The sequence below is a fragment of the Danio rerio genome, chromosome 6, assembly GCF_049306965.1.
Source record: "Danio rerio strain Tuebingen ecotype United States chromosome 6, GRCz12tu, whole genome shotgun sequence".
NCBI classification, from domain to species: domain Eukaryota; kingdom Metazoa; phylum Chordata; class Actinopteri; order Cypriniformes; family Danionidae; genus Danio; species Danio rerio.
Genome location: NC_133181.1, coordinates 20,325,262 through 20,463,596, shown reverse-complemented (window position 1 = coordinate 20,463,596; position 138,335 = coordinate 20,325,262). Strand labels below are relative to the sequence as shown.

The following is a 138,335-nucleotide window of genomic DNA, read 5'->3' as shown; positions in this document are numbered from 1 at the left end:
AGGGCCAGACAGAATTTGCGGACATTTTTTGCTATTTCTGCGCATAATTTTTGTAATAATCTGTGGATTTACGAGGAATTATTTTGAGAGTATCATAACTAAAACCTTAGTATATGGAATCAAAAGTAATACCTTTTTAACCTTTATTTAATGTTTACAATGCAAATCCAATAAAATCCACTTTATTTGGTAAATAAAAATACTAGTCTCTCAAATAATAAGTCTACTTAAAGACAGAAAATATTACTTTACACACTGTATTGTAAATATATCATATGCATATTTTCATGTTAATCAGTAATATTACTTAAATCAATTTAAAAACTGAATAAATATAAATTTACACAAATTTACACAAGTAAATAAACAGAATCAATGATGGGCTAAAAATCTGTGGAATTTTGCAAGCGCAGATTCTGTGTGGGCCTACCTATAACACATAAAGAGAATAGGCACAACCATGTTAGACCATGCGCTGGGACGCAAAGCGTATTTCCTGTCCTTAAAATAGTAAAAGTGGATTCAGGCATTCCTTTAATGCTTTTGCGCTATGCACTTTCGACTTTGTGCATAGATGGAAATAATAAAGCCCAATGTGTGCAAAGTTCGAAGTTGAATTTATGATGTAAAAGTAATTATGTAAAAATTACAATACAATTTAATTAACAAAACTCCATTTCAGCTGAGCTCTCTGAGAAAGCGAATTGGCCTTAACTCTACTTGTTATTTTAAAAATAAGTTTACAAGATATTACCATTCGTCATAATGTGATGGCAATTAGTTGGAGTAAAATTGGTATAAATCATCTTTACGCTTTATGGAATTTTTCTTTTACACAGAGAAATAAATTTAAAAATGCATGTACATCTGTTGTATTATGATGACTGTAACTACCTACTCGAAGCCTGTGCACATTCATTACTACAGGCATTTGATTAGCCAAGGACAAAAAATTAAGGAAAGATGAAGCCAAGAATTTCCATATTACAAATTATCTATAATAAATAATTGTTTTCCTTAAATTACAGTAGGCCACATAAAATAAAAAACCTTTCTAATTATTTAGTTTTAAGTTTTAATTTTTGTTTCCTCAATTAAAATGTTTGGAGGTTTAATAGTCCACTAAATAATTTTTTTATTAAACAGTGTATAAATTTGATGCTGATGTTAAATAGAATCAACAAATGGCATCACTTTCCTACTTTTACTTACTTAAAATGAATTTCATTAGCCTGCATATCAGAGCAGCTCTTCAGTGTTCTCGTTGTAAGACTATGCATCGCTGTTTTATATACACACTGACAAAAGAAAATATGGAAATCTGTAATTCTAATGAAAAATAACATCCCTTACTGATGTCCTAAATGAACCAAACATATTGTTGTCCAGTTGGATTACAAAGATGATCCTTATAAAGCCTCTCAACTACCAATCACTACTGAACGATAAAGTAAAAGATGACAAGCACAATCTAAAGTTCATAAATAAATAAAAAAAACTGCCTCAGAATGAAGAAACATTGGAAGAACATTTTATTATCTTAAACTCTAGACATCCAAATATATCTCAAGTTAATCATGAAAAACAACAACTAAAACAAAACCTCAGGGATTTGACTAACTTAAGAAAAAAGAGAATTTGCCTGTCAGTTTTCAGACAGACAGACTCGCATCACCCAGATTCTCCTTTTGTGCTTCTGTTGCTGTATGAGGCTCCGTTTTATCTCCTGAACTTATGCCAAAAATGACATTCGTTCTTTTGAGCACAAAAACGCCAGCATGCAGTCCTCCCACATTCACCCAAACAGTGTGTAGTTTTTTCCACAGTCCTCCCATCTGCAGCAGAGCCTACAAATGACAGTACAAGTAAATATTTATGTGGTTATTTTGATCTTCACGTTGATTTTATAGAAGAAAACAAAGTAAGACTTCACAATAGAGATTTAACTGTAGTATTGTTTATTATTTTCAATATGTCCTTTTTTAAAATCAAAATTCTGTAAATAGTAGTGCACTTGGAACTAAACATCAACAAACACTGATAAATAATTTAATTGTATAATTAAAAAATAATAAATAAAGGAACACTTGATAATAAAACCACATTTTTACAAAGAATCTAAAGTCAAACATTTGATTTGAACCATTTTTGAATCCATTTATTTTTGTTCTGATGGGGTCACATTTAGCTTAGCCTAGCACAATGAATTAAATCAGATTTGACCATTGTCTGGTTTAATAATGATGACAATCTTCAATTGAACCTTCAATCTTCACCTCTTACATGAGACTGAGGAAACAATGGTGTTTGACATTCACGGTATGGTCATTTCTATGTGCTGGACTCTTATTAATCAGCTATTCGGGCAAATTAATTTATTAGATGGCACCTTTAAACCTAAACTAATCATTAATAAGCTACAAAAGGTTTAAGCCAAGTACAAGTGTTCGTAGTGAGCTGTGTTTGCAATAGGTGTGTTCAACTTCATGAAGTGCAGTCTTAAATCAGTGCTTGCCAGTTAGAAAATTTGTCCGGCCATGTGACTGTCACATGTGGAATCAAAAAACCACGACAGTGCTACAAAATCAGACGACTTATTCAGCTGGTGCAACATCTGAAAAGTGACTGCAGGAACTGCAATATTACACTGATATTACACGATTGGCTGGATTCACCGCATGACAACAATCACATGTGTTTCGGATTTATTATCGGACACATTTCCAAACAAACTATTTTCTTTTTATGCCATTAATATTTTGTACACGTTGCTTTGAATTTCTCTAGTCTGGCTCACAGCACCAAACTTTTGTGAAATTCTTAAACGAGCCCAAAAAAACAGGGAGAACTTTTAGTATCTTCAAAGCAGAATCCTTTTATTAAGAAGAACTCAGCGTGGCTGTGGCGTCATCGAAAGAGACTCTCAATTGGTACAACAGAACAGACCCTCAGTTTATATACATTTGATACATGTAGGTGGGGACAGTCATGGTGGGGACCAGGGATGCAACAATACAGTTAGCCCACGATTTAATACATACCTCGGTTTTTTAACACTGTTTTCGGTTCGGTTCTCATGGCTTGACACATGTTTTTTTTATTCTTTAGGCAATAGGAACAGTAAGAGGTTAAGGAGAAAAAAATAAAATCGATTTATTGCAATACTCATTTTGTTTCACTTAAAAGCCAAGAAAAGTACACTAGTTCCTATTTTTTAATAAAAAAATAACACTGAAATCTCAAACATACATATTTGTACTTAAGTAAACATAAATAAACCATCTTAATTATCTCGGTGCTGAAAAAATGCGAGACTGTAGTCTGTAACGCGCATCGAGTGCTTTTATAAAATGACAAAAGCCCACATCTCCCATCACTGCAAACGGCTGCAAATCTTTAGCAATGAACACCTGCACTGCCTTTGGTATTTTTATGTGTCTCTCAGAACCAGTTGGCTATGTTTGCTTGAAAGATTCAGCGAGTGATTGTTGCTATTTGGAGGACTTTATTACCTTCTCTGCTATCCTGCCATCAGACAGTGATATTGCTGGGTGATGGTGTTGCAGATGTGCAGTCATGGTTATGCGTGTAAAAAAATGCTTGCACACAGTTATTCTTTGTTCACGTTTTTTCGGCAACACCGAAATGTCCTCACACTGCAGATTTGAAAGACGCCAGCCTTCACCACCACTCGCAATGTTAAAGTGTGGAATGATGGTCAAGCGCCCCCTATCTTTAGAGTATAGTGATTGGATATTTACTCGTGAAGAGGAGTTTCCTCATCTCAGCTCATGGATTTAGAGGCACACACAGTCATTTCGGGGAGATATAAAATGCACATAAATTATTTAAACGCAAAACTGAGAAAATCGCAATTCACAAGTGCGTATTGAACCGTAGAGGTCGTACCGCAAGGTTCAATATTATATCCCTAGTGCATCCCTAGTGGGGACAGTCAAACAAAGCATGCAAATAAAGTGTTGTTGTCGGCAGGGTAACATGCCTTTCCAGGCCCGATCTCATCAGCACATAAGTACCAATTCATGAAACATTTTAGCATTTAAACAGTGTGCAAATGATGTTCTGGAGACAGAGAAGACAATAGATACAGCTGTGCTTTAAAACTGATCATTTGCATTACTTTGGAGACAGTCAAGGCTCAGGAGACCAAGACATTTTAAGGTCTGTCTCATACTTAAAACAACTTTTCAGTTATATATAGATAATATAAATTTATATTCCCACAACGTCATGTTTATTAAAAGACTCCAAGTATTTTACTGCAGCCATCATCTTTTTTTTAAATAATTTGTTTATAAAGGCTAGATTGTTTGCAAAGGTATATTTTCGACCATTTCCATACAGACCATTTAATGTATTCAGCTCCATAAATGATTTAAATTATATTTAAGTAATTAACCAAATATCAACTCAAATAACCAAATATCAACTCTTATAGACTTGTAATATAAGAGTAATGGTTGATCATGCCACAAATAATTATTTTAGAAATTAGTCTAAATAAATTTCTAAAATAATGCATATATTCATAAAAGAAATTTATCCTCTCAAGGCGTTTATAAATGGATATACTGTATATTGCTGTCTGCAAAATTTGTACTAAAATGGTAGCTCACTTATTTTTGGAAATAAGCTCACTTATTTTTGGAAATTCTTGTTCAATCCTTTTGGATTATTGTCATACTTTCATTATCCAAAATTATTTCAATTATTTATATTACTTGATAGGTTCGTGTGGGTTTCCTTCACATGTTCCAGTATACCCAACAGTCCAAAGACATACGGTACAGGTGAACTGGGTAGGCTAAATTGACCCTTCGCTAAGCCACACCCAAAAACCGCCACCCACCAATCGTGGCTTAGCAACTGTAGCTACGCGCAGGGGCTTTGTCAAGCTTTCGAGAAAGTTTGGACGGGATGGTGGAATTTTTATCCTATTCAAAACCTAAAACCCGAGAGGAGAAATGCCAGCGTGGATCAAACTGTGTGAGGGGCGCTAAAAAAGTTGGTTTTGTTTTGATATTTCTGACACATTCGTAATAGGCCGACGGCAATAACTCACACACCTCTTACCCTAAACAGATCTAAACTCTTGTGTTTCCTACAGAATTACAAAGCTGGGTATGTTTCACAGCTGTCTTATTCCTTTTTTTCCGCTTGATATTGTGAGTAACGCTCCGTTTAAGCCTTCGCCATAATGTTAGTAACTTATTCATACTAATAGCGAATAGGTCATAATGACATGAGTTATCGATCCGGAAAATACGATTCTGCTAATCTGTTGCTAACTTTACTGAACTTCATATTTCCATCTATTTCAAGCTACGAATATTTGAAATTACAAATCAACAGAACAAAACCGAGATATGATCACAAACTGAGCACTTGCAATCAATATACTTTACCAGCAGCTGTTTTTTATTCATTTATAAAGAGCACACAAACATACTGACAGTTATAGGTAACTCACTGTACATTTTTATGGGTCAATGATGCTAATATTTGGCACAAATCCATCAGTTTCCCCTTTCTGGCTGTTTCTATGAATGAACTATGTAAAAGCAGTGTCCATGCGTGTGTCCTCGTCGGTTTGTAGCGCTATATTTCATTGCACAACAATTAATCTACCACGCGTTTTGGCTAAAAAGAGAGAAATCACAATTTCATTAGTTATAACCTGCTAAGCATGAGCTAAGCTGCTGAATAGTTAGCGTATGAGGCGGCTAGGCTAAGTAGCTTCAATTTTGATTGAATTATCGGTTGCCTATTATGTGGTGAATATACCCCTGTATTGCATACTGCAGTCCTTTTTTGTCTGACTTTCTCGGGTATCTCACCTGTTCGCCAAAAATGACATTATATCCCTGGCAATGTCTGACACCGGTGCACACACATTGAAAAAGCTGTTGCAGGCACGAAAGCTTGACAGGCATAGCAGAAGTAACTAAGGAGGGCGGGGCTTAGAGAAGGGTCCATTGTCCTTTGTGAATGAGTGTGTATGGATGTTTCCCAGAGATGGGTTGCAGGTGTAAGATCATCCGCTGCGTAAAACATATGCTGGATATGTTCACAGTTCATTCCGTTGTGGTGACTTCAGATTAATAAATGGACGAAGCCAAAAAGAAAATGAATGAATTTATAAATATATAATGCAAGTTTTTGTATAAACCTCATTATTTATTGGAAAATATATTATCCATAAATTTAAATAAATGTAAAGCCCTTTGTAGCACATTCAAACAAGAACTGGAACAGTATTAACATATCATTCATCATTTAGTAGCATAAAGAGTGTTTAACTCCTAGAATTTCTGCTTATTGCTTAGTTTACTAGACCTATTCATTGATGTTTAGTTCCTTTTCATGTACCCTCTTCCAGTTTCCCCTCATTTTTCTGATTATACTTTTGTTATAGCCTACTTAACTGTAATTAATATTTGTAACTCTTTTGTTTTTGTTGCAATAAATAAATAAATCAATAAATCATGCTATGTGATCTGGCATCATACAGCAAACTACGAGCCCTGAAGTGTCCGAGCTGATGGGCTCATTTTCAACTCTGCTCCGCCTGTGCTCGGCTAATCTCGTTGATTTCTGACTGCAGCTGTGCTTCATGTAGAATGCACCTATTGATTTTATGAGATATCATTTTCAGAATTGTAATGAATGTAAACACATTTACAAGGCAGAAATAAACACAGCTGTTGAAGCTAAAGTTTAAGGAGCTGACTTAAAGAAAATATTAGTGCAAATGAATCAACTCATTTTAATAATAAAAAATGAACAAATCTTTGGTGAAAATGCAAAAAATTTAAATTGATAAATTAGAAAAATACTCTTAAAAATAAATAGCAATTATCTAAATAACAAGCACTGTTTTCAAATAAACTGTATTCTTTGTTGGTTGAATAATCTATGCTAAGCTAAGCTAAAAGTTCTCAAAAAAGACCCAATGATAGGCTCAATGGATTCAAAACTGGTAAAACTCAATTGTTTACACCTAAGAGAATTATAAAATGAGCCTATTCTCAAAAAAGTTAAGTGGTACTCATTGTTAGTTTACAGTATGTTGTTTAATACATCACATAATGCTAGCAAATAATACCTCATTGAAAGGTAATTATGTTACGAGATTCCTAATTCATTGAAACTAACTAAAAATATCTGCAATTCATGAAAAGGCCAGGAAATACAACATTAAAAAATGTCATTAAAAAAAGAAAAAAAAAAGAACTGCACTCCCAAGAATAATCATTTCGAAGAAGTCAAAGTAGCCATACCTTTGTGAAGCACTTTTTATCCTGAGTCAGCAAAGCAGCTTTTCCTGTTCCTGGTTTACAAACTCGAGCCATTTCTCGAAGACATAAAGGGTATAACTCCCAGTTCTTCTTCCTGGACCCCACTCTTTAATAAAGCACACAGACAACAAACAGTTAAGTCAGTTTATGGACAGATTGTTAAAAATAGAATAACTGATGGCAGCAAAACAATTACACATTTTTATGCTTGAGGCAAACTACAATGACTTACTAGGGATGCTCATTTTGGTTAATTTTGCCAACCGACAACCACCAAATATTAACCGTTAACTGGTCAGATTAATATTAAATTATTATTTCATTTAAAAAAAAATTGACATGTCTAATTTGTGTCTGACACATTAAATATTGCATTTTAAAACACTGATTCATTTTAACATGCGAACATATTAACAACAGAACATAACAACAGCATCTTCACGCACCTGCAGTGTTTGCAACAGCCTCGAACAAAAAGAATAAACTAAATAAAAGAATAAAATAACTAGGCCTGCCCTAGAAATTTTTCATTTAAATTACATGTTTAGATTACAAAACCAAAACACTGACTGAATCCTTTTTGAGAACAAGCATAGGCTGTTTTTTTCTCCATCATGTTTTTGTTCTTCCATCAAATAAAAAGAGCAGGCTACCTCAAATCTATTGCTCCATGGAAAATACAATTTCAATAGAATCCATTATTTTAAAGATTATGGGCTCTATTTTGACGGTCCATGCGCAAAACGGAAAGCGCAGGGCGCAAACGCTTTCAGGGCGTGTCAGAATCTATATCTGCTAATTTAAGGATGGGAAAACCCGCTTTGCGCCGTGGCACATGGTCTAAAAGGGTTGAGTTTATTTTCTTAACGAGTTATAGGTGTGTTTTGAGAATAAACCAATCAGAGTCTCATCTCCCATTCCCTTTAGGAGCCAGCTGCGTCGCGCCATAAGCGCATTTGCTATTTACATGAAAGTAAGTGTAAGTGGAGAGTAAGTGGACGTGGAAAAACTGAGCATTTCCCAAGCAAACAGTTAACAGTTTTTTTAAACAGAAAACAGTTAAACAGAGCATCTACCGCGCAAGAATGAGAGATAATCAATCTACTTTCACTTTCGCTCTCGTGGATAGGGAAACCTTTACGCACAGACATCAATTGGCCTATAAATAATTAATTTTGTTTGTTAAGCGCAAAGATTTGGTTCAAAACTATTTTATAAATTCAGTTCTAATTTCCAGCATATGAATAAATGAACAATAAAAACGAAGTGTGCTAAAAAAACTGAGTTATATCCTAATACACATGCTGTGCCCCATATGGTCTAAAACCTGCAGGTGGGCAATATAAGCTTGTTTTTAATAAAACAAATATAAATATGGATATAATAAATAATACTGCTAATAATAATAACATTATACAAAAGCAAATTGTAATGAATAAACTGAAAAAGCCTCCCGAGATGAAGAAGACATAAAAGCAGTGGTTTAAATATTTATGTAGGCTAGAAAATAATATGTTTTGTAATATTTTAATCCTATATATTTATCCTATATATATATTCTTATTATAGCATATATATAGGCCTACCCTTAATATGTAAAATATTTGCGTATTGCTCTACATCTTGTGTGTAGGCTATTAAGCAGTGTGTAAGCGAGGCGCAACTCTGCGCTAAAGTTTTGACCGGGTTTGTTTTGGTCTAATGAAAAATCTATTATAGTTTCTCAAAATAGCAACGCACCAGTAGTGCGCCTCAGAACGCCTGCCTTTTGACACACATATGGCACATATGAGCGCAAATGCATTTGCTATTTAAACAGCGTGGTGCAAGGCCTCAAAACGACTCTTGCGCCAAGCTGAAACTAGCAAACAAGTATTGCGCCGCGCCTTGCGCTGGGTGTATGATAGGGCCCAATGTCTTGAGCATCATTTTACCTTAGAGATTGCGTGCTTTTATTTCCTCTCTCACTCGCGGTTCATGTGCGCATGCTGCGTGTGATGAAAGACAATGACAAGGAGCGCATATGTTGACTTTGTGTAAAGCATAGGCTACTATAGCATATAACACTTTTGTTGTTTTCATATGATATTGCATTAATTTGCATACATGTTTAATAAGCTATAAAATAAAAGTCTCAGTTTGGTGAGGAGTTATAATTGTACAAAAATCTTTAGATTTGTTTGAGTCATAGATTATGTAGGCTATTTTAAGTGGATATTTAATAAGAACTATTAATAACTGTAATTTTACAAATGAAAAAAGGTTGGTTTGTTGATTGTACACTAAATCATCACAACTATAGCCTACTTGTTGTGGTCATGAGCGATGCCGGAGTGTGCTCTGATGGAGAGATAATCCAGACTCTCCAAATTGGGGCTGGCTTGTTTCCAAAGCAGAGGCAATCAACATCAGCACTGTTTGGCATCAACTCGTCTGTCAAACTGTGACCAGCAAAATTCTACTTTCATTTGGCTTCTTCAGCAAAATATGTATGTAGTATGTTGTGATTTAATAGATATGTGTTGCACATTTATGCAGCCAATTAAAATATTAACTAATATTTTTTAATTACTTAACTGATACCATTAAGCGGTTAAAACGCACTCTTTCAGTTATTGGTGAATCGGTTATTATGAGCATTTCGATGACCTGCAATGTTTTATACTATACATAATTATTGTACAATTGTTTTACAGCTACTTAAGTCTGTCAGTACCTCTTTCCAAAAGGCATGTCAGTGATGATGATGTCCACTGAACTGCTTCTCATGGGCAAATTGCACAAGTCCCACTGCACAATGTCTAAGGGCAAGCCCGAGGGGCTATAAAAAGAACATAAGACATAGCAAGCACTTCAACTTTTTTTTCATTGTGACACAATAAAATTTAAGTCTATCAGAATAATTGTTAATAAATAAAAGGATTTAAGTAATAAAAAGATATAAAAAGTAATAAAAAAAAAGAAAAGAAAAAAAAAGGTATTGTCTTTTTCAGTATTTAAGTTTATTTCTTTTATGAAATCCTTTTTGTTCATTCCTACAGAATACCTACCCATTTAAATAAGTATCTAATGAAATATAAACACTCACTGGCCACTTTATTAGGTACACTAGGTACATCATACTAATGTGATGGTCATGTCGTTTATTAGGCAAATACTTTGTTGATGCCATAAGAGAATGGCCAGACTGGTTCGAGCTGATAAAAAGGCAACAGTAACTCAAATAACCACTAGTTACAATCCAGGTATGCAGAGGAGCATCTCTGAACGCACAACTCGTCGAATCTTGAGGCAGATGGGCTACAGCAGCAAAAGACCACACCTGGTGCCACTTTTGTCAGCTAAGAACAGAAAACTGAGGCTACAATTAGCAAAGGCTCACCAAAATTGGACAACAGAAGATTGGAAAAACGTTGCCTGCTGATGAGTCTCTTTTCTGCTGCGACATTCGGACAGTCAGAATTTGGCGTCAACAACGTGGAAGCATGGATCCATCCTGCCTAGTCTCAATGGTTCAAGTAGGTGGTGGTGGTGTAATGGTCTTGGTACACTTTGGGCCCATTAGTACCCATTGAGCATTGGGTCAACACCACAGCCAAACTGAGGCCCCGTTTACACTAATGCGTTTTAGTTTGAAAAAGCATAAGTTTTGCAACGGTTACGCCAACCGTCCACACTACGCCGGAGTTCTCGAGCGCCGAAAACGGAGCGTTTCGAAAACGCTGGAGAGGTCATTTTCATTCTGAAACGCTGCTGCTCCGTCTCAGTGTGAATGATGGAAAACGGAGACATCTGAAAACGGAGGCGGGGCTGCAGACATTCGCCTCTCTGATTGGGGCTTTTCCTGAATATTAAGTAGCCTAACACACACAGTTCAGTCCTGCATTCTCTCCTTGTAAGTTCAGACTTCGCAAGTTTGATCAAGGCTGCAGTCTTTTCTTCTCAGTTTGATATGGAAAACAGACTACAGAGGACACAGGTAAATCTTCAAAGGGAACAGTGTACTTTATTACTTTATTCACATCACTCTGGCAACGTTGTTTCACTTTCTCAACAATAAAATGTAAACATGATTTAAGGAACTGTCTATTTTCATTTTAATATTAGCAACTTAGACAGCAGAAATGTTGAGGCGCCGTGCTGCATATATAAGCGTCATTTTCACTGTGTGGATATTTATAACAAAACGAAGCCGATAACAACTGCCTCCTTTCAATTTCAGTGAAAATACGAAACATACCCTCTCTTTTGCTGAATATCAGTTTTAATAATCGATAATGACTATTATAAAAGTATAACATACAATAAGTTTATACATTATAGGAAATAAAGGCAAGCGATCAGTCAATATGCAGAATAGGCTACGTGGTTACATTAATCATTAACTTATCTTTGCGCTCAGCCAAAACACGTTACCTGAGAAAAAGTAATAGATTCCAATGACCAAAGTCAGGGAATATGTCGTTAGATAAAGACAACAAGATGAATGAAATATCAGGTTTAATAAATATAGTGAGATTAGATCCAGCGGGAGATGCTTGATGAGAAGTCCGACTAGCAGAGCTCTCATCTGGGTAGATGGGCTGCAGTGCTTGCCCGAGAGTGTCTGTGTGGTCACGTGATGTGCGTTTTCAGCGTTTTGGTGTGGACGGAGAGCAGTTCAGAAACGCTGGGTAAAACGCGAGTGTGGACGCGGATCGTTTTCATTCTAAAACGCCGTTTTAAAACTAAAACGCACTAGTGTAAACGGGGCCTGAGTATTGTTGCGGACCATGTCCATCCCTTTTCAACCACAGTCTACCCATCTTCTGATGGCTACTTCCAGCAGGATAACGCGCCATGTCATAAAGCGTGAATCATCTCAGACTGGTTTCTTGAACATGACAATGGGTTCACTGTACTCAAATGGTCTACACAGTCACCAGACCTCAATCCGATAGAGCACCTTCGGGATATGGTGGAATGGGAGATTCGCATTATGGATGTGCAGCCAACAAATCTGCAGCGACTGTGTGATGCTATCATGTTAATGTGGACCAAAATCTGAGGAATATTTCTAGTACCTTGTTGAATCTATGCCACAAAGTATTAGGACAGTTCTGAAGGCAAAAGTAAGATGCATCTAATAAGGTGACCAGTAATATATATTGTTACCATGAAAAAAAAAACTCACACCATGAAATTTTGGACATATACTACGCACAAAAATATAATGTACCCATGTATTATGGAAAAGGAGATAGAAAAACAAAGTAAATGTTGCCTTTACATTTAACTGGGCCAAAAAAGATATAGATCTACTAAATTTACTGAACGCTAAGGACATATATAAAAAGCACTAATGAAAATATCAAACTATTTAAGTTAAAAAAATTTAAATAAGAAATATAGTATTATTATAATAAGAATAATACTAAAACAACACTTACAAAATGATTCCAAAAAGTTTACAGGACACGATCAAAAGCCTCACCTTCCTCCATCCTGTGTTTTCTTCAGAATGTGCTTGATATTGTTGACTGATCGGCTGACTGCTGTGCCGTTGTTGTCTCCAGCTATAAAGAATGAATTCTGCCATTCCATAGCTCCCTAAAACAAAGATTTTTGATAATATTTCAGACACAGAAGTATAATGACAGAAGGAAAAGAGAGTTTTGAATTTATTGGCACATCAGCTTCTCTCATGGCAAAACCAGATCAAATTTACATTTTATAAATCTCACTTTTCTACAATAAAAAACTATAATGACAAAAAGATATCAACAGCACTACATAAGCTAAAATACATTAGATAAAATCTTATGTTTTTAAGGTTTACTGTTTACTTTGATAAAAAATTGTAGTTTTTGAATTTATTTAAAAAAAATATTTCCTTTAAAGACTCTCCAGACAAAAATCATTGTCTGATTACATTTAAAATAGGCCATTCCAAAAGTATATGTTTAACACTTTAGTTTCTGTTTATAATGACAGAGGACTACATGCAAATTCGTTGATCACTTTAGTCAGAATTCTACAAACCTCCAAAGGTATAGCTCCTGTTCCACACATGGGATCTACAATCACATCTGAAACCTGTGGCTTGCAAAGTCTGAGAAGTAAAAAAAATCAGTCGTTATAGTCATAGATATAATTGTTTGTAAAGTTTTACAAAAATGATTACTTCTCCCAATTCTGTTATTACTTACTAACCCTCATGTCTTTCCAATCCCCTGAGACCTTCATTGATTCATTGTCAGAACATAAATTAAGATATTTAGAGTTCTCATAATCCAGACAACAATGATCCCAAGTTGTTTAAAGTCCTGAAAAGGAACCGAAAACATTGTCAAAACATTCCATGTGTCTTCAGTGTTTTAACTGTCATCATGTGAAGCTCAAAGAACACTTGTGAGAAAAAAAAGCCAAATAACTTTGTTTGCCAATGTCTTCTACATAAGATCAGGTAGCAGGTTGTGCTGCAGACTCTAATGGCAATAAATCGTAAATGCACACCCAGGACCTGTCGTGGGAGAAAAAAATAGGGGCAAACAAATTCATATTTACATTTGTTGTTGTTGTTTGTCGCACAAAAGTGTTCTTGGAGCTTCAAATGATCACAATGGAGCCAACACACAAGTCACATTGAATGTTTTGACTTTTCTGGTTCCCTTTCTAAACTTTGAATGATATGGGGCAGTTCCTGTCTATGGAGGATGAGGAATTTCTCAGATTTGATCTAAAATATCTCAATTTATGTTCTGAAGTTGTCTCAGAAGATTGAACCGAGATAATTTTTAGGTAAACTAAGCCTTTAAAAGCTTTTATATCCTTGAATGCCTCCTCAAATGTGTCGTTTTGGATAAAAGTGTCTGCTATATGACTAATTGTAAATAAATGAACAAGACACAAAGTCAAAACCCCTTTAAAAGAGTTAATGCAATATTTATATCAATAAAAAAGACTAATGTTTTAAGCTGCAATGAATGATGCTGGTTGTTAACAAAAATTGTTGCTTGTGAGTGAACTATATGAATGTGTCCTTTCAATAATGACAAGATGCAAAAGACATACCAGTTTGGCATGTAGTAGAGTTTTGCTATAATTTGTACTCATAAAATGGTGTTTAGTGGTGTCTTTATATAGACAGGCTAATTATACTAACAGTAGTGGTTAAAAGCAAGAAAAATGCTTTTAACTTTTATCATTAAACTTTTATTTTCAAACATACTGATGTTACAGTAGGTTCATGTTGTTAATGACTTTCAAATCATATAGCAGCTTTGCTTAGATAGTAAAAGTTTAATATTTGCTAATACAAAGAAATCTTCTTATTCCAAAATATGCTGGAGATTGGCTGCTAAGGAAATACAAAAACAGCCAATCAATTTTTACTGCACTAGATGTATGCTTCCAGTGTATACCATAATGGCATGAGTGTTTTTGCTTGTCTGTGATGTATTTTTGCATTAGTAAAACCCATATTTTTTTATCAATAATTTTGTATGTTGAGTTTAAATAAGTTTTTATTGTAATACTTCCCTCTTAATATTCTTAAATTGCCTTAATACAACAATTGTAACTAAATGAAACGTTTGTCAATAAAATGTTCTGTCTGGCTGTTGATGGTGTGATGCTTTACAGGAATATCACTGACCTAAGCATACCATAAGCCAGTGTAGAGCGCAGAGTTGTGGGACCGAAGTGAGTGATGTTTCTCCTATGCAGACTCTCCACGGTAAGCGCAATGCCAACCACAACTTCATTATTGTGGATATTTAACAGCACCTAGTAAATAAGAGAAAAACTGAATTATTAGCCCTCCTGTTAAATTTGAGTTCTTTTATATATTCCCCAAAATTGTTAAACAGAGAGAAGAATTTTTTACCTCTTTCTAAACATAATAGTTTTAATAACTAATTTCTAAAAACTGTTTTCTTTTATCTTTGCCATGATGACAGTAAATAATATTTGACAACATATTTCCTAAGATATTAGTATTCAGCTTAAAGTGCAATTTAAAGGCACAAGGTTAATTAGATTAACTAGGCAAGTTATCGTAATTAGGCAAGTGTTTAGCTGTGTCTCATTTCAGAGGCTGCATCCTCCGCAGAATGCATTCCAAGGGCACTGCGTCATCGAAAGGCCGTCTCATTTAAAAAAAAATTTGAAGGCTTCTTCTAATGCAGCCACAAAATGTGTCCTTCGTTTTCAAGATAATGAAGGACACAAACAGTAGATCCTTTGCCGCCTCGAACATCGCAATATTAATTGCGCTCTGATAACGGTAGAAAGAAAACTTTGGATGAATTAGGTTTAGTTTACGTGCATATCTAAACACGTTAAAGAAGAAAAAGAGTATGAAATGTCTAACTAAGAGTGATTTTTTAGAGAGTTTACATTTTTATGGGTACATGTATGGATTAAAGAAAATATTTCGAGCTGCTGTAAACCTTGCTTTGCCTTCAGATCGCTTAAAATAAGTTTGAAAATAACTAAAATAAGGGCAGCTGTTATGGTTGCTAGATAACTAGATCCATCCTCTGTGGGCTAGATCGTCTCATTTCCAAATGCATTTGTTCGGCTTGTGTGGACTTCGAAGTACTCACCTTTAAAGACTGCATCCTTCAGAGGATGCAGCTATTGTATAACAGTGGTTTGTTCTGTAGACAATCGAAAAAATAAATGTATATTGCTTAAAGAGCGGGCAATGCGGTGGCGCAGTAGGTAGTGCTGTCGCCTCACAGCAAGAAGGTCGCTGGTTCGAGCCTTGGTTGGCGTTTCTGTGTGGACTGCATGTTCTCCCCACGTTCGCGTGGGTTTCCCCCGGGTGCTCCGGTTTTCCCCACAGTCCAAAGACATGCAGTACAGATAAACAGAGCAGGGTAAATTATCCGTAGTGTGAATGATTGTGTATGGATGTTTCCCAATAATGGGTTACAGCTGGAAGGGCATCTGCTGCATAAAAAATGTGCTGGATAAGTTGACTAAGACTAAGCCGAAAAGAAAATGAATGAACGAATGCATAAGGAGCAATAATAATATTGACCCTAAAATGTTTTTTTTTTATTAAACTGCCTTTATGCTAGCTTAAATAAAACAAATAAGAAAAATATTATAGAAAACACTGAAAAATTCCTTGCTTTATTAAAAATCATTTGGGAAGAAAAAAGTTAAATCGCATGAGCTAATAATTTTGACTTATAGTGATACAATCGCTATTTTCATTCACTATCACTAGCGTACATATTTTCTTAGGTCCTAAAATTGACCATAGTTGTTTATTTAAGCTGTGAATATTTCAACAAAAAAATTTTCACACACATTTTCAAACTTAATTCAATACTTCATATTCACCTTCCAGAATGCACTTGATGATGTATAATATTCAAAAGTTTCAAAAATTTGCTTTCATAAATTCAGTGGTTCAAATTTTAATATTAATGTTTTGGTCACACCTTTATCATAATGGATATTTAAAGTCTGCATGAAGTGGAAGCTGCAACCATTTTTCTTTTTCATATTCATATAGTTCCTAAAGAATCTGAAAATTGAGAAAACAGTGGGCGTGGCTTGTTATTCTACTGCAAGCTGATTGGATGAAGTAGGGATTTTTCATTTAGAAAAATCAGGAAAAGGGTTTTGGCGGAGTTGTAACAACCTAATAGACACCTCCTCCCTTACCATTTCTGTTTGTTGTCAAAACCGACAGTTGGAGGGGCACGGTTAACAATACCTCAGACAGACATTTAACTGAAAACAAACAGGAAATTAATTTTCAGATTACAAATTAAAATTACCAGGGTAAACTTTTTTTTCTTAATGACATGTACACATGAATTGTTCACCACAAAACTAGCAATGTGAGCTAACAAAATCAATACGGTAAGTTGATTTCAAGTGTACTTTTAACAGCACCCAGTAAATGGCAGAAAAACATACATTTTTTGATACAATAACTATTTTATAGTGGTGTTGTAATGGTTCACAAATCTCATGGTTCGGATCACATAATGTTTTTTTTTTTTTTTTTTGTCACAGATCATACCATTTTTCAGATCAGCCAAAAAGGCGAGGAGAAAAATGTAATTTGCTTTCTATTTGTTACAAAAACAGCACTGCAAGACACTTTTGGTTTTAAAAAACAGAACTTGGAACCTTTTATTTTATTTTAAAAAATAAAAGAAATAATCAGGTGAATAAAAATAAATTGTAAAATATTTAGTGCTGTGAAAAATTCACTAGTACTACTACTGTTGATGATAACACTAAATGTAGAAATCTAACATAATTTATTGCAAGACATATTCATTTTTAGTCTCATTTTCAATAAGTTATTCAGTTATTCACTCATAAAACCTCATGTTTCATTGCTAGATGTGTCATTTGTGAAGAATTATTATTCAGTTATTGATCAATTATTCAGACCTTTTGTTTAAATATGTAATTGCTATAAGTAATAAACTCAATTGCTGCCTACAACTTTAATTTTTGAGCACATGACAGTGGTTTTAATCTTTACAATAAACATCAGTGGTTTTATTTAAACTATAAACTGTTATCCCAGTACTGCTGGGTTATTTGACTGTTAGTAACTTTATAACTGACTCAAAAGACTTGATTTTTGCATTTTCAGATTTGAATGCAGCGATTCAAATGAATAAACAAATCACCATCATTTATAAATTATGTTGCGTGGTTGTTGAGATCGCGGTCTCTAAATGATTAATCTTGCAGCTTACACTGATTGCATTAATGCAGGCTAAACAAGTAGTGACAGAAAACACCATTAATGAAACCCACCACAACCAGAATATCCTACCACAACTTCTTCCGTCACCATTATATTTTAGAGGAAAGCCTAAATGCTTTCATACATGTGATTTGAATGACGCCAGGGGCGATCTCTCTGTTATTGTTACAAATTTAGGATTATTCTACCAGTAAAAAACTATATTAATCTGCGAATTACGAGTGTTCCTAACCATGGGTTGTGATCCGCTTCACCCCTAACTATTTTGGTAAAAAAAATAATAATAATTGCAGAATTTCTGAATCTCACCTCAACATCAAACTTAGTCATATCAGCTTTCCACTGAAAGAACTCCTGCACGGCTCCTCCAAAGTCTCGTGCAGCATCGTTTGAGGTGAAGCAGTGTTTGTCTCCAGCTCGGCTACAGGTCACTCGAAACTTAAGAGGCATCAGCTCTGAATCCTGATCTTGGGGTTCAGAAGGTTTGTCTTCTTCTGAGTCGTTTTCGAGATTAGGAGAAACATCTGCTTGGTTCTCTGTCACCTCTAGAGTCTCACAATTCTCCAAGAGCTCCTCTGGATCAGATGGGACAGTATCAGGGCATTTAGCGCTAACATTTTCACACTGATCTGACTTTGTGGGGTTGGGTCTTTTCCGACGTCCTTTCTTCTTTCTTATAGAATTGTTCAACTTCCAGACTTCTAAGGCATTGGTCCAAGGTAGCTTGGTGGCCAGTTCTTGCCAATCCAGTAGCACTTCCTCCTATTACAAATATCACACAATAAACGACTTTCAGTGCTAAAATGATAATATTGAGGCAAAAAAAAACATTTTCATGTGTCCACTGAATGACATTCACAGATTAGTGCATACATTACAGTACAAAACGGCATCAATACTAGTGATTTTTTTACAAGATTTTAAAGAAGACATTAAAAAGTATGTTTTTTTTTTTTTCTCAAACATTCCATCTTGTCTTTTACATCAATTTATTTACTGGTTTTCTATTAGTGTCAGAGAAATTTATCATGTTCTTAACATCACAATGCGATTTCATAACTACATAACATGAGAGTGGTGCCCTAGTTTTAAAACACTGAAAAAATTAACCTGCAAATATTTTTTATGTAAATTTTAAAATTCAAAATCTAGTTATTTACAAAAAACTACTACAAAACTGTGTACTTACCTTTGTGGCTTTAAATTGGTAATCTTCATATTCTTTTACCACAACAAACAGATTGTCTAGAGACTTGAGGTGATGTACCTTTAGAAATAAATACATGCATATGAAAACCATGGGACAAATTGAAGGCAATTAAACAGTAGAGCTTTCTTTCATGCAATTACACACAGAGTTTGAGTTTAGGGTTTTTGAGAATTTTCTTTGAGCAAAATCAGCATAAAAGTTGTTTGATATCAGAAATCAAAATGTAGTTCAAAAACAAAAAGGTTTCTGAGTCAGAATTATGATTTTTCTACTCAAAGCTGTACATGAAGTGGTATTTATGTTAATTACAATAGTACATGAAGATTAAAAAGCATCCATTACAATGAACTACCTTAAATCATTGGTTATATATTTCTATCTGTTTTTTTAAAATAGCTAAATAACAAAAATGCTTTGAATTTTAGTAGTTCCCATTCATTTCTCATAGGTGAAAGTTTTTTTCTCAGAATTGTTCAATCGAGTCCTGTTTTTGTGTGTCTGTTCAGATGGTAGATTTTAAAAAAGTAACAAAATACACTGAACTGCTCAGATAAAGAAAACTATTTTTCAAAAATCCTAAATAAAATGTAAGAATAAAAAAAATATCAAATAAATTTTTTCTCCCTAAAATTTATATGAGTGTTAAACAAGGATTCTTAAAAATCACATTGGTAAAAATGAATAGGAAAATTATTTACCAAATAAATACTGCTGAAATGTGGGTGGGCACTAATGCACTCTATTACTATGCAACAAGGATTTTAGGAAGTTATTACAGTAAATATACTAATAATGACATTACCAATATATATTTTTGTTTTATTTTATTTAATTTTCATATTTAATGGTTTGTAATTTACTCCTGATTCACCTAATATTTAGTTAGGTTGATTTAAGGGTTAATCTTTGTCCAAAAAATGAAAATTATGGTATTAAAATAGTTACCATCATATCATTCCAGCCCCCCTCAGACCACTGTTTGTCTTCAGAACATAAATTAAGATATTTTCCAGCAAAGGTCCAGAAAAAATAACAAAGATTTCATTTTATGCGCTCACAAAAGTATTCTTGTTGCGTCTTAATATTCCCATCGAACCACTAAGTACACATGTTGACTGTTTTGAGGATTTTTAGTACCTTTCTGGACAAGTCAGGACAAAATTCTCTCCATAATGATAAACTCCAAAGATAAACAAAGGTTTCAGTTATTGATAGAATTTTGAATTTTGGGGTGAACTAACTCTTTAATGGCCTTTCATTTTAATTATTTGGTTTAAAACGTCTTTAGAAGCCTCTTTTAAAAAGCATTATGTTTTGATTGAAGGATTTGTTGAGTTTTCTGTCCGTGCTGGCTGAAAAAAACATGAGCATTTATGCACTTACAAAGCAAAATACCACAACTTAGGGGAACATACCCAACAACACATGTGACACTGAATGAAGGCACATGTGGCCATGGCTAAAATCTCGTGTTGACTGACAGACAGACACTTACTTATGCTAACCTAAGAGCTTCGTTGTTGTTGTTGTTGCAAACTGACAGGTTGTGTGAAAGAAGGCGACTGACCTCAATGAGTTTATCAGTTGTTATATCGAAATAGATTCTTCCTCTGTTTTTGCTGACTCTAGCAGTGGCTCCGAGTTTCTCCTGAACCTCTTCTGCTGCCGTGAGCTCGAACCCCGTCGGGACAGTCGCTCCGATGGTCACAGTCTGATCAGTGTCCTGCATTATTAACACCCACATTCACTGCAACACAGAACATTAATCACAGTTAACTTACAACTGGCACTACTATCGGTTAAGTCTTCGTGATGATATGATTTACTCGCACTTCTCTACTTGCAACTTATCTAATTTATGTAAACATTTAAAAAGATTTAGCCATTGACTTAATGGACTTTACACAAAAATTAAAGTATCATTCAGTAGATCATAATAAAAACCCCAGAAAGAAACACGCAGCAGAAGTTACCTCATCTTCTTCTGATGTCATTACCAGTGGTTCACCAACTGACGTTACGGCATTACCGCCACCTACTGCTAACACGCTATCGGGCTTCAGGGAGTTTTTTTTTTTTTTTTTGCAAAAAAGTTGACAAGTTTGTAGCAATACTTGTTTACAATACAGAATATGAATTACATTGTCAATGAAAAAGATACAAGAGAAAGAAAGAAAGAAAGAAAGAAAGAAAGAAAGAAAGAAAGAAAGAAAGAAAGAAAGAAAGAAAGAAAGAAAGAAAGAAAGAAAGAAAGAAAGAGAAAAAAACATGTTATAAACTTGAGGGTAACACATTTAAGAATGAATTAAAGTACATTAATTAAAGTCAGGGTGATGCAGTGGCGCAGTAGGTAGTGCTGTCACCTCACAGCAAGAAGGTCACTGGTTCGAGCCTCGGCAGGGTCAGTTGGCATTTCAGTGTGGAGTTTGCATGTTCTCCCTGCGTTTGCGTGGGTTTCCTCCGGGTGCTCCAGTTTCCCCCACAGTCCAAAGACATGTGGTATAGGTGAATTGGGTAGGCTAAATTGTCTGTAGTGTATAAGTGTGAATGAGTGGGGATGTTTCACAGAGATGGATTGCAACTGGAAGGGCATCCACTGCGTAAAACATATGCTCGTTGACGGTTCATTGCGCTGTGGCAACCCTGGAATAATAAAGGGACTAAGCTGAAAAAAAAATATGAATGAATGAACGAATGATAATTAAAGTCAGTACAAAATGAAATAGTTCTGTTTACTTTCATATTTTTAGATAATGAAATTAAATGTAAATAATGACTAAATTCTTGCAAAAAATAGAAAATATAGTTTGGTAGTAAATTTGCATTTGTGGATATGGAATTTATAAAGAAAATCTATTTAATTTATAACAAAACAACAAACATTGAGTAGAGGCAGATTCATAATAACCAAAAATGAAAAACAAAACAAAACAAAAACATCTTGCTGTTGCTGTACATTATCATTAAATAAGCCAGTATGTTTCCAAAATTGTACAGCGTAATTACAATTACAAAATAAAGGAAAATTCTTTTTCAGTGTGAAATTGACAAAATGAACATTCTACATCAATATTAAACTGAAACTTTTTCAAAATTGTTTAATAGGATAAAATGTGTTGATTCATTTAAAAGATACTTCTTTGACCTTGTGAGTGAGGAAATATTTCATTACAGGGGATGATATAACAACTTTTTCAATAATATCTAATCTTTTTATTAGAAAAAAACTATTTGACTTATAAACGTCTCTGTCATATCAGATGCGCTTTTATAAAGGCAGATCATTGCTATTTTCAAAGAGCATGGTAATTCCTGATGTTATAGCTCCCATGACAATGGCGAAATATTTTTGGACTTACTGCTAAGATATATGTGGAAATTAATTTAAAGTAATTCATTAAAAAACTCTGCAGTTAAATAACTGACTAACTAAAAGCAAACCATTGTTAAATCATTCTCTGAAAAACAAAGATTTATTTTTATATAAAATATTCTGGTTACTCAAAAAAAAAAAAAAAAAAAATGTGTGAGGAGAAAAATTGTGTTTATAAATTAAAGTCCAGGCCAGAAATACTTGTTGATGGAAATTTGAAAGTTTAACAGGAATTTTGGTTATGTTATGATAATTACAAATCAGTCAATACTTAATGAATCCAACAAAAGAAAATTTTCCCGCTTTGGAAAATTATTCCAAATTGAATCTTCCTTATTTAGATACTGGTTAAGACAATTAGGTTTGAAGAGCAGAAATCAATACATTTAAGACTTCCTTTATTATACGTATTTATTATGACAGACTTTTTCATATAGTGGCATTTACTGTATATTTCCAGACAAAGTCTATTAAAGTTTTGTCAATTAGTTTACAATGTAGGCTTATCTACGTAAAGAAATTAAGCTGCATAAGAGATATGAGACAGGCCCTTCACTTTAAGCTGCATAAGAGATATGAGACAGGCCCTTCACTTTGGTGAGCAAATTTCTTCCTTTAATAAACAGATCTCTTTGTAGCCGGGATTTTTTTTTCCAACAGACATTTAACATTTCAAATGACAAATCCAACTTATTCTGAAAAGTTAACATAAAGAAATTGATATTATTTGATGATTTGAAGATAACACAATGTAACACAAATGTGCTAATGCAAATCAGCCATCTGATTTGGCAGTTATAACTACACTTTGTAAGCGTTTTCCATCAAGGTCATAATTATGTTTTCAAGTGTATATATAGATGTTTGTTAAATGGCGGAGAGAACGTTTACTGATGGGCCTTTATGGGTTTGTTTTGAGTGGAAGGTGACATGGTTGGCTTAATTTCAATAGAGTATTCAAATGAATAAATGAATGAATGAATGAATGAATGAATGGATGAATGAATGAATGAATGAATGAATGAATGAATGAATGAAGCAGAAGCTTTTGTGACTTTACAAAAGAAAAGTAAAAAATTTAAGAGTTATCATTAATTCCCAAAGATGTTGCTGTTGAATTTCCTGCCAACTAATGTAATGAGTAAAAAATGCTAGATTTACAATGCTCATAACTATAAAAACATTATCAAAAATTATCAAAATAAAATTATCAAGGGAATAGAGCAAGTTTTCTCATTCCTGCCCCTGAGATCGCATGATTCTAAGAATGAGTCCAAATGTCTGTAACAAGTGTTCCTGAAAATGGCTGTTTCAGGTGTGTTTTTTGTGGCTGAAGCTAAACTTTTTGAAAGAAAAATCTTCAAGAAAATGAGAGAGCACTCCTGGTCTGAAGATTCATTGTGCGAGTTCCACCAGTAGTAGGCATTCCTGCAGCAAAAGCAATCCAATGGTCCAGTGATTGGGAAACTGTTCCTGGAGAACCAGGATAACTGTCATTGAATGTTATGGGCGGCTGATAAGTCTGTAGTTTCTGTGATTTTATGCAATTTGCTGGTTTATGTTTTTTTGTTTTTACCAATGGTATATCAATAACTCCTAATTTACAATAATATAATATAATATAATATAATATAATATAATATAATATAATATAATACAATATAATATAATATAATATAATATAATATAATATAATATAATATAATATAATATAATATAATATAATATAATAATATAATATAATATAATATAATATAATTACATTTTCATTTTAGTTTTTGAAATATAGTTGGATTTAGTTTTTATTTTCATATTTTTCATGGTCGTGATTTGTGTTACTGTCCTTTCTGACTTATTAAATGTAATTTTACTAGATTTTTTATTGTATTATTATTTTATTTTATTTAATTAAAGTTTTTGGGGTATTTTATGTATGCATGTTTATTGGGTTTTTTACACTATACAAATGTACTATGCATTTAAAAGTGTCACATTCCCGGCTCATTCCTGCTGATCCAACCACCATTTTCCCTCACCATCTCATTCCCTCAGCTCCAATTATACTGATAACACTCACCTGCACCAGCAATCACAGTTCCCTATGGTCACCCCGACCAACCCTTTTCCTGAAGATCGACCTTCCTGCAGATTTCAGTTGCTATCCATATAAAACACACCTGCCTGTAATTATCAAATGCTGTTCAGGTCCAAATTAATTGGTTCTGGTGTGTTTGATTAGGGTTGGAGCTGAACTTTGCAGGAATGTCGAGCTCCAGTTACAGGGTTGAGGACCACTGCCATAGAGCCTATCCGCTTCCAGTCGTACAACAGTTGGAACCGAAGTCAGATGGTTCACCTCACATTCTCCCTTGCTCGCCTTCTTCCGTGGATGTTTCCCCTTTTCCTGTGGATGTTTCTCCTAACCTGTGGTTGCACATGATGTGATTAAGGGAAGTGACTTTATACATTGATGGCTGAATGAAGATCCTTGTTTACATTGTGAACATATACAAGTCTGCTCTCCATGTAAAAATATCACTTACCTGCTTCTCCTCTTGAAATATTCTCAGTGTTTTGAATAAATTGATGAAAGGAGACAACCATCTTTGACTTCATTGTGAGACTGTGACTGAAATGTAGACAAAAATGTTGTCAAAATGATCCGTCTTCACACCGTCTGGCAGAAATGACTAATACTGTTATTATATCAGCTGGTGATATCACTTTGTGAAACAACATCATGCGCATGTTCATGCATGGTTCTGTAGTCTGCCTTTGTTTTAGCTGTGCTCATGTATACCTGAACATGGAATATGTGTGATGTCACTGAACTTTACATGGAGATGATAATGTTATTGCTTTTAAAAGCATGAACATGCAAGTTTTGCGTTTCAGACTCAACATATTTAGTTTTCAGGGTTGCATGGTGGCGCAGTGGGTAGCATGTTCGCCTCACAGTGGCAATCCCAGATTAATAAAGGGACTAAGCTAAAAAGAAAATGAGTGAATGAATATTTAGTTTTCTTAGGAGGGCAACATGGTGGCTTAGTGGTTGGCACAGTCGCCTCACAGCAAGAAGCTCGCTGGTTAGAGTCCCGGCTGGGTCAGTTGGTATTTCTGTGTGGAGTTTGCATGTTCTCCCATGTTTGTGTGGGTTCCCTCCGGGTTTTCCAGTTTTCCCCTCAGTCCAAAGATATACGCTATTGGGGAATTAAACAAACTTAAAAAAACGAAGACCAAAATGAATGAATGAATGAATGATTTATTCTTAGATCAGACACTGACTGATGCTTCGATGTTCTCCTACCTTTGAACAAAAAGCGTTTTGTTTTTACCTTTAACTACAAAAGGGTTACTAAAACACAGGATTTCCCACAAAAAGGATTTATAAGCAACTGAATAATTAGCCTGACTAATGTAAAAAATATAAAAAGTTTACTTCTGACTTTTTAAAAAAATTTATGAACGTAACATTTAGCAGGAAATAATAATGTAGCAAATTACTGACTGGAAAATAAGAACAAACAAACAAACAAACAAACAAACAAACAAACAAACAAACAAACAAACAAACAAACAAACAAACAAACAAACATTTGGCTTAGGCATTGAAGCTTGGGATAAAAGTATTTTAGAAAAATCTAAGCAATTTGCAGGCAAGCATAAAGGATGACTGGGGCCAAGCTTCGCAAAAAAATTGACAAAAGAATAAAAAGTTAGTAAGATGGCGTCATCGTATCTGACCAATGAGAAACTACTTCCGGGTCGCCTCTCTTGGAACCAAAGGCTTTCGTTGGTGTCTCTTCTAGTGATTCATTTCCACACAAAACCTTTTCACTTTGAAAAGCGGCTGTAACGCGTTTATGCCGACTGTGAAAACGGCCAGAGAATAGCAAAGCATTCATTTTTAAATGGATATAATTTTTAACTACAACCCAAGCTACAGACCTGTGTGATAAAAAGCGTAATGTAAAAATAAACAATATTACTATTTTGTTATTTTAATTTGTAAATATATATTTTTACTGTAAACCGAGTAGATCACGCAGTGGACATTGTGGTGGTCAGCGTGCGAATTTGCGTCGTTTCTAAGTTGGATAAACTTTTTATCAAAACAGAAGGAGAGCACCGTGGACACAAGGTGAGTCAAACGTGCGTTGTAATAATGGTTATATAAATGTTTTATTCACACATACTTATGTTGTCAGTTTCACACGCAGAGGAGCTTAAAATTCAACATTTTGTCTATATTCAAGCGAAGGTAATTTGCGTTAGAATGAGTTGTTCCGGTTGTGAACGAGCTTTAAACAAAGTAGCTTTGGACTACACGGGACCCCCACGAGATTCTTTGGGGACTTTAAATCCGGCACATTTTAACTTTATCCAAATTGAATCAACTTATTTTAATACTTTTTTTATAAGAGCTTGATTTTGTTTTCCGAAGTTTGTCTTGGTCTGTTTATCATAACCGATCCGTTTGGGTCTTTTCGGTGGTTGCTAGCTCAACAGATCTATACCTGTTTCTATTAATTTAAAAAGCATAACAGATTAGTTGTTGTCCTGCTAGAGAGCTTGCGCCATCCAATGCCACTACTCTTGCTAACCACAGGGCTCTTCATTGCCCTTTTTACATATCGCAAAGATTTATAGATGGCTCTACAGGTGTTTGCAGACTGCTCTATTTCATTTACTGTTTTGATTTTTGAACTGAGATGATAGGCAGGGTTGGCCAATAACGGGACAGTTCTGTGAGTAGTGACTGAAAATTAACACATAAATCTGTTAACTATAGAGTATATTCATGTGGACCACATATTGTCGTGCTTTTAATTTGTCTTGTTGGACAGATCTGTCTCTTTCCACGTCCATTAAAAAGGGAACGGACAAGAAATTTTATTTTATTTCATATTTTCACATTTATGAGGAAAAAAAAGTGTCATTATGGATGTGACATCTCTCCGTTATGGATGTGACAGATTGTGTAACTTTGGTAAATCAAAGAGAATAGTTTGAAAACATTGACAGATGCATTTTTGAGTATTTTTAAAGCACTGTAAAATACTTGCTTACATAAAAAACCCAGAAACGGTTTCCGTATTTTGGTGAAAACCTAATTTTTTTTCATGGCAAGGTTGACATTTGCACGGAATTGCCAATATATATATATATAATGTGTGTGTGTGTGTGTGTGTGTATGTGTATATATATGTATATATATATGTTTATTAAGTTTTTGCTTTTATAATAAAATAACCTCCTTGCAAAATGATAATACAATGACAACAGTTAAACAACAACAAACAAACATGAAGGTACAATTCAGCTCAAATACTCAAATGGGGCTTACAGCTGCACATATACATACATTAGAGTTCAGTAGGTCTGGAATTAATAATCAGAAATGGGGCAGAAAGAATAGAATAGAATCAATATTAAAATCAACATATGCCAGGAAAGGTTCCCAAATTTTTTGAAAACTTCACTTTTATCATGTACAATACAGGTCAGATAATCTAATGACACATATTCAAGAAAAGCTCGATGCCACATCCTAACAGAGGGAGCCTTCTCTGAGATTCATTGTAAAAGGATACATTTTCTTGAATTAAAAAAGCCTCATTTTGTACTTTTCAAGACTTACAGGGAAGAATAATATTCTTTAAGTAGTCCTATTTCGGTTTCATATTTGAGAAAGATTTACAGCTTTAAAACAATATGAGGATGAGTAAATAATGACAGAACTTTTATTCTTGCATTGGTAAACTATTTTCAGTTTTGGAATGGGCCTTAGGAATATACCAAATAAAGGGTGACAAATGTTCTCAACTGGAGTTCTCTGATCAAGTGAATTCTCCTAGAGCAGGGGTGTCCACACTCGGTCCTGGAGGGCCACTGTCCTGCAAAGTTCCAACCCCAATCAGACACTAATCAAGCTCTCACTAGGCTTTCTAGTATCCTCCATGCAGGTGTGTTGAGCCCAGTTTGAGCTAAAATCTGCAGGACACCGGCCCCCTGGACTGAGTTTGGACACCCCTGTCCTAGAGGAAAGTATAGACCCCATCCCAACTTGACACACAGGTTTTATATTAGACAGTGAAACTTAAAAATTCACTCACTCTTGGGTAGGGCCAGACAGAATATGTGAACATTTTTTGGCTATTTCTGCAGAGAATTTTGTAAAAAAAAAAAAAAAAACTGCAGATTTATGCAGAACTATTTTGGGAGTATCATAACTAAAAACTTAATATATGAAATAAAAAAGAATAGCTTTTAAACTTTTATTTAATGTTTACAGTGCAAATCCAATTAGATCCACTTATTTGGTAAAAAAGCTGTTTCTCATATACTAAAAGACAGAAAGTATGACTTTACAAATTGTATCATAAATAAATCAAATTAACACTTTAACATTAGTCAATAATAATACTGAAATTAATAAAAAAACTGAATAAATATACATTTGCACACATTTACACAAGTAAATAAATTGACTCAATGATGGGCTAAAAATCTGAATGGATTTCTGCGAGCTCAGATATCATGTTGGCCTGCTCATAGGTTATTTTATTATTGTTAACATTTTTCACATTTTTCTTCTGTCCTTATAATATTTAATCTATATGCCAGTACATGATTTGGTAAAATTGTGACTCTTAAGATGCTGGTCATCACAAATCTTGATAACAATATATGTCACTGTATAGTACCATTTCTCCTAAATGAATCAATTAATATTTGATATGTTTTGACCACATGTGAAGGAGCATTTCATTTTTACAATTTAAAGTGTTTACTCAGAAATGTACATTCACATTCATATGTGATCATATTTCTCACTTTAAATTATACCTTCAGGGCAAATCTTTAAAATAAAATGCAAAATGTAAAGTTGTACCTTCAAGATCGCAAATTTCTCATGATGGCATGTAATATAGCGCTCATAGGAAATGTATTTTGTGACACCACAAAATAAACTATAAAGCATAATGTGAAACAATAGACTTTTTAGTTTGTCCATATGATATATATCATCATATTGCACAGCTGTACATGCTTGAAGTCATTTTTATTTCCACAACTCAAAATCCAGTCTCCCGCTTCTTAATAGTAGGCCCGTGATTAGAAAGCTTTCATACATTTTGTGTTGATATTTTAATCCGTAAGGCATGCAAGTACTTTTAAATGTATTTTGAGCACATACTTTTTTGCAGTTCATCACTTTTTCTGTGTCACAAGTAAATCTCATTCCATAATGAAAAGTTTAGAGCACAATAAGAAGGGATTATATGTACGCAACACATATTCTAGTTTACAATCTTTTCCTTTAGGGTTTTAAATTCAATCCAGTACTCTCATCTAACAGACACCGGATAGGGAGTTCCACACCATAATCACGAATGAAACAACAGCAAAATGCAATACTTGTTTTAAACACAGCTTTATGAACAGATTGTGCATAATAATGGAAACACAATTGTAAGATCATGGAGAATGTTTAACTGAACTGACTGTCATACACTGTAAAAATGCTGGGTTCCACACAATTGATTTGTGTTGGGACAACATGAAGGAATCAAGTTAACTTAGTAGTTTTACTAATTTAAGTGGATTTATTTAACAAATTTGTCACCCCGAAAAACTCGAAATTTGTGATGTTTCAGCTTATTTGAATAAATAGTTTGAACAAACGGCTAACATATTTTGAGTGTAGACAGGACATGCTGTTTAAATAACCTAATGTCTTCAGAAGATCTGAAATTTGACATGAACACATTTATGGTGTGCTTTAATTTCTTTATTTATGGTGTCTTAATTTTGCATCACCATAACATTAAAATGGATGGATTTTCAAAGGTTGCGGTGACCTTTGTCCAAGATAAGATCGCTATATTAAAATTGTATAATGTGGTGATTGATGATTGTGTTGTGTTCTCAATCCAGAAAAGTTTAGGCTTATTTCTTTTCCCTCAGGATAGTTACAGCTAAATATTTATAATCAGAGTTGCTGGATTCTGTTTCTGAATCAGTTTAATGACTGGCTACAGTTACAGTTCATGTTGGCTTGTGAAGACCTTGTTTAATACTCACATGGGCCATGTAAATCGACAGCATTATTATGGAGATATGGCTCTAGTCAAAAGTTAGTCCTGTCTCTTCCTTTTGCTTTCTGAAAGATCATGCTTAGAGGATCAGCACACTTTCCCAAGCCAAAAGAGTCCATCCACATTTCTCTAGACCATTTTGAGGGACGTAAACAATAATGGTTCTGATGCATTTCCTGTTTTACACTCTACTTTTCCATAGCTTCTGAGAGTCCAAAAAGTTCTCCATATTGATAAATAATGTTACGATAGCTGTTATAACAGCAAGTTGTGATTAAATCGCCTCTTGTTACAGATATAAAATAGTTTGACAACAAGCAGGAAATGTTCATGGGCCAGTGTCATCATCACATAGAAACAGTCTATATTATCAAAATTGGGCAAAAGTTTTTTATTTTGTAGATGGGCCGTCAGTACAGTGCTGGATTGGCTGTCCTACAGATGATATAAAGGTTGTCTGTTGCCACCCCAGGGTGATCATTTTAATGTAGTGTGTGCTCCTGCATAAACATTCATTTTTCTCTGTACACAAAAATGTGATCTGCACACAGCACACCGGCAATGGCGTCATCTTTTAACACATAAGACACGGATACAGTGACAACCAAAAGTAACATCAAGCATAAGCTTTTAGTCATCAAATGACAAACAGGAAAGCAAACTGACACAAACTTCAATCACCAAGTTTCAATTAAGGCAGCAGCAGTGTAAACAGGCACAGTAAATCAAATTCATCATTTGTCAATCTTATAATAGCCTCTAATTTGAAACCTTTTACAAGGTTGTTCAAAAATCAATCAAGAATGAAATCAGTCACAATTAATTATTATTGTATTTGTATTAATTTTAGTTTTTTTCTTTCTGTTTTTTACAATATATTTGTATTGCTAAAGTGTTTTTTTTCTGCCAATAAGTGTTTCATTATAACTAGTTGACATGAAATTGAGAAGTGATGTATTTTAAATTTAACCGTCTGTTCTACAAAATAATCATTTTCCATCACACATGTTGATTTATTTTAGAACTCTTTATTTCCCATACCACTTTTTGATGAACCGATTATATAACTATAGAATGCTAAAGAAAAAAAAACTTTTCAGAAAACCTTGCTAGCTGTCATTTAGTTCCAATTTAACAAGATTTATTTACAATTGCATACAAGACTTTTATAATAATAATACTTAAAGCTTTTTATGAATATAAGCTGAAGAATAAATAAGCTGAAGTGGCTTCATGAAGGGATATGTTCGGGAAGATTTTTATTTTGTGCTAAATTAGTTTACGTGTATAAATAGCTCTCACTAGGTTAGTAGGTTATATTTTATTGATTTTATTTGTGTCGGTCTGCTGCATCTGCTATGGTGCACTCAGAGCCATGAAGATCCTTCTATATAGCTGTGTTTGCACTGAACATGTTTTGTCACACAGTGTTGATATTTACGATACCTAGTAATGAACAGTTTTATGGATGGGTCCTTCAATTTAACTGGAAATAACATTTCTAACATGAGATCAGTAACAATTTCTTCCTTATGCACGTGGTGTGTGTACAGCAGCTCAAGTTGTATATATCGTCTCTATACACTGGTGTGTGAACTGGTTGAAATGTGGGTGTCTCACAGTGAATACATAAAACTTGAGAGCCCTGAAGGTTATTAAAAGTAGAAAAACACCTAATTAATTGTCATAGCACTTAATACATTCACATAGGTTTGGACGTAAGGCTATTTGGAAACAACCTGATGTGAGATTATTAATTGTTTTATTTCAGAATAGTTATGTTTGATGTTGTCATCTTGTTTTAATTTTGATTCTCATGATCTGGCCTGGGGCCCAACAAACTCACGGACCATTCCTGTAGGGCTGGATGATCAATCAGAATGATATCGCAAGCATGATTAAACAAATTTGCAATTTTCATGCACATCTTGTCAGGGAAGCATGGTTCTGTGATCACTTGTAAATTTCCTCTGCAGGCCAGAGGGTGCTTTCGCATAGAAACCTAGGAAATCCCCAGCAGTTGCTGAATAACCCGAAGATTTAGCTGCTTCAAAGAGTTAAACTGAAAATAGGTGAAACTCAATAGACCGTTCCATTGTAAGAGCAGCACCCAGTAGCAGTACTCCCTACACTTTTGCCAGTTTAGAGTGAAAGCCGTTCTTTGTATTACCATTGATTAATATAGACTTACATTGATTTAGACATACAATTAGAATATGAAGTAGACAGGTTTAATTAAATTCAGAGAAATAAACGGAGATGTTGGACAAGAAATACATAACTTGAAAAATTCTAATCTGGCTATTATTAGTGAACTATGACTATGTAGTAAATGCTTCTCCATCTGAGGGCACGTGATGGAGATTTACTAGAACTGGCAGTACTGAAAAATGCACATGAAAATTTCCTTTAGGACTTCTAATTGGTCAGTCATACTACCCTGTCTCCATTCACAGGCAAATGTGAGACTAGTCTCAGTACACTCACTGAAGTCAAGCCCTCAAGTCATGTTTCTGTGGCTATATGTTTCCATCACAGGCCAAATTTCAAAAACGAACACTCTTAAAGGTACAGTGGGAGATCTGGGAGAATGCTAGCTTTAGCCTTATAGTATTAACAATGAACATCCCTCCCTACATACAAACTGCTGTCCAAAGCCACCCCTTCTGAAGTCATGAATGCACACTGAATAGACAGCTATAGACAACATTATAATACTACATCACCCGTCATTCACATTTAAAACACTGCAATTCCAAACTTAAAAATCTAAAAAAATTATTATAAATTGTAAAATTTTCTTTGTTTGTTTTGTTTTTATAAAAAATTTAAATATAATTTATTTAAAAATATATATTTTTGAAAAAAGCGCTTATATCTAGCACATTTTTGGTTGTGTTTCAAGCAAAATTTGTCAGTGTCACTATGTAATAATTTTTCTTGCATTCAAGAATTTGCATGATGGCAATGTACTTGGCCCATGTCATTTGTAATGTCCGACGTGAGCGATGAAATTGTTTTAATTCTGACTGGACCGGTTTGGCACGGAATGGATCAGAACAAGCTAACAGTATCGTTCGACCCAATAGTGGAAAAGCGGCTCAGTTAAGCTAATTTGTGCTACATAATCTGCATAAGCTTTGCATGACTAAAATGTTTTTATAACATTCATACGTGATGTTCATGTGTGTACAAAAATTGTCATAATCTATTGCCCAAATATGTTGAATTGCTTGCTGTAAGCTAAGTAAATTAATAGGTCTGTCACAATAATCAATATATAGACTTATGACCGCAATAATTTTTGGTGATGCTTATATATATCCCATACATAAAAACCAATTGACCTTTCGCTAAGCCACACCCAAAAACCGCCACCCACCAATCGTGACTTAACAACCGTTGCTACGCGCAGGGGCTCTGTCAAGCTTTCGAGTGAGGGAAATAGGCCATAGTGTTGTGCATATGGATTGTGCAAATCTGACACCTGGTATCCTAAAAGTTTGGACGGGATGGTGGAATTTTTTTCAAAACCAAAAACTCAAGAGGAGAAATACCAGCGTGGATCAAGCTCTGTGAGGTGCAAGTCGTTTATTAAATAAGGAAAAGATTCACGCAGTTTTTCCTACCACAGCAAACAATTTTAAAGGTACCTTTGGCAAACTGGAAAAGCACTAATTTTTCCTTGTTGATGTGAAAGGCTAGAATGTTTATGAATCATGCAACTTATGCCCAGGAAAAAGGGTATCTTTGCATCAGAGACAAGTATTTCTAATCTAATGAAGCATCTCACGTCGTCACATGCTGCCAAAAAAATAGTGGCTAAAAATGCAGGTGATAACATGAGCTCTGCTACCAAATGAGGAGAGAAAGCCACGACATAGGAGCAACTAAACTTTGTATTTTTTTCTCCAAAGCAAACACTTACCATTTAGACAAAATTTAACAAAATAATATTTAATATCTATAAGTTCTAAACCATATGTTGTGTTGTATTGTGCAACTATAGTAATGATAATATTAAAATGATATGTTGAATTATTGCTGGTTGTCTCTCACATTGTCCCACAAAATTAAAATAGCATAAATTAGTGTACAATGTTTTATATTTATTTTACAGTCATTTGACGAATTCGATTTTTTGAAAGTAACACAATAGTTACTTTCCCTGGTAATTAGTTACTTTTATAATAATGTAACTCAGTTACTAACTCAGTTACTACTTGTGAGAAGTAGCTAGTAACTATAACTAATTACTTTTTTAAAGGAATGTGCTCAACACTGGTTGCTATAGAATCGGATATCATCCTACTCTTTTAAAGTCTAAAGTAAATGGCAAAGCTCTGTAAATGGTAAAATAAAAAGTGTCCACAGTCCACTGTCAGATTATTTGTTTTGATGATGTGCCTTATGTCTGTCTGTCGTTTAGCTGGTTTTCATGCTGTGGAAGTTAACTATCATGTTTGGAACACACCATTTTTTTGGAACACACCAGATTTTTTTTACATTTATTGAAAGTCTATGTAACATTTTCAAGCTTAATGCTTTAAGTCCGATAAAAGAATTCCAGATGAAACAAGTGGTCTTCTGAGGAATTTGCCTTTTACAATAGCTTAATGAACTTGTAATGTGGCAGAGTTTTAGTTTTAGTTTTAACGAATCTTTCAGGTTTCGTTAAAAATATCCTCATTTACTGTTTCATTTCAAAGATTGAAAGTTTTGAACAACCTTAATCAGAATCAGAATGAGCTTTATTCGCCAAGTTTGAGCAAAAACACAAGGAATATTTTGGTGTTTTTTTTTTTAGGAGCCCAGGGTATAAACATGCATATCAACACAATAACACAGAATGACATTTAAATAAGTGGAAAACACATATTGTTAACAGATGTGATATTGTCATTTTTAGGTGACGTAAGCATTTAATATAGACTATGGTTTGTAATGAAGCATAATTTATGTCATATAAAGAATTAAAAAGTCTTGGGTGTTTAATTTTGGTTTACATCTTATGCCAATAGGAATAGGGCACTCTGAGTAATAACTACAGCCAGACAGAATGTGCAGACATTTTTTGCTATTTCTGCTGAGACTTTTGTAATAATATGCAGATTTATGCTAAATTAATATAACAAAATACTAATATGTAAAAAAAACTTATGAAAAACTTAATCATAGCTTTTGAACTTTTATTTAATGTTTACCATGCAAATCAATCTAGATCCACTTATTTGGTAAACAAAGCAAGTCTATCATATAACTTACAGTTAAAGTCAGAATTATTAGCCCCCCTGAATTATTATTCCCCCTGTTTTTTCCCCCCAATTTCTGTTTAACGGAGAAAATATTTTTGTAAACACATTTCTGAACATAATAGTTTTAATAACTCATTTCTAATAACTGATTAATTTCATCTTTGCCATGATGACTGTAAATAATATTTTACTTGATATTTTTCAAGACACTTTTATACAGCTTAAAGTGGCATTTAAATGCTTAACTAGGTTAATTAGGTTATAGGCAGGTAAAGCTAATTTTGCAAGTTATTGTATAACGATGGTTTGTTCTGTAGACTATCGGAAAAAATACATAGCTTAAAGGGGCTAATAATTTTGACCTTAAAATAAAAAAAAAATTAAAAACGGCATTTATTTTAGGCGAAATTAAACAAATAAGACTTTCTTTAGAAAAAAATATTATTATACGTGAAAATTTCCTTGCTCTGTTAAACATCATATGAGAATTTAAAAAAAAAAAAGAAAAAAATTCACAGGGAGGCTAATAATTCTGACTTCAACTGTAGCTACTAAGTAGACAGAAAATATTACTTCACAAACTGTAGTGTAAATACATCAAATGAACACTTTCATATTAGTCAATAATATTACTGAAATAAATTTAAAAATAATAAATATAAATTTACAGACATTTACACAAGTAAATAAATAGAGTCAATAATGGGCTAAAAAATCTGCGAAAATCTGTGGATTTCTGCACGCGCATATTCCGTGTGGGTCTAGTAATAACTGATATAATAATAGTGATGAAGAGGAGAGATGGAGATATACAGTCATAGTTGTGTAAGTCTGTACTTCAGCTTCAGCCTGTTTCTCTATGGAATGACTGGCTGTAGTCTTGTGTGTATGTGTGTTTGTTCCCCCTCAGTAGGGGGAAAGAGAGAAAGCCGTCCAGCTCTCTTTGTCTCTTTTGTTAGAATGGAGATTTAAAAGGTCAGTGAATAAGAGGGGGAACTGGAGAAAGGGAGAGTTGCAGATGGATTGGAGGGGTGAGTGAGTAACTGTTGAATATGTGAATGAGCGCATGGGCTCTTTAAGGTGCGCATGAGGATTCTATTGTAATATAAACTTTAACAAATTGCATGATGAGATCATTTATTGTCAATTAAAAATAAACTACAAGTATCTAATTGAAGGAAGATGGTGATTAAAAAATAGTCTTTTCCTTTATGTTTTGCTCTTTATCTCTCGATTGTACTAATTCACTAAAATGTATACATTCTTAAATAAATACTGGGATAACTGTGGCAGTAATTCAGAAAGACAGACCTAACTCTAAATCAGCAGTTAATTGAATTCTTTCCTGTGCAGTATTTTTCTCCTGTTTTCTTCTGCTCTCCCACTGATGCTGACAGACAGAACTCAAAACTCTTCCTGGGACACTCGTAAACATTCCCTTGAGACCTGTCCTGGGAATAGAAGTTGCCATGGCGAAGAGAACATGAATGTTGGACCAGACTTTCTTGCCTTTTAGAGCTTTAATGAAGATCTCTCTCTCTCTCTCTTTTTAATTCCCTGCTGCAGCTTTAAAGTCTGTTTAAGTTGCAATGATGTTCTTGCCCATTTGTTGTTATTGATTTGATTATTTATTGTTGTTCATGGGAATAAGTAAATTTTTTCAGTAGTCTTGTTTTTGATCTTTGTGAAAGCGAAAGCTTTAAGGCAGTTATTATTTATTTAAGGTGTACAGAAAATAGTTATTGTACACTGGCTGTGTAAGAAAGCATAGATATGTGGGTATAAGTGAAGAACTGTACAATTAGTGAAGTCCCTTGGCAAGACTTTTCCTCTTATTGGAGAGCTCTGGTGGGTCTCTGGTTGTCCTGGGAACTGCCCCGCTGTTGTGTGTGTGTTTTTTTCTTCTTTCACTGAATTAGTGGGAACTAACCCCCTCTTACACACACACACACACACACACACACACACACACACACACACTCTCTCTCTCTCTCTCTCTCTCTCTCTCTCTCTCTCTCTCTCTCTGTTTTTCGGCACAAGGATACAACAAATTCATGTAACAGCTAAGCAGAACTTGCATGCCTAAATGCTGACCTGCAGATTTTCTATAGGTTTGGACTGTGAGTTTTGACTTGACCACTTCATAACCCTGCATTTCATGTTGCTTTAGACATTCTTTTGTGGACTTGTTTCGAGTGTTTGTACAAGATCCTCTTAGATGGCCTTATATTCTCAAATACTTTGGTGCTTTGTGGAATTCTTGGTTGAGTCTATAATTTCCTCAGGGCCTGTCTGGCCTCAAACCATAATGCTTCCTTCACGCTGCACCGTTTCAAACTGTTTTTAGACCGTTTTATAAATAAACAGACAGATCAACTTTTTCGGTTCAAGTCTCATTTGTCCAGAGGACATGACCCATGATGTTGACGACATTATCCATGGTATTGACCATGCCTCACCACAGTACTGGCTATAGTGACCAGCATAGACAAAAGGAAATGTTTCTCTGCTGCTGCAGTGCTGCATGGAAAAACTATACTTGTAGAAAAGGACCCACAGCTGAGAATTGTTGATAGAGCTCAGGCATGTTCAAAGAATGCTTTAGCGGACACAGTGAATCAGGCATTTTGAACAAATCATTTGAATGACTAGTTCAGTGAATAACTGGTTAAGACAGAGGGCTCTATTCTGACGGTCCATGCGCATAACGGAAAGCGCAGGGTGCAAATGCATTCAGAGTGTGTCAGTCCATATTTGCTAATATAAGGACGGGAAAATCAGTTTTGCGCCGTGGCGCATGGTCTAAAAGGGTTGAGTTAATTTTCTTAATGAGTTATAGGTGTGTTTTGAGAATAAACCAATCAGAGTCTCATCTCCCATTCCCTTTTTTATTGTATGTATTGCGCTGCGCCTTGCGCCACATTGCGCCGGGTGTATGATAGGGCCCAGAGACTTGCTGCCTTCTGCTGTCTGTTTATTTGTTCACAAACGAGTCAAGGTCTAATGCCACATTTAACTTGATAAAAGCAATAATTAAACTTAATAACATTATTATCTCTATACAATGGCTTAACATGTTTCTGTTTAGTGCAGTCAGCTAATCTGGGTTAAGTAAAAAGAAATATCTCCACAGTAGAGCTGCACGATTCTGGCTAAAACGAGAATCGTTATTTTTTTGCTTAAAATAAAGATGACAATTTTCTCACGATTCTGTAGATGTAAAATAAAGGTATGGTAAAAACAAGCATATGGCACAACCTATAATAATATTATGTGTAGGTCTACTGGTTTCTATAAATAATTCTATTCTACTTATAATAATTCTGATGTTGAATTATGTTTGAGATATATGCTTGCAATTTGTCATATTAGACAATTTTATTCACTGGTAAAATCAGACATTTGCCATTATCAGATTATATTTAACAATATATAGGCTAGAGTACTTATACTAACATTGTAAACATTTATTTTCATGCACAACTGTGGGTTCGCTATGAAAGAAAAAACATATCAAATGCTTGTCTTAACCATAACTCTAAAATGCGATATGATCATTTAAATGAAGTGCACACTTTGGGTTCATTTTGACTGCTAAGTGCTTGTTCATGCTTCGCGTGCGGGTCTGAAACGATCACTCTGTGCCACACACTGAATATTATTTACAATTGTATTACCTGTTACTCGCAACATATGCAGGTTCTTTTCAATAAAGTAGATGCACGCGTCTACATTTACATTTACATTTAGTCATTTAGCAGAGTCTTTTATCCAAAGCGACTTACAAATGTAAGGACAAGGAAGCAATTTACACAACTATAAGAGCAACAAGAGCTGTAGGCAAGTTTCAGGTGTGTAAAGTCTAAGAAGGAAAGCATTAGTAATTTTTTTTTTGTAGTTAGTTGAGGAGTCAGAGAGGTAGTTGCATATTAGTAAGGAAAGTGGAGACTAAATAGTTGAGTTTTTAGTCGCTTTTTGAAGACAGCGAGTGACTCTGCCGTTCTGATGTAGTTAGGGAGTTCATTCCACCAACTGGGCAGATTGAGCGCGAGCGTTCGGGAAAGCGTTTTCTTCCCTCTTTGGGATGGAACCACGAGGCGATGTTCATTCACAGAACGCAAGTTCTGGCCTAGGGCCTATAGATCTGCAGAAGTGAGAGCAGATAAGAAGGGGCTTCTTATCAGTTGCTAATATAAGCTATTCAGTGCTTTAAATTTGATGCAAGCAGCAACTGGCAGCCAGTGCAAACGAATGAGTAGCGGAGTGACATGTGCTCTTTTAGGTTTGTTAAAGACCACTCGTGCTGCTGCATTCTGAAGCATCTGAAGAGGTTTGATAGAGTTAGCTGGAAGCCTGGCTAGTAGAGAGTTGCAATAGTCCAGTCTGGAAAGAACAAGAGCTTGAACAAGGAGTTGAGCTGCATGTTCAGATAGGAAGGGTCAGATCTTTCTGATGTTGTAGAGTGCGAATCTGTACGATCGAGCAGTTCTAGAGATGTGATCAGAGAAGTTTAGTTGGTCATCAATCGTTACTCCAAGGCTTTTCACCATTTTGGATGCAGTAATGGTTGCCCCGTCGATCTGGATTGAAAAGTTGTGATGTGGCGTCGGGTTGGCAGAAACTTCTAGCATTTTTTCTAGCATCATTAAGTAGAGCGCGCGCCTTCTCTGTGATAACAGCTCATGGTCAGCAGATCACGTCACGTGTAATTTCCAGATCGCGAAAACATCATTATATTAAGACAAAAATGACATTTTTAGGTGAATTATACCTTGTAAATACAGTATGTGACTCATTCAACATCATTTGGAGGTGTCAATGTCACTGAGCAGCATGTTTGAAACAATGAAAAGACTCGTGCAGCCGCCTTTTCTTCTCTCCTGAACTTGAAAATATGATCGGCAGAATCGTAGAAATGCTGGATTAAGATCGTCTAGGGGGTTGAATCCAGATCGCGATCTTTTAACGATTAATTGTGCAGCTCTACTCCACAGCAGAATGGTCAGAAAACCCAGTTCTGAGTATCATGGTTGTACCATAGGGGGCATATCATAAGTTATCATATTTTGGTTCGGTATAAATATTGTTAGACCTTTTGTACAAACATGAAAACTAATTTGTAAAAATACTCTTACTATCAAAAATCTCCTTGTACTTTATACTTTTTGTCAATTACACTCACCTGTTTTACAATCTATGCAATGGAATTAAGGTTACAGAGAAATTGGTAGGTGTCTACCAATTAAAGTGTATTTTTAATTGTATGTCATTAGGACCTTATTTAGGAAATGGATTTGACATATTAGATAATAATTTTTTAGGGGGATGCTGCTACACATTGGATGTGTTTTGTTTTTTAATAATTCAACAGACTAGAGTCAATGATTCCATTTGTATTGTTATGCATTTTATCATATTTGTTGGTATAACTATCCTTAAATTGCTCTTGTGTATGGGAATAATTTCTTATGCATCTCATTCAGCAAAGTCTTCATTGCTAATTCCAAAACTAAACAAAAGTCTAGTAAAGCATGCTTGAGCTGTTTTAAAGTCTGTGTAAAATCTAAATTTGCCATGTTTATTCAGCATTGTTGATTAATTAGGTGAACGATAAATCCATGTAAGTTAATTTACTGAAATAAATGTCAAACTCTGACCACTGTCTTCTGTGTTTGGAGTGGTGGTCCATCTCTATTGACACCAGTTTGATGGTTTCAGACTAGGGCTGCATGATATTGCAATATCAGATTTTTCCAATATTTTATTTTTCATTGATAAATATTGAAATATGAATTACAGTTTCACAAGATGGTTTGAATAGCTCTGTTTAGCATTTTTCTGGGGAGTCATAGCAAAAAAAAAGATTTTCTTACTTTTTCATTTTTACATTTTTAGTGGAAAGTTCTTAGATCAAGTAAAAATATTGTTTTGTTTTCTTTTTAACTCAAAATTTTGAGTTTTTCTTTAAAACAAGTAAATTTATCTGCCAATAGGGAAGTAAAATAATAAAGTATATACATATAAATGATTAAATACCATTAATCTTTGTTACACCTCCAAACATCATCATTTTTTGTGCCCAAATGTTTTAAACTCTCCTGAAATGCTCAGTCACAGGCCTTGAAAACACACACACAAATAATAAAACATTTACTCTATTATGGTTAAACTCGGTTCTTTACCATAATCTCCAATTATGGTAAAGGCTCTGTGGCTCCTGGTCAACTAAAATTCAGACTCAATATCGCATATTTTGTGATGTGACTACTGCGGATACGCACATTGCGATATCGATGCTGAAACAATATATTGTGCAGCCCTAATTTAGGCTCAATAGCCTTAATTTCACTTCTTTTACCATTAGTTTGCTAATAATGCTACTTTGGAATGATGTGCAAAAAGAAAACCCCATTCCTTAATTCCAAATTTAGTTTGGTTGAAAGTACAACAACATATCGAAATAAATGTTAAAACTTTTAAATTTAAAAAATCATTTTATTGATAACATTGTCATTGCTATACTGGTGGGATGTGATTTTTTTTTTAATGACCCTCATTTTCTCTGGTTATTAAGCCACAACCCATATATATCGATTTTGTAATTTACTAATCTAAGTGGTTGTAAACATTACTAAATTTAATTTGTTTGTTTAAATTCAACCCATGGCGTCACGGTGGCATTGTGGGTAGCATGATCGCCTCACAGCAAGAAGCAAGCCCCAGCTGGGTCAGGTGGCATTTCTGTGTGGAGTTTGCATGTTCCCCTTGTGTTTGCGTGGCTTTTCTCTAGTTGCTCTGGTTTCCCCCACAAAGACATGCGCTCTAGGTAAATTGGGTAAGCAAAATTCTGCTGTGGCGACCCCTGATTAATAAAGGGACTAAACAGAAAAAGAAAATGAAAGAACGATTGAATGAATTCGACCTATATAAATAGTTTTCAACAATTTAGCAGAAATCATTTTTGTGTATCATGTTCCTTACAAGAATGTTTTTTTTTCTCACACATATGAACTCTGTCTGACAGACGAGTCGACAACAATTTTCACACTTCTTTCATATCTTTTCACAACATAGAGTCATGCATCATAAAAACACTGTAGTCGTCTACCATTTACTCAGAATGCTTCTATGACCCACAAGTTGAGAAACTGCTTTAAAAGACAGCACTTTTTTTCACAAATTAATAAGTATTTTAAAAAATAAGGTTATTACAAATAGGTAATTGAACTGTAACAAACAAGCCTCTGAATTCTGTAAAGGGTGTGTGCATTGGGAATCATATATATATATATATATATATATATATATATATATATATATATATATATATATATATATATATATATATATTAAGGGTGTCACGATCCTCCAAATCCTCGATTTGATAACATTTTCGATTCTAAAGGCACAATTCGATTTTCGATTATAATTAATTAATTAATTAATGACCAATTAATTATTTGTAGCCTACCGTTTAAACTACCTGACCTGCATGGTCTTTGTTTTACCCATAAACAAATCATACAGTAAATGAATAAAGGCAAGATACACACATAATTACCACCTGTCAATCACTTTTTCTGCGGAACTGGTGAATAGGCAGTGATCTGTGTGGTTATAATGGCGTCGGTAAAAAAAGACACACAACCAACAGGAAGCAGCCAACAGTATCTGAGGTGTTCGCTAAAATGACTAAGTACAAGTGAGTGAAAGATTGAAGCAGTCCTCTGACTGCCTGGACCTGCTCTCTCGAGCGCATGGCTGTGTGTGCGTCTGTGTCTGTGTGGTCACGTGATGTGCCTTTTCAGAGGTAGTGAGGAAGGAGGGCTGCTCAGAAATGCTACACGCCACTGTGGATGTCAAATCGTTGTCGTTCTAAAATGCCAATTAAAAACAAAGACAGTGTAAACAGGGCCTGAGTGTGTACTTTTCGCGAGCGGATTTGCAACGGGGGCAGGCGGAGGATCGCGATGCCGGTGTTGTCTATCAGACGAACCGTACGTAATACGTACATAGCAGAGCTTGCAAAACTGTGTTTTTTTTTGTCGACAACACGAACGATGTCAACATAACTCACTGGAAATCCAAAATGATTACACACCAGCGACTTCATTGAAAGAGGAGAGGGTTTAAGTTCTGTCGACGGGTCTCCTGCTTCTGTAGTTTAACAAGCACTTCAACAAGCCTGTTTTTTCCCGCTTGGCAAGCCAAGCTGACGTGACATGGGGGCATGGCAGCATCGACGATTCTATTTTTTGATTCGATAATCAAAATTGAGCATAAATTTCGATCGATTTCGATTAAAAATATAAATATATATATAATTTTTAATAAAGCCAAAGTAACCCTCATTTTACATACAGAACACAGTGAAAATGACATGAATATGACAGTGGGGAAATGCAAAAAGTCTTGAATAATTTCAAATCAAGGGTTAAAGCTGAACTTTCCTCCTGTCAGCAATTCACACCGACCATCCATCAGTCCATCATAGAGAATATGCGATCATTCAGCATAAATATGCACACTTTATAAGATCTGACTAAGTTTGCAAAGTTTGTGAAATAAAGTGTTTAATAAGGTATGAGAATCTCCATCGTGGCGAGTGGTTGCGCTAACACACGCAGAAAAACACAAGCATCCTCACCCAAACGAAAACGCTTTTAACTGTAAATAAAAGGCTTGCCTAGTAGGATTGAAAAAAGTCAGTGATAGGATAATTTTGAAAAGTTATATTAAATTTTAAAAGTAAAGTTATTTATGGTTAAACATAATGACTAATAAGACAATGGCAGCGTTTCAGATGTTCACACTGGCAGCTGTGTACTATGAGCAATCCATTGTTGGTACAAATGAGCAGATATTTTGCAAATCTGGAGAATGTACAAAGGCAAACATTTGCTCATGAATGACCATGATGTGATAAAGGCTTATGCCATTCAGTATCAGCTACACTGCAAAAAATGCTTTTCTTACTTAGATTTTTTGTCTTGTTTCTAGTCCAAATATCTAAAATGTCTTAAATCAAGAAGCATTTTCTAGACAAGCAAAACATATTGTCTTGTTTTAAGAAATAATATGCCAAAATGAAGCGAGTTTTTCCTTAAATCAAGCTAAATAATCTGTCAATGGGGTAAGCAAAGTAATCTTATCACAAATCGAAAAACAAGATTATTTTGCTTACCCCATTGGCAGATTATTTTGCTTGATTTGAGGAAAAACTTGCTTGATTTTGGCATATTATTTCTTAAAACAAGACAATATGTTTTGCTTGTCTAGAAAATGCTTTAGGATTTAAGAATTTGTAGATATTTGGACTAGAAACAAGACAAAAAATCTAAGTAAGAAAAGCATTTTTTGCAGTGTACTTCCTCTGTCTTTACCTGCCTCAAAAGGATAAAATTGACCAGAAATTATCAGAAATTTTTACCCGTTAGAATATTAATTAATTTCAGATAATGAATCATCTTATAGTACGCATGCAGCACAGCACAACAACCCCCTCGCATCTTGTTTTCCCCTCGCATCTGCTCCACATGTTTTGCTCAAAAGCCACATGCACCTCAAAAAATATATGCACTTGAGACATCCATTCTTAATCGATATTCAGTACATTGTATCAGGGTTAACTATTATTGACTAATCATTGACTGATATTAATTATAATGATCATCTTTAATGCAAATACTTACATCTAAGTGTACATCCTCACATTTAAGTTTTAGTTTTTCCTTACATTGATTTGTCGTATTGTAAGAATATGCCCAATCATAAATGATTGAGCTAGTTTTACAATCCAATTAAATTCTCATGAAAAGATTAAGGAAGATAAGCTCGAAGGGACTGTTAACTCAAAAATGTAAATTCCACCTTACTCTTTTCACTCTTTTCTTTTTCTGTGTATCACAAAGGAATGACTTCAGTTCACACTGCTTCTTTTTTAATTTATTGAAAGCATACAAGCTTCAAAATGCACCATAAAAGCAGGTGCATAGCAATAGGCTTTGGGTGTGCCATGTGTAAACAAGGCGAGCAACAATCAGGCACAATAAAGTGAAATTTATCCTCAAGTCATAATAACCAAGCATGTATGAACCACACAACCAACCCAAGAAAAAAAGAGAAGAATTTTAATTAAACTTTTTTTGTCTTAAAGGGGATATGTTATGCAAAAGTAACTTTTATAAAGGGTTTAAAGACATTGCAGAAACAGTCTGTTAATAGAACCAGCGACTAATGGTAAAAAGGAATCAATTTGACCTTTTATAATCACAGAAACGCTTTGATTGATTGACATTTTCCCTTTGTACATATCATCAGAGGGCTGTTTCCCTCGATAAAATCCTCATAGGATTTTCCCATATAGGCTGTTTGTAGATTGCAAATAATAAGCTCTGTGTTCAAACGCTGTTCATTACACTTACACGTTTTGTCCAACCAGATAATCCTCACATGAAAATATAACTTTTAGCACTTTTAGATCTTAAATGCAAACGTACTACAGTGCCTTCGGGGCGCTCGCCTGTGACGTCAGCACTATCCTGCTACAGAGAACTTTTTAAGCTTATTTTTAGAAATTTGGTCCATGACAAAGATTTACTCTCTGTTTATTATATTATAATCCACACTATATATTATAAACACATAAATATGCAAAAACAAGTTTTTACAGGGGAAACACAATATTTTACTTCACGATTGTTGTAAAAGTTTTAAAACTGTATGTATAAATGTGCCTACATAGTATTATCATAAGATTTATTTAAATAAGTGTATCACTCGCATGCACACAGCTCGCTTACTTTACTAACAGATGACAGAAATGAGGCGTGAGGTACAAGTCTATATGCCTGCAAGTTCCATCGTAGATAGAGAGCAACATTCAATATTTTTTTTTGTCACGAAGTACATCGAAATACAGCCCATACAGTCACACATGCTATACATTTTAAGGAGGAGGGTAAATACTGCAGTTATGACAGAGTTAAATGTGTTCAGATAAAGAAAAAAACAGACAAAAATCTATTGATCACATCAAAATGACAGTTAATATGTATTTTTTTACACATTTATTCTCACATTTGCATTACTGAGGATAGGAAACAGACAGGCTGCACTAGTAAGCAGTATCTCCATAATATCGTTTAATTAAAATAAAGAATAAACAAATTAATCTGTCTTTACAGTCTTTACGAGTGAAGGCATTATCTACAAACAATATGAATCACCAATTAGAAAAATACTACAAACTATAAAATACTATTTATAAAAATAATTAAATAACAGACAAATCCAAATGCCCAACACAAGTGGGCTACCTACCAGACCAGATCAGCTCGATGAAGCATAATGTCTCCGACACTGCTTGTAGTCCCATTTAGCAACTTGATGGCAATCGTCTTTTTAAAGAAGTGTAACTGATTTAAAAAATCAAGAGTGTGATTTAACTGATGTGTTTTATGTCGCAGAGTAAAACATGAAATTATATTGAGTTTGTGTTAGCCACGAACCTTATTTAAGTGATTTACCTGACATACCATTGAAAAAACCCATTGACTTTGGGACGAGGCAACGTAACTGCTACAATGCTAACTCACTTGTGTTTTTGCATACAAATCGACGTCAAGTTTCTTCATTGGCATAGGATGTTAAGCTGCATTTACACTGCGTGGTTCAAGTGACCCAACTCTGATTTTTTTTTATTCTCCTATGTAGCACAGATCGAATATGGTCTGTGTACAGAAAAAAATCACATGGATTCCGATTTGCTAAAATCAGATTTAAGCCTTGTTCATATGTGGCAATTTAGTAGGTACAGTAGATCGGATTTTCACCTGTCAATGCGAGTCACGCGTCATTATAAACCATATTGGATGTCAACTCTGACGCTTTCATTTCAGAACAAACTATAACAGAGTCCCACACCTTAAATTTCATGAGGACTAAAAAAGCTTTCATATTGCCATGTAGCACAAGTATTCAAGCATGTTAACGAGAGCATGAGAGAGAGCGCAACGTCTGCCATGTAAACAATATATATAAAAACTGTTGCATACATCACGAGCATAAAGATTAAAAGAAGACGGCCAAATGGGAACTTTTCTGCCATAAACTAAACATACATACATAAACTTGTCAAAAATAATAAAAAAAAACACTGCAAACAGATTAAATACAGGAATGGAGAAAAGAGCACTCTTTTATTACGAGCTGTCAGTCAGCGCTTGCTCTTTTTTTTTTTTTTGCATCTTTTCCGTGTGCTGTGTAAAAGCAGACATGCAGGTCATTAAAAAAATCTGATATAGTCACAAAATCGGATTTGACCATCAAGATCTGCAGTGTAAATGCAGCCTTAAGTAGGCCATACACCGGATGCACCGCTCGGTGCTGCGACACGGCGCGCACATGACAGTTAAAAGTATCGCACACCAGATGCACACATTCACATGATATTTAAAATGAAACTAATCAGATGGTGCTCTGGGGCACGGCAGAAATATGAACAGTGTCCTAAGTCGTGGCTGGGCGCCGCAGACAGTCGCCGACTTCTGGTGCCGGTGTGTGTACCCTAATAGAAATCTATGTTTAGAATTCTGAAATGCATGACGCTGTGTGGCATGACGCCGTGCATCGCCGAGCAGCGCTTCTGGTGTGCAATCTGCTATAGTCTTGTTTTTGAATCTGCCATAATGATGACACATTGGCATCTGTAGCTCTGCCATCTTTTAGAAAGAGGTTTAGGAGCACATTCTTATTTTAATTTTAACAATTTTTTTGTGCAATTTTTTGCAAAACCTAAAAGGGGCATTTCCAAGATTCATAAAACATCATTTGTGGGGTATTTTGAGCTGAAACATCACATACACACTTTAGGGACACCAGAGACTGATTTTACATCTCATAAGTAATAAGACACCTTTAAGTATGTAATTTTTTCCTACAGTTAAGTATGAGTGTGATTCATAAAACTGATTTATGATTTAGGCTAAACTCCTCCTCATGTTTAAGAGTGCTGCATATGTAGCATGCTGACTTTGACATGTTGAAACCACACAGTCCAACAAGATAAAAATGTTTTAGGCTTTCATAATTTAATAATTAGGATACAAATGATTCAAATTAGAATCTACTGATATGAATTTACTGCTGTTTATTTTATTTAAACTCCATTATTCTGAAGGTAGTGTAGGCTTATAACATAAGTCAGTTTACGTTACGTTTTATAGTAACATCTTTTGTAAAACATCTCACAAATACTCAGAATGAAATGGACTAAGGTGTATATATCTTTATAAATGCTTTTTTGTGTGTCTAAGAAGCTAAAAATATGCCTTCCGTAACATTCTGTCTCCAGGGGTTAAGTGAAGCTCGAGAAGCCGAGCACAGATGCAGAGGAGCGGATCAAATAAATGAACAAGTTTATCCATAACTGACATCAATAAGCTGCCACAAGAAAACATTTCCATGTATGATTGTCTTCTTTATTTGTAATGCGAGCGCTTACAGTGTATTGCAGATGAGTTTACACGTGACACAAAATATCAATAGAATCAATAAAAATCAGGCTCCTTTGTCCTAAATACCCAGAATGCTTTGTGCTGTAACAGCACATTCTCATTATCGGTTAGTTCATGCTGCTAAATACATTAACTAATGAAACCTTATTGTGAATTGTGACACTTTATAATAAGTTTGAATTAGTTAATGCATTTACTGTAACAACATGAACAAACAATGAACAAAACATCAATTACTGTATTTGTTCAAGTTAGTTAATGAAAATACAATTGTTCACTGTTCACTTGAGGTGGAATAACTAATGGTAACAAGCAGGAATTTGGATGTTAATAATGCATTAGAAAATGTTGAATTATGATTAATAAATGCTATAAAAGAATTGTTTATAATTAGTTCATGATAGTAAATACATGAACTAATGAAACCTTATTGTAAAGCGTGACCGACATTGAAATCAGCCTTCTCATTTAATTCAATAAACAGTAATTTAACAATGTTTTACTGAGAATTTTATTATATTAATTCAATAACAAATCATAGGTGTCATATGAGGCTGTTGCATCCACACGTTTGGAGACTCATTATTGGTTGAATCAGTATTTCTTCTTTTTTTCTGTATAATTCCTATTCAGCAAATTATAATGCCTTTATTCGGATATAAGTTTTCTACATGATAGCTTTCAATAAAATTATGAAAAAATCTAATAAAAACGAAACAAAAAAGTAAAGAACAATGTAGAGAAATGTTAAATGTTGGTGGCAGTACTGTGAAGGACAAGGAACTAATAATAATGGATCAATAATAGCAGTGAAATACTAAAATGTTAATTAGTTTATATATAAATATAGTAGGGCTGGGCAATTATTAGAAAAGTAATCGAATCGACATTCAGAATCTATAATCAACCTAAAATTTCCAGGTCAATTTTTTCAATTACTTCCCCTAACGCAAGTGAAGTCATGTGACCCTTCTCTGTTAAGGCTATTTTGTACTTCTGCATCGAACGCACGAGTATGGTCTGGCGCAGCCTTCATGTGCTTGTATATTCGTGACGTGCACCTCTCAAAAAATTTAACTATACAGTACGTCGCAACTCGCAAGTTTGCACTACATTGACGATGATTGGAAGCTGCACCAGAGATGGCTTATTTTCCATTACAATAAAATTATTTTTTTACTTTAAACTATTGACGCAGTGGCGCAGTAGGGAGTGCTGTCGCCTTACAGCAAGAAGGTCGCTGGTTTGAGTCTTGGCTGGGTCAGCTGCCGTTTCTGTGTGGAGTTTGCATGTTCTCCCTGTGCTCGTGTGGGTTTCCTTCAGGTGCTTTCTGCCACAGTCAAAAGACATGTGGTACAAGTGAATTGGGTAGGCTAAATTGTCCGTAGTTTATGTGTATGAATGAGTGTAAATGGATGTTTCACAGAGATGGGTTGCAGCTGGAAGGGCATCCACTGCGTAAAACATATGCTGGATAAGTTGGCGGTTCATTCTGCTGTGGCGACCACAGATTAATAAAGGGACTAAGGTAAAAAGAAAATTAATGAACATTAAACTATTTGTTTACAGAAGATTCAAGCAATGCACTGTTTATTTAAAATATTATTTACTGATTATTATCTAGTTTTAATATAAAAAATTAACACTGAAAATAATTCATTTTGGGCAAGGCAGTGGTGCAGTAGGTAGTGCTGTCGCCTCACAGCAAGAAGGTCACTTGTTCGAACCTCGGCTCAGTTGGCGTTTCTGTGTAGAGTTTCCATGTTCTCCCTGCCTTCGCGTGGGTTTCCTCCGGGTGCTCCGGTTTCCCCCACAGTCCAAAGACATGCGGTACAGATGAATTGGGTAGGCTAAATTGTCCGTAGTGTATGAGTGTGTGTGTGGATGTGTGTGTGGATGTTTCCCAGAGATGGGTTGTGGCTAGAAGGGCATCCGCTGCGTAAAAACTTGCTGGATAAGTTTTTCGGTTCATTCCGCTGTGGCGACCCCGGATTAATAAAGGGACTAAGCCGACAAGAAAATGAATTAATGAATAATTTTTTTTGTTCCCAAAAGTGCAAGTTATTATTTATTTTCACTTTTTATAAGAAAAATGTGACTGGTAGTTTTAGGGCAACGTGTTTATTTATTTCAGTTTTTAAACGTTGATGTTCAATAAATAATCGTAGTTAGTAGATAGTTTGTGCTTTCTTTAATTTTTTTAAAATCAAGTAATGCACCCTTCATTCAAAAATCTGTCATAAGCATATTTACTGTACAAAACTTGTGAAATAGATAAATAAAATAATCGTTCATTAATCGAGTTAAAATGTTAATTGAAATCAGATTTTGGCACTAAAAACGTCTTTCTATTTTTTTTTCTTTGTGGCATCTACATTTCTTTCTTTATTTTCAGATTTGACCTGTTTATCCAGTCTGATTTACAGACTGTTTTATTGTCTTGTCTTGTTTGTGCATTTGGCCTGTGACGGATGCAGCAATGTGCCCCAATTCTTTTTGTTTCTGTATCCACTCCCATTCTGATGCACATTCATCTCCATTATGAGTGTGCTTTTGGTCTGTTGTGAATTGTTCTGCTTGACTGCCTTCCTCTTCCCATGCTCTCCTGTTCTCTCACCCTCTGCCACCATTTCACAGCTTTCACATTTCTTATGTTTTTAGCCAAAGGTGTGAACAGCTGTTGTAAACTTTTGACCTGTTGATTAAAGCAGTTCTGTCTGAGACTAAACATTTCCCCCCTTCAACACATTGATTTATTGATTGGACATTTTTAAACCAAGTGAAACCGTTTTGTATTTTAAACATTTATTATGCACACAAAACAACAGTACTGGATCATCAAACATGGGATTGCTGAAAAATGTGTTTAAATTTGCTTGTATAATATTGGGATGGTGTTTTCATTAGTTTTCAAAGCAGACATAACCTATTTGAGAATAGATTTTTGAAAATGTGAGATTTTTGATATCCAATCAAAATGACTTCAATCATGTTGCTAGTCATCCATCAAGAGAAAGAACTTTATCACAAAATAACACAAAACAAATGGTGGAAAAATCTGAAATGACAACTCCTGTACAAGCTGGTGGAATATGTTGGCCGTGAGCCTAAATGGTTTTGTTGACCCATATAGCCCTGGGTCTGTGCTTTTGCTTTTCATAGATTGCCTGTGTGACTTGATCAGATTCAGAAATTCAGCTTTTGCTATTTTTTGGATGGGTGCATGATCATCAAATGAATACACTATGGCCTGATTTACTTTTTATTAATTTATTTTTCGCAATTAATTTTAGGGTCCAGAAACCTATTTGAAAACCTATTTCATTTCTCAATTCTTAAGAATGAATATTTCTAATGCTGATTTTTAGAAATGGAAGATTCAGAAGTTTAAATGCCATAGATGCTTTTCAAAATGTATTTTACAACAATTTTGTACACGGATAGGGTATTTTGGTCTTGGAGAATTGCAGCCCTGTCATACAGTGCTGCGAAAAAGGGTGGGATAAAACAAGATGATTAGACATCAATACAGCTTCAAATTTGACATTTTTGTATAGAGAGGTTATGTCTTTTATATCTTCTGTTGTTTTCACACAGACATAAGATTAGGCCTGTCAAGGTATCTTTTTTTTTGTTGTACAATTTGTTACACCAAAATATATTGGAATAAACAAAATGAATGCCATTTTAAGGCCATTTTATGCCCCGCATTATATAATGCCTGAATGACAATATAATATCATCACGATGCAAGCACACTCTTCCAAAGAACACATAATATATTATTCGTGAGAATATTTAATCTCTTAAACAATTTAATAATTAGGCGTTGGAATCAGAATGTGAAAACACATACCCCAAATAAATAATAATAAATGTTAACAAAAAAGCGCAAGCTAAAAAGTAACAGGCTGCGATATCTGTACCAGATCTGTTTCAGTTGTCTGGCACCCACATGAAAATATACTATAGTGTTTTTTTAAACCATACTGACATTGACACCTACAATGGAGATAGATATGTTGCACAATCAGCTAAAATGTTGCAAGAATCAGTTTTTATGTTAGGGCGATATATATTGCATCACCAAAAATGATTGAAGTCATGTCCATGTGTTGTGCGATAAGTCGATATAATGATTATTGTGACAGACATACATAAGATGCAATTTCGCAGGTCAGAGTTCACTAAGTTTGAATTTTGAATAGCAGCAACATGTGAAATTTGTCGCACGAGTTTGCATTTCCGTTCTACTGCATTCGTGTGTGTATGAATGGAAGTCTAGTGGCCGAAAAGTACAGTGTGACTGAGGCTTTACACTAAGACAGTATGTTCACATGGACACCAATGCTCTAATTTTAATACGATTAAGACAATACTCTGATTATGAGTTTACCATGTAAACATAGATTTTTGATTACCCTAGTCTGACTAAAGTCATAATCTAACTAAACAGAAAATCACATTAAAACGTCACATTATTGACGTGCAGTAGAGACATGTAAACATCTTAATCAAACTATTACCATTTGTAGTACTTTTTGCAAAATTTTGCGACATGATGTGCACTCGCCAATTGTTAGACATTTGACAGTAAACAAATGAGAATGGCTTCAAGCAAGAGAGCGCATTTTTGGTCAAAGTGGGAATTGATGACTGCTAAGAATTCTGGAAGAAGTTATGATTACATTATGTTACATTATGAAGTGCCTTGACTTTCTAGTGACTTTGGGGGCATGAATGAAAAGTTAGTGAATGAAATGGCAGCAGCTGCCTATTACTTGAGAATTTGTATCTGCCATCATGTTTGCAGGCATAATGTGAGAAATTAACTGCTGTTAAAGTTGTCGCTAAATGACTGAATGAATGAATGAATCAAATATTAGCAAACTGATCACATATTTACACCACCAGCATAACATGTAAGACTCAAAGAAGTGTTTGTACAACAAAATACAGGTGGTATAAAACTGATAATAAACAAACAACCCTTGAAAATTTTCAAAAATAGAGCTTTAGTAAAAATAGAGCATTTACAGACATGTATTTTAAAGTTTAAATCAGCCCTAGAAATAAAACACATGAGTGAGAGAAAATGAAAGTAAGACTAATCTGCAGTACTTTAAATGTCGACTATAGGTGGCGGGTCAGTAGCACAAGTGTCCAGATGCGACTGTACAACATTGATAGTGGTTCAAAAAAATATGTTTTGGCAGGCCGAATCTCGCTATATTTTTGACACCAGTTGCGGGCCGGAGGGAGGTGAAGGGTGGGCCGTCAGTGGCCTGTGCCAGCAGTTTGAGACCCTTGAAATAAACATAGTCACTGATTTGCTTGTTCAGGTGTGTTACGTTTGAAGCCAAATTCAGCAGGATTACGGCTCTTCCAGACAGAGCTTGCCAACATCTGAGCTAGCCAAAGTACACAGTAGCAAGGAACCCAAACTTTATCATGTGACTGAAATGGAGAAAAAAAAAAACCTGTGCAGAGATCATGGCAGTTGGGGGCCCAATTCACCCCAGGCCATGCAAGTAAAGAAAGTAAAGCTGCAATAAAACCAGTTGTAGACGACAGGTTTATCAGTGGTCTTGGGCTTGATTAGCATCATTCCTGATAGGGGTGTAAGTCCCAACTAGTACTTGCGTGATTTATTCAAGATGACCCAGGGGATCTGAGTTAAAAACTCTTCACTGATGTCTTTGCTGAGGATCTATCTGAAGAGCTTTTCTTACTGGTGTCTTAGTTGACCTTTAAGGACTGAGCTGTGGTCATTCCTGGGTGCAGGACCACTGTCAGATCTGGACGCAGACCAAGTCCTTGGGAATGCAGAAACTTCGGAGGAGAAGATCGGTACTCTAACATAGACTAACAAAACTAGTGCTGTTTGTAAAAGCAGTATAAAAAGAGCTGCACAAAAAGCTTTTTTTGCTCACAGTCTGAGGACAGCATCTTTGTGTAATATTGCAATCCTCTTCTGTGTTTGAGGAAGAGTGGTTTAAGTTGTACTGGGTCTGTGAGTGCAATAAGGGTGGGCAGAGCTCAACAATATAAGGGCCAGCGTGTGAGATGCTTGGGACAGTAGACAGGATCGTTATTGGCCCGATCGGGCCACTGCTGTCTTGTCATTAAAGTTTAATTTGACTGTGACTATTTGTCAATACAAATACAGTAGTAGAATTGAGAAAGTTTGTGTTTTCAAGCCTTCAAATAATAACCTTCTCTGTTCTTCTTCTCTGATTGGATGTTGTGAGCAAGCATTTTTCATATCAACCAGTACAGGGAAGAGACAGCAACATGGCAGTAACATCAAATGATTATGCTAAAGGAAAACATTTCTTTCTAACGTCTTGGAAGCAGACATTTACAAGGGTACATGACGACAAAAAAAATTAAGTGATGTTTTGTACAGGTTGCTGTCAGTTTGGCAGGTCTTTAGCCATCTTTTGTTTTAAAACACTTTGAATTTTGATTATCATACATTTATTAAAATATTTTAAATACTTAAATTCTAGATTTATAAACATTTTGACATGTTTTTTTTTGTTTGTTTAATTTGTGGCTAAGAAATAACTATGAATTTTTTTTTGGTGGGGCCAGTGAAAAAAATGGCAGGGCAAGTAAAAATCTGAACCACTGCACAGCATTGAACCCTGGGTGGGCATTGTTTTGTTTAGATGTCACAATAAAATGACTGAAAATCCACTTGGAGAATAATACATATAAACAACTCTGAGTCAACTCTTTCTTTTTGAGAGTCGCATGCGATGTTTCCATCCAAAAAGTGAATTAACTGGAGTATCGCATAAAAGATGTGCGAATAATGCAGCGTTTCTGTCACCGACTCGGTCCCAGCCATTCCCCTCGCTGGCCAGCAGAGGTCATCATCACCGGATTATTGACATTACGTCATCCTCATCCCATTCAGACACTGATTGCTATACACCTGAGACACATTACCTGATCACACTCACACACATATAAGTTGCCCTCACACACACTCCAGTGTGAAGTCTTGTTCTGCCCTGCTGACATTACTTATCCTTGCCTGATCTCCTGTTGCTAACCTGGACTGTTTCCTGACCTTGTCTTGCCTGCTGCCTGTCTAGAACCTTGCTTTGTATCACCGACTTTGATCCTTACCGCCTGCCTCTGACACATATGATTGCCAGCCGCCAGCCTATCTGCCTTATAAGCTTGTATTTCATGTGAGTTCACACACCAGTATCTATTGTGTGTTTGTTATTAAACTGTTTAATAAACGTACTGCAAATGGATCCCTCTGTGTCAGACCCTTCGTTACAGTTACCATCCAATGAGTCAAAGTAAACAAAAATGGTCACTTCCTGATTAACTGGTGCCAAATATAAACAGTAAAAACGCAATTTTCTGCGATAAGAGAATCTGCGTGAGTCTTTTCATTTGTGGTTTTTCACGGTGGTGTTTGAAGGCCTAAGACGCGAAGCACAGATGCTCTTGATTCTGGAGCTAATTAATAGTATAATAACACTAATACTGGCATTTTAGAACGACCAAAACAACATTTCAGATTTTTTACAATGTGCTCAGCCTGCTGGTTTGTCCATTCACACACATTTTCATCATCACATGATCTCTTATAATAAAACGCATGGAATTTGGTCGGTAAAGTGTTTCCATTGTAGTTTGTCCATTTTTTTTCTTTTATCCTATACTATTACATCTACTGTTTATTTTATGCGCATATCCAAAATGCGCATAAAAATGGGTAATTGGAAACAAAGCTAATAACATTAAACATAAAAGCACACTTTTAAAGCCAGGGCACACCAAGCCATTTCCAATCAACTAGCACCAATGAAACCTAACTGTGTTGCATTGGATTGCGTCTGGACCATAAAGCTGCACATAAACACACCAAATGGACAAAAGCCAAGTCTTGTCTGCGCAAGAGGATGTGTCTTTCCGCTCCGCATGAGGCAGTAGTTGGTTTCTCATTCCGCAAATGAAAGCAGAACTTCCAATGTTCACAGACAAAACAGCATTTAGGACCATTATCATAGTAACTGTTACTCATCACGGAGGGATTCGCTCGTGCACATCTGTATGATAATCTAATATTCCATATTCCATTTGTGATTCATTCTGGCTTGAATTGTTTACTTGCTTTGTCATTTCACTATGTCACACTTATGACATCAGATCCTGGCTAATATAATGATCCTTCTTCTAGAATTCTCTCTAGCTGAGGCTTTTTAAACCAACTGGAATGCAGGACAACCATACAATAACTAAATGCAGTAATCTAGTCTAGAGGTCATAATTAGATGCATGCATGACACGTTTACAGCATATGCCATACAGATTACCATCAATTAAACACAGCGAGGTTCATGACTGACAACAAGGACTTAACAGAATGTCAGTTGAGATTAAGGAGGTATTCTAAATTTGCAAAAAGCTTAATGAAATTAGTTCATAAAACACATGCACTACATTCCACATCTTCTAAAGCCTTACTTTGTTTTTAATTGTACATGTATAATTTTATTTTAGTATATTACATCATTAGTCGGGTGTTGGGTGTTTCAGGTTCAAAGGTGCACAAACATTGGCTTGGCCTCTCTCTGGGTTAATATTTAGCTTTCCAAGGATCAATCTGTATGATTCAGGATCTGATTGTATACGATTGGATTTTTTAAATATCTACCTCATTCATATTAAGCAATTTCAGTTGTTGAGATTCTTATAAACCGTAGGGGCTTTCAAAATAATATCTTCTTTACAAGAATATGTTTGTATTTAATGTTTGTATTAATCTGATCAATTTTAGTATTTCTTGAATTGACAAATCTGAAATGGCTGTCACATGAATAAGGATATTTTTAGGGGCTGGACAACATTCAGTTGATGTTTTGGTATAAGGTATAAGGAGTTTCTCACCCTAAAGCTGTTTTGGGCAAGTGTGTACAAGTTTTGACCAAAGAAATAATTGTATGTTTGACTTGAGAACAGCATTAGATGACTGTGCTTTTTTCCCCAAGTATTGTTTTTTCTCTAGATTGAATATAAAATCAGTTTGAAATTGATTGTTTTTCTCTGTTTTATTGTATTTTATGCAACAAGTGGTTATTTTCTTGTGTTTTAAGATCTAGAAGATAAAAATTGTAACAGCAATAGGACTTTTAACACTCTTGTTAATGTTACTTGCAGTGACTCTCAATTCTCAAACAATTTTAAATAACTGGAAATGTTTTGTAAAAATATGCAACTCGGTTGTAACAATTTTTTTTACTGTAAACTGTATAAAACTGTATAAAAGCAAAATGAAATATCTGAAATACAGTGTTGTTCTGAATGTCCAAATGTATTTGTAAATGTAATATGACATGATAACTGAATACTATAAAAACAAAATATTGTTACCACAGTTTACATTTTTTTAAAGATTTCTACTCATTTGCTTTTCATTTGGTCAGTCACATGAGTAATTTACATTTTTAAATGTCATTGTCAGTACTAAAGAACTTTGAACTTTCAGTTGTGAAATTTAAACCACACTAAACTAACTGAACTTCAACTCTGAAATCTGGACTTTAATAAACTATGTTAAGCTGTTTTGACACAATCTACATTGTGAAAAGCGCTATATAAATAAATAAATAAACATGAATTGAATTTAATTGAACTAAGCTTTGTAAGTTTTAGTGTTTGTGTAAATGTAAATGTTAAAACCATGCTTTACGTAAAAATGCATGAACACTCATAAGATCACGTTGAGCTGGTAGGGATATTACTATTACTTCTCAAATTTGCTTCACAGTCTAGCAGATATTTCCTATTGAGGTTGTCAGGTTTAGACATGTTTTGTTTACAGAACAGATCTTTCCTGCTGCAAGGCCTGTGGACTATTCATTCAATTCATTCATTCAATACAGTAGAATCTTCAAATATTTTGTTAATACAACCTCTCATAGAGGCAGCTGTGACTTTTTTAAAAGTATTGTAGGTCAGTTGATATAAACATTGTATATATTGATATCTTAATTACAATATACACCAAATTTTAGGGTAAAATTCAGCATGAAAAGCTAAATTTAATGGATTTCAAACATAACAGAGCATTAACCTTTTACTTCCATTCTTTGGACATGTGATTAGATTAGATTAGATTACAAAGTGTAAAGAACAAACAAAAAGAGAGTTTTTAGTTTAATAACATTTTAACAAAGAAATGTCTTCGATACAAAATAGTTTATTTAAAAATTATATTTGGAAATTGAAATATTAGATTTGAAGCACAGTGCTGAGCTGTCTCTGACAACTCGATTGTGGCGTGACAGGAATTTAAACAGTATCCTGAAGCCAGTTGCAAAATGGATCCTACGTGGAGTGCTGTGCCACATCTTTACAATTCTTAAGTTTGTCGATCTTTGTCCATATAAAGTGAATTCAGCAGCATATGTGCATATGCCTATGAATGCTTATTTTTTCTGTTTTTAGATATCTAATTTAAATACAAAATAAAATCTAAACTTTTGAAAATTGATTTAGAATAGGTAAATAGAGATTTTTGATGAATCGATGAATTTAATTCGTTCCCCCACTCCTATTTAAAATATAAAATATATAATAAAATTTTGGATTTATTTTAATTGTTACAATCATGTTTGTAGAGGAAATTAAACACATTTAACACCAATGCCTGGGTATTTTGCTTTGAATCTACTGTGAAATGTGCTACCTACAGCAATCATTTTGGAAAACAAATTACCCTCAAAAATGACACTGGGCTGTTCAATAAGTCTGTTTAATTATTATAATAGTTAAACAATGCGACTGCTTGTGGACGTGTTACGTTGTACTTGGGTATATCTGGAATAACTTCTTTTCATTATTACAGAAATGTATCTAGAGTATGGCTGGGTGATTTGGCTTAAAATCAATTTCCCGATTAACTGGACATTTTTACTCTCACTTTACATTACAAATAATGAACGATTATTTTATTGATTTATTTTTGCTGACCATTTTTGTACAGTAAATATGACTTTTTTTTTTTTTTTTTGGTACAAGCAGCTCTTGTTGCTCTGTTGTCTCAGTGTTTAAGTTGTCCATGCTCCACATGTTGGTGAAATAACATAACAGAGCAGGGTCATGTGACTTCACATGCAGTAGGGAAAATAATGGAAAAAATTGACTTGGAAAAATGTAATCGATTGCAGGTTCCGAATGTCGATTTCGATTACTTTTTGGTTAAACGCCCAGCCCTAATCTACAGTCATGCATATCCAATTAATCTGCGTCCTGACATTTTGTAATTGACTAAATTGTTGCTCCTACCAAATGCATACACTTGATTTAAGTACTGTAAATGTAAATTTTTCGTAATTTTTATTAATTTCCATTCTTTGTGTATCTTAGGTTTAGGTGATGGGGACTTTTGTTTGACGCCATTGTGTGTATGCATGTCGACTCTGCAGATCAAACCCTGGTAAGAAAACACTGCCTTTTTTTGGTTACAGTATGTTTGATTAATTTGTTGCCACTTTGATGTAGTTTTTGGTGTGCTCAGGATATATCTGAAGTTTTATGGAGCTAATAATATGCCAAAACAATCTAAATTTAAATTGTGTCAATTTGGATTATTGATAATTACAATACAATAAATCTGAATTTTTTATAAGCTGTTGAAATGTTTTGAATTTGAATTTCTTAATTTGAATTTCATAACTTGAGAACGTTAATTAACTGCATAAATATCCTGACTGCTTGATAACACAGTTGCAAAGTTATATTTAATCAATAAAATGTTTAAAGGCCACCATCAAAATTAAGTGCTTTTGGAAATGCCAATGAATGTATGAACTGGCACTATTAAAATTTTTGTTTTAATAACATGAATAATGTTTTGAGTAAGTTATATATTCAAGTTCTTTGGAGAGTTCTATCTTTAGGTCTTTCAAGTGGTTATGCTGATTTAAAAAAAAAAACCTGACCCATCACAAAGGGTTTGATTGACTGGCAGTCTGACCACTTATAATCCCAATACTATGTACACCCCATTGCTATGCATTGTTTTGAATGTCATACAAACCATGTTGTAGAATTTGTAGATTCACATTGAGAACTTCAAAATGTAGACAGAGGACAACTGGAGAATAGGGTTGGGTTAATTGACCCTTTACAAACCCCTCCCCCGCTTCTCATTGTCTGGCAAGCTTCTATAGTATCAGCCATGACACTCCCATATCAATTTGTGCACTGCCAAGAGACATAGTGAATAATTTCTGGAAAATGTACCTACTGATTTCAGACAAAAGCAGACATGAGGTATATATTTAGGATGTGAGTGTAGCGAAATAAAAATAAAAAAAAAAAAATAAAAATAAAGCTTGAAGCTATAGTCTGCAAGTTTAGTAACGGGAAGTTCTGATCATTTTAACATAATTAAAATGTAACATATTGCCTCCCTAACAAACTTCACAAATCTATGAGGTTTGAGTGGCCATAAGGATGAATACATTGTTTATCTGGGTCTCCAGGCTATGCAGTTTAAGGGTGCTTTCACACATGTGGATCGATTATTTTGTTTCGAAACAGGGATTAAAATTGTTAGAATGTTGCATTTTGTTCTTGGTGCGGTTCGCTTTCACACGACAAAGTCTCTAAACAGACTAAAATAGCTAAAACAAGTCATGTGCGAGTTTCGAGTCCAGCTCAGCTGTCATGCGTCCTTTTTATTTATAAGGATGAGCAATAAGACATTATTAGTGAAAAGCTGTGCTTTCATTTTTAATGGTGAAACCTACAGACATCATCACCAGATATAAATCAGAGGTAAGACTTTCTCATTCACAGCCGTTGGCTAGTATTATGCATTATATGATTTACATTATAGAAAGAAATAACAGTTAAACCAAGACTGTTGTTCGATTAATTTTGCTAACGGATAAACAGCTTAATAGTTAGCATGCTTTCACTTTCGTATTTGACATGAAACGCACATTTACCTGTAGGAATGACTTCCAGCCCTACTCATAATTCTCTCTTCATAGAGCCGTATATATGCCTATTACATATCGATAATACACTGTTATATAGCCTGGTTCAGATCGTTTTACTTTCTCACTACAATTGATCCGAGAAAAGACCACCTCATTCAAACTCACACTATGCTATCCGAACCATGCCCAGGCCCGTTTCCCAGATTGTTTGAGAAGTGTGAGCGCTCTGAATTGGGCTCAGGCACGGTTTACTTGGCGCGGTACGCTTTTGTGTGAGTGCAAAATGAGCCCGAAACTGAAAGCGTGACCACGTGACTTAAGGGGCTGTTTGTTATGGATTTATTAATCATTCTTACTGTTCAATGAACTCAAACTGAAGCAAACCCCTCACTGCACCACAGCTGCACCTTCAGCAAACCTCCTAATACCTGCAGCACGAGGACTTTATGATTGTTTATGAGTCTCAAAAATGGCTTTTGTTCAGCCAAATATTCGACTGCGTGTCACTGCATATCAAATGACTTAAACGATATAACGGAAGAAATCTCCACTGTGCTTAGCGAAAGCACTTACTGAACAGCGCATCATCGATGACATAAGCGTGCCCAGGCCCAAATGTGAGTATATCAGGTAGTACGCTGGTTATTTTGTCACATTACAAATCGCATCTCCATCTCAAGTCCTCACATTTTGAATCATTTGTTCTGCATATTTTATTCATTCAGTCAGAAAGGCTCTCAAAAGTATGCTTTGGATAAAAGCGTATGCTAAATGACTAATTGTATGCGTCCATGACCGAAATGTGACTTCCGGTGGACAGTAGCAGACTCCGAAATGAGAAGCAGATTCAGAGTTCCACATGAGGTGGTTATTAATTAGGAAATAATAAAAATATTACGAATGTAAATATTAGGTGAGCAGGTTAGATTGTAACCCTGTATCCTAACAACATGATACGTGAGAAGATTTGCAGTGAAAAGCAATTTAGCTGTTTGCACCATATGCAAAATGACAAAATGTTAAATTCAGCCATTCAGAAGCACAGAATAGTGCACTTACTGCACTCCAATGAAATGGTAAGGTTTATAACCCAATAAATATATATTTAACCTCTTTAACATTATGAAATTTTCAGGCGGAATCACTGATATTTGTTGGCTTGTACTGAGTCACAGTCCTAATCTGCTGCTGCTTTTAGTAGTTCATTTAAACTCACATTATTAGCATTTAACACTAAACAAAGCACATGGGGTGTATCAGGTGATCATTGTCAGGTTATCCTGTTGTTCAGCTGCAAGAAATAGAAGCCATTTCTAAAATATATATTCCAGGTATTGGTTGAAACAAAAACTCTTTTTAATATGGAATATAATCCTTCTATCGCGGGCCATTGCTTTTATTTACAACACGGTTTAAATCAGCCTTAAATCAGCCTTTAGACTCGATAGTCAGGCACATAATCTGGCAACCTGTGCTTTCATGTGTTTTTAAAAAGGGATGCAATAACTAGTTCAACCACTGGGTGTCAAACTTACATACCACACCTTTATATATATATAATAATAATAATAATAATAATAATGGAAGATTCATTAGCAAAATGAAATTTTCACTTGTTTAATCGATTTTTTCCCCTCTCTTTTATTTTTTGTCCTTCTTTGTTGTCAGAATAGTTGACATGCCACCTGGGATGGTGTGTGTGACTTCTCTTTTCACCATACTGTGTTGCTGCGCGGTCACCCAGAGTTCAGCTTCTTCCAGACAACATCCCACTTTTTTACGCAATGACACCTACTTTGAGCACCTGGCTCTGCATCCTGACCCTTCAGTGGGTCGAGTGTATTTAGGTGGCCGTGATCGACTTTACCAGCTTTCTTCAGATCTTCAGCTTGAGGCAGAGGAAGAGACGGGGCCTGTGATAGACAGTCGTGAATGCCTTCCCCCCATCAGTGAAGCAAACTGCCCACAAGCACAGCTGACCAATAACCACAACAAGCTACTACTTGTGGATCCTTACAGTCAGCAACTCATCAGCTGTGGAAGTGTTCATCAAGGAATATGTCAGAAACGAAGTTTGGATGCAGTAGGGAAAGTGATTTTCACTGCAGAAAGGCCTGTGGATACACAATATGTGGCTGCTAATGACCCCAGCGTGTCTACAGTAGGACTTGTGGCACTCACAAGAGGACGTGGGGTACAGCAGCCAATGTTATTCGTTGGACGTGGTTACACCAACAGTCAACCTCCAATATCTACTCGAAACTTAGTTACAGAACCCGTTTTCTCGTATGAAGAAACTTCAAAGTTAGCAGTAGCTGGAAGGCTTTCGGAGTACGACCATCATTTCGTGACCTCATTTACACATCGTTCTTATGTCTACTTTATGTTCTATCGAAGGGACTTAAAGTCACAATCGAGGGAATATCGCACATATGTTTCCCGTATGTGTTTGGATGACACTGCGTATTATTCTTATGTTGAAGTTCCATTAAGTTGCCGTTCATCCAGAGGAAAGAATTATAACCTCCTGCAAGCTCTACATCTTGGCCTGCCAAAGTTTGGCAAAGTTTGGGGAAGGGAAAATGCAGCTACTTCAGAACAAGAGGTCCTGTTGGGAGTGTTTTCAAGTCATTTCGCTTCCTCAAGCCGGCCCAACGAAGAGTCTGCAGTATGCGTGTTTTCACTCGAAGAAGTGGATAAACGTATCAATTCCACAAGAGATCTGTGCTACACTGAAATGGGTCGTGCAGATGGACAGGAGGCTGCATACATTGAGTATGAAGTCAAATCAAACTGTGCCAATCTTCCAGCGGTAAGTTTGAAAACTAGTAAGTTTACTGCTTCACTGTGAACAGCTTTCAAGTACCACTATTATATCAAATAATTTCTAGAGCTCTATATTTAATGACAGATAAACCTGTAACCTTAGTTTGACAAGTCTAACATTGACAATGTAAAGAACATTTATTTTAGTTGGAAAAAAATGGCATATATTTATTTTATCTTTGATGGATCTAGATTTTACAGCCTATCAAGTATGATTAAAGTTAGATTATGAAGCTCATCTCCAGAAAGAAAAGCACCTCAAAGTCCAAGTGAACAAAAAAATTCAATGCTTTGTTGATAATTGCGAGGCCTTAGAAATGTGCATATCAAAGATGATATGTTCGTCTTTATACATTTATAGTTCTCTTTATCACTTGAGCAATCTTTTATAGTCAGAGACTGTATATCCTCCCTGGTCCAAATTGGACATAAAAAACAAGCAAAACAGAACAGAAAGTTAATTAACTTAATTATGATGTGTCATTCCTGACCACTTAAGTTCATCTGAAATTAAATTTAAAACATAGACAAGGTCTAAATCAGGGGTGTCCAAACTCGTTTCTGGAGGGCCAATGTCCTGGAGAGTTTAGCTCCAACCCTAATCAAACACACCTGGACTAGCTAATTAAGCCCTTACTAGATATACTAGAACCTTACTGGCAGGTGTGTTGAAGCAAGTTTAGCTAAACTATGCAGGACACCGACCCTCCAGGCCTGCAGTTGGATACCCCTGGTCTAAATTGTCCAGTAAAAGTCTCCATGAGTTTAAATATATATCATTGTCAACATTTGAAGTAGATCAAAAATGTTTTTTCAGAATTGCCCTTAGTTTTGAAACAACTTTGATACAAGGATTTGAAACCCTTCAAATGTTGGTACAGCTGTACAGCAGTAACCTTTGTTCCTCAAACTTGTCACTTAACACTTAATGTCTGTCTTCAGAGTAAGCAAACCTATATTTTAACATGGCACCAGGAGTTAGGGATGATAACGAGCAAGATGATAATTATTATCCACATCCTAGCTATAATAATAATGACACAGAGGGTCAGTGTCTTTTAGGATCTGAATTCACTCTTGTTTTAAAGAGCACAGGCCTATATAGCAAAAATATCTTTGCATGTGTCATAAATAGAATGATGTTTTCTAGGGCAATTAGCAATTTTTATTAACAGATATTCTATTTGATTTGCGGTTTAATTTTCAAGCTTCAAGCTTCAAGCTAATTGTCAAGCTTCAGCTCAATATTCTGTATTATTTCTTCCTACTGCTAAAATGCCATGGGTGTTAGTCAAAAAAGGAACTGAAAAGATATTAACTTACTCCAACATTTATTCAAATTTGTATGTAAACATTTAGAAATGAAACACTACTTTTTCTCTAGAGCAAACAGTAGTGAGTTATGGCTTTAGTTATCACCTGGTGTCTGTGATGCTTTTTTAGGTGCGGGTTGTTATAATCTCTCACGCTGTGGTAACAATTCTACGACAGCTCTTACAAATGACCTGTTTTTGTTCAGTGTCTGTGACTTTAAAACCAACATATTCCCATATTACCAACATGCTGTTTTTCTTTGATATGAATTTGTCTGTTAATAATTCTGAAGCGGCAGGCGCCATCATCCCACTTGTCCGCACTTTACTGTTTATATCACACACAGACACCAGTCACGCATTTGCTCTGAGTGGGGGAAATTATATAATACATATACATTTCATATCGCAGCCTATTGCGATTGAGCTAATCGCAACGTTTCAAATCGCGATTCAATTTCAATTAATCACACAGCCCTAATATTTACGCTACTCTGGTTATTATTAAAGTTATTCTCGGCATGAATGAGCTTATCACATAAAAGTAACAGCCGAGCTGTGTTTAGTTTTAATATGTTAGACAAGAAAAAAAAAAACTCTGATGGCAGAACTATATTTTCAGAAGCCCTAACCCCAGTCTACAGTCTGTATTTGAAGAAAGCGTTCTAATAATATGCTGATATGAGAAATGAAGGCATAGTTCATACAGAATTGAGGATTTGCTTTTAGTATCTCTTTCAGGTCACCCAGGTTGTAGATAGTTTTTTTTCCCTTTAGAAAAACTTTAAAAAAACATATTAGCGTGAATAAAAGGTAAATTAGAGGCTGCTAGCATTTAGAGAATGCAATAATCGTATACAGACCAAACAAAATGAATTCCCTGGAATCCATGACAATAAATTGATGTCTTATGAAGTGAAATTTTAGATCTTTGCAAGATTTATGAATCAGACTATTAGTACTTTTCATCCACAGCCATTGCAATTAGTCTTAGCTTGTGTACAGCAGTTTTAAGCACCAGCTTCAAACTCACAAGTGATGTACTAGCCAACTTGTGTTTTCCTGGATTCCGGAGAGTTTGCGCCTCAGTATGCATCATTGTTTTCACAAAAGCATTCCAGACTATTTACAGAGGCTGTGAATTAAAGGTAGTAATTGTAGTGATCTGTCATTTTGCTTCGTAAAACCTCAACATATTCATTTAGTTTTGCCTGCTTAAGCCTGATTTATACTTCTGCGTCAAGTGACCGGCGTAACCCACGGCGCAGGCAACGCGCGTGGCTGTGCATTTATACTTCTGCGCGCTGTCTCTGTCGGACTGCATTAACACTTCCGAAACGCTAGTTGGCAGTGAGGTGTAAATGTTCCTCTGTGTCGAGTTTCTTCGCTACTTTTTTGAATTTCCTGATCACTTCCGGGATGTACAAGTGGCTCAAACTCGCTCATTTTGAGGCAGGAACCGGCGGACATGCAACAACTTTAGCTATGAGGTAAGCACAAAACAAAACTTTCCATCCGGAGATCCTTCACGGGACTCCACACTTGTAAACAATCGCTCGCGCGGCGTCGCGCCATTCGCGCGGCTCTCGGTCCCGCCCAGACTCGTCAGCGCTACCAAGCCGACCAATCACAGAGCTTACGCTACGCGTCGTTGCGACGTGTAGTTACATTTTTTGAGAGGTGCACGTCAGTGACGGCGATGGCCACGACGACGGGCTATGCGTCAGCGCCGTAGCATACGCCGGTGTTTGACGCAGAAGTATAAATCAGCCTTTATTTTTCCAGCAAATAGCTAGCGATAAATTAGCAAGGAACACGATTTTAGCTAAAATCTAGTATTTTATTAAAGGAAAAACCACCTGTATATTAAATAACCTACATTTAACAGCAGTTATTGATTTGATCTGATGACCAAACATTGAAAAACATCTTTTGTTTAAAATAATTGAAATGTTTTCACATAATATTTGTTTGCTAATGCTTTTTGTCAATTAAGTGCATTCTTGCATTCTTGCTAAATAAAAGGATTTTTAAAAATTTAAGAATGAAATTTTGTTAGTAAGGCTGTTCTGACAATACACATTTTATACACATAAAAGGCATTTAAAACAGTATGTCATGTATTGGACTTTTATTTATTTTTTAACTTTCGTCTCAACAGAACACTTTAGATGCGTACCCATGTGGCTCTGATCACACTCCTAGTCCAATGGCTAGCCGGGTGCTGGTGGAAGCTGAGCCAATATTTGACAGCCCATCTGTCCGTCTCACTGCTGTGGCTGTGAGTGTCAGGGAGGAGCACACTATTGCCTTTTTAGGGGACTCACAAGGAAACCTACACAAGGTATTATTTTTTTTCTCTTTTTAAGTGCTAAGATCTTTTGACTATTTATTACATGCAGGTCTTCCATTGATTTGCTGCTCTGGCATTTTAAAGCATGTTTAATTCTTCTTCAGTTTTGGTCAGAATGTGTTTTTTTTTTTCACCCCCAAGGTGTTTCTTGGCCCAAATGGTGAGGTGGAAGAATATGCAGAAATCTCCATCCAGCCCAATGTGCCAATAAGCAGAGAGCTGAGGCTTGACCATCAAGAAAAACATCTGTACATCTTGACAAGTAACATGGTAAGTATCACTTTATTGAAGTGGAATTGGCAGTGCTACCTATTGACAAAGTAGTTATTGTTGGAAAGGAATGATGGTAAGAAACTTGAGCTGAGCAAAAAAAAAAAACCTTAAGGACGGAACACACCAAGCAGACGGTCAGCCATTGAGCTTCTTCTGTCTGGCCAGTTGTTTTGGTGTGTTTCACACATCCCCTCTCATTGGGTTAACTTCAGAGCTATAAAATTGGTGTGTCGATCCAGCATGTAAAGTCAGCTGAGGAGAGTGCTCTGATTGGTTATTCAACACCAAATTAGAGTGTGAATGAGAGTGAAGTGATATACACAATGAAGGCAGCTGTAATGTAAACTATATTATATGTTTGGAAGTTATGGTTTCCTGTTGTGAATAAGAAAACAAATACTGCTCTCCATGGGTGCAAAAAGACCTCACCAAAATGTCCTCCCATGCAGGTGCAGAACACAGTTCTCATTTCAGTCAGTTTTTGTCTGTTTGGTGTGTTCATGCACTGCTTTTTGGTCCTGATGGAACCATACGTGAGATATTGTGAGGCAACAGTACAATATGGTTTTCTGCACTAGTTGTTTGGTGTCGGCTTGGTGTGTATCAGCCTTTAATTTAATATCAGGGTAGTCCACCGAAATGAAAAAGCATTTTCTCATCACTAACTCACTGTAAAGTTTCTAAAAGGATATTGTAAACCATCTTAGCAACCAAACAATTTTGGTTCCCATTGGGTAAGGAAATAATATAATGGACTGCAATAGGAACTGAAATATTGTTTGGAGAAATGTGGTATATTAAGAGTATTGAAATGTTATAACAGCCTTGTATATGGGAAAAATAACTGACCCTTAAGCGATGCAATTTGGTCATAGTTTTTACAAAACAGTCTAGCAAAATTGCATCAAATTATTAATAATATAATAGTATTAAATATGTGTTTATTTTTCTATTCATATGAATTGCATATTCAAAATAAAGTTCTATGCACTAATGGGATTTTTTGGGGCTGATATGGATTTTAAAAAACTTAATGCTTTCTTGCTCTGAGCTTTGGACTTTGCACCTAGGTTGATAAAATAGAGCCCTACATGTATGTTTAAGCTAGACTTAAACACATTCTGAAAGTTTCTATCAACTTCAATATTGTGATGTATTTCAAATTGAAACGAAATATTGAATATAGGGTGAATATAAAAATTGAATATATAATTTTTATTTATTACATTTTTTTACACATCACCATTACTCGCTTGCAGCAAACTAATAAATGGAGAGGATCTGTTAAAGAGCATGTATTGTGGATTTTTAGTAATGACCTTTTGCGGTGTGTAACAGCTGTAGGTGAATGAAAACATTCAGCCAAGTTTAAAATCTGAAAGTGCACAGTATATAAAGCTATTGAATCACTCTACATGTTTTTTTTTTAATGATAAATTAAAAAAATTACTAGACAAGATTGTACTGAGAGTACTGAGAGGAAACATGTTTTAAAAATGTATCCTCAGGGAAGATGTTTAAGTTTTTTATCATAAATTAAACAAAAAATATATATATATATTGTTTTTAATGTAGTTTTTTTGTATTATTAAATTATTAAGTTCTAATAATTATGATTATTATTATTATTATTATTATTATTATTATTATGTATTTATATATTTTTTAGAATATGCAAGTAGTACACAAAATGGGATCACATGCGAAGAGAACAAAACAACAACAAAAACATGAAAACACAATGTGTGCATGTGTGCGTGTGCATGTAAATGTAACTAGATGGATAGTCTGAGTACAAACATATAGTGGAAAAAAATATATATATATATATATATACACATAACATGTATAACCATCATTAAATGAAACATAATAATGTATAAAATATTTTTATGTTATTAACTAAATGGATTTTGCCATGAAATAAACATAAGTTGCTGATGTGCAACAAGCAAACAAACAAACAAACAAATTCCAATCATCACAAATACTGCAGAAGACCTATTGGAACCCGCATGGCCCCATGATTCTCACAGAAATCAGTTAGGTTTGGTGAAGGAAAAATTATGGTTTGGGGTTATATTCAGTATGGGGGCTTGTAAGAGATCAGCAGAGTGGATGACAACATCAACAGCCTGAGGTATAGAGACATTTGTGCTGCCTATTACATTAAAAACCATAGTAGAAGGCAAATTCTTCAGCAGAATGGCGCTCCTTCTTATACTTTAGCTTCCACATCAAAGTACCTCAAGCAAAGAAGGTCAAGATGCCCCAGGATTGGCCAGCCCATATACCAGCGATAGACATTATTGAGCATGTCTGGGGTAAGATGAAGGAGGAGGCATTGAATATGAATCCAAATAATCTTATTGAACGCTGGGAGTCCTGCGTGAACGGTTTCTTTGCCATTTTAGATGACTTTATCAGTACGTTTTTTTTTAGCAATTGAAATCATATCTAAAGAAATCACATGGATCATTGGGAAAATTAAAGAAAATAAGTTCATATTATAAGACAATAAAAGTGTTTTTGACCTTGCATGTATGTCAGAATATTGTTGGAGAACCCAAAATCAAAATATAACCCTTTATAATTTATAATAGGGACTTTTTTTATTCTGCTTGAGCTATCGAAATGTGCAGAGTAAATGATGTTAATTTTGACTTCCTGGAAACTAAATGTTCATTAAAATATATTAACATTTTTATTTGTATTCCTCTTTTTTATTAATGATAATTAGTAAATTATGTGTATTATTATTATTAATGATTGTTTTCTTACTGTGCTCTCGCAGCTAGAGAAGAGGCCTGTAGCAGAGTGTGAAAAGCAGTTGGATTGTCAGTCCTGTCTGATGGCTCATGATCCATATTGTGGCTGGTGTGTTCTTGAGGGGAAGTAAGTTCAAGTTTGAGAAGAACCACATATCCATAATGCTTTGTTTTGGGAAGTTGGTTTCTTGAACATTGTGTCTTTGTACACCAGGTGTGGCCTGCGTAGCGAGTGTAGTAATGGGAATCAGAAAGATCAGTGGCTGTGGAGCTTTGACATTGAACAACAATGCCTGAGTGTGACGTTTCTCAATCCATCCAACATCAGCCGAGAAGAGAGGAGAAATGTACGCTTTATGATTTAACACATTGTAACTGAGCACTCAAATAACCAAAAACATTTCACTCTGACAGATCGCTTTCATTGTTTTATTTTTACTTTCAGATCTCTTTAGCAATACCGGGTCTTCCCAGACTGGATCAAGGACACAATTATTCATGTGTCTTCCTGGGCAAGCCAAGTTTGGCTATTGTAACAGAGACCGGCGTCATCTGCTCCTCTCCACACATAAATACATTGCCATCTGTGCCACCTGGACAAGGTGAGGGAATTTCTTTATATATATCACATCTTTATATATATATTACATGTACATAAGTATTTACAGCACCTGCCATGAAGCTCTAAATTGAGCTCAAGTACATTCTATTTCCACTGATCATTCTTGAGATGTTTCAGCAGCTTAATTGGAGTTCACCTGTGGTGAATTGAGTTGATTGGACATGATTTGAAAAGGCATACACCAATCTATATAAGGTCCCAGGGTTGACAGTGCATGTTAAAGCACAAACCAAGCATGAAGACAAAGGAATTGTCTGTAGACCTCTGAGACAGGATTGTCTCAAGGCACAAGGCTGGGGAAGGTTACAGAAACATTTCTGCTGCTCTGGAAGTTACAGTGAACACAATGGCCTCCATCATCTGTAAGCAGAAGGTGTTTGGAACCACCAGGACTTTTCGTAGAGCTGGCCGGCCATCTAAGCTGAGTGATCGGAGCAGAAGGGCCTTAGTCAGGGAGGTGATCAATAACTCGATGGTCACTCTGCCTGAGCTCCAGCGTTCTTCTGTGGAGAGAGGAGAACTTTACAGAAAGGCAACCATTTGTGCAGCAATTTACCACTCATACGGCCTGTATGTTAGAGTTGCCAGACGGAAGCTACTCCCTGCCTGAAATTTGCCAAAAGGCATCTGAAGGACTCAGACCATAAGAAATCAAATACTCTGGTCTGATGAGACAAAAATTTTACTCTTTAGAGTGAATGCCAGGCGTTATATTTGGAGAAAACCAGGCACCGTTCATCACCAGGCTAATACCATTCCTACAGTGAAGCATGGTGGTAGCAGCATCATGCTGTGGGGATGTTTTTCTGCAGCAACTGGAAAACTAGACAGGATAGAGGGAAAGATGAATGCAGCAATGTACAGAGACATCCTGAATGAATGACTGCTTCAGAGTGCTCTTGACCTCAGACTGGGGCGACGGTTCATCTTCCAGCAGGACAATGACCCAAAGCACATCGCCAAAATATCAATGAAGTGGCTTCACAACAACTCAGTGAATGTCCTTGAGTGGCCCAGTCAGAGCCAAGACCTAAATCCTATTGAACATCTCTAGAGAGATCTGAAAAGGGCTGTACACCATTGCTTCCCATCCAACCTGATAGAGCTTGAGAGGTACTGAGAGGAATGAGCAAAAATTCCCAAAGACAGGTGTGCCAAGCATGTGGCATCATTTTCAAAAAGACTTGGGGCTGTAATTGCTGCCAAAGGTGCATCAACAAAGTATTGAGCAAACACTGTGAATACTTCTGTACATGTGATTTGTCAGTTTTTTTTTACTTTTGATAAATTTGCAACAATTTGAAAAAAAACTTTTTTCTCTTGTGTGTAGAATTTTGAGTAAATAATTGAATTGAATCCATTTTGGAATAAGGCTGTAACATAAAAAATGTGGAAAAAGTAAAGCAATAAGAATACAATCCGGATGCACTCTATTCAAGCAATCTTCCTCCGAGATCACTAGGTTGGATTCTCTCTCCCATTTTAGTCTGATGTCATTTGTCGAGTATGCCTTGATGGATTGGATGGCAGAATACAATTTTGAAAAAAGTCTCCTATTGTATTTGTTTTTATAGATGTCAATAACTAAGTCAATTAAGTTGGGGAATGGTTCTCCAAACACCTAATCTCACTATTATGGTCCTGGTTTGCAGGTACCTAAGGAAATCACATTTGTCCAGACCGTACATATCCAAGATTTTCTGAAAACGATAAAATTCCCAATTTATTCTAATTTAAAGAGATTACACTTTGTAAACTAGTTTCTAAGGGGAACTTTGGACCACTGTTTTAAGCAATTTAAATACTGTTTATGTCAAATCTTGCTACCCAATAGTGATTGTAGTGGAATATCAATTTCTGAAGTGCCCAGCTCTTTCCATTTTGCTTTGTATTTAGGGTTACAACAGCATGCAAAGGGTTGTAACTGCACTGCTTTGTCCTTTTCTCTTTAGACAGAGTCAATGTTTTAGATTTAATTTTAGGACTCCTGCCACTCCATAAAAATATTTAATGGAATTTCAAATGGTAGGGATTTTTACTATTTTTTGGTACTTTTATTTATAGGGTCATGATTTCTATCAAATAATTGGGTCATATTTTTAGTTAGGTGAGGGAATTTCTAGCTAAATAGTAAGATCTCTTATGTGTACAGTACATCAGAGGGTGACACACGAACGGATTTTCCCTCCTGTCTCGTATCATTCCCACAGAAAGAAAAGTCCCGCTCCACTCCCAGACTAAAGTTTAAAAAATAATCCTTCTCCTGGTAAAATGACTCCCACTCCTGTTTAAAATGACTCCCACTCCCATCCCACTCCTGTTTAAAATGACTCCCGCTTTTGTACCGCTCCCGTATATATTTTTTCTACTTTTAGTCTTTAGATAATACATAGAATTTCATTTTATCTGCTCCCCTGTTTTAGACCAGCTGCTGAGTCCTTATTTCTAACCTGCATTTACTCATTTATTAAAAAGTTTTTTCAAATTAACATGTTAACAATTTTCATCCAAAATGCTCTTGCATAATGAGAGAGAGAGAGAGATGCAGCATGCACAATTTAAACATATTGATTAAAGATTAACACGTTTTGAAACAAAAAATCAAACAAGCAGAAACAAATTCTTAAAAGACTTAACACCTGACCCAACGAAAACATGTTTGACTGATTCTTTTCCGAATTTGCCTTGCAAGTCTGCTTTTTAGACCACTTGTCTTTGAATCTCTGGTGTTCTTGACTAAGATGAAGCATGTTTCACAAGCAACATACGGGGCCCTATCATACACCCGGCGCAATGTGGCGCAAGGCGCGGCGCAATACTTGTTTGCTAGTTTCAGCTTGGCCCAAGAGTGGTTTTGAGGCGTTGCGCCTTGCTGTTTAAATAGCAAATGCATTAGCGCTCATATGTGCGCCCATAGGCGTTCTGGTCTAAAAAGGAAGGAAGGTTATTATTATTAGCAGTACTATTTATTATATCCATATTTATATTTGTTTTATTAAAAACAAGCTTAGATTTGCCCACCTGTCATGTTTTAGACCATATGGGGCACAAGATGTGTTTTAGGATATAACTCAGGTTTTTGAACACACTTCGTTATTGTTGTTCATTTATTCGTTTGCTGGAAATCCGAACCGAATTTAGAAATAGTTTTGAAACGAATATTTGCGCTTAACAAACAAAATTGTTTATTTGTAGACTAATTGATGTCTGTGCGTAAAGGTTTCCCTATCCAAGAGCGAAAGTGATCCATTATCTTTCATTCTCAGGCAGTAGATGCTTTGTTTAACAGTTTTCTGTTAAAAAAACTGTTAACTGTTAACCGTTTGCTAGTGAAAGGCTCAGTTTTTCCACTTAGACTTACTTTACGTCCTGTAAATAGCGAATGCGCTTAAATGGCGCGACGCAGCTGACTCTTGAAGGGAATGGGAGGTGACACTCTAATTGGTATATTTTCAAAACACACCTATAACTCATTAAGAAAATAAACTCAACCCTTTTAGACCATGCGCCAAGGCGCAAAGCGGATTTTCCCGTCCGTAAATTAGCAAAAATGCGTTCTGACACGCCCTGAAAGCGTTTGCGCCCTGCGTTTTGCGCTCTGCGCATGGACCATCAAAATAGAGCCCACGGTGTGCTAATATCGTTATACTTAACTCTCATGAACTTCATTGATATAAGCTCCCTCCAGCACTGATGGCTTCTGGGTCGTGTAGTTCTTTTTTAATTGTGTTACATTGTAACCATATTAAAAGGAAACTACATTTTTTGTCATCTTCCTATTGGTTGATTCCCGCTCACATCTGCTCCTGTTAACTATTTTATCCTGTACCATCCCAATCCTGTTATTTAAAGCAAAGAAGACTCTGTGACTTGTGGGATTCCTGAAAAAAATGTCATCGTCTAGTGTACATACAACATTTTGATGCAGGAGGCCTGGGTAGTAACACATAATGAAAACATTTGAGAAAACCAAAAACAAACATGTTTTGGTGTTTTATAAGCCCTTAAGCGTTAGCTCAACCCAATTTTCTTTGGTCCAGAACAATATAAGTAAATGACAACATGAGTAAATTCATAATTTTATAATTTATAAATTAATTTTATAATTATAAATAAGTCATAAAGAGTTAACTAACATTTCAGAAACCTACAGAAATCTGTGGTGTGCATGGTATCAATAACTATTCTGAGAAGAACTTTTAGGTAGATTGAAGACGTTTTAAAATGCTTAGACCTTCCAAAATATATATTTAGTTTTTTAAAATTAATTAAGTGATTTTAAATCCCTCATGATGATTTCAAACTGTGCATTCCACAACATTTTTTCAACAAAAGCCTCTTTTGTGTTCTGCAAAAGTCATACAGGTATCAAACAACATGAGGGTGGAACTATAATGGTAGATTTATCATCCTGTTTTTCAAACCACCACCACAAGACAACCCTGTTTCTGCTAGATGAAAATTCATCAAGTTCTGACCTGTGATCTGTTATGTATTTACATATTCAATGTGACCAAGCAAAAGCTGTCGTGTCTAAAAACAGTATAGCAGTCATGACCCTCATGTCTTTCTCTCTTCCTCTTAATCAGATTCTTTTACAGTCATGCTGTCTGTACAATTCCGTGATGTTGTTGTGACGTCTCAAGAATTCACCTTTTATGATTGCACTTCAGTCAAACAGCTTGCAGGAAGCTTGCCGTAAGTGTCAAACACACATGTTATGGGCACAAGCAAACAGAATTGGACACTTATCATGGGGTTTGTCCATCACTATAAAATTTTGCTACGTTTCCATCTGTGCATTAAAAGCATATCTGCATATATTTTGAAAAAGTGTGTATTTACACAGAGTAGGATAAACTGAAAAGAACATGTGCATTAACTACAATAGAAACACATTTAGCTCATAAATTTTTGCATAATTTTGTTTTAAAAGATTATGTAATAACGAAAATGGACGTGATGGGGCAGCATTATCAAACTAGCAGTTTAAGTAAAAGAAGCAATTTGAGCACAGTAAAACCCAATAAATAAAGAGAACTCAAACCAACTGAGTACAGTAAAACTCAATAAGTTAAGGCAACTCAAACCATTTGAGGAAACCGAGTGCTACAAACCATTTGAGTTAAACTAATCTAAATGAGTACTTTGAACTTACTTATTTAAGTTGATGTAATGAGGTTTTTAATTAACTCATTACCTTCAACACTAAGTTCAAACCTCTTTTCAAATTAGTAGAATTAACTTTCAGTAAATTTTGAGTTAACTGCACTCATCTCATTTGATAAAGTTGACTGTTGGGTTTTACAGTGTATTATTACCTCCAGAGGTGTCTTGAGCAGAGGTGTCTGCGCTCCCAAAGAGTATCTCATACCATCTGGGGTGCAAGTAATTTATTTAGGAAAAAAGGCCCCCAGTGGCTTCTAACGCAGCATTTGGTGTCAGTTTATCAGGAAGTGACAATACTGTTCCCTTTTACACACTGGATTGAAACAATGCAACAATTCGCAAATGTTTTATGTGTTATTTCAGTTTTGCACACAAATCTCTTTGGATGGAAACATAGCTATTGACTGATACGTAGTTCTCAAGTTTCAAAATGTAACAAACAAGTTTTTAGTTTGCTATGTATTTTTGAATACTTACATTAAGTCATTATTTTTTATTGGATTTTGCTTTGTTTTATGCAGCTGCCATGGTTGTGTGCAAAGTCACTGGGGATGCAATTGGTGTGTGAAACAACATATGTGTACCCACAAGACTGTGTGCGATGAGGGATTAATAATCTACAATGAACATGTAAGTCATAAAATAAACAACAGTTCTTTCTCCCTATGCTAAACTCCAAATAACTGGTAAACAATGCTAATAATGGATTAAGATTTGTTGTAGCTTCTTGCACTTGAAAACTCTTTTTAAGCGTGTCCCTAATGTTCTCCTTTATATCCCATTCCTAATAACTGAAACACAAGATTTTTATAAGCAGATCGCTTGTATCTGTTGTTTCTCTTTTATTAGATATTAATATAATTTATTTTTTAAAATATACATTACTTGTGTATGATTTGCCCATTTAATTAGGATTCTTTAAATAGTATTTTGATGTATTACTTAATTTAGAATCATTTACATCAGTATTGCAATGCAAATTCTATTGCACAGCTCGATGGCCTTTTTAAAATAGAAATTGTAGGTTTTTGGGAATTCAATTTTTTTAATTAGGGGTAATGTTTAGTTATTCAAAATATGAGCTGTGATTTGGTTCATAGTACTGTTAAAAGAATAAAAAAACAAAAAAAACAAATGCAATCATCATCAGGTGCAATCAACCTTGCACAAGTCTAAAAAATTCAAAGCTACAGGTTTCATGAATCAGAATCATAACTACATTGTATTCCCAGTGTATTGACTTTATTCTGTAAATGAGGAAATGCACTCAATATCTGATTTACTTTAAAACTTCTGATTTAGTTGTCTATTAAATAAATAATTAGGGATAATAAACGGCAGAAGACGTTCAAACTACTTTGAAGTGTTGAGCCAAAATGATTTGAATGGCTGTGCCTGCTGAAGAACAACATTTAGGGCCCTGTCATACAACAGGCGTAATACATGCTTGGCACGATTTGCTGCTACTTTCAGCCCAGCACGACCATAATTTTCACGTTGTTTAAATAGCAAATCCATTTGCATCACTTTGTGGACTCATGATCATTGGTGTTTTAATCTAAAAAGGAGGTGTGTGAAGGCGCTTTGTTGGCACCTTATTTTGTTGGCACCTTATTTATTTTGATGAATTAAAATAGATCACACCATTGACCAACTAAAAGCTGGTCTAAAGTCCAGCATAGAGTGCATTAGTATGTTCCTTTGCAGGTCCAAATGCTTATACATTGCTTAATACACACACGATGTACAGCAATACACAAATATCTTTACATATAAAAAAAAAATTAAAGTGTTAAAATGATACAATAATTGCTGGCACCAATGGCCTAGTGGTTAGTGCATTGACACGTAGCACCAAGGTGCTCATGGTGATCCAAGTTTGATTCAAAGCTTGATGTCCTTTGCCGAACATCTTTTCTCTCCACACTTTCCTGTCTGTAAAATATCCACTGTCCTACCCCAATAAGTTGAAAACCCCTAAAAAATAATTATAAAAATAAATAAATAAATAAATAAAAATGTAAAAAAATATATTATTTTCTACACAAATATAAAAACTACTACCTCCATGCCTCATCTCAGGTGGCTTTTTTCAGTTATTTCATGACAATTTGCATTTGTAAAATTAGTATGATTATTAGGAGTATGATTTATTATATGCATATTTATATTTGTTTTAATAAAAACAGGTTTAGATTTGTCACCTGTTGGGTTTTTAGAGACGTATGCACCACCATATGGGGCATAAGAATAGGCTTGGATATAATATGTTTGGGTGAAAATATTTTTTTTTTTTGTCATTGTTCATTTATTGGTTTGCTGGAAATTAGAATTGAATTTAGAAATGGTTTTGAAACAAATCTTTGCTCTTAACAAATGGAATTAAAATATGTAGATTAATTGATCTCTTTAGTGAAGTGCGTTCAGCACAATTTTCTTACTCCACTAAAGTAAAGGAGTAAAGTAGAGTAAAAGTAAAGAGAAAGTAAGGAGGCCAAATGGAGGAGGCTTGTTCTTTGTCCTTGTGCAGATGGCCTGTTTAACCTTTTCTCGCTAGTGAAGCAATCAGCTTTTCCAATTACAAAGTCTGCCATGTAAATAGCAAATGTGCCATGGCGCAACGCAACTGACTCTTAAAGGGAAGGGGAAATGAGACTCTCATTGGTTTAATGCATGTTATGCTCAAAATACACTCATAACTGATTAAAAGAATAAGCACACCCCTGTTAAAATGCGTTTTTCTGTTTTTAAAATGGCAAAAGTGGATTCGGACATGCCTTTAATACTTTTGCACCATGCGCTTTAGGCTTTGTGCCAAAATAGAGCCCTTAGAATTCTATCTACCTTTGTGCCAAGATGATTTGTAATGGGTCCTATTATAATCACTTACTTATTTTACTGTTGTGCCTCTCTTGGTTTTCTCTGCTTGTCTTGCTCTCAGTGGAAATCTCTCCCTACGTTACCTCCTGCAACCAAAGCTTCCAGAGCCGCATTCATGACCTTTCCAGTCACAACACACAAAAGCCCTGAAACCATGGCTCATACTAAACCTCCAACCACTGCTGCAGTAATAACTGAATCTCTAACTTCTACACCATCATTAACCTCTCCTGGCCCTGTGAAACAAACGCCGTCCACTAAGATTTCTTCTTCTTTCAAGCCGTCTGCTGTGCCCACAAGTGCCTCTCTCGCAGCCACACTTCAGCCAGCTTCCACACCCTCTCTGCTTGAGGAGATCCTCTCAGAAAAGGAGCTTCTTGTTACTGATATTGAATCAGTGGCATTGAGCGAGACTGAAACGGATGTGGTGACTCTTACTGGTTTAGACGCGGTAGTAAAAACGGAGTTGCCTTCAGTCGTGGAAGCTGCTGAAGAGCAAAGAGTCTCACTGCCATCATCATCATCATCATCAGCCGTAATCGAAATGTCCACAGAAACTCCACCACTGATAGAGCCAGTCACACGTGATACTTTTCTCACCAGCACCCCTAGGATTTTTGCAGAAAGATTGAATGTAACCAATGAAACACAAACTGCAGTTTTACCTCCAAGTCCAGAAGCAGACGGATCTGAAACGGACACCAATGACTTTTTGCCGATATCTGAAAGGGTTTCGCCTGCAATGCCTTCAGAGAATCGGATCAGCACTGACCATGAAGCAGCTCAGTTGGCTCCACAGGAAACCGAGGAGGTGGAACTGCTGGAAAATGACAATTCAACTTTTTCTGCCGCCACAGTATTATCAGGGGATGGAGAATCAGACAGTTATCCATCAGTTTATCTCCACAGCTCAGACATAGATGCTGATTACCAGTACGACTCGGCAGATTTACTGGTGAGTCCAAACATCTAGAATTCAAGCACAGTACAATTTGAAAGAAAGATAGAAGTGTCTTTTAGGCTGCATTTACACTGCAGATCTTGATGGTCAATTCCTATTTTGTGACTGTATCCGTTTTTTTTTTTTTATGACCTGCTTAAATCATTTTTTGAAAGTTACTCGTATCTGATCGTCTACATTTACACAGCACATGGCAAAGGCGCAATGACCAGGAAAAAAAAAAGAGCTGGCACTGACTAACAGCTGATAATTAAAGAGTGCTCTTTTCTCTATTCCTGTATATAATCTTTTCGCAGCTTTTGACAAGTTGTTTTACTATAGTTTATGACAGAAAGGTTCTCATTTGTCCATCTTCTGATACATAGGCTTTTTAAACCTTTAGGCATCTAATGTTATGTCCATGGCGTGATTTATGCACGTGATGTATGCACTAGTTTTATATTAGTTTATATTGGTTACTTGGCGAACATTGTGCTCTCTCGCTCTCATTCTCAACATTCTTAAACACCAGTGCTATATGACAATATAAAAGCTGTTTAAGTCCTCGTGTATGAGATTTAAGGTTTGGGACTCTGCTGAAGTCTGTTCTGAAAAGAAAGCATCAGACTTAACGTCATTCGTTGCGGTTTTTAATGAACCGCAAATCGCATTGACAGGTGAAAATCCGATCCACCTGCTTATACTGCAGACACGACGGCATGGATCTGATTCATATTGGATAAATTTCCACTTATGAACAAGGCCTGAATCTGATTTGAGTAAATCGGAATCCATGTGACTTGTTCCTGCTTACACATGGGTCATATTCGATCTGTGCCACATGGGAGAACAAAATCGGAATTGAGTCACTTGAACAGTGCAGTGTAAATGTGGCCTTAGTTACTTCAGTTTTCAAAGGATTTGTTTGAAATAGAAAAAACTGTAATACTCATATATTTGAAAATACTTTGTGCAGTAATATGATGATAAATATTGTCAGGAAGGAACATCAGGAAGAATAAAGGGTAACACTTTATAATAACTACACACTATGAATAATTTATTTAGCATTAGCATATAGTATATTCATTATTTGTTGAGCATTAACTACATTAATAAATGTTATTAAGCAGTTCATAACTTCAGCTACAAATGTTTTATTTTTGACTTGTTAGCACATTTATAATAGGTGTACTTTCATAATTTGTGACTGATTTTTCATTACTAAATTGAGTAAATTTAGTAATGAAACAAAGCATTTATTCAACATGTAAATTGAGTACATGTTGAATAAATGCTTTGTTAACACAACTTCATGCAGTTTTGTGACCTAATCTAAAGTGAGGATTATTTATGCTTTATTAATCCGTTATAAATGACAATTAAAAGCAAAAAGAAAATACATCTTTGCAATCCTATATAGAAAATAGAATTACTGTAAAGTTTAGTTAAGATTGCAATGATTTATTTTTCATTTGTTTCATTTGTGTATCTTCAAACAAAAAGAAATGAATAAAGTTGTTTATTTTCTTTGTTCCTGTTTAGAATTTAACTGAGCCTTTCATTGTCATTTATACACTGCAAAAAATGCTTTTCTTACTTAAATTTGTTGTCTTGTTTCTAGTCTAAATATCTAAAATTTCTTATATCAAGAAGCATTTTTTAGACAAGCAAGCCATATTGCCTTGTTTTGAGAAATATTATGCCAATATTAAGTCAGTTTTTTCTTAAAACAAGCAAAATAATCTGCCAATGGGGTAAGCAAAATAGTCTTGTTTTTTCTTTTGACGTAAGATTATTTTGCTAACCCCACTGGCAGATTATTTTGCTTGTTTTAAGGAAAAACTGACTTAATATTGGCATAATATTTCTCAAAACAAGCAATATGTTTTGCTTGTTTAGAAAGTTCTTCTTGATTTAGGAACTTTTAGATATTTGGACTAGAACCAAGACAAAAAATCTAAGTAAGAAAAGCATTTTTTGCAGCGTAAGGGATTATGAATAATCCTCAATTTTGATTAGGTCACAAAACTGAACGAAGTTGAGTTTAAGCATTTATTAACAAACAAATTAACTATTTGCATATGCCTGAATAATAAGATATAGTTGAAGTCAGAATTATTAGCCCCCCTGAATTATTAGCCCCATGTTTATTTTCCCCCCAATTTCTGTTTAACGGAGAGAAGATTTTTTTCAACACATGTCTAAACATAACTGTTTTAATAACTCATTTCTAATAACTGATTTATTTTATCTTTACCTTTATGACAGTAAATAATATTTTACTAGATATTTTTAAGACACTTCTATATAGCCTAAAGTGACATTTAAAGGCTTAACTAGGTTAATTAGGTTAACTCATTGTATAATGATGGTTTGTTCTGTAGACAATCAGGGGAAAAATAAATTAAAGGGGCTTATAATTTTGACCCTAAAATGGTTTAGAAAAAATTAAATACTTCTTTTATTCTAGCCGAAATAAAACAAATTAGACTTTCTCCTGAAGAAAAAATATTATCAGACATACTGTGAAAATTCCCTTGCTCTGTTAAACATCATTTGGAAAATATATAAAAAAAAAAAAAGAAATTCTAAGGTGGGCTAATAATTCTGACTTCAACTGTATATGGTAATTTGAATATTTTTTAAATCATTAACAAAGTATAAAAAACACAATTACTAAACACATGTACTTATAAGTCGAGACTAGAGGATTTGTAGCTGCATTTATAAACTGCTTACTAATGTTTATTAATTTGAAGTTTATGCTTGACAAATAATAAATTCACTGTTTGATAATGCTTAACACATGATTCATAGTGTGTATAGTTATTATAAAGTTTTACCGAATAAAGTAGTTTTAACATTTTGTTAAAAGACCTCATCTGTTAATATGAATGCATTAGCTGTTTATTATGAACTTACAATATTTTAAAGCAGTTATGAATCTTTGTTAATGCTAGTAAGCATATACAGTTGTCCATTGTTTGTTTTAAATTACATTAAAATGTTTTACACATAGTAAATCTGAAGATGACTGTTCAGTGGTAGCTTTAAAATGAACAATGTAGATAGCAAAGTGTCAGAGAATTGTCAGAGCTTGATTTATGATAAAAATGATTAAAACTGCTGCAGTATTTAGTATTACATAACCACTAAATTAACTCTGGTTTACTCCCATAGCCTAAGGACATGTACTGTAGGTTAGGTGAATTGAAGGTTCTACATTTTCCTGACACGTTTAAGAAAGACTTGAACATACAAAAACACTTGTGTATGATTTACGCCATGAATATAACAAAATAAAAAATAAAGAAATAAAAAACAAAACCGCAAATAAGAACAAAAACACTTTATAGCATTTTAAGCGTTTAAATTTAAACCTCTTTTATTAAATTCTAAAAAAATATTCTTTTAAAACTTTACTCTCCACGTCTGACCTGCTGATCTTTTCTGTTTTTGTCATGTTATTTAACAAGAAGTTGAAAGTTTGAATTAAATGTTACACGGTAAAGTACATAAAATTAAGATGTCATATGTATATAACCCCTGTATGTTTTTAAAGTGTGATCAAATTAATTTTATCATGCATGCTTGTAAAATTGTCCTTTTTAAAAATAAATCAGGCTGATGAGGGCGCATTTGTCAATTGGGGAGCATCTGCCTGTCCGTGTGTGGAGAAGATTCAAGGATCCTCTCTGCTCCCTGTCCAAACTCAGAGAAAAATCTCTCTGCTGGCTCGCAACTTGCAGCTCTATCAGGTAACAACAAAAAAACACCCACTTCTCTCTGATATAAAAAAAATATCTAGACTTAATTAAAAAAAAACTGTTTCTTCCTAGGACCAGGAGCTGGCATATGAGTGTGTATTGGTCATCGAGGGCCAAACTGTGGTGGTTGATGCAGATGTTGCACAGAATGAGGCGAACCCTTTGCTGTTTGACATCACTTGTCTTGCTCATCAGGTACCACAAAACAAAATGGACTCCAGTGGCTACCTGTAATGTTCACTTGCCCTAATATAATAGTACATAATGCACAAGCACTGACATGTGCCACTGCAGATCTCATCTCCCGATATTTGACTGGAATTTCCTGTCACTTCGCTGTAACGCCAAAACAATCATTTTAGACATAACAACTCCTGAATAATTTTAAATGCTTGTGTGTTCTGTGTGAAAAGACTGCAGTTTGCTGATTGTGTGAGTGTTGACTAAAATCATTCTACCCATGTCTTCTACAGTATGCATATGCAGAGCCTGTTAGGGAGTATAATGCCATGGTGTATGTGAAGAGAAAAGACACTTTTCATATCGACAGCTCTGATCTTTATGGTAAGTATGAGTGTTTTGATGCTTAAAATGGCCAAGTTTACGCTAAATAAACATATAAATGTAGATATCCTTTTATATATATATATATATATATATATATATATATATATATATATATATATATATATATATATATATATATATATATATATATATATATATATGCATACAGTTGTGGGCAAAATTATTAGCCCTCTTATGCAATATTTATTCTTTTTCAAATATTTCTCAAGTGCTATTTAACAGATTAATGATATTTTCACAGTATTTCCTATAAAAAATTTTCTTCTGGAGAAAATCTTAATTGTTTTATTTCAGCTTGAATAAAAGCAGTTTCAGTAAATAAAAATATTTTTAATAATTTACTGTTATTATCACCCTTGAGCAATATATATATATATATATATATATATATATATATATATATATATATATATATATATATATATATATTATGTATATATATATATTGTCTACAGAACAAACCACTGTATGCACTGTATGCACTGCCACTTTATGCTGAATACTAGCATCTTGAAAAACATCTAGAAAAATATTATGTACTGTCATCATGGCAAAGATTAAAATTCATTTATTAGAAGTTAGTTATTAAAATGATTATGTTTGGAAATGTTGAAAAACATTACACAGAAATTGTGGAAAATAAATAAAATAATTCAAACAAGAAGGCTAATAATACTGACTTCAACTGTATATACTATACTTTTACATTTATGTAGTCATTCATTACACTATTGTCACCTGTGGAACTGCTTAACAGCTGAAATTGCATTTGTTTAATAAACAAGGATGAATGAAATGAATTAGATGAATGCAATTGTTCGATAGTTACATTCAGCACTGCTGTTACAAGAATAGCACTGCTGTTCTTCTGTTCATTATGGTGAAGCTGCTTTGAAGTGGTCTACATTATATAAAACATTAAATAAATGTGACTTATTCTGTGCAAATGAAACTGTTGAAGCTAGAAAATTTTGGACTGAGTGATAAACGAAACTAAAAAGAAAACGATTAAATGGAAATATGCGGTTTTCTTACATTTAACTTCAGCATAGTATTTGGAATGGAACAGATAAATGAAAACTGTAATGGAAAATCATTCATTAATGATTCAACATAATGATTCAACAATATAATTAAAATCATATCATTGGCAAGGCCAGAAATTCTATTGAGCGGTCCCTAGTAAAACTAAGTGGACTGTGCTCAAAAAATTAATTTAGCAAATATTGATTACTAGCATTATCAAGGTTTTGGCTGAGAGAGAAAAGGTCTAAAATAGGAGCAATAATTCTATCATATCTATCAACACTGTTTTTGGCAGGATTCTCTTTTACTATTCTATCCTGCTGTCATTCTGTTTAGGTATTTTCCTGTATTTTCAATCTTTCTATAAAAAGTGGAAGTAGCATCAAAATATCTCAAATGTGATATAATTCCAAGAGCTGTTCATGAGAATATTGCTTTCACTTTATTTTGGCTTGAAACCACTGTGAAACTAATATACAAATGGTTGCATTCACTTCATTTCCATTAAAGCTATGAGAAGCACTCTGTATAAAGACCCTTTTCGTTAGCTGGTATTCCGTATTTTTACATCCCAATGTTGACAGCTATGAATTTTATGCTTAATTGAGAGAAAAGTATTTCTTTCTTCTTGAAAAAGTACATGTATACTAAGTACATGTAAACGGTATACGTGTACTTTTTTCAACAAGAAAGAAACACATGACTATCTTATGTATGCTGCAAAACTCTATTTTTAAAAAAAATTTACATACATTTTTACACATTTATTTTTACAATACATACTTGTTGAAAGAATACATGTTTACTAAGTACATGTAAATAGTATAAACATGCACTCTACAGTTTAAAGGAGTCATGAAATTGAAATGTGGTATTTAAAGATGTGAAATGACCCTACAGTAAAAACATTTGGCAAATGTCAGAACTCAAAGCTAACAGTGTGTATTGAAACCAAGTTGTAAATCCTTTGTGTTTCCACTATTGCAGTGACGTTATATAACTGTTCAGTTGGACACTCGGACTGTAGCCGCTGTCACACTGCCGATCAGAAGTACCGCTGTGTGTGGTGTGGGAGCACTTGTGTTTACAAAGGATCCTGTTCTCAACACATTCAGATGACCTGTCCTGCTCCGCTCATTCATTCGGTTTGTTAAACAGCCTCAAATTTCACAAAATGCAGTATTCTTTAGTATACAGCAGTCAACATTCACAGTGGATTTAAACCTTTTATCAAAGTAAAACCAGGGTCTCTGCAGGGTCCTAAAGCCTTAAAAAACTAAATTTTAGGACTTTTAAAAGTGTCAAATTTACTGAAATATTGTGTTGTAGGTCTTTAATCATTTTAAACAGGTCTTAATTTTCCCGTATCTATGTAAACCCAATTAAGCTGACATTCATCCAATTACCAGCAATCCAACTCAATAGAACTTTTAACAAAACCTTTACTTATTAACTTCTTTAACTAATGTGCTTCAATTATCTTCTGTAAAAAACTTTTTGTTTGAAAGTTCTCCATGTATTTATAACCACCTAGTGGGGATGCTGACCTGGACAGATTGTTGTGCGTACATTTAGTTTATTATAGTTCTTAAAATAGGGCTATTTTTTTAAAGATACATGATATTTAAAAAAAAATGCATGTACACATTATTTAAAATATGTCGCTATAAAATAAAAATAAAAGTTTAAATAACTTGATATTTTGTTCTTGAAATTTCATTCATAATGATTTTAAAACGAAACCTCCCTCTTTCGATTCAAGTCTTTCGAATAAAAAAAAAGGCTTTGTGATGGGTGTGGAGCACTGACAGCAGGGGGAGTAGAGGGCATGGCTGGCAGAGCAGAGGAAAAAGAGGGGAGCGAACAACTGTTATCAGTTGGTTCACAAAATGAGACAAACTGTGAGGAGACCCATGATATTATAGTTTACAAAGTTAAAATGCAAAGAAATAAACAGTAAGTAATTTAATGCCCTGCTACATTTGTTATTGGTAATTTCATATAAACATAACCACAATGTGTTTTATCATTAGAAAGATGTTTATGTCAACACTCTCACGTCTTTTCATAAGATAAGAAAACTTATGAATAGTAAGTTGAAGAATTACTATGAATAATATTAAGAAACTGGCTCGTCATCAATACACTAGAAGATTCGCGATACGTCACCGATTTTAATCCTGCCCCAAAAATTATTTTAAACCTGGAAGATGAAATTAGCTGACAAAAGTTTTCCCCACAATTAAAGCTGACAGGTGCTATAGTTGTCTTAACTGATGCTTAACACACAAATCTGTTAATTTTTTTTTTTAAAGTACTCCAGGGTGTCCTGAACCTTTAAATTTGCCTTGATGAAACCTGCAGAAACCTTGCAAATTCTGAACAACATCCATTCTTGTTTTAGGACAATTTCGAAAAACTGCTTTTGATCCACTTCAAATTTTGATCACTATATGACTCTTAATGAAGTACGAGTAATACAATAATTTGTCTCTAGTTTGTTATAACTGACCACATGTGAGTATTGACCAAAACATGCAGCTGATATCTTAAGTATAAGCAAGAAAAAATGTGATCATGGTTTTGATTGAAAGGAGTGCATGATCAGATTAAACGTAAAAGCAATAGAAGTCACATTGTATACGTGTTAAAACAAAAATCTCTATTTTAAAAATGCTGGTTTTCTGTGTCTAGGTGGAGCCTTTGTCAGGACTGGTGGAAGGAGGAATTACTTTGACTGTTTCTGGCTCTAACTTGGGCCAGAAAGCTCAGGATATCCTTCAGTCTGTGACCGTTGCAGATGTGCCCTGCACTGTTATACCACATCTGTATGAAATATCTACCAGGTAAAAACCCACATTACACACTGTGTTACTTATCAGTGTTCACAACCGCTTTTGTTGCTTCATATATGTGTTACTTTTTTCAGGATACATAGAAATTGACAATTCGAACAAACAGCAATTATTGAAAATAAAACTACACGTCTTTACTATTACTTTTGATCATTTTAATGTGGAGTATTTTTTTCTTTTTTAAAATGATTATGCATCACATGTTCCACAAAAATACATAAAACAGATAAAATAACATTTAATTTAAAATACTCAAAGCTTTTAGTATTGGCTTCCTTTTGCTAATTTAATGTGTTTTAGAAAAAAAAAATACAGCACAAGCATCATGTTTCATTTGAAAATTCTAGATTTTTCTAGTGCTGTGAAATGACTAATTGTGACTAAGAACGTACAAAATAAAAGTTTGCATTTACTTGATTTTAAATGTACCGTGCATTTTAATTATAAATGTAAAAATACACACATTCATATATATATATATATATATATATATATATATATATATATATATATATATATATATATATATATATATATATATATATATATATATATATTAATGGTCTAACGATATGCATATTCGGATTGAACTGTTTGGTACGACACTTTCGGTTCTGTACACATTGCAAAACGAACGATTCAGACTAATATCTAAAAAGATAAAAGAGAATAAGTACAAAAAACAATTCTGCAATGCTGTCAATCGTGTGACTGATACCACGTTCACCATCGCTAAAGAGCATGTATTCACTGAGATGAAACTAATATTGCAGCTCATGAAAAGACCCTTACTGCTATTAGGATGACGTATGCAAATAATAAGTTAGATTATCATCTGTGCAATATCAAACACCTCCCTTGAAAACAGCACAGTTATTATTGTTAATTCAGTTCATTTCATTCACGTCAAACAGTGTGTGCAGGGTTGGTGAACTAATTGCAGATTTTTGTTTATTTGTTAGTTGTGATTAGAGTGTTAATATAAAATAGAATCTGTTAATATAAAACGTGGAGTAACTGTGCTCATCATTTTTGGTGAGTGCGACTAAATTTTGTCTGGGGCACCTACATTTTTGAAGTTATGAGCACCGGTGCTACCAAGAAAAACAGTTAATTTTGAGCCCTGTGAGAAATTTCCAGTAGTGGAAAATTCGGGTTTTAAGAAAATGTTAAATGTAATAGAGCCCATTATTCCTTCATGAGCCCATTTCAGTCAGATAATTCCTGCTTTCAGGTCCACTACAATGGCAGGTGACAGTAAAATCAAGCAGATCTGTGCTGTCTGAAGAAAAGGTGGACACTCATCTTTCTGAAAATAAAAAAATATTTAAAAATAGATTGAAACTGAGTTCCATATAAAAACTAAGTTGTTCTTTTCTTTTCATTTGTTTAACTACTACAATGTCACATTTGTTTTTTATAGGAAGCTTTTTGGTTTGAAGTAAAAAGAAGGATTTGTTTAATTTGCTGTTAAGCAGAAACCCCAGTATAGCTCTATCACTCTTTAAAGTAAAATAAAACTTTAATGATGTTATTTTAACACATAAAAAATTAAAATGAGAGTAATCTTCTGGCTTTTTTCTTTTTTTTGCTGTATCGAAAACATACCGAACCGTGACACCACTGTGTCGTATCGAACCGAACCGTGTTATATATAGTATTTATGTTAATACATAACATTATAAAGAATTTTCTTATTGCATGGTTTCTGTTCATTTGCTGTGTTTTATGCCTCTTTTGTGTTTGTGCTTATACATTTGTCTTCATGTTTTTTAGAATTATATGTACAACTACAGCAAGTGGCAAGGAGAAGTCTGGTCACATCTCGGTGAGAGTTTCTGGTGGAGGTTTCGGCTTGTCAAGTCAGATATTCAGCTACCAGGTTAACTTTTATTTACTACCAATAAGCAAATTTTTTTTTGTCCATGGCTAACACCCGATTTATGTAACAGTTCATCATTTTTGTACACTTTTAAATACGGATTTAGAACTGCAATACACACCGATTTGTACCCTAAGCATCTGATTTTTTTTGATGAGCAGTGACTAATTTTAGAATTAAGGCCAAAAAGTTCTATCTTGGTCTCATCTGACCAGAGAATCTTATTTCTTATTAGCTTGGAGTTCTTCTGGCGGGCTTTCATGTGTTTTGCACTGAGGAGAGGCTTCCTGCTGTAAAGCCACTATTGGTGGAGGGCGGGCTGCAGTGATGGTTGACTTTCTACAACTTTCTACCATCTCCCGACTGCATGTTTAGAGCTCAGCCACAGTGATCTTTGGGTTCTTCTTTACCTCTCTCACCAAGGCTCCTCTCCTTCGATAGCTCAGTTTGGCTGGATGGCCAGCTCTAGGAGGGATTCAGATCATTCCAAATGTCTTCCATTTAAGGATTATGGAGGTCACTGTGCTTTTAGGAACCTTATGTGCAGCAGAATTTTTTGTAACCTTAGCCAGATCTGTGCCTTGCCACAATTCTGTCTTTGAGCTCTTCAGGCAGTTCCTTTGACCTCATGTGCCTCATTTGCTCTGACATGCATTGTGAGCTGAAAGGTCTTATGTAGACAGGTATGTGGCTTTCCTAATCAAGCCCAATCAGTATAATCAAACACAGCTGGACTCAAATGAAGGTATAGAACCATCTCAAGGATGATCAGAAGAAATGCACAGCACCGGAGTTAAAAAATATGAATCTCACAACAAAGGCTCTGGCTGCGTCCGAAATCACCTACTACTCAGTAGGTACTGCATTTGAATTTAAACGTACTACTCGGCTGTTAGAAAAGTACGTTCTATACAGTATGAATGTAAAAAGTATGAATGGAATTCGGACGTACTACATCCGCCATTTTGTCATGGTCACGTGACCCACCTGCGTCAGTTGCGTCGCTTCAGTTGCATTCATGAATTCGCTCGTGGGGCATCATGGGATAGCAAAGCGTGCATGGAATGCGCACTTCAGAATCTCGCCAGAAGTAGTAAGTCATCTGGGTTTTTCTCGCATACTGATTTTCAATGTCTATGAATTTGGACATACTACTCAGCTCGCATACTGATTTTAGCGTAATGTATAGTATAGAAGTATGCAGTTTCGGACGCAGCCTCTGAATACTTAAGACCATGAGATATTTAGTTTTTTCGTTTTTAAAGGTGTAGTGTGTAAGTGTGACACCCAGTGGTTGAACTAGGTATTACACTTTTTTCAAAGCAAACACTTGCACATCTTGCTAGATTGAGAACCAACAGAAGTGAATGTATTGAACCTAAAGGCTAATTTAAATCATGTTTTAAAAGGAAGCTTTTCCATATTAAAAGGAGTTTTAGTTTTAACCAACACCTCAAATCGATATATTAAAAACAGCTTCTATTTCCTTCAGCTGAACAAGAGGATAAACTGATAATAACACCTCACATGCTTTATTCAGTGTTAAATGCTAACAATGTGAGTTTGAATGTCATTTTACATGACATTTATTGCCATACTACTGAAAGCAGCAGCAGATAGTTCATCTCAGATCTTGAAAATAAAATAAACTGTTTCAAATTGAACTTTAGAACTGTGACTCAACACAGGGATTCAGCACGTACACTTAATATAATGTTAAAGAGGTTTAATATGTATTAATTAGATTATAAAGCTTACAATTTTGTGACCGAGTGCATTCTGTGCTTCTGAATGGCTGTATTTAAATTTCTGTTGTGTTTCGTCTGGTGCAAACAACCAAATTGCTTAGTGCTGCACATTCCATCATGTAGAATGTTGTTAGGGCATGAGGTTACAATGTAATCTGCTTACCTAATGTTTACGCTTGTAACATTTATGTTATTTGCTAATTATTAACCACATGTGGAACTCTGAATCTGCGTCTCATCTCTGAGTCTGCTACTGTCCACTGGAGGTTGCATTTCCGTCATGGATGCATGCTTTGAGAACCTTTCTGTATGAATGAATGAAATGTGCAGTTTTCAAACAAAACCCAGGGTACTGAAATATAATTGGCTAAACTGACATTGGGCAAAAACCCAGAACAAAGACAGTCATTCCGGCATGTAATGCACATTTTCAAAGCAGAATATCTGACTTCAGCATTTTTTTTTCAGATAAACAAGAATGTTCACTTTTTTTAATATCTGCAAACATATTATCGTATTTTTATACTTTAGTAGAGTCAAAACTTACATACGACACCTTTATTAAATCTGCAAAAATGTCAATTCTGTGTTTTTCTGTCAATATGGGGTGCTGTGTGTACATTAATGAGGAAAAAATGAACTTACCAAATGGCTGCAATCAGGGCGTGACATTAACTTTTTTGATCACCAGCCACTGTAGCTAGTAGTTTTCCACCATTGCTAGCCAGCCGCCATTTTCACTAGCCACAATTTTGCTGCTGGGAAAATATATTTTAAATACATAATTTTGACTTTGGCATGGGTTGCGGCATGCTAAAATGACTTCATTTAGATTTTGTGCTTTTTCCACTTGTCTCCTCATTCATTTAACTGTTTTTTGTTTATGAGCTTACTCAATGAGCATGAGAAAATGGGTTATGCTTTCATAAAAACGTGTCGCATTGCAATCAGTTTTTTTTTTCACAGGACTTTTCAGGGCTTAACACAATAAGGATTTATAATTTTTTTTCCCCTCTGGCCACACCAGACTAATTATTTCCTTGCCACAATAATTTTAAATAATGTGTTAAAACAAGAAAAACACTGCTGTATACATACACTTTTTATTCAAAATACAGCTGACATTTCAAAAATATATATTCCCACACATCTAAAACTATGCACAGTGGTCACACTGCATACAACAACAACATATTAAAGCAGTATTATTGTAAAGGATGATTATTAAACTATATTAACAAAAATAACAGCAAGCAAAAGAAAGCAGGTAAAAATTTTGTGCGTGATAACCAAAAAATGATTTTTTTTGTTAATGTTAGGCCAATGTTAGTTGTTAGTTGTTAGCCAATGTTAGTTGTTTAGGAGTTAATGTTAGTTGTTAGCCAATGTTAATGTCAGTTATTGTTAGGCCAATTAATAATCTGTTTAAAGAATGTTTAAAGAGAAAGCGACAACAAGTGCTGCTGCTTAAAAAGAATCTCAAGCCCTTGAAGGACTGTGGGTGCACGAGCATTGCACTAGTTTCGTTTCCAGACACGGTTGCTTCGAGTGAGGAAACAGAGCTTTTAAACACTCGATATTAAAGCTCTCGTCAGTGAGTGAGGAAAGCCTATCTAACTTTGTGCGTGATCCTCTCATTAGTTATTCACCTGCTTTCTTTTGCTCGCGCGAAAAGCTGTTTTTGTGAGTCGTGGTTCTTCTCGATTCTAAGATCACATTTGTACGCATATAGACAAGTGTTCATAAACTAACAGTCTAATCTGTGGTGATGACGAGCCAGCACTGGCAATTTAAAAATGAGTTTCTGCCAGCCAAAGTGGCTTGTGGGAGTGGCTGTCTAACCCGGCGCCACAACCGAAATCTACCCGCATTTGGTGGGTTGGCGGGTGTTAATGTAAAGCCCTGGCTGCAATATAACCAAGTGTGAAAAATTTAAGGGGTTCTGATTACTTTCCATACCTACTGGATGTATGTATTTATTCATGTATGTATGTATATATGGTTTAATACTTTAGTGCAGGACCACAACAAACAATTATTTTGATAATTGATTAATCTTGTCATTATTTAACAAATGAATAATTAATTGTCATTGACCTATCAGTAGGTTTTGAATAATTATTTTGCTTTTGCAACTAGTTAAAATTCTTGTTATGCATATTCTAAGAAATGAATAAAAAAATCACATTATCTTTTGAAATCATTGTTTCAAGGAGCTTTGAACCAGCTGAACAAGTCACTCTCTTTTAGCTTTCTGATTCTGTCAAATTCAAAAGACACAAAGGGCCCTGTCATACACCCGGCGCAGGTTGGCGCAAGACGCGGCGCAATAGACTTTTGGTAGTTTCAGCTTTGTGCAAGAGTTGTTTTGAGGCGTTGTGCTACGCTGTTTAAATAGCAAATGCATTAGCGCTCATTTGTGCGCACATAGGCGTTCTGGTCTAAAAAGGAAGGCGTTCTGAGGCGGACCGCTGGCGCGTTGGTATTTTGAGAAACTATAATAGATTTTTCATTAGACAAAAACAAACCCGGTCTAAACCCCGGTGCAGAGTTGCACCTCGCTTACACACTGCTTAATACACACAGACAGCAATAGGCAAATATCTTTACAAGTGAAAAAAATTTAATATTAAGGATATATATAGGAAATAATAAGAATAGATATTGGATATAAATATAAAGGATTCAAATATTATAAAACTAAAACTAAAAATATTATTTTCTAGCCTACATAAATATGAAAAAACACTGCTTTTATGTCTTCTTCATCTCGGGAGGCTTTTTCAGTTCATTCATAACAATTTGCTTTTGTATAATGTTATTATTATTAGCAGTATTATTTAATATATCCATATTTATATTTGTTTTATTAAAAACAAGCTTAGATTTGCCCACCTGTCAGGTTTTAGACCATATGGGGCATGGCAGGTGTATTTGGAAATAACTCAGTATTTTGACCACACTTGGTCATTATTGTTCATTTATTCGTTTGCTACAAATCAGAACTGAATTTAGAAATAGTTTTGAAACAAATCTTTGCGCTTAACAAACAAAATTAATTATTTATAGGCTTATTGATGTCTGTGCGTAAAGGTTTCCTTATCCAAGAGCGAATGTGAAAGTAGATCCATTATCTCTCATTCTCACGGAGTAGATGCTCTGTTTAACAGTTTTCTGTTAACTGTTTGCTTGTGAAATGCTCATTTTTTCCACTTAGACTTACTTTGCTCTTGGCGCGACGCAGCTGGGTCTTAAAGGGAATGGGAGATGAGACTCTAAATGGTTTATTCTCAAAACACACCTATAACTCATTAAGAAAATAAACTCAACCCTTTTAGCCCTTGCGCCTTGGCGCAAAGCGCATTTTCCCATCCGTAAATTAGCAAAAACGCGTTCTGACACGCCCTGAAAGCGTTTGCGCCCTACGTTTTGCACTCTGCGCATGGGCCATCAAAATAGAGCCCCAAAACTCTAACAGTAAAAAAAAAAAAACTAATACATAACTATTTGTAAGTCAAGTGTTTCTACAATAGACATGCCAAACCTTAGCTTGTGATCGAGCTGAAAAGTGATTGGTGCATTTAAATCGACTGCTTTCTTTGTTTTTAAGAAGTATTTGCAATTTTGAAGAATCAGAAGAGTTTAAATCAAGGTATCTTACATATTTCACTTTTAATTAGGACGAGAATCATATTTTTGTACAGTAAAATAACTTTGTTTATGTAAGAGGTCATTGTGTGGGATTGAGACAACATAACTGAGGTTTAATTTCAGTGTGATATTATCGATTACACACACATATAGTGTTTTAAAGACACCTAAAAGGTTTTAAACATTTCACACCTTATAAATGTCAGATCTTAAATCTTCCGTCGAATACCCCTTTATTTCTGATTAGTGATTATTATGTGAAGAATTTCCACTGATTTGTTTTTATCTCATTTCTTAAGGACCCGCATCTGTTTGAGGTTTCTCCTCAGAGGGGGCCAAAAGCAGGAGGAACTACTCTGACAATCACAGGCAGGAATCTTTTGACTGGCCGCGTTACCGATATCAGTGTCCTGCTGGGGAATGTGCCCTGTTCATTGTAAGTCCTCCATGCATGAGTGTAATATGAGCATAGTCTATGATTGTGAAGTTCTTTTATCCCTTCCTTTCCTTTGCAGAATATCAGGTGTTCAGGAGGACTCTATCAGGTGTCAGACTGGAGCCAGTAACAGGACTGGAGAACATCAAGTAACTGTGCACTATGGAAACAATGAGCGACGTCTCCCTGGCACCGGCTACTTCTATACCCCTGACCCCAACATCACAGACGCCATGCCCTCCAAGAGCTTTATCAGGTATAAGGCTGGAGTATGTTACATTTATTCGTTAAAAATAATGAAGAAAAAAAAGCAAATCTTCCTGAAGAGGGAAAAACTAAAGTGCTGAAAGTAATGTGTAGTGGTATTATAAAGAGTTTGCCTCATTACAATTTTTTTAAATTTATGTTTTCCACATTTTATTTCAGATCATCAAATAAATTTAAACATTAGTCAAAGATAACACAAGTAAACACATCATGCAGTTTTTAAATGAAGGTTTTTATTATCAAGGGAAAACAAAATCCCAAACTGTGTAAAAAAAGGGATGTAAATGACTTTACTTCATTGTATATGCCATAAAGTGTCATATCACAGAGAAAAGTTATGGTAGGACATTCTAATTCAAGAACTCATTGTCAAAAACAAAATATGTATTAAAAATAAATGCATAGATGAGTTGTACCCAATAAGTCAAGTAGTAAAACAGTGTCAGTTTTGATTTAATAATCTGGGATATATGCATTTTGTCATGATGACCAATAACAAGGTGTCTGCAGGGTTGTAAAAGGGTTGTAAATAGGGATGCACCGATATTAATTTTTGGCCGATACAGATAACCGATAATTCTTCAGACTTGGAGGCCGATAGCCGATATGTATAGGCCGATTATCATAAATATTTTAAATTGTTATATTTTTATACTTCAAACTTCATAAAAGTTTGAACTGCTCTTATGAACTGAATAGCCTATACACAAAGCAAAAAAAGCTGTAACTTCAAAATTGCAAGGTGATTATAGACCTATATTCATGATTTCACATAAATCAGCATGCAAAAAATTATTTCCTTTTCTTCATTGCAAATTAACATGCAAGTTGATTGTTGCATAAAAATAATAGTTTAAATAACAAAAATGGTATTTAATTAACAAGCAAGTTAAAATTATTTAAATAAGATGAAAATGAAAGAGCTAAGGACTGAAAGCAGCTCAAATGGTCATGTATAAAACATGTTACAGGGATGTACACATGTACAAATATGTCATGTCTGAAAAAGCCTTTATCAGAGGTGTTTTGACAGTTTAGAGCCACCGTACAAGCCAACAGCTAAATATATAGTACGTTTAGAAACTGCGGCACAGATTCATCCTATTTGGCGTTTTAACATATCACATGTAGGAGCTGCTTGTCAATCAGATGCTTCTGCGCTCGTTCTTGCCGTCAATCGCGGGAAAATGATCGATGAAAAGTTTATGATAAACCGCTGAGAGTTTTACTCAACTGTAGAGGCAGAGTTGCCATCAGAGTCAGATTTTGATACAAAACCTGCATTGAGCTGACTTTATGACAAACACACAGCAGAATATAAAGACAGAATGAGCGGCTAGTTAAGAGCCCCTTTGACTGGATTCACCTCTCGGATCGATAACAATAATCTTAAAAATAGCGTTTATTGGCCAATAACGATATGGCCGCCGATATATCAGCATCCCTAGTAGTAAATGAAATTAGCCAAAATTAAGGGTATTAAAAAGTATTAAAAAGTAATAACCGTCATCTGACAAAGTATTAAATCTTTGAGTCCAACTTTTAAGATACATTTTCAATTTGTTTTAAGTGCAGGCCTTTATTCTAAAATGTCAGTGGATTTATTTATATGTTGAGAGTCGGACCTGAGAGATATCATGTGAGGGGGTTTTCATTCGTGCGCGCTGAAACAAACTAGGTACCCGGCTGGCTTGCTGCCAGCCATATAGGCAACCTCTGGCTGGAGGACTCAAGATTTAAAGACTGGCTTAGGCCTGTAGTTGGCAACAGCCACAAGGCATATTGCCACGTCTGCAAGAAGACGATTAGCATAACCTGGCTTGCACACACAACACGCAGTGGTTGCACAGCGGTTTATTATAACACTTTTATGGATAATTTTTTCCCGCAATTGACAGCAAGAACAAACATAGAACATAATTATGTTCAAAAGAATTTAAAACGCCAAATGGCATGAAATTATACCCCATTTCGAAAGTAAAACATGCTCTAATAGGTAGTACAGTGTGTGGGTGAGAGGGGGGCAGTGTTTCAATGGGATCCGGTCATGTTTTGGTTCTGTAACTGCTGGTGTTGGTTGCTGTATGGTTAACAATTCTGACAGTTAAAGTAACTAGGTTAATTTTAATTTAAACTATTAAAAACAAATAAAATATTAAACTATTATTTGAGCGTTTTTTGTGTGGTTTTGGGTGTGTTTTGAACAGCTTTTGAGCTGGAAATAGTCTGCTTTATCTGGCAACACTGGTGGTAGCTTGGCAACAGAGCCGCAAAGTCAGCATACAGAATCTATCTGCACAGTTCAACACTGTTGTCTAACCGTGCTGAGAATTCTGAGCCGAGAACGGTTTGTAATCGTGCTGTGCCGTTCCAAGCCCAGTGGAGAAACTATCGTAACCGTACCGAACTGTTCTTAGGAGAGCAGCTATTGACATTGATGACATATAAGACATTGATTAAAAACTATGGACAAAGGCCCATTGTGACATCTTGATTAATCCCTCTGCTTTACTTAAATGTATACGTATCTGAAATATGTTATTCCATTTTTAAAGACATTTCATTTACGTCACTACAGTTGCAGCTCTAAGTCGTGCTGGTATTAAATTTTTTCTTAAAGGTATTAAAAAGGTAGTAAAAAGTATTAAATTTAACTTATGAAGTTCTGTATATAGCCTGAATAACTTTCTTGTATGGACTGATATGTAAAAATAGAATGCTCTCATATTCTGTATCTAGAAACAGCAATACTTGCATCTGGTAATATAGTTAAGGCATTAGCTAACATGAACTAACAATGAGTACGTCTACATGGACACCAGTAATCTGATTTTAACACAATAAAGACAATACTCTGATTAAAACTCTACCATGTAAACAGTGCTGTTTAAAATAATTTAATTAGATTAAGGTCACAATCGAACTAAACAGAAATCGTATTAAGATGTGGAGTATGCCAATTTTAGTTGCATTATTGAAATGCAGAACAGACATAAATGCCGCAATCAAACTATTACCATTATGTAAGACTTTTCACCGTGTTTAGGGACAGATATTCTATACACACATTGCTTTTTGACACTATTCTCTGCACCTACCGAGTCAGTTATAGACCTCAGACTCCTGCATCGCATAATGCGGAGGATTTTTTTCATATAAGGTGTGTGATATCAAATTCCATTAAAACTACACTCTTTCATCAGTTCATACTCTTATCCAATATCTTGTTTTGTTTTTTTTGTCACGGGGGGCATGCATGAAATGTTCCTGAATGAAAGTGAAAGTGCCAAGCTGCAGTTCAATTCAACAAATTAAAAATGAAACACCCGAAACCACATGAAACTCCAGGGAAAATGTGAATGGCGTGCTGACGCAATGACATTAATCAAATGATGTGCTATAACATGTAAAACGGAATCATGAAAGGAACATTTAAAAAGCTTTATTCAGATTAAGGCAAATAATTTGATGTCCATGTAAACGTAGTCAATGAACAGCATATATTTTATAGCATTTGTTGAAATTCACCATAGTTAAAGTTAATAGTACATCAGTACAATAACGGATATAAAAAAAATACAACTCTGCATTTTAATGATGTGTTAGTAAATGTTGAAACATACTTTAGTTAAAGCTATATTTTTACAAAAATAATAAAAAATTTGGGTACTAAACTTGGGTAGCTAATAACTCCTATCTTAAATGAAACCTTATTGTAAAGTGATAATCTACAAACTTTGTTTAAGCTTTCACATTCCTAAGACCTCTTTTCTGTGCTCTTGGAAATAATATTTCTTCTTTTATACATTTATACAGTGGAGGTCGTGTAATTAAAGTCTCAGGCCATAACTTGGATGTGGTACAAAAACCTCGGATGCGAGTGACGGTGTTCCCAACAGACTCCATTTCCACCTGGAAGAAACAAAGACGAAGGAGAAAAACTAGAAGTACAACAGATGTGGAAGTGCTGGAAACTGACTGTACAGGAAACACACACTGTTCTGTCAAACAGGTGATTTTTTTATTCACTTCAATTAAACCCACACATATAATTAATTCTCAAAATATTATTATCATTATTTATTTTTTTTAGAAAACTGCATGAACTCAGATAAACTGTTTGTTATTAGATTATTCAGAGATACTTTATGAGCTATTCATTTTTATTTTATAAACTGTTTAGATTCCATCATGAAAATAGTGAGTTGGTATTGTTTTGTTGTTACTTTATTGTCTGTTGAACATTTAATAATTTAGCAGTTAAAAATTCTGAAATACTTCCCTATATAAAAAACAGGTTTAAGATTAATCAAATGAGTGTTATTTTGTTGACTCTCTACACACAGTCTTTTTCTAATGTTTTCATTTTTTCTGTAGTTTGAAGAGCACTGTGAGGTGCAGACCTCCTCTCTGTTATTGTGCTGGACCCCTGGTGTAGATGCTGAAGTACTCAGCGGAAATATGCACGTTGAGTTTCTGTTGGATAATTTACGGTTTGACTTTAACTCTGTCAGTCAGTCACCTTTCACTTATAAGCCCAACCCAACCCTCCATCCGCTGAACCATCGAGATCCCACAAAGCCATATCGCTACAAACCTGGATCGGTCATATCAGTGGAGGTCAGTGGGGCTTTTATTATTGCATGTTTGACATTTATAAGATTTAGGCGACAGATTTACTAAACAGGGCAAATTTGCACAAGAGTGAAATTCGAAAATGGCACAGATGACACCGAGCAAATTTTAGAACATAGATACACTACCTGACAAAATTACTGTCGTCAATGCCAGTTGTAAGAGCAACAAATAATAACTTGACTTCTAGTTGATCATTTGGAAAAGTGGCAGTAGGTTGCTTGGACCCAAGATTCTTACAAAAATCAGCCATTTTTGGTGAAAGAAAAATCATGGTTTGGGTTACGTTCAGTATGGAGGTGTGCGAGAGATCTGCAGAATGGATGGCAACATCAAAAGCCTGAGATATCCAGACATTTGTGCTGCCCATTACATTACAAACCACAGTAGAGGGCAAATAATTTCCTTCTCATACTTCAGCCTCCACATCAAAGTTTCTAAAAACTAAGAAGGTCAAGGTGCTCCATGAATGGCCAGCTCAGTCACCATATATGAACGTTATTGAGTATGTCTGGGGTAAAACTGAGGAGGCATTGAAGATGAATCCAAAGAATCTTGATGAACTCTGGGAGTTCTGCAAGAATGCTTTCTTTGCCATTTCAGATGACTTATAATAAGTTATCGCTTGATGCAGTTCTCCAAGCTCATGGGAGTCATACACAATATTATTTCTTTTTTCACTGCTCCATGACATTACATTCTATACTGTACATTATTTCTGTTAAGTGACAAGACTTTTGTCCAAGCAAAGTCAGACCTTACTGTATTAATTAAATAATAAAAAAATCTAGGCATGATTATAATTTATTTTGGTAAAATAAGCAAAATCTAGAGGCCTTTGCCGTTCAGATAAGCTACTTTTAATAGCAAATGATCAACTAGAAGTAAGGTTACTATTTGTTGCTCCAAAAACTTGAATAGATGACAAGACTTTGGTCAGTTAATGTAATATCTGATTTACATATTGACCAAAACAGTAAGTGCAGCACAAGTTAGCATAATGACAAATGAGCAGAGCTGATGCTATTAAGGTCCAGATGATCTATTATGACAAGGTACAGTGCACATTTTTTATTGGTTATCATTTTATTTAGAGTTATTTATTGGCCAAAGAATATTCATTTTAATGAAATGGAGAAGCTTAATGTAAATGACCTCAGGACAATGACAAAAGTAACAAATTTTACATGCAAAGGTGAATGACTTTAGAGCTGGACAGTACTCGTGCTCAGTTTAAACAGCTTATGTTTATTTACAGTGAGTCATTTCCATTTTTATTTACATGAAATCCAGATGATGTACTTTTAACAGGCAAAGAGAACAGATCGCACAATGTCTGAGGGAACTAAGATTGCGCTGGTATTACAACGTTACTCACCCTAGTTCCAAGTCATCTTTTAATTCCTAAAGCAAATGCCACACATTATCTGTTCTCTGCAGTGCCTCCTTCTGGCAACAAAAGCAGTCATTTCAAGTGCAACATGTTAGATGTGTTTTTTATAGCGGTTAAATGATGTTATTATGTTGAAACACTATATATACATTTTTTAATGTAATCACAATCAACATTGATTGGTTTCAGTGTGCTTAAATGCTCAAAGCACTTCAATCTTATTGTTCCGTCACAGCATTTTCTTATATAGAAGTTATTCATTGTATTGTAAAAAACCTCAGGGTGCTGATCAGTAATTAATAAATTACTATCGGTGACACGGTGGCTCAGTGATTAGCACTGTAGCCTGACAGCAAGAAGGTCGCTGGTTTGAGTTCCGGCTGGGTCAATTGGCATTTTTGCGTTGAGTTTGCTTTCTCTCCTTGTTCGTAGGGGTTTCCTCCGGGTGCTCCGGTTTCCCCCACAGTCCAAAGACATGCGCTTTAGGTGAATTGAGTAAACTAAATTGGCCATAGTGTATGTGTGTGAATGACTGTTTATGGATGTTTCGCAGTACTGGGTTGCAGCTGAAAGGGCATTCGCTGTATAAAACATATGCTGGATAAGTTGGCGGTTCATTCTGCTTTGGAGATCCCTGATGAATAAAGGGACTAAGCTGAAGGAAAATGAATGAATGAATGAATAGATTACTATAATATATGTTGTGCACAGTTTGCCTTGTAATTTTTATGCAAATTGCTACGTTAATGTACATTATACATTGAGATATATACTTATAAAAATGATGTCACGAACATAATAATCTGGACAGGGTGTGTTTTTTAATAATAAACTGCTGACTGTACATAATGTACCAATTGTCATGTTAAAAACTTGTGTCTTTTTAACTTTTTTTTCTTTAGGGTGAGAATTTAGACTTTGCCATCTCCAAAGAGGAAGTAGTAGCACTGATTGGTGAGGGCGTTTGCACTGTTAAAACTCTGACACATAATCACCTTTACTGTGAGCCTCCGTCCCAGCAACCCCCCCTCTCCCTCAGGCATGGACGCAAGCGAGAGGGAGCTGAGGCCTTTCCAGAGTTTATAGTAAGCATGAAACCAAATCCCTCACAACACACAGTGATTGCCCCTGGAAAAAAACCCTGGCAGCTAAAGCATTAGCTGCTGCTCTATTGACACTGTAGGCTCTATTTTAACGATCTAGGTGCAAAGTTTAAAGCGGATGGTGCAAAAAGGACTTGTCCGAATACACTTTTGCGGTTTTATATGTAAATTTGTATTTTTAATTGCAATAAATGCATTTAGATGCTATTCTCAGTGGAAATTTATTTGCACATCATTATTAAGGCTACATTATAAATCAGTGTGCAGTAATAACATATTGAGTGTAAATGACAATATTTATCAAATTGCTGCTGCCTGATTGAGATAAAGTCCTCTCAACACCTACCCTTAACCCATACCATAAACAATTAAATATCATCTGACATAAGGAAAGGGAATCAGGGCTCTTCAGAGCAAAAGGGGGCTTTTCTGAATTGTGTTTTATATATATATATATATTATATATATTATATATATTGGTGGCTGTTTCTCAATCATGCAAAAAAAAATCCTCTTTACATGACCCTCTATGACGTATTTACATTACTCTCTACGACAAGAGCCAATCAAGTAACATGGTTAAAATCTTACGCAGATACCTAAACGTTTGATGGGCTATACAGTTGAAGTCAGAATTATTAAACCCCTTGAATTATTTTTCCCCCAATTTTTGTTTAACGCATTTCTAAACATAATAGTTTTAATAACTTATTTCTAATAACTGATTTTCCCAGAGATGGGTTGTGGCTGGATGGGCATCCGCTGTGTAAAATTGTGCTAGATAAGTTGGTGGTTCATTCCGCTGTGGCGACCCCAGATTAATAAAGGGACTAAGCCGACAAGAAATTTAATGAATTAATTTCCAATAACTGATTTATTTTGTCTTTGCCATGATGACAGTACATAATATTTGACTAGATATTTTTCAAGATACTTCTATACAGCTTAAAGTGACATTTAAAGGCTTAACTAGATTAATTAGGGTAACTAGGCAGGTGAGGGTAATTAGGCAAGTTATTGTATAACGATGGTTTGTTCTGTAGACTATCAAGAAAATATATAGCTTAAAGGGGCTAATAATTTTGACCTTTAAATGTTTTTTAAAAAATTAAATAAACTGCTTTTATTCTAGCCGAAATAAAACAAATAAGACTAACTCCAGAAGAAAAAATATTATCAGACATATTGTGAAAATGTCCTTGCTCAGTTAAACATCATATGGGAAATATTTAAAAAAGAAAAAAAAATTCTGGGGCTAAAAATTCTGACTTCAAATGTATATGCTGTACATATCTGATAAATATTTGGTTTAATTTTACTTTTTTATAGCTCCATATTGTCTTATAGTTTTTAAGATTTATTCAGTGAGCGACTTAATAAAAAGAACAAAAACTTTTTTACCAATTTGAATAATTTCATGCAGTTTTTTTCATACGACAGACTTCGCTAAAAGTGCACATTCATGTGCTTTTCTGGTACTTAATTTTTTTTTGTAGTGGGCGTTGTATTGCACAAACTGCTGTGTGACAGTTTGTCTGTCTGTCTGTTTCCAGGTCCATATGGGAAACCTGAACTTTTCGCTGGGTCAAGTGCAGTATGATTCTCTCAGTCACTCCATCTTTCCACTGGTGGCACAGATTGGGGTTGGAGCAGTTGCTTCTCTGGTTGCTCTTATTGTACTCATCATAGTGTTTATATACAGGTGCGAATACTGTTTAATGTAAGATGATGTGCTTTATACAGTGCTGTGAAATAGTACTCTAAAAAGAATGTAGTATTTTAAAAAAATGTGAAAATGCAGCTATTTGATCTGAATTTCTAGATAAAGAGATGTACATTGTGTTTTCATGTTCTCCCATTTCTCTTCCACCCAGGAGAAAAAGTAAACAGGCTCTGAGAGATTATAAAAAAGTTCAGATTCAGCTGGAGAATCTAGAGACCAGTGTGAGAGACCGCTGCAAAAAAGAGTTTACAGGTAATTTGGGTATATTTAAGATTAGATTTCTAATGATTTAAAAGGGTTGCGAACTAAATTGTTTTATTACAGTGTAAAAGTGCTGAGTTCCACACTATCAATTTGTGTTGGGGCAACATGAAGGAGTTAAGTTAACTTGTTAGTTTTTTACAGGTTTAAGTGGATTGAACATAACACAATTAAAGGGTCACGAAACACCAAAACACATTTTTTGAGATGTTGACATATATGTGTCCCACGCTGCTATAAACACTGTTAGGACACATATATTTCACAAAAAAAGTGAAAATTGGTTGTTTTTGCATTAATTTGAGCAAAGTCGTTTTCCCAGTTTGAAACTAATTTTTGAAGCTGCATCACAGTGATTAGATCCTTGCGTGTATTCCAGCGTGGAGAGTGAATGTCTGTACCAGTGTTACGGTTTAACTGGTGGCTGTGTTAGTTCTTTGAACAACATAGTTTTTGAGTGTACGCTATACAAGCTTTGCATTTGATAATAATATTTTACATTAAAAAACATCTAAACCAGAAGTGTCTTTCTCATATGTTCTGGGATCTTTTTCCTAATGTTACATTGTATTTGCACTGGACATAGTCAGTTCAGCATTACTAGAGACTATAGAATGTATTAAAAATAATAATTCTGTCTACACTGAATGCACTTTAAAAAATGGCTTTTGCTGCTTGTATTACTTATATTACATGAGTTGAAACAAGGGGTGAAGCAGTGGTGCAGTAGGTAGTGCTGTTGCGTCACAGCAAGAAGGTCGTTGGGTCGTTGGGTCCGTATTGTATGAGTGTTTGTGTGAATGTGTGTGTGGACGTTTCCCAGAGATGGATTGTGGCTGGAAGGGCTTCCGCTGCGTAAAAACTTGCTGGATAAGTTGGCGGTTCATTTCGATGTGGCGACCCCTGATTAGTAAAGGGACTAAGCCGAAAAGAAAATTAAAGAATGAGTTGAAACAACACATTTTTTAAAGGGCCATGAAACCCCCCTTTCTCAGCAGGGCATTTTCACACCTCTAGTTTGAAAAAAAGTCAGGAAAGTGGGTGAGTCCAGCTTTGTTTAGGTGGGAGTGTCGAGTTGCCAAAGAGGAAAGGGTTTGCATGAAAAAAGGAATTTCATTATGTCCACACGCTGATTTTCACAGCAGCAACTAAAACACCGCTACAGGGGAGATAGACAGTGATTCGGAGAGCAGCATTTACAGCTTAGCTGAGAGGTGTGTGGAAGTGGAGGATTTTCAGTCCATAATATTGTAGTGATATTACTGCAAACCTTGTAACTAAATCATTTTGACAAAGGTATGTCTTTAAAAAACTGAAAGAGCACTGCTGACGATACTAACTAACTTTGCAATCTGAATAAACATGAACAAAGAACATTGATCACACACTTACCAAATCTATGGAGACAGGACAATCAACACCAACCATAACTGTGTCTTTTTTTAAAAGAAGACCAGTGACAAATCTAAATTTCACCATTTCAAATTTGTAAAATGGATTGTTTAACTTAATTGATTTGTGTTGGGACAACATGAAGGAATAACGTGGAACTCAGGATTTTTTACAGTGTGTGTATGATGCAAGAAATAAACTGATTTCTGGTATTTCCTTTACATCTCTATCGTTTTGTTGTTATAATAATAGAAACAATTGGTTACAAAAGTGTATTCAATTGTTCAAAAGAACAAACATGCTTCATTTTTTTTTCACAGTGCCATACAAAAAAATATACAATTAATATAATCTAATAGTGAATTACAAAGTGTCTTTACACAGCAATGACTGCTCAGAAACCAAACCTGAAAAGGTGTAAATTCAATTAATAATATATATATATTTTTTTTTTTGACATTTTTACCAATATTTGATAGGACATTAGCATGGCAGAAAATGAAGTTGGAGAGAGGGGGAGAGGGGAAAAGGCGGCGACCAAAAATTTGGATTTACACAAACCGCTTAATGCGGCAAAGCGTCTTTACACTGAATTCTGAGCAGACAGACCATCTTAATGGTGTAAAGATGACTCGCTATGCTAGTTTCTCCAGTGTAAAGCTGACCTGTGATAATTGTACATCTGACTCTTAAACCTTCTCAGACCTGATGACTGAAATGATGGATGTGACGAGTGATCTTGTGGGATCGCGGATCCCTTTCTTGGAGTACCGCATGTATGCAGAGCGCATCTTTTTCCCTGGACACCGCGAGTCTCCGCTTCGCAGAGACCTGGATGTGCAGGAGTGTCGGCGGGCCACGGTGGAGCAGGGACTCATTCAGTTATCTAATCTCCTAAACAGCAAACTCTTCCTCACAAAGGTACTTAAAGTAATACTATTGTCACTGTTGATCCGTGTTTGAGCTGTATCTGAAATCGCCGCCATACACTTATTTCTTGTATTAGTCAACTATCAGAGTCCACCTAAAGGAGTGTATTAAAACAAGTGAGTAAATTTAAACACTGAGGTGGATTTCTAGTAGCCGTAGCAGCTAGAAGCGGTAGTTGCTGTACACATTGAAGAATTTACAAATCATTTTAACAAAGTTATCATAATTATCATAAAAACTGCATTACATGTACTTACTATAATAATAGTAGAAAACCCTAAAACAAGCCAACAGTATGCATCCCTACAGTAAGGACATGTTATTAATTAATTAATATTATTCCCATACTCTGTACAACACAGATGTACACATGCAATGACAAAATAACTGAATTTATAAACAATTTACACATTTTCAAAGTTTATGGGCACTTCATTCTTTGTAAATTTCATTTACACTTCATTTCAAGGGTAAATGCAGTTAATTAATCAACGTTTTTGGGACATCCTGTCGCATTATATGTTGGTGCACTAACCACTATAAATTTAAAATAAAACAAATTACCCAAGGATAATATGACAACAGCCTAGCTTATATTAAATTTAAAGGTGCAGTAGGTGATTGTCCTCAAAACCATATTTTGTTGTGCTGGTTGAATGTCTCTTCACATTCCAATAGTAATGATTAAAGTAAATGATCTAAATTAATTTATATGTATTTTATATGTATTCTGGGTAAGGCATCAGACTAAAACATGTGCATCTAATTTAAAAGTGTCGGGTCAACATTTCCCTTAATTCTAGTAAGTAGCTTATAATGCCTGTCAGCAAATTTAGATTTGAGGTACTGCGTACCTGTTTCACGCAGATCCGCCTTTTGTGCGTACACGCGCTGTGGGTTCAAGTGCACAAGAGAGAGAGAGAGAGCAAGAGCTAAAAACATGCTAAATCAAAATTTTTTAAAAACCTGAATCAATATTGGAGTTGTTTTTGCATGCTGGAGGAAGGACAGCACCATGGCTGAAGTATTTTTTTAGACAGGTTTTGTTTTAAAACTATTTTAGCTTAACGCAAAGCTGAAGTAGATGTTGTTGTTACAATGGATTATATGCAAAGAAGTGTTGTTCAGCCACTAAAAAATTTCGGCGATAAATTGTTGTGACTATTTTCAATTTCATAAGGGACCTTTTACAGCATCGATATTGTAGATTTTATTTAGTTTAACAACAAAACATCAGTAAATAGCACTATTCTGCCTAGCCTGCTTTATTGAGGTGAAGTTGGTTTTATATTCACATCACATTGGTTAATTTTTAAACAATGACAATCTGTGACGCACTCCCTATATTGTTTAGCATGCTACTCTGAATATTCGGTCTGAAGTAGTATACAAGTATGACTTAGTAATAAGGGGAGGGACTGTTTCAAAGATTTAAGCTAACCAGTTAGCATTGTGGCAGATTACCTACTGCGCCTTTAATGTCAAACTCAAGTAAACATCCCTGTTTAATAATTTAGCATCAGTCAGCACAAAGTAGTTGTTAAACTCATTTGATTTACACATCAAAGTCTTTAATCATGTAAATTCTCACGTAAAATGTGTGTATCACCAGAAACTATTCTTTTCCTCTTACATTCCATGATTCATTTTTAAAACATCAACTTAGGATGACAAAAGTGTATCAAACTTATTTTGCCTACTAAGAAATGTTTATATTTCCTATAGCTCCTGAAGGGTTGTGCTAAATTAGAGAATAAGACCTTTAACTCTTTACTCACTGAAATATTGCTGGCAAAAACCCTGGAGATTATTATAAAATGTTTTAACTTTATTACTTTACTGTATGAAATTTTGCATCAGATAAAGGGTTAAACAAAAAACTTTTCTTTTAAAACTATTTTTTTATCACTCAGAATTATACATAATCTGGTGTTTCCTTGTTTTACATCATATTTACACCTTTTTATAATAGTTTTTTATTTTATCCATGAAACAATTCTCTAACCTCACTTAATGGTATTTTGTTTCACCTTTTCATACCCATTCTTTCTTGTAGTTTATCCATACTCTTGAGAGCCAGAGGACGTTTTCACCCAGAGACAGAGGATATGTGGCTTCTTTACTCACCGTGGCTCTTCACAGTAAGCTGGAGTACTTCACTGACATCCTCAAAACATTGCTGAATGATCTGGTGGAACAGTACATCGCCAAGAACCCTAAACTCATGCTCCGGAGGTAAGAGTAATGAATACACTGATGCTAGAAGCTGCCATTTATTAATATTCACTGTTTTTTTAAAATGACTGTATGATTGAGGCTATAATTCTCTTCTCAGAACTGAGACGGTAGTGGAAAAGCTCCTGACTAACTGGATATCCATCTGCCTATATGGCTTCTTAAGGGTGTGTATGAAATGGCTAGGATTGTTATTGTTTGTAATGTGTGTATTTACAAAAATTTTAATCAGCTGATCTGTAGATGCGATTTAAAAGTATTAAGCAAGTATGTCAATCTCTGGTCCAAGAATGTACAGTTGATGTCAAAATTGTAAGCTCTTCTGTGAAATTTTTATTCAAATATTTTCCAAGTGATGTTTAACAGAGCGAGGATATTTCACAGTAAGACGTTTTCCTAAACATTTTTTTTTCTTCTGGGGAGAGTATTTATTATTATTATTATTAATTTTTTTTTAAGTTTGGCTGGAACAAACTATTTTAAAGTCAATATTATTAACCCCTTAAGACTTTTTTTTATAACTTCAGAACAAATCAATGTCCAATGATTTGCCTAGTTAACATAATAATCTACTTAGGTCTTTAAATTTCACTTTGAACTGAATACTAGTATCTTGCAAAATAAGTAGAATTTAGTAGGATAGAAAATATTATGCCCTGTCTGTCAACATGGCGGAATAAATTAGGGGGCAGAGGGACACAAAGTAACACGTTTTGGTTGTGGCAAAATAATGAACAAAGTAGTAGGGTTAGACAAACCATATTTTTTATCAACAACACACAATCCTCTCCAACAAATAAGCACTGGTTGTATGATCGCCTGACCTATGGTTTCTGTGCAGTATTGCCAAAAGTGCCAGGAGTAAAATTTTACTATTTACCCAACCTGTCATGCAAGTTGTAACAGAAAGAGGGTTAGTTGTAACACATGCTTAAAAAGTCAGATTTTACACAAATAATTTAAATTCAGTTTACTTTAAATAGAGTAAAAAACTGAGGGGTTCTTAACTATGTTGATCCAGAACCCCAGAGGCAAACTGGAAGTAAAAATACAGAGCGGAATCAGTTCATGGGGAAAACTGGATGAGTTTCAAACTTGCTCATAAGCTGATGCTTGATTATCTAATTCCAATTGTATGTAGTCAATCTAGGGCCATATATACTAGCAAAATAAAAGAAAGTTTTTTAAACAAAAAAAAAAATTTATAAATTTTTTTTAAAAGAATTAAAATATAAATTGAGGGCTAATAATTTTAATTTCAATTATAACTAATCTCTGGATACCAACCAAAGTGCACAATATTGTGTATAAAAACAATTAAATAAAATAATGCTACATAATACAGACTTGACTGAAAACCCAGAATGTTCTTTTGTCGCTCCAATTTTGGCTTTTTATTTTTTAGAAGATCTAAATGCCATGCCTTTTTTTTTTAGAAGATCTAAATGCTTTTAGATCTAAATCTCTTTTTTTTAGAAGATCTAAATTTTTTTTAGAAGATCTAAATGCCATGTTTTATTGGGATTGTATTTCTGCTCTCTGTTTTCAGAATTCAGCTGGTGAGTCTCTGTACATGCTCTTCAGAGCCATTAAGCACCAGGTGGATAAAGGACCTGTGGATGCAGTGACAGGCAAAGCCAAATACACCTTAAATGATAACCGCTTGCTGAGAGAGGATCTGGAGTACCGCACTCTGGTTAGACCTTTTTTTTTAAACAAATATTTTTATTATACAGTTAACAAGGTAACAGAGTATACCAACAAACCTCTGTTAAAAACGAAACAAAACTCAATCTTGGCTTACTACTAAAGTAAAGTAATATTATTAACTAATTAATAAAGTGTGTAGCGGTATACATATTCATACTGAAAATGTGTGCATAGAATAGAAAAAGAATGAACAAACTGTGACATCTTAAAGAACAAGTCCTGAGCCTTGAGGTTTTTGACTATGGTTACATCTCAGCAGGGGCGTAGCCACCGGGGGGATGGGGGGGAGGGGGTACGTCCCCCTCACTTTTAGAGACAGACCATTTAGAAACAGGTGATTAAGAATGATAATAAACTTTTGGATTTCATACAGCTGTCCCCCCCACTTTTAAAATGTCCACTACAACCCTGCATCTCAGAATAATTAACATCTCTTGTCTCATGTAATCAATTGATTAGTGTTTACCCCAGGTAATTATTCAGTGTCCAAAGCCACTTAGTTCTGTAGGTCTCTATAGTATATTTTTCAGTAAATTGGTCCATACAATCACTATATTTTACTTAACATTTGAGTGGTGTTTTAATTTTATTTTATGTGTTTTAATAAATCTTCTATGAAAACAAGTTATGAAATCCAAAGTGGGAATGTGTATAATTAAATTTGAAATAAGGTGGAAATATATTTATTATTACATTTAAATAATAATAAAAAAACCTCATCCCTTATGTGCTATTGACATGTTTGCATTACATTTTTATTTGAAATCTTTAGTAAGTGTGAAATAGTTTGAGTCCTGTTTTTTAATTGTAGGCTTTAATATCATAGTAATGTACAAGTAACCAAAATTACATTATTATAGATTTAACATTGTTTTCACTTATCTCTGGAGAAAGCCAATAGGAAAAGTAAATATGTCAACCATACTAGTGTCATTTCTTAATTGGGATTGATCTTAGATTTGTCTGTTTGCTTTTAGATCCTTCAAAAAACACTGTAACACCTCTAAATATGCATTAAACTTGAATGCTGACTCAATTATAGGGTATTTGCCAAAGTACTGTTTCTTCCCATACTGATACACTTCCAGTGGATGGTTAAGGTGACTTTTTTCAATTTTAAACTGTTCCTTTCCTCCAGCATCGATGTTGTAATGTAATTAAAATATAATCAGTTAAATAGACTTCGTCATTCATGTAATTGCTCAAGCGTAAAACAAGTTGAAAAGATGTTTACACACACGCGCCTGTCAGTATTAGCAGGTTAGCACAGAAGCTCCAGTGAATATACAGGGGTAAAATAAATGTTCATATTTTAAAGACATGGTGGGGGAAAATGTAGTGTAAGGCAGTGCTTCTTGTACAATCTGAAACCCACTTTATACTGGATATCACTCAGCCAGTAGAGATCCCTGATTTTTAAAGAAAACAGACCTTAAACGTGCAGATTTTGTAATGGCACACAGTTCACCAGGAGCACTTGACCCAGGCTACTGACAAATTAAAAGCCCTTCCACATATTCCCCATTGTGTTTTACCAAAGTCCCTTTAAGGCAGATCATTTCACTCGACGACATCTTTAAAATGCTTCTCAGGCAGTAGGCTCTTGCATTCTGTTTGAATTTAATTCAAATTTTCCAAAACTGTTTGCCAAGCTTACAATTAAATTTTATACTTGGAATCACCAAATAAATTAAACAACCACAGTCTTTTTTTTTTTTAATAATCGAATCACTCAAAATCTGCAGAAACTTTTAAAAACACACATCTGGTCCGAATCCCTCCACCTGGAGAATTGCCAGTGTATAGAGATTGATGATTGGCTCCTCTACTAAAAGGCGGGGCTTTATTTACCATATTGACCATTACACTTTTCAAAACTTTACAAGTGACATGTCTTGTGTCTTCTCTCGTATTTGGGTTTACTTAACAGAGTAGATCAATTAAAGATCTTCTGGAATCCAGTTTTGACCGGAATCAATTGATCGACCGGAATTGTCAAATAAACAGGGCACATACAAGTTTGCTTTTATTAAAAAACAAATCTCAGTGTTTTTCATTCTTTCTCTCTTTAGACGGTGAACGTCTTGATGCAGGGAATAGGCATGAATGAGGCTCAGCCGGTTGCTGCTAAAGTTTTAGATTGTGACACTATAACCCAAGTGAAGGAGAAGATTCTAGACCAGGTGTACAAGGGCACCTCATTCTCTCATCGACCACATACTGACTCTGTAGACTTGGGTGAGAACAACCCTACATGTCTGCTCTTGCTTTCACATATCAGCTGTATCCTGCTTTTTTCTTTTTTTCATTGTTTCTTTTCACATTTTTCAGAATGGCGCTCTGGCGTAGCTGGTCATCTAATCCTGTCAGATGAAGATCTAACATCTGTGGTTCAGGGCAACTGGAAACGTCTCAACACGCTCCAGCATTATAAGGTACAACACAATATTTAAAACACACTATGCTGTTTTTTTTTCATTTACAAAGCACTGTTTACTATGTATATTGTTACATACAAATAAGTATGCAAATAAACTTAAAGGAACACCCCACCTTCCTTTTGAAAAGGAATTATTTTACAAATTTCTTACAGTTAAACCACTGACTGTTTTTGAATCAATTCAGCTGATTTCTTGTTCTGGTTGGGTCACTTTTAGCTTAGCTTAGCACAATGAATTGAATCAGATTTGACCATTAGCATTTTGTTCAACAAATAAAAAAAAGATTTTTAATTATTTTCGTTTTTAAAGCCTTAGTCACAGTTACACTGAATAATAAATAAAAAAATACAATTTTCTAGGACAATATTGCTAGGAGCTATATTCTTATTCTGGCGTAATAGTCAAAACGTTCTGCTGTTGTAACATGTCTGCACCATGTCTCCTGACCTGTCTATTTTAACCATTAGTCCAGCTGGTAATCGGAGGATTTAGGCAAACACAGCAGCACGGTGATGTGTCTGAATGTGAATGAACTCCTGATACAAGACAACATCCGCCATTCTCCAATTCTCGTGCTGCTCTCCCGACAAAAATGCTTGCATCACACACACAGCTTTGCTGTATGATCGGCCCTGACAGGATCGCGGGGAAAAACATGCAACAAACCCCGTGGATCATGGAAACAAACACATACGAGCCTTCATAAATGGCTACTGCGTGCCGTGGGTCTGTGAACCACAGCTTGAGTTTGGCACTGGTCTGGCAGGTCTGCGTCTGCCTTGCCTTCGTGTCAACGCGTCATCATTGCACTTGCGGTACTGCGCTACGTCGCCGATTTTGATCCCTCCCCAAAAATCATTTTAAACCCGGAAGCTGAAATTAGCTGACAAATGATCAAAATTATCCAGTTTTCCCCACAATGAAAGCTGCCAGATGCTAACATTGTCTTAACTGATGCTCAACACACACAAATCTGTTAATATATAAAAAAAAGTTCTCCAGGGTGTCCTGAACCTTTAAATGGTTAGATCATCTAAAAATGGAAAGTCTTATATTAATTATTCACTTTTATGTCCTTCCAATCCCCTGAGACATTCGTTCATCTTCAGAACACAAATTAAGATATTTTAGATGAAATCCTAGTGCTCTCATCCTTCATAGACTGCAATGGTTTCAAATGGTCAAAGTCCAGAAATGGAACCAAAAACCTTTTCAAAACATTCCATGTCACTTCAGTGGTTCAACTGTAATTATAAAAAGCTGCAAAAACACTTTTGTGTGCCAAAATTGTTTAAATAACTTTCTGTTTTCCCATATCTTCTTTCTCAGGTCAGGGTGCACATTTACTATAGGCTATATGACATGTTAGAACTCATCATTAGACATCATTTGAGTTAGCAGCGGAAAACGAAAGCATGGTATTGACTATAGTAAAGACGTTGGCAAACAAAATAGTTTTTACAATTTTTTGAACAGTATGAGTCACAGAAAATGTCTTTAAATCTGATCAAATCACTTTTATTGTCACATCATCAGCAGTCTTTTTAGAAGTCTTTAAAGGTGCAAGTCATTCACCATAGCACAGGATAGTCCAATAAATTCTATAGAAATCTGCTCAATTTTGTATGATATCTAAAAAAACAAAGCAAACACATACACATTTCTATCATAAAAATTCTATCTGGATGCACAGGCTAATAGGTCCTATTCAGTCTGTATCCAACTACATGGCACAGGTGGTTGTCACCACAGCAGCCAATGATCTTGCTCCTCAACATTTAAATACCTTAGTGTCATTTGGGTTAGCAATCTGTAGTGTGTTTTCAGAGACCCCAGCTCCACCTGTGTAGAGCTGCTATAAGGGGTCTCATCTATGTTATGTTTCAGCAGTAGTATGTTCTATTCTCAGACAGCAGATCTGTAAACAAGACACCAGCCACCTGAATCCAATGTCTGCCTTGATCCAGAGCACCAGACATCAAGACAAATTTAAAAGTGCTGGTTAAATCTAGGGCAGCATGGTGGCGGAGTGGGTAGCGCTGGATAAGATGGTGGTTCATTCCGCCGTGGCGACCCCAGATTAATAAAGGGACTAAGCCCTTGATTCAATGAATAAATGAATGGTTAAATCTAAATGTAAGTTTATATTTATAAAAACATGATAATCTCTCAGAGAATGCCGTGACAGGAATTAGAAAAATATAAAGAATTTATTAAACTTAGAAAACATATTCTTATACTATTTAATTGGTAAGTTTATTTAAAAAATTAATTTAATTGATTTGTGTGTTAAATTTATGAAACACACTTATTTGTGAGTGGAATGAACCAGCAATTAGCGTATCAAGCTCTGATTATATATTTATAGCTATCGTCCTGTTAATTAATCAATCTATAACATTTTTGTGAAATTCATTACATTTATTTGTAGATCAAAATCACAATTCAAACCCACTATATTTTTAATGGACTTGAGCCAGACAATATAATAAGTGACCAAGTCGTCTTGGTGTATGGACAAATCAGGAGCGGTAATGTGTTCATGCCACTTCCCACTCCAAAGTTGTGATCTGTATGCGCAACATTAAACGTTCATATAATCTTCATTGAACCACTTTAAATCTTCGTTTGAGCCATTATCATTAATAAATAACTTCTAATTTGTTTTGGTGTAGAATTCACTTTTGGAAGGTTTCATTGCTTATTGTATAAATCAAACCCCAGTTGTATTTTGTATTGCTGTGAACAAAGATAAATAAAAACCAATGCTTGTTAATTAATGTTTTAAAGTGTTAGTAAGTATAGTCTTTTACTTTTCACTGGATTTTAGGTTCCAGATGGAGCAACTGTTGCTTTGGTGCCACGCCATAGCAAACACATTCACCATGATACCCACGATTACATCGCTGGCGAGAGTGAGTAAAATGGTTATCCATTGTGTTTATGTTCACACATACAGCACTTGATTGTTTCGATTAATTTTGAAACTGTACAGTTATGTTAAAAAAGAAAGGCTCTGGTGATAAGTACACTATAGCAATAATCTGAATGCACATGTTCATGTCTAAAGTAAATATACTCAAAAAACAAACAAAAAAGATATGCATGAAACCACTTGTTCATTAATTAATATAGTATCTAACATTCAGTTTAACAGACTGTCAGTGTGCTTAAACATTACAGTGCTAAGCATATATAAATACAATATATATAAATGAATCTTTTAAATTCATATTTTTAATATGAAGCTATACAATATTATATTCGTGCATATACATTAGATCAGTCAGTACTGAAGCCAAATCTGGAGCTTATCTAACAAAATAACTTACAAAAATAATCCAAAAATGAGTACACCCAAATGTATATGTTATAGAAAAATATTAAATACAAATTTTAAAAAAGAGGAAAAATCAAGAGAACTAAATTTTTTTTCAATTTGTTTAAATTTTGTAGTTTTTTGCAACATTTTGCTTGAATGAAATTATTAATGTATTGTCTTTCAATTTCTAAAGATGTTTGGTGACTAAAATATTATTTTAATAAATATATCTGTTCAATAAATCTGTTTTGTTTAAATCCATCAAAATACACTGCCTATATTTTCAAAGAAATGGATAACAATATTCATTTTCAAAATGGGATGTACATAATTTTGCTGAGCACTGTATATCATATAATCTATAACTGATGTTAAGACATGCTAGGAACACAATCAAACCTCAGCATTGTGCAAAAAATGCTATGCAGTGTGTAAGATATGTTAGAAACTTGTTAGCATACATTAAATGAAGCAGCTGCATAGCAACAACCAGGCAACAATTCAATTCAGAACATTTTAGCAGCCACCCCACAAAGAAAATGAATGCTAATTAAAAACAAACTATACAGTTTCTTAATTTTCCACACTTGGAGAATAGGTACTGCATGACATCCAAATCTACAATGTTTATTTTGTTATTTTTAATCTGTGCAAGTTAAAACTTCATTCAAAAGCAAACCATTGTTTGTAAGGTAGTCTTTCTCAGATGACATCAGTTTGATGATGTAGGTGAACTATGCTTAGCCATGTCACCCTAACAGTTAGTTTGCTGCAAGTGAAAAAGGAGGAGTGCTTTGATGGAAATGATAATGATTAATGATATATGATTTATTGATATTATTAAACTTATTCTTCACATATGAGCAGGCACGGCCATTTCAATCTTTTTGGCTCAAGACTTCAGGTCTCATTCATATTCCATTCATCTTTAGACGTTAAAAACAGCTCGATATGCTGCTTGATGTTGCAAACTGATATTTTCTTATTATATAATTCTACTTTGTTTGTATAATCATGCAAACACTTGTTTGTAGAAAAAGCAGTTTGACCGTTTTTTGCGGTTTATTATTCCTAGTCAATTCTCACATACGCCAGTGGTTCTCAAAGTGGGGAGTCATGGGACAAAGACAGGGGGTTGTTTGGTTATTTACAAAAGTCAAATAAATTTGATTAAACTATTAGAATGACCATATTTTAACCATAACCTACAGAAGATAAAATAGTAGTTTTTAATAGTAAATAAAACAACAACATGCAAATGAAAAGCCGTCAGCCATTCAATGATTTTTTTTCATAGGATTACATTACATTACATTAACAACACAGCAATAGCATCAGCTGCAGCAGATTGATTTTATAGCACCAGGTTAAACTTTCTGACACCTTTATGACAATCAAATACATTAAAATAAATACAGCATGAATAATGAGGAGGATCTCTGATTGACGGTCTCCAAAATTAAACCAAGAATAGAGTTGTGCTGAAAACATTGGCTGCGTCCGAAACCGCATACTTCCATACTATATAGTACGCTAAAATCAGTATGCGAGCCGAGTAGTATGTCCGAATTCATAGAATTCGAAAATCAGTAGGCGAGAAGTACCCGGATGACTTACTACTTCCGGCGAGATTCTGAAGTGTGCATCCCATGCACGCTGCGCTATCCCATAATGCCCCATGAGAGAATTCATGAATGGAAGTGAGGCGACGCAACTGACGCAGGTAGGTCACGTGACCATGACAAAATGGCGGATGTAGTACGTCCGAATTCCATTCATACTGCTCACATTCATACTGTATAGAACGTACTTTTCTAACGGCCGAGTTGTACGTTTAAATTCAAATGCAGTACCTACTGAGTAGTAGGCGGTTTCGGACACAGCAATTGTGTCCACCAGTGTCTTTAGCTGAGATTAATATTAAATTAAACAAACAAATAAATTAATGACTATAAGAATGATATGGTTGTTAGATTGTTGCACTATTTTGTTTTTGTTGTGTACGCATTGTTTGTATATTTATTACCACCTCTGAGGAATTTGGGGGTCGTGAGGCACTGGCATTGTTACTTCAGGGGTCACGGTTTGAAAAGTTTGGTAACCCCTGCTATAGGCAACTGAATCTGAAGTTCTAAAACAATCCCAAAAAATGAGCACACTTCCGTGTAAATAAGGTGAATAAGTTGATTAAGGTTTTGCTAAAGTAAAGATCAAATTCATTATAATCATTAGGCTATTACAGCCATGTGTAATCTACTGGTTGTTTAAGAGTTAAGGAGCTGTAGAGAAATTCTTATCTAAAACATTGTAACATTCTTTGAAATCTCCAGTGAGCCCATGCTTGGGATCCCTTTGCTCACAGAGGCTGCCTGTGTGTAAACAGATCCTTTTCCAGAGAATTAAAGCAATTAAAAGACAAACTGTGCCTAACTTTATTCAGTTTTGGTCTTCACATTAAAATATATGCCTTGTGAACAGGAAGAAAATAATTTGTCATTACAGTGCAAAATTAAACCACCCTGTATTTAATATTCCATTTCAGATGGAAACCTGTGTAACTGTAAAGCTGCTATTACTTAAGACACTTTCTACATTTTTTAAAACCCACTATACGTAAATAGAGATTACATTTTAATATAAATAATTGAAGTGTGCTTTTTATATGTGTAGCTAGCCATTTTTTTGTGTTGTGTGTTGTTTAAACTGCTTGAATTTTGACTACGCAGAGACGCCCATGCTGGAGGATGCAGATGAAGGAGGAGTGAGGCTGTGGCATCTGGTGAAGGCCAGCGAGGAGCCAGAGTTACCCAAACACAGACGAGGCAGTTTAAAAGAACGAGAACGAGCCAAGACCATTCCAGAGATTTATCTCACGCGGCTCCTCTCAATGAAGGTGTCCTGACAAATACACAATCACAAAGCTTGTAGATACAGACATACGAAGAAACCAAACTCATATCAGTCATGTTCATTTTTTGTTTCCTAATTCTAATTCTAAGTTGCTAATTCTAAAAACAAATGAATAAATATATAGCAGGGTATAAATTGAACATTTGCCAAACATAAGTATTTAATTAAACAGCTCGAGAAATGATGCAGGAGTCTTGCATCTTTGTCACCGCTTTCACCCCTGATGAGTTTGCATCCCTGCAAGTAATTGTAATTGAACAAGTGTGTAACCTGATTAAATTTTGGGGAGTCACTTTAAATGTGAAGCAATATAAATCTATTGTTGTAAAAAAATAAATAAATAAAAAAATTATTTATATATATATATATATATATATATATATATATATATATATATATATATATATATATATATATATATATATATATATATATATATATATATATATATATATATATATATATATATTAATTACTATATGTATGATATTTTACAGTTAATTATTGTTAAAGGAACATATCTTTACTGAGCCATTTGAAACCTTATGTGCTGTTGGAGATATTTTCATCCACTCTGAGGTGATTTTAAGTCTTAATTTGGCCATAACCTTTTCTGTGTTTCTGAATGATTTTTGGTGGCAAATCTTATTTGGACACACATTTTGAGAAAATTCTTAAAACAAACCTCAACAATCACTTTGGTCAAATTTACTACCCTTTTGTTATGTTTGGGATGAAAACATCTACTTAATTAAACTGCCATAAAAATGCATCACATAATATTTTTCTATTTTTTTTGCATAAATCTGTTACTCAGCCTCAGTCCTGATCAAAACTACTAAATGTTTTTAAAAAGTACAGGATTTTAACTCTTTAATTGCCAAATTCACAAATGGTTTCAGTCATTTGGTGGAAAAGAAACACACAAAATGATGTATTTTTAATATAAAAATTAATTGTGGACTGGATTTTTTAATCTTTTATCAAAGTCTTTGACATGTGAAACAATATTGCTTTTGATGCATTGTTTTTGATTGATTAACTTTTTTTTTTCTCCCTAATTTACTTTTGGTGGCAGTTTTAGTCCCATTCACTTCCATAATAACCACATTTTTTATTATAAACCCATGACACCATATAGTCATGCATTTTTGATTGTTGGTGGTTTTCCCTGTTGGGAAGAGGTCAAATTTTCACTGTTGATCATCAGTTAGCACCATTAACCTTTTAGATGGGCCTGTGCAAAAAAAAAGTTTAGTTTCCTGATTTTATATGGTGTATAACAGCAAATTAAAGTGTGTATGTGTGTCTGTGAGTGTGTGAGAGTGACCTTTACGCACTTACCTTGATATTACTGTAAAAAATGTATCTCAGCTCTCAGGACTACATGGTGTAAATAAAAACAAAGACTGTGTATTTATGCACCATCAAATGGGGTTATAATGGAAGTCAATGGAGCAAATGCATTGAAGCCAATGTTGTTACTAACCGTTCACATGTCCAAGACTGTGATAAAAGGTAAAAAAACTCCAGTCCACAATTACTTTTCATATTGAAAATATGTCATTTTGTGTGTGTTTTTTTTACACCAAATCAGTGACGGTATTTGAGAACTTGGCAATTAAAGAGTTAAAATACTATACTTTAAAAAAAAGTAGTTTTGATTAGGATTAAGGCTGATTAACAGATTTCTGCAAAAAGAAATTAAAGAAAATATATATATCTGATGCGTTTTTACAGCAGTTTAATTCAGTAGATATTTTCATCCTGAACATAACAAAAGGCTAGTAAATTTGAACAGTCCACAAGGGTTAATCTGTAATTTCATTATTATTAATAATAATGATACGCTAAAGAATAATTTCCATAATTTGCTCTGGCTGTTGGAAATAATAAAATAATTCACATTTCTGTTGTTGGTAGAAATTATTTAAGACCAATACATTTTAGTCACCGGCAATTAAATAAATCTTGCTTTTTGGCCCTACAATTCTATGTTAACCTGCTTTGTTTTTTGTTTTTTTATTAGGGTACACTGCAGAAATTTGTGGATGATCTGTTCACAGTTATTCTAAGCACTAGTCGACCGGTTCCTCTGGCAATCAAATATTTTTTTGACTTGCTGGATGATCAGGCAGTCCGCCATGGCATTTCAGACTCTGAGACTATTCACATCTGGAAAACCAACAGGTACTCACAAATTAGTGAACGTTAATGTTTTAAGATTCACTCTTGGTACAACATTTTATCATCATTCTCTGGAGTCTCTGGAGTATACGATCACACTAGTGTGATTAAAATGTTCAGTGCATTACATGATCAACTGTTAAAATCAAATTTGCTTTTTCTGGGATGGATCAGATTTTAAAATCACAATTTATCAGCGTTTTTAAACAAATAACATTTATCCAACATCAAACAAAAAGTGCTTCAGGAGTAGTTAATGTGTCGGTGCTCTTTGGGTAAGGGATTGATAAAGATAACGCGAGGTGCTGTTTTATAGAATAGCCTTGTTAATAAAGTTTTTTTTCAACTACTTTTTGAGTGCCTTGGACTTTGTTGTTTAACATTTTTTTTGTTTTTGTTTCAGACATTTAAATACACATAAGTACTAGCAATACACAAAAAATACACATCTATTCAGATTTAGGGTTAGGGTTAGATTTTTTATAAGCATAAGTGAACGATGTGCAATTTTCACATCAGATACACAGAGTTAAGGGCACTAGAATGTTTACTCTATTCTTCTCTCAGTTAAACAACTACTTACGTTCATGTATTTGGTAGAAGTTGATGAAATAACATGTTGTAAATCTAGCAGCTCTGATCTCTCCACTGCAGTGCTGGCTAACAATATAATATGATCACTGTTTAGCTTGTTAAGATGAAATGCATGTTCTTACGTTTGAGAATCAGAATGTCAGACATTTCAGAATATAATTAGGACATTAATCAATATTTGTAAAAGGGCAAAATAACAACAACAACAACAACAACAACCAAAAAAACCATTAGCCAACTAAGGATGCGAGTTTCAACGTTCAAACTGAGTTCATTGGTTTGGCATTTCCCAAATTCATTGTTCCAACGAACATTAGCAAACTTCGCCGCAAACTTGTACACTTGCAACTACACCTCTGGAGTTCCTGGCTATGTTTTATTTTCAGATATCCCCCCTATGCCCTATTCATTTAGAACATTCTATCATTTAAACTTGGAATGATTAAAAAGCATTAAAGTCTGTTTTAGCGATCTTCATGTTTACAATTGCGCTCGCTTCGCAGTGCACTTTGAAAACATTGATGTCATTTTGAACACAGCCGTAACTCATGACAAAAGCTATAAGTGACCTATCATTCAAAGGCAGTATTTGTTAAGTATCCAAAGCTTGTTAAAACAAAAAACATAGCATACGTTAATGCTTTCATTTGTAGTAGGTTTTTTTATAAAGTATCTGTTCTGTATATGACATGGGCCTGTTGGTTAGAACATTTATGCAGGGGTTTGCATGTGTCAAATTGTAAAAGTTGACTTTTCAAAAAATAAAAAATAAATAAACAATATCCTACTTATTATTAATAATGATGATAATTATCATCATCATCATGATTTTTATTATTAATATTTTTATTAATTAAAATTTGTACAATTTTTATTTCCTAACAAATAATAAATATTAAATTTAATTTCTTAATAAATCGCCTCACTATTTATTTATTTATATGATTCATATATGACATTCAATACATATTAGCTGTTTTAGAATAGAATGTGTAATGTTCTTAATAATATTTGTAAAGGAAACATTGGCCCTATACATGCCATTTATATATATATATTTCAATTAATATGATAAATGAGTGCATGTTTTTAACAAAACTAATACTGGATTGTTTTTTAAATGTGTTTCTGTGTAAAATAATATAATTTGCACAAATAAATTATGGGGTTCTTCTCTAAAGAAGTTGTTACCACCCCATTTAGAGCATCATTAGGGGAATTTTACGTTATAACTAACGTGGTTTAAGCGATGGATCTGCAACAGAGAAACTACAGTTTTGGGGAAACACTTGTCACTACATTATTATTTTCCCAAACGATACATTGTACTATGATAGTTCAGCTGCGAGTTGCGTCGTTGTTTGGGAAACGCGCCCCAGTCCAGTAGTTTTTTTTATTGCAAATATTTTAGTTTTTCTTCTTTCTGCTTGACTTTTTTTGCTGGTTTTTTGTTTGCTAATTACATTTTATTTTTGACATTACATCAATTTTCGCTTTGCAATTTTTTTGATATTTTAATTCATTTATTTATTTTTTTTTTTTGCTCAATTTTTTATTTTTGTTTGCAAAATTTCTTTTATTTTGCAAGTATATAAGGCCCATATTGACTCCATACAATTGGAATTAGATAATCAAGCATCAGCTTATGAGCAAGTTTTAAACTCATTCAGCTTTCCCCATAAACTGATTCAGCTCTGTTTTTTGCTTCCAGTTTGCCTCTGCGATTCTGGATCAACATTGTGAAGAACCCTCAGTTTATCTTCGATGTGCAGGTGTCTGATAATGTGGATGCAGTTCTGTCAGTAATTGCTCAGACATTCATGGACTCTTGCACTACCACAGAGCACAAGCTGGGCCGGGTAAGAGACAAACATAAGGAGCAACTGTAGAATACTGAAAAGACTGAAGATTAAAATATATAAATGTTTCTCACTCTCCATTTAGGATTCACCTATTAATAAGCTGCTGTATGCCAGAGATATCCCTCGCTACAAACAGATGGTTGAACGGTAAAATGACCTTGGACTGCCTAACTATTATAAAGACTATATAGGGAAGTCACCTTGATCTGAATCTCTGTATTTTTCTGACCCAGATATTATGCAGACATCAAGCAGACTATCTCAGCCAGCGATCAGGAGATGAACTCTGCTCTGGCTGAGCTCTCCAGGGTATGGCCATCTTCAGTGCATTTACTTTAAGCCATTACATTTACAAGTGAATTTGTGATGGACTGTTCATGAGGTTTACACTCTTCACGTTTGCTTTGTTTGTCAGAATTATTCTGGAGAATTAAATTACTTGGTGGCCCTGCATGAGCTCTATAAGTACATCAACAAATACTATGACCAGGTGAGTTGTGAGAGGATTAGACAGACCCAAAAGACTATTTCTGATAAGAAATAAAAGGCTAATGATAAAAAATTAAATTCTAAAAATATAATTCTAAGTTCTAAAATTATAATCATCACTTCATCAGAATGTATATTCTAACAATATTTAGAATCTAATGATATTTAAAATAACTTTCTTCCAGTTGATGAACAGTAAGAACATTAACAGCCTTATAGTCCATTCTTCATTAAAAAGCTTGAGCATTTAAAGCAACAGGCCACAAAACTGCAGAGAATGAAACTAAATATATAATAACCAGATAATTGTTTTCTTTTTGTGCGGAATCTTATAAAGTTATCGTTTTAGTTGTTGGTATAGTTTACTCATTTCAATGACCAAGTTTACTTAAATTGTACTTCTACAGCATTAATTAATCTGCTAACACTTCACAAAAAGATCCCGTTAGTTGGTTTGTGCATTAACTAGTATTGACAATAAGCAATATATTTTAAGCTGTATTCATTTTTGTTAATGGTACTTCAGATTTTGATTTGATAATGTGCTAGTAATAGTTTACACATTAACATTTAGAATTTATAAAGTATATCGTGATAAAATAAATGTTGACGTACAGATGTTAAATAATGTACTAATACATTAAATGTACTAATGTATTGTACTATTGTACTAATACAAAAAAAAAAAAATATATATATATATATATATATATATATATATATATATATATATATATATATATATATATATAACTTACATACCTGTTAAGTTTCATTCCAGTAATCTGGTTTGCTCTATGATGCAAGTATTGCGTGTGCATGTGTGTGTGTGTGTGTGTGTGTGTGTGTGTGTGTTCATGTTCGTGTGTATTGAAGAGCCGCTGAGCTAACAGCTGACAGGCCAGAGAAACAAACACACTGTATTTCTAATGACAGACACGTGAACTAGGAGAACGTTTTTCTCTCACGCTTGAACCACATCTGACAGATTATAACAGCTTTAACACTCTCTTCAAAGTTGTGTCACAAAAACACTCCGTAATCCACTCAAAACGCTACTGAAACCCATTTTCGCAGTGCAAATGACCAGTTGTAAACGCTGTTAACAGAAGTTCTTAACATTCTACCCGAAGACACTGGTCGCTCTGGCTCCCTCCATGCAGCTGCCAAGAAATAGGTCTATAACATTACGGCCTCCTTTCATTTTCAGTGAAAAATATGAAACATATCCTATCAATAACAATCAGCTATACAATAAGTTTATACAATCTAGGAAATAAAGGCAAGCAATCACTCAATGTGCCTACAGAGCACCCGCTGATTGCCTGGAGCTCAGACGTGTGCATATGCTGCAGTGCATGCATGCCAGAGTGGGTGTGTGGTCACAAGATGTGCATTTTCAGCAGTATAGTGTGGATGGAGAACTTTTCAGGAAAGCTAAGTGAAATGCCAGCGTAGATGTGGATCGTTTTCATTCTAAACGCCGTTTAAAAAATTAAAATGTATTCGTGTAAACAGGGCCTTATTTTACATCTTGTTATAGGGGGCATAATAGGTCCCCTTTAGAGAATGGTATTACATATTGCTATCTTATACAGCTTCCAAAAAGACATTCTGCTATAACTGAATTCATCTTTACCATATGCATATGTGTTTGTCCGTATGTTAGATTATCACAGCCTTGGAGGAAGACACCACTGCTCAGAAGATGCAGCTTGGCTACCGGCTTCAGCAGATCGCCGCAGCTGTAGAAAATAAAGTGACAGACTTGTGATCAAGGACAAAGTCAAAGTGAAACCAATAAGAGCAAAGAAACTCATGGGGGTGACTATGAACACACGGTACAGGTACTTTAGGTACAGCGTCAGTTGCAAATATGGGGCAGATTTTCACATTTTGATATCTACTAACGGAAATGACTGAAACGGTGTAGAACGGTGCAGTCTTTGAATGTAGGAATGGGATGATTTTGTTCAGAAATACTGTATATAATAACAGTATTCCCATTAGAGTTGGTCAGATGTCCTTTTTCATTTGTTTTTTATAAACCTGGATGCCTTGAGTTCATGAATCTACTCCCAGTGGAGGTGTTTTTCTGCAGAAGAAAACAAATAAGCTTTTTGCTTGGACTTGACCTTATTACAGAACACGATGAGATGTTCTGTCTACCTCTTCTTTCTTCATCTATGTGTGTGGTCTTTGCTTCGCTAACATTCTTCTGCTCAGCACATTTGCTTCTGTTCACTGGTTGAAACATTTGAATGTGATTTTAAGATTTTGCTAAACTGTCAAAGAAACGACCCCATGAATAACACGTTTTAAATGTTTTAGAATATTTTTTCACTTTTTCATAATTAATGTGTCACTGGGGAAGTATTTAGCCAAGCATACACTGTTCTCTGTTACATAAGGCTCGTACACACCGGGACGTTTTTTATTAGCATTTATCGTTTGCGTTTTACGAGACATTTTTCCGGATTCAAACCCAACCAATTTTTCACTGGCATTGAGCAGAAGAATATGCTGAATCACTCCTTGACGGTAGAGCTCTACATAACTTTAAGCTTCTGACACCCGCTTGTAAAACAGAAGAAGACAGAAAGTTGACACGCTTGTTGTTAAAGTTTTACTGGCGATTCAAGCAAGCACGGATGGTTCAAGCAGCAGCTCCAGCTCTAGCGATGAAGAAATGATTATTGTTCACCAGTGCAATAAGCAGCTCCACGTTCATATCGCCTCTGGGCATCTTCTTCAATGTGCGCTCACATTGACAGTTTTGCGCTTGATCGCCTCCAAGTGCTGTTTACTGTAAAATTGTTCGAACCGCCAGTAACTTTAACAACAAGCATGTCAACTTTCTGTCTTCTTCTGTGTTACAAGGAGGTGTCAGAAGCTTAAAGTTGTGTAGAGCCATCTAACGTCAAGGAGTGATTTTACATACTCTTCTGCTCGACGACAGTGAAAATCGATTGGGTTTGAATCCGGAAAAACGTATCGAAAAATGCTGATGATAAACGCAACCGAAAAGCATCCCGGTGTGTATGAGCCTTGAGGCGTTTCTTTAAAAATGACGCTTTTATGCCTGGCATTTTGCGCGCTGGTGTGCACCATCATATTGCCGCCCTTTATTTAGCCACGAGGCTTTAAACGACGATGGAAAGCGCAAGCAAAAAGCGTCCAATGTGAACGGGCCTATAGAGTGCCATTATTCACCAAGTCAGGTCAAATCATGTTCAGACACTTTTATATGTTTTTTTTTTATTATCTTGTGGTGTATTTTTAAGCTTTTTAGTCTTGTTTTTTTTGTGCCAATATTGGGCTGAATGGATTAATCATCTCATCCTCTAACATTTCATCAACAAGGCTGTTTGAAGACAGATAACTGTATGTAGGTACATTTAAAAGATAGAATTGTAAAGTTTTAGCTTTCATGTGAGAAAATAATGATCTGTATTGTATGTAAAGTCCTGCTTAATTATATTAGTGCTGGTCCACTGTATAGGTAAATACATCTCTCAGTCGCAGTTAACTTCTTTTGATTGAAGAGCATTCTCAAACACTGAACGATGAAAACTTAAGAGAAATAGATTTTCAGTTGACGAGGAAGGTTGTGACTGTGGTGTTTATCTTTTATTTGTAGTATAGTACAGTTTTGTAAATAACTGAATTCCTGTGTAGCGGTTTGGCAAGTTCAAAAAGTAAATTATTTTAAAACTTGTAAACAATTCTTTAAAAGAGACGTTTAACAAAAAAGCTGACAATTTTAACAATAAGAAGATTTATAGATTTCCATTTCTGAATGTATGTGTATTGTGAAAACTTACATTTAAGGTCCGGTGTCTTTTTCATAACATCACATGAACTAAAGTGGCATTGTGTTGGGCATTCAAAGTCAACATTATGCATCAGTTTAATAAATAGGATAAATAAAGTTTACATCTGGAAAGCTCTGTCAGTCTCTGTTGTTGTTGGTGGTTAAAACACTTTGGGTTGTTTACTGTGATTGGGTGTACATTATATTGTGACTGGGTGTGCAGGAACTGAAAATAATATATTTTTAGACAACAAGAAGTTGAATAATGTAATAAACCTTTTTGTCTTTCTTCTGAGGAATAATTATAATAATATTATATTTTTTAGTCCAAACACTCATATAATGTAGCAGTGTTGTGAGCCCTAATATTTTTGGCTTTTACCAATTAATCTTATTATTATCCTTGTTATTATTTACATTATGCAAGAAAGAACATTTACAAAGATACAATATGAACGAGACAAAAAGGGTTAAACAAGTTTAAATGATTTACACCAAGAAAGCGTTTTACATGCAACATCATTGTTAGTCTTTTAAGGAGTTCACAAATAAATCGAAGTCCTTCCTGAAAGAAAGGGTGTTTCTTTAAAAATGTACATTTGTGGATGTAAAAATGAGCTAGAAAAGATAATAAATTAATAATAAATTTACAATGAGAAGGATTCATTCAGAGTTCAGAGAGTAACCAAAGAATACATTTTTGTGGGAAATACAAACGTTTGGAAATAATTCTTTTTATGAAACTGAAAAAGTCAACCCAAAACACTTTACAGTAGGCTCAATACATTAACATGATCTTTTTACTTTTTTATTGCTGAAACCAGGAACATAAATACATACATAACAGTAAATGAAACCAAAATTACAGTATTAATCAACAAATGGCATTGACAAAAAGTACAGTACAGTATGAAACAATGGAAAAATATAACATTTGAGATAAAGAGAAGAGAGAAAAGGAAAAAAAAAAAACATTTTTTTTTTTTGCAAATGCAAGGTTTAATTTAAGGTTACTCATACAAAGATCCTAAAAGCATTTGTGAATTTGCATTTGTGAATGTAAAATTTACTCAAGAAAATAATCAAATTGATTAAAAACACATTATTTTCTTTTGTGGGGTCCGAGTTAAAAAAAACCCAAAATAATAATTTTCATTTGTGTAGAAAATTCAGGTAGATACTTCACCTTAATAAAGAAATCTATATTATTCCAAAACTCTTGATTGTAATGACATGACCATAAGTACCTCCGTTTCATCAGCATTCACACAAAAGGAACAGCACTACTCAGTGTCAACTCTAAACTTTCGTATAAATACATTAATCTGATCTTTTTTTTTAACAGTAAGTTATTACAAAATGAAACATTATGAACTAGGAACATACCAGATGCCAGAGGGATAAAACAGTAAAGAAGAAGAAAAATACAATAAGTTAAACAAGAAATACATATAAAGTAAAGCTTAAAATAAAAATACAATATTAAGAGTGTAAGTATTTCTAAACGAAGTACCGCTGTTACAGGGGCATTTTAAATAGGGCATGACCAGATAGTGTTTCCGACCAGATAATGATTCCTAGCCTTAGTGTTTCCTGAACCAGAAAGTATTTCAAAGTACAGTTTCAATTATTTTATGAATATCTTAAAAACCGGTTTATTATTGGAGAATTTGTATTTATGGATGTGACATTTAGCAAGTAAAAGTAAAATATTTATAAAGTAGACATTTATCTGATCTATTTATTTATTTATTTTTTTTTTTTAAATTGAACAACAAATATACAATTTTAACATGACATCCAAAATTCAAAAGTCATTAATCTGATCTAACAGAGAAAAAAATCCTCTTAATGACGGCATGGTGACGTACCTTTGACCTTACGCGTTTCCGCCATGTTTGTAGTTTTTTTTATTATTTGTTTACGCCATCCACTTGGTAGGGAATCGAATAATGAAAAAGGGAATCTTAATCAAACGCGAGGACAATTTAAGATACATTGTGTGGATGACTACAATGTAGGTGAAGCCTATACAATTTTTTAGAATGTTTCAAAGGACAAAAACAACTATTCGGTGTCCATTTCTTTGTAGCGTTTCCTACGTTAACCCGGAAATGAAACCAACCAACGTGACCTATGAACTCTGTGTATACGGTAATGTGTAAATCACGTTTGCGTGCAAAGCCATTGTTGCAGCAAAGTGCTTAAAAATAAGCAGCATTTAATGGGAATAAACTGTTTAATATAACCGCGTATCACAAATGACTCTATGCCAACCTGAGGGTAAGAAGACGAAACAATCGCTCGATAAGAAGCTCACAGTCTCACTGGCTGATAATCGCTCGTTCACTAGTGCAGTAAAGCAGGTAAGAGACGTGCTCTTTACCACTCTAAACTACAGAACACGAGTGTCTTGAACTGCTTTTTATGTTGGATTCTTAAAAATTCACAGAATTAGCGGCAATGCTAACGTTAGCATAACAAAATCTGGCGTAAACTTGGACAGCGTGCAATGGAAACCTTAACATATTTACGTTAACGCGTCTTCTGTTGCATTTATACGAATCTGGAGGCGTGGGCAGTGAAACACACTGTGTTCATTCTTTTCAAACCAAACGCCCCAGTTTCATTCAATCTATAGCATATCTCCACATGAACTAGCGTCAGTGATCTGCCTGTAATCCGAACACTGACGTTACATCCAGGAATAATGCTAACTTCAACTAGAATTTGACAAGAAATCTATTTGAAAACCGTGACATATGGCAGTAAGGAGTGTAAAATGTATATGTTTGTATTTTAGAAATGGAGTCCCAGCAGGAAGTGAACCCTGTATTCCTGCAGCAGCTCAGAGAGTTGGACATTCCCGAGGAAGCAGCCAAGCAGGTGGACTTCACACCTTTACAAATTACACCTAACTCATTAATTTGACGAGGATTGTATTGACTAAAGTGCTTGCTTTAATTTGTCAATGTCAAAATATGCACCCGTTTTAAGTGTCAGAGCATTATGTGTCCTGGACATTTTGTATTTGCAGAACCGTGCACTAATAAAAGTTGTTGAATGATATTATTGAGGTTAAATTTGGTTTTATATTCACACATTTGGACTTTCTCTTTAGTGCTATATTTTCTGAAAAGTATTCATTGCAAATTCTAAATAGGGAAATCATAAGATGATCAAAGTATAACATGGTTCACAGTCAGTTAAATAGTGCTGATGTTGTTTTGAAGTCATGCAATTTCTGACTGAATATCCAAAGTAGCGTGGTAAACAATATAGGGACTTTGTCATAGGTTGTCACTGAACAAATGTGTGAATATAAAACCAACTTTACCCTAGTTAATATGTTTGGTGCCTTGTAATGACATGTCTTTGGAATTGTTTTTTGGCGTTTTCTTACAGGCACTCTTACACACACAGAATGTGTCTGCAGAGGAGGCCGCAATGTATTACTTTAACAAACTAGAGAATGAGGTAAATCCATTGTTTAAACCAGTTGAACACTGATTTGTCCACAGCGCTCCACAAATAACTGTTTGAATAATTGTCAAATAGTTGCCTTATTCATTGGGATCAATAACAATCATTTAATCATTCTGTTAGAAAATACTTTGTCATTTGAAGAAACAGATTCTTTTTAATTCTCCACATTTAAAACTAGCTCACGATTTTAAGATTTGATGTTTGTGCTGTTTCTAGAACTCATTTGCTTAATAAAAGTGATTTAAAAATGTATTAATACCTGATGCGTCTATATCCTCAAACACTTTTTTATTTGAGGATATTTAATTATAAATAGTTCATGTTAATTTATTTGACTCAATGGTAACAGGCTAAAATTAAACTTTGAGTACAGTTACATGGACACTAATAATCTGATTTTAATACGATTAGGACAATACTCTTGATTAAGAGTCTTAAACAGTGATTTTTGGTTAATCTGATTAAGGTCATATTTGAACTAAACAGAAATTGAATTAAGACGTGGAGTATGCCAATTTTAGTTTTATTATTGAAGTGCAGTACATACATGTAAACACCTTAAACTATTACCGTTGTGTAGGATTTTCACAATTTCTGATTTTTGGACCTCAGACAGACAGACAGACACCCCCCCCCCCCAACCCCATAGAATGCGGTATCATTCGGTATATGTGGATAGCGTGGTGACGTAGTGATGCTAGTTAAATTACGTGCTTTAACATGTAAAACAAGATCATGAAAGGAACATTCAAAAAGCAACTCATGTAAACACCTTAATCATATCATTGCCTTATATAGATTAAGACTAAAAATTCAATTATTGATGTTCATTTAAACGTTGTCACAGTAAACGTTGATTTAATTTTGTTTGTTTTTATCACAGGAAGAGGGTGATGAGGACTTGATGTTCAAAATGGTGTTTGTTGTAAATATGGAGCTGTCCATGGGTGTTGGGAAGGTAAATAATATTTATGACACTTTTAAATAAACAACACACTTTAGAGATTAGACTTTTTTGCACTGTCTTGTTTCTGTGTATCAGTCAGGCAGTATTCCCTTTGCTGAATTATTTAAAAACAACAAAAAAAGCTCTCTATGCTTCACGCTTTGTGCCAAACCTATTTTTTTTCTATTTTTACAACATGCATGATGAAATGGCTTAATAAATAAAAAGCTAATCTAACTGTTTTTTTAAGAGTAATTATGATAACGTTTTTTAACTCAAACATATGTTAACTCTGGAATGTTTTTTTTTTTTTTTGGCCCTTTAATTATTTCCTCCATCAATAAATCTGAAACATTCAGAAACAGAGGAACAGGATGATCAGGCGCATCGTGTGTTGTGTGCACAGCTGATGTCATGTGCGCGAGTTTTTAAATGCTTATACGCTCTCATTTAATTGTGCGAAGGAACCATCCCTGGAAACGCAACTGATGCAATCTGTTCTCTTTGAAATAGAATGGAGAAAAAGCGATGCTCGCGCACCCACTGTGCTGTTGCTTGTAGGGGTGTCAAAATTAATCGTTTCTTCAATGCACCGCGTTGCAGACACGGACAATTCGGTTTCGGTTCAGTAATAATCATAACCGGTTATTACTGACGTCATTTACCTCATATGCGCTTTGTCGCGAGGGAGACGATCGTGAGTATTTACAGCGCTCTAACTACTTAATACTCATGAACTGTGCACAATTTCACTGTGTGTGTTTGAGAATGAAAGTAGCCTACCACATCTCTCTCTTTCTCTTGCTCTCTCTCTCTCTCTCGCTCGCTTTCGCTCTGCCTCTGTCTCTCTCTCTCTCTCTTTCTCACACACACACAGTGGCCCATTTGACCTGCTGGCATGACTTTTCTTTTCCTCTCGGCTGTTTTACAGCGTTACTTTTGGATTACAGAAACGAGCGCATGTCTGCAGAGTTTTCTCCACCGTGTCTATCATAGTTCAGCTGTGAGATCGCCCCTGCCGCTTATCATTCATCTGAAGAGCGCAGCGCGCAAGAGCCAATCGCAACCGTTTTTGTTGAGGGATTTGTAACCTTTGTAATCAAAGAGGTGTAATAGAACTAGACAAGAATCAGAAATTGAGCTGGATATTTATATTTGTTTATATTATTTGCTAAATGCTCGTTTTTTTAAAAGTTACAGTTTACATATCTGACTGTTTGTATTAAATGACACAATTGTATTACAAATAATAGCCTATATAAATATAAATATATTCATACATTTTAATACAAGATCTGCTGCTGTGAAGAAAATATAAAAGCATCGTCAATGCACCGTGATGCACCGAAATATCGAATTGAACCGAATTGATGGCATGATAATCGTAACCGAACCGAACTGTGAGACTAGTGTAGGTTCACAGCTCTAGTTGCTTGCTTTCAACACTTAGATATTCTTCTAAAAAAATGTCTTTGTGTAAGCAGCAGCAGTTGCCACTTTTGCTTTAACCATTCTTTGAACAGATTATTATTGAGCGTAACGTTAACAGCGTGCACTTAATCATATATTCAAATATTCAAATAATCAAATATTTACAATATTTTTGGTTTATTATTATCATCATTTACAATAGCATTGCTTTACTAAAAGATTAGCCTCCCATTCTTGTATAGTTAACTGGTGATCTGGGACCTTTAGCCAGGACAGATTACTATGCATGTAGAATTAGATAAATGACAATCATTATTTTTTAAATGTCAATTTTTTTTTTTTTTTAAAGAAAAGATTTGTTGAATAAAAAGTATGTACACAACTGTATTTAGCTTGTTTTAAAAATTTTAATCTTTTTAAAGCTTATAACAAATAAATAATAATTTATTTATTTGTTTATTTTTAATGTGGCCAGAGAAAAAAAACAGATAAATCCTTAATGTTGAGCTCTGAAGGTCACGTGAAACTAGAACTAATTGCAATGCAACACCTTGAAACCACAACCCATGTGGACATAACACAAAATCTAAATTTAGTAATTTTAGCATGCCAACAAGTCAGTTTTATGCATATAAATGTGTGTGTGTGTGTGTGTGTGCGCACGTGTGTAACTTGTCTCATAATAATGGTAAACTTTCTCATAATAATGACTTGACATTTTGAATTGGAAATATATACTTATTGCGACTGCACAAGCAAAAATTGATATATTATTGCTGAAAATATTCAAGTGCTGTTAAAAAACTATATAAGTAACATAATTAAGGTGATTGCTCTGATCATTTTGTATTCTATTTTGCACAGACAGTATTGCTAAAATATAGTTTGATGCATTAATTAGATTTAGTTTTAAGGGGATTATATATTTATATGTGCGGGTGCATGTTTATTATTATTTTTGTCTATATATAATAGCTAGGTGAACTGCGTATTTGTATTGCAGTTGCATTTACATGACTTTTACCAGCAGATGTCAGCAGTGTGTGCAATTTTCAGCATTTTGAAATCAACTATTACAAAGCAATCGATTAGAACTTTTGAAAAGCCTGCCCTGGCTACTCCTTTACTAGTCTGTCGCAGTGTTAATACATAGGCCATAATAAAGAAATGAAGTCATTATTTTGAGAAAATATTACGTTGTCACGGCTTGCATAATCATTGCTTGTGCAACTGTGATTAAAAGGGGCTTCAATATTTGTCCTACACAAGCACAGTATCGTTTGTTAGAGAATGTTTGTTCAGTGGGTTGAGTAGATGTGAAATGATGGGTGTTTGGCTGTAGGTGGCGGCGCAGGTGGGTCACGCTGCAGTGGGTTTGTATCAGGCCTTGCAGGAGAAGAACAGCTGGAGGGAAATGGCCTGGAAATGGGACCATGCTGGGTAAGAGACACTGCTGTTCGCTCCTTCTTTTGCATTAGTCCCACTCTTTTGTTTTGCATACTGAATACATGCACTTCTGCTCAAAAGCAGTGTTTTTGTCCCTATTTAAATTTGACTTGTAGCTTTAAGAAAACCAAACTAAGTAGAAATAAGTAACCAAACCAATATAACAG

The 138,335-nt window shown here is 34.8% G+C and overlaps 3 protein-coding genes across 10 annotated transcripts in view; 2 read left to right on the top strand and 1 right to left on the bottom strand.

Moving 5' to 3' along the window:
* Positions 1-1,509: 1,509 nt before the first annotated feature.
* Positions 1,510-21,280, bottom strand: thumpd3 (THUMP domain containing 3). Of its 4 annotated transcripts, none has more exons than XM_073953067.1 (10): positions 21,235-21,280; positions 20,829-21,008; positions 19,241-19,318; positions 18,361-18,813; positions 14,956-15,086; positions 13,341-13,410; positions 12,793-12,908; positions 10,036-10,140; positions 7,302-7,425; positions 1,510-1,847 (listed from the first exon to the last, which is right to left on the bottom strand). In XM_073953067.1, exons 2-10 carry the CDS (start codon positions 21,003-21,005, stop codon positions 1,653-1,655), a joined length of 1,449 nt encoding a protein of 482 aa, XP_073809168.1. In that variant the 5' UTR covers positions 21,006-21,008; positions 21,235-21,280; the 3' UTR covers positions 1,510-1,652.
* Positions 21,281-26,455: 5,175 nt separating this feature from the next.
* On the top strand, positions 26,456-130,995 carry plxnb1b (plexin b1b). Of its 3 annotated transcripts, XR_012407913.1 has the most exons (39): positions 26,456-26,775; positions 60,909-60,978; positions 64,160-65,303; positions 68,792-68,974; positions 69,125-69,253; positions 72,051-72,151; positions 72,239-72,371; positions 72,470-72,626; positions 77,236-77,344; positions 78,337-78,445; positions 80,757-81,650; positions 85,262-85,396; positions 85,478-85,600; positions 85,879-85,969; positions 88,007-88,164; positions 89,714-89,865; positions 91,651-91,756; positions 97,455-97,591; positions 97,671-97,847; positions 101,675-101,870; positions 102,236-102,478; positions 104,789-104,971; positions 106,543-106,691; positions 106,864-106,964; positions 109,069-109,286; positions 111,352-111,530; positions 111,631-111,697; positions 113,080-113,226; positions 115,313-115,478; positions 115,572-115,675; positions 118,512-118,596; positions 121,730-121,896; positions 123,943-124,103; positions 126,406-126,553; positions 126,639-126,703; positions 126,790-126,865; positions 126,972-127,046; positions 128,715-129,905; positions 130,179-130,995. XR_012407913.1 is itself a non-coding variant. In XM_003198785.7 (38 exons), exons 3-38 carry the CDS (start codon positions 64,170-64,172, stop codon positions 128,817-128,819), a joined length of 6,663 nt encoding a protein of 2,220 aa, XP_003198833.3. In that variant the 5' UTR covers positions 26,456-26,775; positions 60,909-60,978; positions 64,165-64,169; the 3' UTR covers positions 128,820-130,995. The 3 variants fall into 3 exon arrangements, 2 of the variants coding, with proteins under 2 accessions (XP_003198833.3, XP_005166299.2); XM_003198785.7 differs by having other exon boundaries at positions 64,165-65,303; positions 128,715-130,995; XM_005166242.6 differs by having other exon boundaries at positions 128,715-130,995.
* A 1,973-nt stretch (positions 130,996-132,968) lies between these two features.
* Positions 132,969-138,335, top strand: part of si:dkey-19e4.5 — an 11,928-nt gene continuing 6,561 nt past the window's right edge. For 2 of the 3 annotated variants that reach the window (NM_001326571.1, NM_001326569.1), the window contains 5 exon segments: positions 132,969-133,225; positions 133,663-133,745; positions 134,265-134,336; positions 135,229-135,303; positions 138,065-138,162. In NM_001326571.1, the coding sequence (NP_001313500.1) occupies positions 133,665-133,745; positions 134,265-134,336; positions 135,229-135,303; positions 138,065-138,162 (326 nt within the window). In that variant the 5' untranslated portion in view covers positions 132,969-133,225; positions 133,663-133,664. 3 annotated transcript variants of the gene reach the window in all.

Excerpts from the sequence above, each read along its gene's own strand:
- thumpd3 (XM_073953067.1), bottom strand. The coding sequence starts at position 21,005 with ATGTGGGTGTTAATAATGCAGGACACTGATCAGACTGTGACCATCGGA. Across the intron at positions 12,909-13,340 it reads CAGGAGCTATACCTTTGGAG|GGAGCTATGGAATGGCAGAA; the intron begins GTTTGTAGAATT and ends TCTTTGTTTTAG. Across the intron at positions 10,141-12,792 it reads AAAACACAGGATGGAGGAAG|CCCCTCGGGCTTGCCCTTAG; the intron begins GTGAGGCTTTTG and ends TTCTTTTTATAG.
- plxnb1b (XM_003198785.7), top strand. The coding sequence starts at position 64,170 with ATGCCACCTGGGATGGTGTGTGTGACTTCTCTTTTCACCATACTGTGT. Across the intron at positions 85,970-88,006 it reads CGACAGCTCTGATCTTTATG|TGACGTTATATAACTGTTCA; the intron begins GTAAGTATGAGT and ends CCACTATTGCAG. Across the intron at positions 101,871-102,235 it reads CACACTGTTCTGTCAAACAG|TTTGAAGAGCACTGTGAGGT; the intron begins GTGATTTTTTTA and ends TTTTTTCTGTAG.